This window comes from Lineus longissimus, chromosome 6, assembly GCF_910592395.1.
Source record: "Lineus longissimus chromosome 6, tnLinLong1.2, whole genome shotgun sequence".
In the NCBI taxonomy this organism is placed as follows: domain Eukaryota; kingdom Metazoa; phylum Nemertea; class Pilidiophora; order Heteronemertea; family Lineidae; genus Lineus; species Lineus longissimus.
In genome coordinates, this window is record NC_088313.1 from 7068399 (window position 1) to 7212577 (window position 144179).

At 45.2% G+C, this 144179-nt stretch overlaps 1 protein-coding gene across 1 annotated transcript; it reads left to right on the plus strand.

The window, feature by feature from the left end:
* The first annotated feature begins 11124 nt into the window (after nucleotides 1-11124).
* LOC135489535 (uncharacterized) lies at nucleotides 11125-102379 on the plus strand. The gene is made up of 34 exons (XM_064774928.1): nucleotides 11125-11460; nucleotides 47086-47209; nucleotides 58866-59031; nucleotides 61244-61445; nucleotides 65746-65803; nucleotides 66791-66961; nucleotides 68057-68098; nucleotides 71273-71389; nucleotides 71763-71852; nucleotides 72821-73078; nucleotides 73521-73631; nucleotides 74625-74882; nucleotides 75325-75435; nucleotides 76660-76875; nucleotides 77414-77617; nucleotides 78230-78445; nucleotides 79041-79244; nucleotides 82101-82304; nucleotides 82722-82925; nucleotides 85092-85250; nucleotides 85654-85911; nucleotides 89421-89531; nucleotides 89866-89958; nucleotides 90487-90554; nucleotides 91109-91190; nucleotides 91498-91568; nucleotides 92594-92755; nucleotides 93359-93410; nucleotides 93604-95778; nucleotides 95993-97316; nucleotides 97879-98050; nucleotides 99371-99463; nucleotides 99679-99874; nucleotides 100217-102379. The coding sequence occupies exons 2-34, from the start codon at nucleotides 47089-47091 to the stop codon at nucleotides 100852-100854; spliced, it is 8607 nt and encodes a 2868-aa protein (XP_064630998.1). The 5' UTR covers nucleotides 11125-11460; nucleotides 47086-47088; the 3' UTR covers nucleotides 100855-102379.
* The last annotated feature ends 41800 nt before the right edge of the window (nucleotides 102380-144179 follow it).

Here is a 144179-nt window from a genome sequence, read left to right on the forward strand (position 1 = left end):
ATTGTAGATAAAACTAGCAATTACATATAACCCTGATTTGCCCAAACGATTCCCATTCTGAGTACTAGGGCCTTGTATGTTATGATTGTATGTTATGTGTACGAGACATTCATCGTTCAAGCATACATTGTAGTTCACCAGTTCTTCAAGGATTAGCCTATGGATGATGGATGAAAGTAGAATATTCTGTCTCCCTATTTCCTGCTCAACCAATCGATCCTATCGTCTATGCATCTCAAGGACGGTCTGAATATTGAACCATCCATGGACAATCGGTTCTGGATCCTGACGACTTGCATCTCTAGTTCGCTGCAATTCTGACAGAAACCGTATCTAAAGTCCCATTGTAGTAATAAAAGTGTCCCCCCCCCCTGAAAAAAATTCTCCCCTTCTGTATTCGACGAATTACGGCTCTAAAGAAGCCGCTCGACCGTCAATAGCTCAGCGCCTGATTGTCCGGGTAACAAATGACTTTCCATCATGGGACATTTCAAACTAGAGCTTGAAATCTTGGAGCAAGTAGAACTCGTTTAAAGTGCTGTTAATACCAATTTCAAGGCTGGGATGCAGTTCCCTGGAAAACAACTGCATACCCCGTGCATACCATCCTTGAAATTTGAATTCATTTTGAAGAAGTTCTAATTACTCCGAGATTTCACATTCTAGCGAAAATGGACCGCTGTCGTATACAAGGACATCTTGCATGAAACCTTAGAGTAAGGGAGTATTAAAAGTACGCAGCCGACTTCAAACGTTCAATCGTACATCCCCCGCCACAGCGTGGCACAGACTCCCTGAGAGTTGCCGTTCGTGTCAACCTAAGTTGGTCTAACTTGTTACAAAACATGACCTGTAATCGCGTATAAAGTACTTGTAATTCCTAGTGGTCTGGGATCTCTTGGTACCACTCGGTAAGAAACCTGCTTCAGAAGACAAAATTCAGCGTACAGTTCGGGACATCAAGTGTGAAAGAGGTCTGGAAAAAATGTAGGCCCTAAATGTACTTGGTCTGCATAAAATAGTCGTATAAAAATCGATGAGTTTGAGATTCTATATTCCGTTAATTCTATCTATTGATATTTTCTTTGTATCTAGTTGGCTGTTTCAGTAGGCCTAGGCTATGGCATTTACCCGGCAGTTTATTTCTCAAGTCCACAAACTAAATGTATCAGTTTTATTGAACTCCTGAATTAATTCCATGTCGCTCCACTCATAAATATATTCTTCAACAACCATGAAACACAATTCGCCAAAGGCCCGAAGACCGAGCAGCAGCTCAGTTTAGCGTTCTCCATGTGCCAGTGCAGACGGAACATCTTCACTGATTGGCTGATGGCCGTCACCGCATATCAGAGCCTCGCCGCCGGGGCGTAGGCTCCCTGGGCAGCCGTCCGCGTCAACCAGTTCTGGTTATCCAAACGGCTGCCTTTTATCGCGGGTTTTTTGTCATATGATCAAAGGTTGCTGCCTCCTTCCTGATGTTCGGCGGGACGAGCTTGATACCTCATCGATTATTGCAGTGCAATATCGTTGTATGGTATTGATTCATGCGTGAATTCTGCGTTGTTTATACCATGCTCTCCATCGTGAATGTCGATCTTTCCTTGCTCACCATAGTGATATTGTTTAGCCTGCTCATGGTGAATACATGTATGTGCGTCCCGGGATTATTGTCAGTTTGCCATGCTGCCATTTGGTGGTGAGTTCCGCTAGGAAAGTGTGGATCAAACCCTGTATACCTAACAGTAATAAAGGTGACTTTGCTCATAAATGTGACTTTATGCATAATATCAAGATGTCAAAGAACAAAATACTGAATGAAGATAGATAAGCTACTCTCTGTGTACAGAAATCAAATAAATTTATTAATGCAATACATTGTAGTGTATACTTTTACATTCACGACACAATGAAAGGCCAAGTTGAACACTTTCTTTTACATTCAATACAACATTTCATGATGACAACCTCTCTGTCGCCATATGACCGCATAAATTCATGATTGGCCTCGAAAGGGTAAAATTCTGATGCATCTGAAAATATTTTTTGGCTCGATTCCATGAGAAAATAAAATTCAGATAATTAGTCGCTTGAGGGGACGCGCGTTGTCCATCTTGCCAGTAATAGCCTATGGGCTCCACCTGTTGAGTTGACTCCAATGTTTTTTATTACTCGTTTAAGTGGACATGGTCATGGTGAGCCTGAGAAGTGGCCGAAGCCTGGTATATTATACACGTGCCTTATACGGTCGAGTCATGATAGATATCCATTCGTTGTGAAAGTTTTACATCAAGCTTGGCATGAATTTACATCCAAACAATGGGGGAGGACCAAACCCGATTTACTCGTATGCTGGTCAAGTGTTCAAGTCGACGTTGCGACATACGCGAGTTAAAACTTATACCGGCGTACTAGGGAAGGGTTGGTTCAACTGGAATTGTTGTATATTATGGGTTAATCAATATTCATTTCAATTCAATTTAATTTATTTGACTGATATTTAGGCCACCAGCCCCTTTACAGTATAATAACAAGGAGAAGCTACTAGACTCTGAACCCAGTCTTTTCGGATTGCGGCGTCCGTCATCCTCATGCAAAGGGGCGGGATAACCACTGCGGGGGGGGGGGGTGTAGAAGCTACTGGCATGTTAATACAATTGTATACAATGACATTAAGAACTTGCGTTACACTCACATATCGTGTCTTTGCCTTTTTGCTTCTTGTAGAAACGATGATACACCACGTAATACATCATAATGTTTTGAAGACATAGTATTGATGAAGGATTGAATAGTTGGCAGTATAAACGGCAAAGATCAAACCCGTAAGTCATGTAAAAAACACAGATATTGAGGATATGAAATTCATCATCCACTTCTCTGTTACCACAGTAGCGGCAGAAGTCTAGTTCACGCTTGTCTCTGAAGAGGCCGCATCTAAAACTTGCAATATATACAATGTCGGAATGTTTTTTATGGAAGCACTAGAGGTATATAGCTCTGCCTCGAAATTGGTTTTAAAGAGTTTGTAGTATGATAAAGTTGTTGAATTCTTCAATCTGGCAAACCATTCTTGTTGATAATTGTCCTTTATTCTTTGTTTGAACTCGGAGATAAACTGTTCTTCTCCACGTTCTGACATGTCTTACGCAACATATCACGCATCACATTTGCAACCCAGTTTGGCCTTCCCCTTTCCAAATCTTTTAATTGGCACTCATATGCCATTGTTGCATATATTGTAGAAAGGCATGTGGGTCAATCGTAACCAATTTTTCATGACCTTGACTTTGGAATAATAAGAAACCAGTTTGAAACGGCCGCAATCTCCCAAAACGGCAGTATTGTTGGCTTTTAAAGAAACATCGCTTGCACGCTTAATAACAAAAGAACAAAGGACCATTTTCGAGAAATTTCTGGCAACGAAAGGGTTAACCTCATTATTCAAATCTAAGCATGCAAGTGTGGTGAAATCCCGAGAGGAAAAAATATTCTCTTGAAGCTGCACAAAGTTTTCGCATGCTTAATTGAAGGTTTTTTTTTCATCCTCGACAGAATATATCGATCAGGATTCAATAATGTTGATAACAGCTGGGGTGTGTTTCATGCGTCTGTGGACTGTGGCCCCTATTCACACTACTAGTAAATGACAAGTCAAATCAAACTGAGGTACAGCCATGATGTTAAAAAGAGGACAAACGTAAACAAGTGAATCTGACGCATGTTCAGTGAAACAATATCGAGATCCTATGTATAGATGTAATCACATCTATGATCAAGTCTGGGGTTCTGGACCCAAGACGCATCAAAAATGTCGTCATATGACCAAAGAATATCGATAATGCTATGCGTCCGCGAATATTTAAATCCATTTACATTTCCAAGACGTTCCCACTGTGAGTAAAAACAAATCAACTCGGCTCTATCTAGAGGAAATTCATATGCACTAGCACTCTGCGACTGTATTCACTGCAACAGGTGTAATGGTTTTGTGTGTTTCAAGTTTTGAGTGTTTTCCTCTCATTGTTTAATTTGGGAGCAGTCAGCAGTCAACGATAGATTGACGACTTTTTTTGTGTTTTCCCCTATATTGAAAAGTCGTGGTCTCTCCAGCTGTCTCTATGTTTGGAAACAATGACACATGCACTCTTAGAAATAAAGGTTTTTCAGCTCTTGAAAAACCTTTAATGGTTTTTCAGCCAACACAAATATGGACCCCGTAGAGGTTTTTTGGCGAAGTGAAAAACCCCAAGAGGTTTTTCACGATCTCAAATACCATTTGGGGTTTTTCATTTTACCAAAAAACCTCTACGGGGTCCATATTTGTGTTGGCCAAAAACCCTTAAATGGTTTTTCAGAAGCTCAAAAACCTTTATTTTTAAGAGTGTGGGGAACATTCCACAGATGTTACATCGGTCAAGATTCAAGGAGACTTGCATTAATTCTTTATTAAACCGTGGCGACATACTAGTATCCTGCTTGGGCAAAAGAGAAAAAAATGGTCTAGGGCTTTAAACGCATATTCTAGAATGGGCCAGCAAAAGGAACTGCAGCAAAAATCCACTAACGCTTCTTTATAACAATCTACTAGGCCCATTTTAAGTCGCTACTCTTTCTCTCCCCAGAAGATTTGAAAAAAAAAATTGGAACACCGGATACACGTTTTCCCGGCATTTCAGCACCAAATTGCATTAGAGATAGGAGACCTTTTGGATGTGTCGTCTCGCAATGCTTTCTGGCAAAAAAGGGGCATCTTCTGGCCAGATATTGGGGGGGGGGGGGGGCACCCCCCCTCCCTGCTCCGCCGACCCTAATTTGTTGATCGATGCAACGATGTATCCATGTTTCAGACGTATTCGACAGTAGTGTAATAAACGTCATACATATCAATGTATGCACGGCTAGGTAAGGAATTCGTCCCATGAGTTCACCAGTCAGAATAGAATTTGTTGGAGACCTTGAAGAACACATATTTCCTCGCATACGCTGTCCCTTAGAATAAATGGTAGTAAATTGGGTGGCCTGACCCACAAATTTGTTGAAATGAACTGACCAAGATATGACTACGTCATTCGAATTAAGCATCTAACATTCTAAAGATAAAACTACACGTTATAGTACTACTGCGTTGTGTGGCCAGAACCCGGGTTCGGGGCCACGCCTAAAACCGTCGAGGACCTACATTGTTTCCCTACTCTGGACCCTATTTTACACCACCGCCTATTTACAAAAATGAACGAGGCCTATGCGAGTTCTGGTAGGAAAAAGCATATCGGTTTGTATGGAAGTTGTGCATGAGTCATCACTGGGCTACTGACCTGATTTCGAGCTCAAGTTGGAATGAGGTCATTGCTCTCATGGACTGGCCCAGTTATATGACCGGGAATTTGAAGACAATTGGTAATCTGGGTCAGGGTAGTTGTGATGCTCTCTAGTGGTAAAAAAGGGCACCAAAAACTTCTTATAGGAGTGGGGACATTGGGACAAATTGTGGGGACATTCCGAATTTGCATGCATTGGACCTTAGGGAAGCGTTTTGGTGACAATGTTTTGTGGGGTCTTTCCTTTAGCCCCACAACCGGTGGGACGTCCCCATTATGAAGTGGAGAATCCAGCAATGTCTCCACGACTAGGTGCTTATGAATATAATAATAATCATAATTATCATCATCATCATCGTCATCGTCATCGTCATCATCATCGTCATCGTCATCGTTATCGTCATGATCATCGTCATCGTCATCGTCATCGTCATCGTTATCGTCATGATGATCATCATCATCGTCATGATCATCGTCATCATCATCATCATCGTCATCGTCAACGTTATCGTCATGATCATCATCATCGTCATAATCATCATCATCGTCATCGTCATCGTCATCGTCATCGTCATCGTTATCGTCATGATCATCGTCATCGTCATCGTCATCGTCATCGTTATCGTCATGATGATCATCATCATCGTCATGATCATCGTCATCGTCATCGTCATCGTCATCGTTATCGTCATCGCCATCGCCATCGCCATCGCCATCGTCAACGTCATCGTCATCGTCATCGTCATCGTTATCGTCATGATCATCATCATTGTCATGATCATCGTCATCGTCATCGTCATCGCCATCGTCATCGTCATCGTCATCGTCATTGTCATCGTCATGATCATGATCATCGACATCGTCATCGTCATCGTCATCGTCATCAACATCGCCATCGTCATCGTCATCGTCATCGTCATCGTCATCGTCATCGTCATCGTCAACGTTATCGTCATGATCATCATCATCGTCATAATCATCATCATCGTCATAATCATCATCATCGTCATCGTCATCGTCATCGTTATCGTCATGATCATCGTCATCGTCATCGTCATCGTCATCGTTATCGTCATGATGATCATCATCATCGTCATGATCATCGTCATCGTCATCGTCATCGTCATCGTCATCGCCATCGCCATCGCCATCGCCATCATCATCATCATCGTCATGATCATCATCATCGACATCGTCATCGTCATCGTCATCGTCATCGTCATCGTCATCGTCATCGTCATCGCCATCGCCATCGTCATCATCATCGTCATCGTTGTCGTCATCGTCATCGTCATCATCATCGTCATCGTCATCGTCAACGTTATCGTCATGATCATCATCATCGTCATAATCATCATCATCGTCATCATCATCGTCATCATCGTCATAATCATCATCATCGTAATCATAATCATAATAATAATAATAATAATAATAATACTTCAAACCAACAAAATTAAAGGAGAACAACTGGGGTTGACTACCCAGAAGTTCCAGACAAGATCAGGGAGTATTCTGTCCCCTGAGTTGTGCCCCATTATCGGTTTTCAGCGACTCTGGATATCCATAACGGGTGAATATCGGTTCCAAGCACTCGATCATTTTTGCTGAGGTTATTGTCTTTACAATGTCTATTTCAAAGAACCGGCTGTAGTAATCCACTATTGCCACAATGTACTCCCCATCAGGCATTGGACCTAGTAAGTCTAAGGCGGTATCTTGCCAAGCTGAACTTGGCAGATCAAAGCGCTTTAGAGGTTCTGGTTTTTCAGCTCGTCCGACTAGCTGACACCCATGACACGTGCGACATTTTCTATCTGCGTCACGATCAATGCCGGGGCACCATACTTTGGACCTGAGTCTCTCCTTAGTTTTCACAATACCCTGATGGCCTTCGTGTCCTAAATCTACAGTTTGTTTCCTCAATGATTCAGGGATAACAAGTCTCCAGCCACGCAGAACGAGCTTACCAACGACACACAGTTCATTCCTAACCGGTTTAAACTCAGCTGGACAATTCTCCCAGTGACCTGATTCAACACAATCACGGACAACTGAAAGTTTTTCATCAGCGGCGGATTCGCGCTCAATATCACGAATTTTTGAGGGCTATAGGAGTTAGCCTCCTGCGCAATGAAACGCACAAATTGTTCTGCTTCATCAGTCTGTTCAAGCTTAGACTCAGCAATGAGTCTGGACAGCGCATCAGCCACCATCTGTTTTCCAGGGATGTGCTTTATGGTGAAATCATAAGACTGGAGTCTCAGAACCCATCTTTCTACTCTAGCACAAGGTTTGGATTTTGGCGCATAAATGTACAGGAGCGGTTTGTGATCGGTGGCGATTTCAAAGTGTATACCATACACATAAGCATGAAATCTTTCGCATGACCACACAATCCCTAAAGCTTCCTTCTCCGTTTGTGAATATCGGCGCTCCACTTGAGATAGGCTTCGACTGGCATAACTGATGACCCTTTTCACACCGTTCTGTTTTTGGACTAGCATCGCGCCTAATCCAACAGGGCTAGCATCAACGATTATCTCAGTCTCTGCATCTTTTTGGAAGTAAGCCAAACAGTCCGTGTTGCTTAACGCTTCCTTTAGCTGTTTGATCGATTTCTCCTGTTTAGGACCCCACACAAACTTTTCGTCCTGTCTCGTTAAACACCGTAAGGGCTCTGCAATCGTTGCCAAGTTCTTTATGAACCTACCACTGAAGTTGACCATACCCATGAAGCTGCGAACTTCTGACGCGGTCTGCGGTCTGCGGGCTTCTACAACAGCCTTAACGCGTTCGGCGGTTGGCGCAATCCCATGTTCACTGAAAATGAGTCCCATGAACTCTAATTCAGCCATTTTGAGTTTAATTTTCTCCTCGTTAAGCGTTAAACCCTTTTCAGCCAGTTTCTTTAACACTTTAAAACAGTCTCCGATCGTGTTCTTCCGTATCGCGACCATGTACAACTAGGTCATCATGGATGTTTTCGCACCCCTCACATTCTGCTACAACTTGTTGAATGATGTGCTGGAATTTTTCAGGAGCCCAACTAATCCCAAACATCAAACGCTTATATCGAAATAAACCAACGTGTGTACAAAATGTTGTGATTTCACGCGACTTTTCATCTAGCTCAATTTGGTGAAAAGCGGATTTCAAGTCTAGTTTACTAAACACACGACTACCGTTCATCCTGTCTAAAATCTCGACAGTTGGAATTGGGTGACGCTCACGAATAATACTTTGTTCGCCTGCCTCATATCAACACATAACCTGATGTCATCACCTTTTTTTGGAATAATCACCACCGGACTAACCCAAGGAGTTGGACCCTCAACTGACTCGACTATATCATCTTTGGCAAGTGACTTTAATTTCTTTTCAAGCTTTCCACGCGTACTGAACGGAAATCTACGTGTTGACTGAGCAACTGGTTTTACATTTGGGTCAATGTGGATGGTTGCCTGGTAATCTTTCAGTTTACCGATTCCATTAAAACACTCTGGAAATGCCTTCTTGATTTCGGCAATCCCCATTGACGTTGAACTGTTAGTGTTACCCTGATTACATTGCTCAGTTTGAATCATGTTGACATTTGGACCAACTTTCAAAACATGTAACTTTTCAGCAGTATCTTTACCTAAAAGTGGTCGACCCGCGCAATCGATCACAGTAAAGTCAGCATTCACTTCATGATCTGCTATTTTCACATCTGCTGAGAAAGTCCCTAATGTTGACAATGGATCTTTTGTACCATACGGATACAATCTTTTACTCGACTTATCAGAAATACACGTAACCCTTTGCTTTTTCATGTATCTCCAAGTATCACGATCCACGATGTTAGCAGTTGATCCCGAATCGATCAGCATTCTAACGTTGACTCCACCGATGTCTGCATCGACCATACCACTATTCAGGCTGCAACCTTTCCTCCCTATCAAGAATGCGTACTCGTCATCTTCATTTGAAGCGTTGACCTGGTTAACTTTTCCTTGTTTCGAATCTCTGCCCTTCTTCGTCGGATTAGCTTTTCCCTGTTTCGGATCTCTGCCCTTCTTCATCCATCCTTGTTTCGTCTTACAAACGCTGGAAAAGTGTCCAACTAGATTGCACTTGTTGCACGTGGCGCTCTTTGCCGGACATGACGGGTCCTTACTGAGGTGTCCATCACGTCGTCCACAACGGTAACAAGCTAATGTCTTTTTCTCTTTTACGTCACAGGCATTTTTCACACAATTGACTTCACCGGACACCGACTTGGCTTCAATTTCCTTCATTTGCAAATCGACAGCTTCCATTGCTCTAGCTAATTCTAAAACTCTGTCTAGTGTCAGTTCAGTCCCTTTTTGTAAGAGTTTCCTACGTAGACCTGATGATTTACATGCGTCGACAACTTGATCTCGGATTTGTTCGTTTTTCGCCCCCTCATCCCCGAATTCGCAATTTAGGGCTTGCTTTTTCAGTCGTGAGACAAACTGGGCAACCGTTTCATCCTCCTGTTTTAACTGTCGAAACACATGTCTCTCGTAAGCTACATTCAACCTCGGCAAGAAATACCTATCCAGTTTTCGAATGGCAGCTTTGTACACGTCATCCTCTTCACCTTCAAACCCAGCGACAAATGGCACAGTTGGCACCGTCTCGTACAGATCTTGTACCTCCATACCAGCAGAGTGTAACAGAAGTGCCTTCTTCTGAGCAGCCAGGGTGACACCTTTTCCCACAGCATAGTACTCAAATGCTTTCTTCCAACGTTTCCACCGGGGCCCTACATTGGCCAATTCACCAGTGCAGTCCAATTTAGGAAGTGGGGCCACTTCTAACGCTACCGCCATTTTCTGCTTTTAGGCTTAGGTTTGCAAAAATTAACACATCTATGGGTTCACTAGATACTCGTCGCCATATTTGTACTGTATTAGCTACCGGTGACGTTAGGATTAACTTGATATTAACGGATTAAAACAGAATTGAATCCAACAATCTATCAGTCTTTATTTTCATGTTCCGCTAACTACACAAGTACCACGGGTCTCAATACACAGGGTGTTACACAAAACACTACAGGCGGGGCCATATTCTGATTCAAGAATCCATGTTCAACTTTGCACAAATTTTTCAAATTATTTATATCGAATCATTATTAGCCTCATCGGTCTAGTCATTCGGCGGACTTGGGCTGAAAAATTGCTTGGCATACCTACCGAGGGCCTCCGTACCCCCATCGAAGTGGGGCCATGCTCTAATTCATCTTTGCACAAATGTTTCTAAATTATTCATACTGAATAACTATTATGCATCAGTCTAGTCATTCGGTCGACTTGGGGTGTAAAATTGCTTGGCGTACCTATCGGAGGCCTCCGTAATCCCATGGATGCGGGGCCATGCTCCGATTCAACAATGCATGTTCTACTTTGCACAAATTTTTAAAATCATTCATTCCGAATCATTATTAGCCTCAGCAGCCTAGTCATTCGGTGGACTCGGGGTGAAAAACTGCTTGGCGTACCTATCGAGGGCCTCTGTACCCCCATGGACGCGGGGCCATGCTCCGATTCAACAATGCATGTTCAACTTTGCACAAACTTTTCAAATTATTCATTCTGAATCATTATTAGCCTAATCTGTTCTATTATCAGCTTCCTAGCTACATTGCACACTACTGCCATCTACCAACAAGCAGATGACTTATTGTCCTTAAGATAATGTCACCTCTGATCTAGTTGTTTACAAGACCATATAAGGAATAGGCCTATATCTGCATCTTCTTAACCTACTTAGGGTTGCTTCAATTCCACCAGAGCCAAGCAATGTTGTAGCCGTCTCATCTCTACATTAAAACCACCTGAACCAGAATACCTATCGATCTTATTCTTATTCCAATGGACCACACGGATAAAACATGGTGTCAGAGTACTTTTGGTGCTATTTAAAGTGACTTTCACATAAGGATGTATGAGGATTTATAAACTTTTGTCATCACCCTCTGGAAAAAGACTTGACTCTTGCTGAGAACAATAGATTCCAACATGGCTGCCATGAAAAGGGGTGGATCCTGGAAAAAAAGTTAATTTTAATCCGAATTCAGCAAATGGAATAGGAAAACGATAGTACGAACGGAAATAACTATAACATTCCGGTAAGATTACTAAGTTTTACTCCTGAACTCTGAACTGCAAAGTGGCAAAAGTTCCCTTGGACTAACCACGTACATATGCACATTGTGGATAGGCTGTATCCGTCATGACGACCACAGAGCCAACTCCGACAACCACTATAACAACGTACGTTGTAGCTGGGAGCGAGCTATCAGGGATTAAACCACCATCCCGATTCAAAGACTTTATTACGCATTAGTGACAAGGAATATAAGATCATAAATATGAACTGCTAATAACCGAGAGACAACGAAACTTAAAGTTTAAAAAATCACATGCTTCATTTTAGTATATTTCTTTTTAGTAAAGCTTAAAAATTGAACACTCGCCAAGATCAGGAAATTATCCTTGTAAATGTCACATGCAACTGCATCGAAATTGGACTATGCAATTATAATAGACATGCAATATATATGACATGATAGAGTTAGTGGAATAGTTTAGAGTGCAACTATATAACTGGTTCTTTGACTTCTGGACTGTCAAACCTCTTTTTTTTCTGATAAGGGGGATGTTCTATTATCAGCTTCCTAGCTACATTGCACACTACAGTACTGCCATCTACCAACAAGCAGATGACTTATTGTCCTTAAGATAATGTCACCTCTGATCTAGTTGTTTACAAGACCATATAAGGAATAGGCCTATATCTGCATCTTCTTAACATACTTAGGGTTGCTTCAATTCCACCAGAGCCAAGCAATGTTGTAGCCGTCTCATCTCTACATTAAAACCACCTGAACCAGAATACCTATCGATCGTATTCTTATTCCAATGGACCACACGGATAAAACATAATAGGCCTAGACATTCGGTGGAATTGGGGTGAAAAATTGCTTGGCGTACCTATCGAAGGCCTCTGTACCTCATGGATGTGGGGCCATGCTCCGATTCAACAATGCATGCATGATGTTCAACTTTGCAGAAATATTTCAAATTGCATGTATTTTGACCGAATCATTATAAGCCACATGGCGTAGTCATTTGGTGAAGTCGAGGCGAAAAATTGCTTGGTGTACCTATTGGTGTACCTAGTGGGGCCATGCTCTAATTCAACTTTGCACAAATGTTTCTAAATTATTCATACCGAATAACTATTAGCCTTCCATCAGTCTAGTGATTCGGTCGACTTGGGGTGTAAAATTGCTTGGCGTACCTATCAGAGGCCTCTGTAACCCCATGGAAGCGGGGCCATGCTCCGATTCAACAATGCATGTTCTACTTTGCACAGATTTTTAAAATTATTCATTCCGAATCAATATTAGCCTCCTCGGCCTAGTTATTCGTTGGAATTGGGGTGAAAAATTGCTTGGCGTACCTATCGAAGACCTCTGTACCTCTTGGACGTGGGGCCATGCTCCGATTCAACAATGCATGTTCAACTTTGCAGAAATATTTCAAATTGCATGTATCTAGACGGTAACCGGAAAAACGCCGACCGACCGACCGACCGACCGACCGACCGACCGACTGACCGACTGACCTGCGAACCTACCGTCATATGCAGTATCCCTTTCGCTTTCTATAGCACATGTATCTGTGTAGTGCCCAGCGCAATGGACGTGATGGAGTCCGACGTGTCTGACAGCAGCATCTCCAGTCAATTATACCGGGAAAACGAGCCCACGCGGTAAGGAACTGATAACGATACTCTGAAGATATGCTTTGTCTACATGGTCGGTGGATATAAAAACATGATTTGGGCCTAATCTATGCACTGTAGTTTTTCTACTCGAGTGTCTCGACCGATGCAATGCATGAACTGCAACGCGCAATATGCATTTGTTGTCATTTGAACAGCGCACGTGCGCTTGTTTACAATTTCATTTCACATGACCTGCTGCTGTCAGACATGTCGGACTCCATCACGTCCATTGCGATGGGCACTACACAGATACATGTGCTATAGAAAGCGAAAGGGATACTGCATATGACGGTAGGTTCGCTGGTCAGTCGGTCAATCGGTCGGTCGGTCGGTCGGTCGGTCGGCGTTTTTCCGGTTACCTATCTAGACCGAATCATTATAAGCCCCATGGCGTAGTCATTTGGTGAAGTCGAGGCGAAACATTGCTTGGTGTACCTATCAAAGGCCTCCGTACGCCATGGAGGCGGGGCCATATTCTGATTCAATAATCAATGTTCAACTTTGCACAAATTTTTCAAATTTATTTATTTATTTTTACCCCTTCGCAGTCCTGAGACTGGACCCTTTCGTCTGAAGCCCCCCCCCCCCCCGTCTGAGCAAAACTGTCAAGATTGGTATCAAAAGTCTTGGTACCGGTACCCTTTTGACCCGTAAACAGGGCTTCGAGATTGTGCTTTCTGGAATTTAAGCCTTTTCTATTCTATTCTACAGTGCGTACACTATGGGTCCCAAGAGGGTTAAATAAAAGAGCACAGTGTCACTAGGCCTACACCATCAGCCTACATCCCTGGAACAGAGTTCCCTCCATGTACACTGCCCATTGCTTTTGGCTGTGCACGGGCAACGCATAGATGCATGACAATGGTGTCAGTAACAAATATGTGGCAGTGATTTAATGGCTTGGTGACCTGACGGCACTTGAAGTTTATTCCACCCAGATGGCACAAATAATCATCATGTTTATATTTAACTCATTCAAAAAGAGACAACTCAGACCTTGAATGAATCCCATTCCTGGAGGTCCGGGCTAAACAAACTTCTCTGCCAATTTTTAGCTCAGCTGACAAAGTCAGAGCGTGTAGAATGACAGGTGTATGGGCGGTTATTACCGCAAATAAAGACAAACCAAAGCAAAGACACTTGTGTAGCATATCAAGGACACGTAGATTGATACTCCTATGAGTGCCACATCAAAGACATCTGGACCATACACCACATCAAAGATAACGATGCGAAGTCAACAGGCGGCGCCACCGTCTTGGGAAAAGTAAAAACGATTTCGACAACTATAGGTTTTTGTTGATATAAGCGACTATTTTTATTTTTATAATCATTTTTTTCTCGCAGTGAATTTTTTATTAATTGATTCAACTTCAATAAGTTAATGAGAAGAAAAATAAATATCTCGACTTGAAAAAAAAATTTAATTTCAAATTTTTTTCTTGACTTGAAAAAAAATATCTTGACCAGAAAAAAATCATTTCGACTAGAAAAAAAATCATTTCGACTTTTTGAAGCAAACGGCTTGCCATAGGAGAGAGGTGGCAAATAACAACAACGTCAACAGGCATACGGCCGCCAGCAATCTACAGTGGCGCCGCCTGTTGACTTCGCATCGTTATCTTTGATGTGGTGTATGGTCCAGATGTCTTTGATGTTGTACACACAGGAGTATCAATCTACGTGTCCTTGATATGCTACACAAGTGTCTTTGCTTTGGTTTGTCTTTATTTGCGGTAATAACCGCCCATACAAGTGGTTCAGAGTGGCGTCTGTTCGTGTGTCAACACCCCTGGGCAAAATGTAACCACAAACCCTAGCACATGACCAAAGTGCTAGACTTAGTGCCCCAAATTTTCTGAACCTGGGAAAGTTGAATTTTCCGCCATTTGACCTCCGAGAAATCAGTAGGGTTCCAAATTAATATGCAGTCCCCAGACCTCAAATGATTCCAAACTGCCACTCAAAGGAAATGATTGTATTATAAGATTATACAAAAAATACCACATGATGGAGCCAGCTGCTTGTAAAAATATAAGCCCATTTGAATTTACTGCCTCCATACCATCACTTCCTGTACTTTTCGTGCAGATTAGACAATCTTCAAAAGTGAGCATCAGATAGCTTTTTTCCCCTTTTTTTTCATATGGTCCTACTGCCATGCCAAGGCCTAGGGACAGAAGTCCCCTGGGGGGGGGGGGGCACTGCTGAGGCTTCACTCTATAGGCCTTTCTACCATCGGGTAACAACCATCACTGAGATTGATCTGCCCATTGGTTATAACTAAAGCTAAGAATTATGTACTGGAACCCTCCCCTGACTTCCCTTCCCATCCCTCACCATTTCTCTCAATCTTTCACTCTGTGCTCCACCTCCACCCCCTCCATCACTCCTCAGATCTTAGGACTGCACATTTCTCCTCTTTCCTCCTTACTGAGCATCCCCCCCTTCTCCTTCATTCCTGCCCTCTCACTTTATTGACTTCACCTTCCCCTTCTGCTCCCCTCCACATCACATGCACTCCTGCCTACACTTCGAGGCCCAAGCAATCCTCTCAGCCATCCTACCCCTGCTTCATGTCCCTCTTCATCAATCCACAGGTCTCAGTGCAACAAGCCCTAACTCCCCCTTCCCCTTCAGCATCCCAATTACTCCTGAGATCTCCATCCCCTCAACTCTTGCCTCGAATCACTCTTATCCTCTAAGTACCCCCCCCCCCCCCCCCCGTCCTCAGAAGTCGTGTACCGCACAATGAAGGAGTCATCTCAGAAGCATAGGCCCTACCAGTTAGCCTTTGATTGCTGAAGATGGAACTGAGGGTTTATCTCGGAAGTAGTCTAGAGAGACTAGAGAAATTGATGTGTTAGCTCCGCAGGGGAGGAAATGTAGGGGTCATGACATAAGTGCTCCTGATGGATCAAATTCTAAGCAGCAGAGTGTCAGCTGAGCGCCAGGCCCTTGGGCTTCTTGTTCTTTCGTAATCTCTATGAAAGCAGTGAAGCCAGTAATATTGTGTGTGTACATTATTAATTATGATTGATTGTATTTGTTTCATTAGCACCACCCATCTCTTTGCACGCTAGGGGCCCATGTACATTCCATTAGAAAGATCCTGGTTCCCCTGACTCTCATCTTTTCCTCTTCTGACTATATTTGCACCTGGTTTATTGTAATCACTCCCTAAAAAGTTTTGTACAACTTTATGGAACAATAAACTTTTTCTGAATCTGAATCTGAATCATTGAGTCATGTCAGTCACTCCGGCTGCTCCGGGGGGGGGGGGGGGGTCACTTCCTATAAGTTGTGTAGCACATCACCGTACCAAAAATCGCGGGTAAGCGGGGGGGGGCTGGGGGGTTCGAGCCGCATCAGCGGGACCCGCGCGGGTGCCAAGATAAGCCCTCTATTTCACACCAGACCCCGCAGAAAGCCCACGGGAATCCTTCCAAAAACCCTCACTAGCACTTTAGCCCTTTCTTTGCAACAGTTGTGGCCGAAATACCTTGCAAAAAGCACGAAGAAACGCCGTCTTTTGATGGTGCCCGACCTAGATTTCATCATGCACGGAGCATTTTCGCGCCACAGTTGGTCGGCATGCTGGCAATTTTGTCCTCCGTTCGGGAGGGGTGGGGATTTGCATTTTTATGAAAGTTGCACAGCTATAGGCCTACCCGAGAATTCCTCGGGAGAGTACCCATACGCATCCACTTGTCCATTTAAGAGAATGGCTACGACCAAATCAAAGCCACAGCTCTACCCGACCAATTATTTTAGCATCCTAAACAACCTGGGCACGTTATTGATCGACGAAGTGGACCCTCCAAGAATTTGCAGGTTCCCAGGATGGAGATGCAAACCTGAGAGCTATTCGCGTAGGCTACTCTCCTGCGGCATATTAGGGTAAGGGGTGGGGATTGAAAAGTAGCCTACCCCGCCAAAAGGGGTGGGGATCAAAAGTTGCTGTTACCCGCTGTAAGGGGCTTAATGATGTGGAGTACTGTCATGTGCTACACACCTTTCCGGGGGAGGGGGGGGGGGGGGGCGCTCATGTCTCAGATATGAGCTCGCTGGTTTGGGGCTCGACTGCATGTAGCATACATAGGCCTAGTCTACGTCGCATAGAGCAACATGTTTTTTTTTCTCTGTAAACAGATAAGGTGACTAGAAATTTCACAGCTCTTAAAGGAGCACTGTATTCGATGCAGAAAACTCTCAATTGATTATTAAAACCCTTACGTTCCCAACCGCGCTTTTTGGCGCGGTGACCCCCCCCCCCCCCCCCCCCCCGGAAAATGGTCCAAAAGGTCGAAATTTAGCATATAAATCGGTTTTTCGCGCCCAATTGTCTCTAAAAATCGCCGGCCGGCGATTTTTACCCACCCCTGCTTTTATTCTCACGGAAATGGGGCATTTTTTCGGGGCCTAAAAGCACTTCTTTTTTCATTGGCTCTCATTGACTTTTAGCCAAGAAAACACAGTTTCCAATGCTGTGTGATCACTGGATTTTATCTGGAATTTAGAATGCCTGCATTCCACTGCTAAACACCTAGGCCTAGACCTAATTTTGATATTTATCGCCCCAAATTTCATGAATAACCTTCAGGAATCTCGGTTGCTGTCATATCACCTTGACGGCAACCATTTGGACTACAACTGGACCAAACCTCACTCGATTTGATCGAAGCACGAATGAACGTGCCAAGGTTACGTCAACCTAGTATGATGCCCAACAAAAAGGAAGCAATGTCAGACCATTTTCAAAGTATTTTGGACCTTTAAGGACTGCCCTACCTTGGGCCCCCATTTATGCATTGAGACAGCGCTAGCTAAATATAGCACTGTTATGAACGCAGTGTATACATGCATCGATTGGGGTACTGTATGGGGCAGGCAGCGTGTGTGGAGAGCACATTAATATCGTAAAGGCCTACATTTCTCCTTTAATGACAGAGTGTGACCTAGGAGCGTTTTTGGCTCACCTGTGGTGAGCCTTTACCATGACGCAGTGTCCGTCGTCGTCCGTCGTCCGTCGTCCGTCGTCGTTAGACATGGGTGGCACGTTTTGTAACCGCTGAAGCTATTGAACTCAAACTTGGTACACAAGTACCCCTAGGTGACCGCTACTCAGAGACCAAATCCCTGCCTTATATGTTTCATGGTTTGGCCACCAGGGGGCCAAAGGTCAAAAATGAAAAAATGCGTTTTCTCCCTTATTACTGGTCCAAAAAATTTGAAAAAAATATGGTAGGTGCTTCTACTAATAGTACATCACATAGTCATCATCGTGACAGTCGGTTGTGACCCTGACCATTGATTGTGATTGTGACGAATCGTCTTCCTGATCAACGGTCATCATTGTGGACAGTCGGTTGTGACCCTGACAATTGATTGTGATCCGGGACCAATCGTCTTCCTGATCTGAATCTGCAGTAAAACCGAATAAAAGTGGTGTTTAGCGATGCTGATTATCGACCTGATCACCCTAATTATCGACCTGGGATGATCACTGTCAGTCGGGCCGTCATGTGTATTCGTCTGCTATAAATAGTTCTCATGTAATCAGACAAAATAAGGTACTTTAGGATTACTGTTTTTTGGGAGAAATCAGTTAGACTTGCTAAGATAGAAAAGTTGATTCAATACTGCACAGGGGCGTAGGAGCGAAGCCACGGGGGGGGGGGGGGGGCTGGGCTAGGCCCCTGTCCCAGCCTTCCCTCTCCCGGTGACTCAGGAACATTCCAGATACATGTACTGCCAACTGGGCACCTGTATGACCAAGATATCAAGTGCCGATCTTGGTACAACGACGTACTGCTGAGCGTGAATCTCCGTCCATAACTTACCAGCTTGGAATAAATATATATTTTTAGAGTGATAAATGTTACTGGCCTCATTATGACGGAGGGAGAGAAAAAAATAGAAAATACCAATTAAAGAGGTCTTCACCAAGGAGACAATAGCAAAGGAATAACGACTTTGGATCCTTACCAGTAGTGAAATATGTGTAAATCAAATCTTATGAATAGGCTTTTTTCATAACGTATTCTCCTCATTGTCCGCACAGCGTTTTTCTTTGTATTCGAGCGCACGGACAATAGCGAAGCACTCTCATGATAAAACCCTAATGAGTTAGTATGCCCACAGGAAAGGCCAGTGTAAGCGCATACAGTCTAGACCAATCAGAGTACTTGGTGAATTTATCTAGGAGGGCAGTTTTCTCTATCGCTCCAGTGGCCATGACCTGGACCCTTTTGACTTCCGGGTCGTCTGACGTGATGAGCAGTGGACTGGTACTTTCAGCAGGGATCTCTTCTTTCCACAGAAATGGTGGTCCTTGGAACCAATTGGAGGTCGTCAGCTCATTGGCTTTTAAGCCTCTGGAAGCAAAATCTGCCGGATTCTCGTTTGTCGACACATACCTCCATTGGTCTGGGCTGGATGATTCATGGATCCGCTGGATTCTATTTGCCACAAAGATGTGAAATCTACGGGCTTCATTTTTTATATATCCGAGGACAACCTTGGAGTCTGTCCAAAAAATGTTCTTCAGCCCAGAGTTGGCCAGTTCATGGTTCAGAAGATCACATATCTTCACTGACACCACTGCAGCCTGCAGCTCTAACCTAGGTATTGTAACCGGTTTTAGTGGGGCTACACGAGCTTTCGCCATCACCAAGGAGCAGTAAACCTGGCCCTGCATGTCTACTTGCCTCAAATATGAGCACTGTCCGTATCCTGTGAGGGATGCGTCTGAAAAGTGATGTAGCTCAGCAGATTTGACCGTACCAAATTCAGAGGGCTTGTAGCATCTTTGGATCTTGAGGTTGCTGAGGTTGTGAAGGTCCTGCCTCCAGTCCTCCCACCGTGGTCTTAATTCATCGGGAAGTGGCTGGTCCCAGTCGGTGTTGTTTCTACAAAGTTGCTGGAGGATCATTTTTCCTCGCAGAATGAGTGGCGCCAGAAATCCCAGGGGGTCGAATACAGATGAAACCATTGACAAGATCCCACGACGTATAAGGGGTTGATCTTGAATTGTGATTCTGAACTGGAAGGCATCGGATTCAGCACTCCACTGGATTCGTAGGGCTCGCTCAATGGGCAATGGATCTAATGTTAGGTCAAGATTCATCAGGTCTTTTGCTCGTTCCGAAACAGGGATGGAATCCAGCACTTCCCGGCTGTTAGACGTGAACTTGTGCAGCCTGAGCTTACCCTTGGCGCAGATCTCTCTTGCCTGATCAACTACTTTGATGGCAGCTGTTGTCTCTTCAAAGCTTGTCAGGCCATCGTCCATATAGAAATCTTGCGATATGAACTTTGAAGCCTCAAGTCCGATGTCTTGGTATATATTGGCGATGTACTTTAGGCCATATATGGCGCAGCCTGGTGATGATGCAGCACCAAATAGGTGTACATTCATCCTATACTCTGACGGTTCTGTGTTGAGGTTTCCTCCTTCCCACCATAAGAAATGGAGATAATTTCTATCCTCTTGGCGAACTCTGAAGGAATGAAACATCCGCTCAATATCGCACATGGCAGCGATGCGTCCTTTCCGGAAGCGGCACGAAACCCCAACGAGAGTGTTCATTTGGTCAGGGCCTTGGAGCAGATGATCGTTAAGACTCGTGCCACGGAATTTTGCTGCACAGTCAAAGACAACTCGTATCTTCTCTGGCTTCTTTGGGTGGTACACCCCATGGTGTGGGATATACCACTTAACGTCATTGTCTTGAATATTTGGAACTTTTTCGGCCTCCCCCTTCAAAATGATGTCTTCCATAAATGTTTGGTAATCCTTGAAATATTTGGAATCCTTCATAAACTTCCTGCGGAGGTGTTCAAGACGGATTTTTGCTACCGACTTGTTGTCAGGAAGATTTGGCTTGTCCTTCTTAAATGGCAGTGGCATCGTAACGTAACCATCCTCAGATTGGTGCGTCGTTGAGTTTAGGATGTCTAAGAATCGAATATCTTCTTGTGATACTTTCTTCCCATCATCCTTCTTCTCATGGAAGTCTGACTCCAAAATGTCTCTTATTTCTTGGGCCTTCAATTTTTCTTCTTTGACATTTGTCCTGAGAACAAAATGTGCTTCTGTGGGTAAGCCAATGGGTATTTGAAGGTTTGTTGGAACTTTTCTTGAAACAGTGAGGCAGGTCAGACCTATGGCATCTCCTGAATCCTCTCTCGGGGTGACACCACCCACAATGCTCCATCCCAAATCAGTCTGAATTGCGAAGGGTTCGGATCCCTTACCTGTGATGGCTCGTCTTGGTGCTAACGCCTGTGGGCAGTTGTAGCCGATCAATAGACCAACCTCGCAGTCGAACAGTGGCGGGATTCTGTCCAGAATCTCTCCCATGTGAGGCCACCGTCTGGCGGTTTCTCTGGTCGGAATGTGGGACCTTTCCATTGGGATGAAGTCCCGGGAATACGTAGGAGGTAGGTTTATCCTAATGCTGGATTCATATCCCCTTACAACAAGACCCCGAAACTTTCTGCAGGGAATTGTTTTGTCCTTTGACGTCATCGTGGTCAGCTTTAACTCCACTGGGGTAGAGTGTCGGCGAACCTCTTCTTGGCTTTTGTAAAGGGAGTCTGTTGTGTCACCAAGGACAAACGTCGTGTCAGATTGTGAATCCAAAAGAGCATAAACCAGATGCTCCTCATCTGGGGAAGACCGGTCGGCGATCCACACTGGCACTACCATGGATGACATGGAATCTATGTTGTTACTTGAAAGTCCACAAAAATTTCTTGCTGTCGCCTCAGTTGTAAATGGGTTAGGAGATTTCTTAGTTGTACCATCTTTGGTTGGAGTTGAACTCGGCCTTTTGAAGTTTCTTTCTTCATGGAGGCTGGTGGGGTGTTTGCCCTTGCATGATTTGCACACACTCCTCTGCTTGCAAAATTTTGCCTGGTGGCCGTGGCCTAGGCAACCAAAACAGAGTTCCTTGCTCTTGACAAATTCTTGCCTCTCCATGAGGGGTTTTCCTGCCAGTGTCTTGCATTCTTGAACCTGATGATTATCTCTTCTGCAAAAAGCACACTTTGCCTTACCAGTGCCTTCCTCTCGCCCACCCGTTGTGAAAGTTCTCGCCCCAGCGCTTCTGGTCGGCTTGTCTCGTTCTTTCTCGGAGTTGCCTCGTAGGGAAGTGAGGGAGGTGATAGGGTCACAAGCAATGGTTGCCTCATCCTTGACAAACTTCACAAATTCGCTAAAGCGTGGGAACGAGTCGGTCGGGCCCTTCAATCTTGCAACTACACGGCCCCATCTCCCAGCAAGCCAGTCGGGAAGTTTTTGCAGGAGTCTTCTGTTTTCTCGACAATCATTTAGAACCTCAAGTCCTCTTATGTCTGTCATAGCTGCTTGACATTGTTGAAGAAAATCAGCAAACTGTCTGAGACCTTTGCTGTCCTTAGGACCAATCTTTGGCCAGGCGTCTAATTTGTCTCGAAACGCTTCAGTGATCATAAACGGGTTGCCATATCGATCTTCAAGTGTCTCTTTGGCTTTCTCAAATGCATTTTCTGTATTTAGGAGAAAATACCCGTTTACAGCTTCCTTGGCAGGGCCGCCGACATACTTCTTCAAGTAATGTATTCTTTCCTGACCTGGAATACCTCTACTCTCTATCAAAGCTGAAAATGAAGCTCTCCAATCTGGGTATAATAAGGCATCCCCGTTGAAGACTGGTGGCTCTGGGACTGGTAAGCGACTTAACGTAACAGAGGCTGCAAGGGCTTCAGCAATCATCCTTATGTCATTCCCAGTTGCTGGCGGGTGCCATACAGGAGCGGTGGGGTTCATGGAAGGAGACGTCGTCAGCCTGTCGTCAACTCTTGGAATACTTTCTATCTTCATTTGTTGTGTTGGAATTTCGGGAACCTTTTGCTCCTGAAACTGAAATGCAGTCTCTATCTTGGACTGTGACACTGATGGTACGCCTACATACTTACCATTCTTCGACAAGCTTGTGTCTGCTCTTCTCTCACTCTGTTCTTTCCTAAAGTTGACTGTGTTATGTATCTTCAGACTCTGTCTGCTTCTGGCTTTACTCCCTCTACTTTCTCTCTCTTCCTCTTCAAAGACCCTAAGTTTGGCTTCTTCAATTCTTAGTTTCTTCGCTGTTTTCTGTTGCTCTATTTCACGACGTTTTCGTGCAATTTCAGCATCTATTTCCAGCCGCCTGGCCTTCTCAGCTGCTTCTCTTCGGGCAGTTTGGGCTGGTTGTTCAGCTTCTTCAAGGGCACGGCGCTTGGCTTCTTCGAGCTGGAGTTTGATTAGTTCATCTTCTTTCTCAGCTTCTTCTCGCTGTGCGTCTAATTCCGCTTGCAGGGCAGCTGCTTGTGCAGCAGATTCTCTTCGGAGTGAAGATTTGGTAGATGCGCGCGAGTGATGGCTAGAAAAGATTGACAACCCTGATTGGCTGATAGGCCTCTCTGGAATCTCACCCTTTACTGAGTCAATGGCACCAGCTGTCAATGCATTTAGAGCATCGACAGCTCTCCTGACTTCGGAGGGAGGGGAACCACTGCTCACTCTCCTAACCTTGTTATAGATTGTGTTGACCTCACTTATGCGCTCTTTTAGGTCCTCTTCTAACGACCGCTGGAAATCTGGTAACTTATGTAGGGCAGTTTTTGCTGCCAGGTCTTCAGCAGACCGTGAAGCCACCTTGCATTCCTTGGCCTTTTCCCAAAAATGATCAATGAGATCTTCTGTTTCCCTCTGCTTGGCCTTATCAGTCAGTCTCTCTGATCTCCTAGGCTGCTGCCTTGCTGTGTCCTCATTAACATCGACAGCTCTTTTTTCTTCCTCTTTCTCTTTCTTTTTCTCTTTCTCTGGGTTTTTCACTTCATTGCTTGCCCATTTTGGTTCGTCTTGGTCTGCTTCCTTGGCCTCATTCTCTTGCTCGGTCGGGACATTTTCACCAGTCTCACCAACAGGTGGAGTATGAACCTCTGCCTCGATTATGACCTCTGCTTGAGGAGGCTCTTCCTTCTCTGAACTCATGATTGTTTGCTTCGTCCGTCTGCAATTAGACTTAAGGGTAAAGAATTAGTGGCAAGTGATAAGACAATGAACCAATAGATACTCTAAACTCTAAATTCGCTAACGTTAAGGGAATTTCTCTGAACTCTTCTTTGGTCAAGTCAAATCAGCACACATGTACCACGATATTCAAAACCCCCCTCCAAAACAAAACATACGAAGTGCAGCAATCATTGGAGCTCAAAAATTGACTCTTTAAATGAGAGGATACTCCAATAATGAGAGGCTACCAAGTACCAAGAATGTAACCGTCTGGAATGCAAGGTTAAAACGACATAAGGATAGGCCTACTGTCACGACAAAGAAAACATGACCTGAAAACAAAGCATTTATGATACATGGGGCATATAAAGGTGAGTATGCTGTTCTGAATGTGCATACTGTAACCACGAAAGTTTATAATAAGTTCATAAAGTTCATTTCATTGAATAATGTCTCTCTGTATTAAAGTCAATTGGAATATTGCAGAATGTTCATTTGGCAGCCAGAGTTTTCAAACGGTCACAGTTGGTTTCAGTTAGTTGTTTCTTTACCAGTCTCTTGAATTAATCTATTGGCAATTCTCTCTCAGTTTCACAAAGTTTTCACTTAATGCGGTTCGTGATGAAGCACCTAGCTTCTTGGTTTCGTAAGAAATTCCGGCAAGCTGATAATCACTAATCGGACACACACAACATTTGGCGGATGTCGTTGATATCATGTATATCTCGCTGACTCTTGGGACTCTTTGAGGTACCGTATACTGCAAGCTCCTTGGCTTTGGTATCGTGGAGTCGTCTAGTAGGCTCCTTTACATCTGTGGGGAACCATCTGCTATACCAACAATGGACTATAGGGATGGCTTGTTCTCTTCATGCAGATGCCTTTTACTGTAAGCGCATCATGTAACTCGAGACGAAAATATTCTTTATGTGATAAACTGATGTTTATTAACACCGTAAAAGACTGAAAATATACAAGATGAAAGTATCCTCAGTACAATTACATATATGAACTATTGAAAACACAGTATTAGAAACATGATGACTCAGCCTGGTTGTGATTTTAGGAGTACCAAGCACACACATATAATGCATACATGAATGCATGCAACAGTAGCTACACAGGCATCACAAAGGCACAAATGTACCTCTAAATCCTCATCAAACATAAACATTGGAATACATACCATGCATGTATTATAACCTCACTAGTTGAGGAAACTGTTAATACAGAACAGCATATAGCTGCAGGAAATATATATGGATATGTATCTGTGTATCATATGATAAGTTCACAATCTAACAGAGACAAAGGAAACCCAGCATGGTTAAGAGAATTAGGAAAGGTGAGCTCTTTAAACCCTCAAAACTCTGATGTTAACCATCATCTATTGGAAATAAGATAATCTATAGAATCTATAAATATTGATAATTGTACATACCATGTTTTGCCTCTAGAATTTCACATGATGCCTTAGATTTTGAGAGATACAAATTGTAGGAAAATAGGTACAGTATTTCTCAGTGTGCTTGTCTCCAAGAAAAAGGCCTAGCTCTTGTTTACATTCTGTGGTACTTGAGGTCAGCTAGATAGCATGCACAAAAATGATGCCAGATATGCTCGAGCAGGGGTTGAGACTGTAGACAGGTTGTTGAGTCCAATGGTTGCTACAGCCAGCGTCTACTAATTGGCCAATTTACTTCTTTGTGTCCAAAATAGTTGGCTGAAGTGCTCGGATGAATGCATCTTAGTTGAGGTTTTATCAATGGATTTTTTCCCGCCTCTCCAGTATACAGGGACTGTTAAAATCTTCGAGAGGAACAACCTTTAACCAAACGTTACGGACGTAATCACACATAGATTTGTTACAGACGAATTTATTATTGACCTGGCTTCTCAGCTAGCTGTGTAATATGCTGGCAAAATATTTATGACAATAATTTTCACAATGTCTATAGGCCTACCCACTCTTGTCCTTGAACAAGAATGTGACCGCCTGCTACCGAGTAGTACAATTCAGTTGCTTATGAATTCCGTCCGTAACGATCTTTGACCCCCCTGCAGAAATTTGGAAAAAAACCTTTGCATGAAATTTAATGTTTAGCCAAAACTAAAATGACCTGCTGCAAACAAATCTTCTACTGCAGCAAATGGTTGCAGCGTTACGGACGGAATTGGCAGACAAAGGTTGACCCCTTTTTGATTTCACCCGGTTGAAGTCGTTCTCGTTCTCGGAATCATCTTAATCTCTTTATTGTTCGTGGGCAGCAACAAATGCGAATTTCGATACACGAAATCTCCTTTTGGTAACTGATTCATAAACTTCATTTAGCATAAGATGTAACAAGAGGCCCAAGGGCCTGGCGCTCAGCTGAGTTAATATCATTAATATCTTCCCGGTGTTTAGTTCATTATGCATGAAAATGGCATGCTCCATGGTATTTGATATCCTTTTGCGTTCACTACGGTACCAATGTTTTTGGTTGACATAATTATGCCACTGTTCATTCCTCAATCCTGACCATAATTCGGGTGAAATCATCGTATGACAATATTTACCGAAACATGAAGTTTATGCCATGAATGAGCATACTCATTGTCATAGCCTCGTTTACAAGTACAAAATATTTTCCCGCGAATATTCAAAACTGCTTGGCTCCTTGCCAGTTAAATAACGTGACTATACACAAAATAGAAAACTTTGATGGAAATTGTAAATCATTTTTTTATCTATCAGGGAAAAACAAGCTGATGATGATCAAGTAAATCATTCATGAGAAATCGTTTTGTTGCTGAAGCTAGCATGCTAAACCTTTTCTTGTGCTCTACTGCGCCACCGTAGTTTTCTATTTAGACCAGCGATGACGTCATTTCTGATGATTCCCTACGTTGTCCAATGAGCGCTTTTTATAAATGTGCCATTTGGTATTGTACAGTATGCAATGTATTTTTTCAGCGCTGTTAGTTGCGCTGAAAGGGTGGATGTCGTCCTGGGTGCCGACAAATGGTACCCAGGTTCGAGATCGACTGGACAATAAGCACCCTGGGTGCCTTTTCACTAGACAAACAGCACCCAGCTTCTTTTTGCCTGGCTTACGGATCTTAGGGACGAGGACGTTTCTTGCAATCTCGTTTTATCTCGCGCCGTGCTAATTGCGGCATTAGCAGTGCGCGAAATAAAAAGAACAGATAAACAGAAAAAAACGCGTTTAGGCCTATAGGTTCTTTATCTCTCTCCCCTTAGAGACGAATACCCCGTTTGAATAAGATGGAATTGATGAAAGAAAGGTTTTTAGAGCGCGGTATCGTGACACGTTACCTCCGTGAGCGTGGGGCCAACCTCGTTGTAGGTATAGAAAAGTGTAGAAGAAGAAGCTGGGTGCTGTTTGTCTAGTGTAATGGCACCCAGGGTGCTTATTGTCCAGTCGATCTCGAACCTGGGTACCATTTGTCGGCACCCAGGACGACATCCACCCTTTCAGCGTTAGTTGCCTAACATAATGCCGTAGCTCCCTCAATTTCCAATCAATTTTTATGGGAGTGACATTATTGTATTGCTTAGAATGTCTACTTTTTACTCATGAAAGAATCGTAGAAATAAAACTTAATAGGCGAACAGAATCATGCCGATTCACTGCACATACTCATGATACTGTGGGAATTCTCCACTTCAAAATACATCGGCGATGTCATCGCGAACAGAGCATACACTTCCGATATCGTTTTCACAGAAATATGGTAAAATTTTCAAGAACTAATTTCTGAGAGTAGTCCCTAAAGACCTAGTTATGACTACCACTGAAACGAATTAGTGATAGTAGTACTAGCCCGTAGCGGGCCATCGTCATCGAGCTGAGTGTCATTGAGCTCCAAGATTATTGCACATGGCGTAAACAACATGCCGCCATTTTGTCTCCGCTTCGGTATTTCGTAGGCCGCTCATAATGCACCTTCTCAATGAAAACCAACATAATAAGGCCTTACATCGTTGATTGGATAGGAACACCACACAAAACACAATAAAGTGGGGGTACAATCGATTACGAAGCTGACGTGAACAGTGATTTATTCCTGGAGCTACTGCTGCTTTGTTTTGTAGCTGCCATGTTTTGAGAACTGGCAAAGAGGAGACTTCATTGATGGCTGACGTCATCGGGCGGGAATTTGAATCGGCAGAAATAATTAAAAGGCAGGTAGCGCCCTCTCCTGTTAAAATTTTGAACGTTTTCTCAATAAAATATATTTTCAAGAATTTTATCTTAATATTAAAGCATATTTCGACTAATTCTGCTGCTCCTAGGCCGATATAGGCCAGTTTCCTTCATGCGCTCTCGCTCGCAGGAAGTAGGTCGAATGGCGACAAATTTTGTTTTGAAAGTAGAGTTTGACCAGAAGTATCCAGAAATGCAAAATTGAAGTCTCTAGGTCTTACGGTTACAAAATGTGCACCATGGGTTTAACGGACGGACGGACGGACGGACGGACGGACGGCCCGACGGACGCCACTGAGCAGCTTATTTGACAAGCTCAGCTGACTTTGTCAGCTGAGCTAAAAACGAATAAGTGAAATTATGTACATGTACATAGGTTATATGCCTACTATAGTTAATTATACAGTAATTTCTAAATTATTTTGTAATGAAAACGAAAGAGACAATGTGCAAAACAGCGTAGAGTTTGCGTCCTTGCATAACATGGCCTGGCCAAAGAAGCCAACGAAGGATCGATGTTAATCATCTCCTGAAATAAATTGCACCCAGGGTGTAAGAGCAAATTTCGTGTATCGTACTTTGCACTTCGTCAAGTTCGACAAAGCACGTAGCACATAGCCTACCCATTGCAACTAAATATGAGGAGATAACTTACATCACAAAGATCGCCTACTTTATGCGCTTCTTTGACCATCTAATGTAAACACATCATTGAAAGAAAAAAAACCCTCTCTCGTGTCAATTGTGTCGCTACGAAATGGAATTATATAACTCAAGGAACAGGAGAGCTTGCTGCTCAAGTCCATGTCAATATTTTAGGATAAATCTCAAAATTATAAATTATATTGACCACTTTCGAATTGTAACATTTTTATTGTGCCAGTCTGTAGTAAGATTCTCCATCTAATACTGGTGCCGGTGTAGAAGTTTAAAATGTCCTAGGATAGAATGCCCGGTAAACAAAGGATTCTATTATGCGCTTCAATCTCTGAGCTATTGACGGTCATGGTCTCTATAGAACCATATTGCAGAATACAATAGGCCCGGATAATTTTTCCAGGGGGCACTTGTTACTGTTACACCGGTGGTTTCGAGCACAGCTGATGCAGGAAATATGCGGTTGCGTTTTATGGGCCACCCTATGTAGGCAGGGTAAATAGTATAGGCCTAAGACGGGGTACACATTCTAGAGATTTATGTGAACGAAATATTGGGTGTTGCTGCTCTACTTTTTAAGAAATTTGGTATTTTTAGCTCAGCTGACAAAGTCAGCGGAGCTAGTCAAATAGCTATTCGATTGGTGTCCGTCCTTCCACCCATCCTGCCATCCTTCCATCCATCCAGCCATCTGTAGGCAAAGTTGGGCATTTTGTAATCATACAACCGAGGCACTTCGAATCTAGTCTTGCTTATAAACACCGCAGAAAATGTTGCTTTCGGAAAAAAATTTGGGCGATTCGACTCAAATTCAGCTCCCCAGGGGGCAAAATGCGTAAATGAAAAAACAATTTTTTGACGCTCTATTCCAGCAGATAAAAGCTCGAAATAAAGTTGAAAAGGTATTCATGATACAGAAGTTTTGATATAAAATAGATTAGTGTGGATTTATATCACCAGTTGGCGGTAGTAAGCAAAACTGTTGTTTGACCCCGGATGACCCCGCTTTAAATTTCCCGCCGTTTACCTGGAGTACTATCATCAAGAAAATGGCGGTGACCTTTTTATTTCTACCGGAGCGATGATTTTGTAAGTGACAAATTTTCTTTTTAAGCCTTTACGGAAACGTATTTTGGTATGAAACTTTACACGTTTATAGAAAAGATCAACGAGAATGTGTTCAAATGCCCTCACAACGATGAGTTCAACAGAATTTGGTCAAAACAACCTTCGAATGGAGTCAACTTTCTTTGCGAAATTGAAGCGACCACTTCATTATTTATCGTAATTTATGCAGATCTGAGTCCAGCTGATGGGCGATGTTTTGATTTGTGTTCAAACTATTGGAAACTTCGGAAATTAGTTCTATTAGTTCTACTATTCTGTAGGAGTATATTATAGCCATTGATGTTGACAGCTAAAAGTTTCTCGTCCAATCACGTGACCTCTCCAACACTCGATAATGCACTCTTTTCGTCCACGTTTTAGGCCAATCTTCGGCCTGAACCAAGGAGGATACCGCGGTGACGTCACATCACGTGATCCCGACCCATATTAGTGATCGCTATGGCCAATCAGATTCAGTCTACTGACATCGCCAGCACTGAACACATCTCCACATCTCACTGTCTGGTGCGCTCCTGTACACAAAAACACCAATAGACATGAAATATTGCAATACCTAGTATGGATTCTTCCTGTGTAGAATAAAATTTACAGAGCAGATTAACTTCCACGAATAAAAAAGACGTTTGGCGTGGCCAAAGTGCGGAAATAATGGGAAATAATGTCTCCGCTAAAATACACTACGAAATACACTAGGCAATGCACTACGCGATACACGGTAGAGATGCAGTTGAGTTTGTTATTGTTTTGACTTAGAAGCCCGCCCATATCATAATATATTCATGTATTCATGAAGTATGAACTCATTTCTGTCCCATACAACTCTAAGAACAGTCAATTTCTCCTTAAATCATCACCGAAACCGCGATATCCGCAGGAAGATTTCGTTCTAGTGTCCGAAAATGCATGATCTTACAGGGGCGCTAACTCGACAAATAGAGGGGATCTATGGGGATCTATGCGAGTTTTAGGTATTACAGGTCTCGAACTTGTAAAATCTGTAAACATGCCTCCAAATCCCATTATGATAATGAAGAGATTGCCCCATATCTGGGAGACTGTTTTGAAACCATCGCTAATTTTGGAAGATCGGTGCCGGCTATTTGGTTTAAAAAACCCTATTTTTCCCCATCAAAACAGCACTTTTCATTATTCAAATGATAGCTTATTGTCTGAAGACTTATTTCATAGCAGAAAAGTACTAATAACTCTGATTTGATGCGAAAAATCTAACTTTTTTGATGACTTGATTTTCCCTTGGCCGTGGATCGAGTTTGTTTACAATATGCAGCGCCATCTTGGAAAAGCCGTGACGTCACCGCGGTATCCTCCTTGGGCCTGAACATGAAATCTAATAAGCGCAGTACTTAAATCAGATGTTTCTCTCGCCTTGAAAACATTCCTGGGTAAAATCCATTGAGATTAGCCGAGTTAATCCACTTTTTCCGTGCCTAAAATCTCTGCCGCTGAATTCTATAAATAGAAACTATTAACATCGCGGCAGTGTGATTCCCATTGTGCGCCCTCCCACTTCACACCATGTCAGGAACTTTTACGGAGAGAGAGGGCGTGCGGTAAGAAGAATGGCCAAAATGACGTCACGTTTTCCTGGCAATGCCTCTTGCCAGACCAGTCAAGCATTGGGAAAGCATCTTTAATTCAGACAACGTTAGAACTAGAAAGACGAATATGTTAATTTGCAAAATTAAAAGCAGATTTCACCACTAACCAGCCAAATCGGAATACGACGGCGCAAAATGTTCTCGCTTTCCTCCTGCTAAAAAACCTTGTTCCCGCACTCCTATTTTAATTTATCCCAAGGAATATGATATGATCTGTTTTCACTTTTTGGCTCACCGTAGGGGAGTCTATGCAATACTGCAGTGTCCGTCGTCCGTCGTCGTCGTTGTCCGTCGTATCCTATCCTAGTTCAAAAACAGTGGCACGTTTTTTAACCGCTAGGCCTATGAACTTAAAACTTTGTACACATGACCCCCTAGGTCAGATGACCCGTGACACTAAATTTCTGTCCGATCTGATTCTCTACTTGGCCACCAGGGGGCCAAATGTGGATATCTAAAAAGTGTGATATCTCGCTTATTAGTGACTTGTTTTCGATAAAACTCTTGTGGTAGGTACTCATAGCAAGGATACATCATATATCTTACGGGTTTTTAATTTGATCTTCTTTTCAAGGTCGCAGAGGTCAAATGGCGTGAATTGGCCGTTTGAGTGTAACTATGGCACGTTTCTCAACCACCAAAGCTATGAGCTTGAAACTTGGTACATATAACTCCCTATATCAGATAACCTCTGGTGCTGAATTTCAGCCTGATCTGATTCTTGACTTTGCCACCAGGGGGCCAAAACAGAAAAAGTAAGAAGTGCAATAGCCTGCTTATTAGCAAATTGTTTTTGATGAAATTTTTATGGCAGGGACCCCTAGCAAGGTTACCTCAGATGTTGCACGGTTTTTTCGGATTTGACGTACTTTTTAAGGTCGCAGAGGTCAAATGGCGTAAATTTGCCGTTTGAGTGTAACTATGGCACGTTTCTCAACCGCAACAGTTATGAACTTGAAACTTTGAACAAATGACCCCCTAGGTCAGTTGACCTTTTACACTGAATTTTGGTTCGGTCTGATTATTGACTTGGTTACCAGGGGGCCCAAACTCAAAACTCAAAAAGTGTGATTTCTCGCTTATTACTGATTCGTTTTTGATAAAAGTTTCATGGTAGGTACTCCTAGCAAGGATACATCACATATCTTACGGGTTTTTGATTTGACCCACCGTTCAAGTTCACAGAGGTCAAAGTTGAAAACTTTACCGTTCTTGGTACGTTTTGTCGTTGTTCAATGTAAAGAGTTTTAATTTTGTGTAATGATGCATCTAAGAAGCCACTATTTGTATGCCAAGTTTCAGCCAGATCGGAATTCAAATATGGCCGAAATTGCATGTTTTGTGGGTTTTTCCTCGTATTGTGGCAATCCAAAGGTCGTCAGTTCAAACCCCGGTCAAGGACAGCCGAAAATATTTTTATTTTTCATCTTTTCCTTTTTTAGCTCAGCTGACAAAGTCAGCGGAGCTAGTCAAATAGCTATTCGATTGGTGTCCGTCCTTCCATCATGCCATCTGTAGACAAAGTTGGGCATTTTGTAATCATACAACCGAGGCACTTCAAATCTAGTCTTGCTTATAAACACCGCAGAAAATGTTGCTTACGGAAAAAAATTTGGGCGATTCGACTCAAATTCAGCTCCCTAGGGGGCAAAATGCGTAAATGAAAAAACAATTTTTTGACGCTCTATTCCAGCAGATAAAAGCTTGAAATAAAGTTGAAAAGGTCTTCATGATACAGAAGTTTTGATATAAAATAGATTAGTTTCGATTTATATCACCAGTTGGCGGTAGTGAGCAAAACTGTTGTTTGACCCCGGATGACCCCGCTTTAAATTTCCCGCCGAGGTTACCTGGAGAACTATCGTCAAGAAAATGGCGGTGACATTTTTATTTCTACCGGAGTGATGATTTTGTAAGTGACGAATTTTCTTTTTTAAGCCTTTACGGAAACGTATTTTGGTACGAAACTTCACACGTTTATAGAAAAGATCAACGAGAATGTGTTCAAATGCCCTCATAACGATGAGTTCAACAGAATTTGGTCAAAACAACCTTCGAATGGAGTCAACTTTCTTTGCGAAATTGAAGCGACGACCTCATTATTTATCGTAATTTATGCAGATCTGAGTCCAGCTGATGGGTGATGTTCTGATTTGTGTTCAAACTATTGGAAACTTCGGAAATTAGTTCTATTAGTTCTACTATTCTGCAGGAGTATATTATAGCCATTGATGTTGACAGCTAAAAGCACGAAAACTTTGTTCAGGTTTCTCGTCCAATCACGTGACCTCTCCAACACTCGATAATGCACTCTTTTCGTCCACGTTTTAGGCCAATCTTCGGCCTGAACATGAAATCTAATAAGCGCAGTACTTAAAGGCCGTGGTTTCCCTCGATGTTTCTCTCGCCTTGAAAACATTCCTGGGTAAAATCCATTGAGATTAGCCGAGTTAATCCACTTTTTCCGTGCCTAAATCTCTGCCGCTGAATTCTATAAATAGAAATTATTAACATCGCGGCAGTGTGGTTCCCATTGTGCGCCCTCCCACTTCACACCATGTCAGGAACTTTTACGGAGAGAGAGGGCGTGCGGTAAGAAGAATGGCCAAAATGACGTCACATTTTCCTGGCAATGTCTCTTGCCAGACCAGTGAAAGCATCTTTACAGACAACGTTAGAACTAGAAAACGAATATGTTAATTTGCAAAATTAAAAGCAGATTTCACCACTAACCAGCCAAATCGGAATACGACGGCGCAAAATGTTCTCGCTTTCCTCCTGCTAAAAAACCCTGTTCCCGCACTCCTATTTTAATTTATGCCAAGGAATATGATATGATCTGTTTTCACTTTTTTGTAATTAAATGGTATTCATATAATGAGATCAATAGTAGTGTCCATGTCAGATCCCATCATGGAGGTATAAATAATTATTTATACCTCCATGATCACATCGTTCAACTAGTCTTCTCTCCCCAGGTGCCTCACACGGACCTTCACGTCCCCATACTCAAGACCAACTCTTACAATATCGCCCTCAAAACAACCCTGGAGTCATGAATTCACAGGTGCTCCTGTGAAATCTCAGTTCTAGTTTATTTATCAAACTTTATCGAGGGTTATCGAATCGAATGGATGTGTCGATCGTCGGGGCGGATTGATATGTGGTTAGGTTGTGCGTCCAAGGCGATTAGGTCATTCAGTTAGTTTGAGAAAGATCATGATCATGAAGATGCGTGTTGTGTTATCATAACTGGAAAATAAGTTGAAGTTATTATTAGTAGTACTACGATTCTTACATGAGTAAAAAGTAGACGTTTTAAGCAACACAATAATGTTACTCCCATAAAAAAACTGTCAATTCTCCTTACCACTCACAGAAAGCAAGCCATTGCTGTTAAGTTATGCAGGGGCTTAATCAATTACTTGCACTCCATGTGGGGTGAATAACATTACCTTTGAACGGCTGGCTGTAGGAGGATGATTGGAACAGCCGGTATACCTGCTGACCTGCTGAACCGAGGTTAATGTTATTTTCAATCCACGATTGCAGGTCACCTGATTTTCGAGATTTCGCGGGAAATGAAATTGTAAAGAAACGCATGTGTGCAGTTCAAATGTAAACAAAAATGTATTTTTGGCACCTTCGGTTGCTGGACTTGGGTTTTCCCGCAGTTAGGAGCTGGATCAAATTGGTGGTCTATTGTGCTGTTTTAGTCAGAGGTAGCCCTTGATTATGAAGGGATTTTCAAATTAAGGTGACCATAGTCTTTTATATGCTCAGCTCACCACAGCTTTCAATACTTGATGTATCTGAAGAGGCGCGCGGAACCTGACATGGCCTTACCAAGGAGCTGCTAACTTTCCCTTTTTGGCTGAGACATTGCTTCATGTAGGACTAGGAGGAGCACGCATTTTAATTTGTCTCTTCGATATTGCTCCTTTATTGCATTAGATTTTCATCGCAATTCGATCTATTCAAGATATAGCCAATTTGAACCTGTCTGCGCCAAGGATAGATTGGTTCCAGATCGACTCACTATGACTAGGAATACGCAGTAGAGCGCAATGTCATGAAAAACGACCCTTTGTATTGTAAATTCCAATCACCTGCAGGACAGGTCAATTTCTCTCAATAAAATTAATTTTGTTGACTCCTGTAATCTCTACCTTATCAAAAAAAAAGAAAGTGGTGCTAGTCCCAAACTGGTAATTTCTATTTATTTTGACCTCTGTTAAATCATGATACTGTACCTCTCAATTACAGACAGCATTTTGTATCCTTGTGCTGTACAACCCAGCCTGGACATACCACAGTTGTCCATGGAGAAGTCTCATCCTCTCTGACACTTTTTTTCTGTAAAGCTACTGATACAACATGCTGAACTAGGGATATCTTCCGTTGCCTCCTGTAATATTTACATACCATGGCTGATTAGTTCAATCATTTTTCATCCACCTGGCAGCTCTGCATTGGAAATTTTAGTGGTATAACGTGTTCTCTTGACCTTCAAACAGTAGTATAAAGCCGATATTTACTGCTTTATACCCTCAGTCCTGTGTTATTAGGTCATCCAGCTGAGCGCCAGGCCCTTGGGCCTCTTGTTCTTTTCTGAGTTCTATCTTACATTTTCTTCATTTTTTGATTTATTTGGTGCCATAGATTTAATTAGGCGGCCATCTTGGAAATCGTTTTTTGCCGATTGCTGTAGTGTAACGAGTGATGGAATTGTTATGGTCGGGTGGTTGTGTCTACATCACATATCACCCTGGTTTGTTATTTGACCTACCTGTCAGGGTCACTGAGGTCAAAGTTAAAAATATATTCACCATTGTCATGGAGTGGCACATTTCTTCACTATCATTTTCACCTAGACTCTACAAGCTTGGAACCACAAGTCTCGGATTCACCACTTGGCCAGGGCCGGCTCTGAACTGGTCACAGATGCATGTATAAATTATGAGAGGCCTACATACTGTAGCACTTTCTGTAACTGTCTACTAAAAATACTTACGGTGAGCACAATGGCCCCTGGCCGTTTCATTTGTAATTAAATGGTATTCAGTCATATAATGAGATCAATAGTAGTGTCCGTGTCAGATCCCATCGTTCAACTAGTCTTCTCTCCCCAGGTACCTCACACGGACCTTCACGTCCCCATACTCAAGACCAACTCTTACAATATCGCCCTCAAAACAACCCTGGAGTCATGAATTCACAGGTGCTCCTGTGAAATCTCAGTTCCAGTTTATTTATCAAACTTTATCGAGGGTTACCCGGTTATCGAATCGAATGGATGTGTCGATCGTCGGGGCGGATTGATATGTGGTTAGGTTGTGCGTCCAAGGCGATTACTAATAGGTCATTCAGTTAGTTTGAGAAAGATCATGATCATGAAGATGCGTGTTGTGTTATCATAACTGGAAAATAAGTTGAAGTTATTATTAGTACTACGATTCTTACATGAGTAAAAAGTAGACGTTTTAAGCAACACAATAATGTTACTCCCATTTTTTTCTGTAAAGCTATACTGAACTAGGGATATCTTCCGTTGCCTCCTGTAATATTTACATACCATGGCTGATTAGTTCAATCATATTTCATCCAGCTGGCAGCTCTGCATTGGAAATTTTAGTGGTATAACGTGTTCTCTTGACCTTCAAACAGTAGTATAAAGCCGATATTTACAACTTTATACCCTCAGTCCTATGTTATTAGGTCATCCAGCTGAGCGCCAGGCCCTTGGGCCTCTTGTTATGCTTGAACGCACCTCATCAATGCTCCTTCTAAACAGGCCCTTTCGTTGTGGTGTGCTTAAATAAGAAATTTCCATAAATCTTCCCCTTTCGCGGACTGAGATTATAACTCGAGACCTCAGTGCTGACCGGATACCACTTCCTTTTCCCGTTTACTTCAAGTCTTGCTTCTCTACAGTAGGCCTTATTAATGAATGATCCTAACATTATAGGTGAGTGGCGCTGGTGACGGCTGGCCTTCTCCTGAGCTCCAGATAATCTTGGATTTTTTCAAGTTTTTTACTGCCTGTTTCTCTAAACGAAGGGACTATTCAGTTTATGAATGTGTCAGGATCGTGCAGAGACATTTCTTATGTGATTCATATCCGTGGTTTGGAAGTTACAGATGACCTTTTTGTTTCAACATTTCAAGGAGGTTCCCTTAGGGTTCCTGACTCTGTACATTGCACAGTGTTTGTACATGAATTCAGCCATGGAGAAAATCACATATATTATGCCAATCATGAGCTAATCTCTCTGAACAGGACTGACAAAACTCGAAATGTGACGTATCAGACTTTTGTCAAATCGCTTGATCATGGCATTAGTAGGATCATTTTTCCCCAATTTCATAAGCGTAGACCAAGAGGATGTAAGGCTGGTCGAAAAAGACGCATTCTGTCGGATCACCAACATGGTGGATTAACCCTGGGAGTTCTTAATGCTCAGTCAGTAAGAGAAAAAGGGGACATCATTAAACACAGGCCGGGGATTAACTTGAATAACCTTATTCAAGTACCTTTGCAAACATCCGTGTCTCAGGATTATCCTTCTCACTGCTTTAGATTTTCAACTGTAAACGCTCGTTCAACCAGGAATAAAGTTGCTGATATCATTGATCATGTGGTTAATGAGAGGATCGATATGTGTGCCATCACAGAGACCTGGCTTAAGAACAATGATTCAGTGACTGTCCGAGCCCTCTCTCCTGACGGGTACTGTTTCCTGAATGTGCCACGGCCCGGTGAACGCCAAGGGGGAGGAACTGGTCTAATGTTTCGCTCTTCTATAAACACCAAGCTCGTGGAAAGGGGCTCCAAGGACTCATTTGAATTTTCGGAATGGTCGATTGCGATGCCATCGACAACTCGAAAGATGATAAACATTGTTGTCTATCGCCCACCCTCATCCGTGCCCTCTAGTGTATTCTTCTGTGAGTTTGCTGAATATCTAGAAGCAATAGTGACATGCCCCGAGTGTTTGGTGATCTCTGATGACTTCAATATCCATGTCAATGATCCGCATGACAACGAGGCAAGACGCTTTCTTGAAGTGTTGGACACTTTTGGCCTTAAGCAGCATGTGTCAGGGCCGACGCACGTTTCCGGGAACACACTTGACTTGATTCTGACAAGGGAAAGTGATGATCTGGTTATCGGCGATGTTGCCCACTCACACTATCTCTCGGATCATATGTTTGTGGATTGTCATCTATCTCTTTCACGCCCTGAGGTGACCAAGAACACTGTATCCTTTCGTATGCTACGGCAAATTGACATCCAGTCATTTCAGAAGGACATTGACACTTCTGTGCTGTCTAACCCTACGTCTGCTGATATTGATGAGTTGGTCACTTGTTACAATGAAACACTCTCCAATCTTCTAGATAAACATGCACCTATTATCACCAAGGTGACCACAGTTAAGCCAGTGATCCCTTAGTATAATAACGAGTTAGAACTGAAGGCTAAGAGGAGAAAGCTGGAAAGAAACCGTCACTCACCTTCTGCGGCACAAGCTTACCGCAAAGTGCGTAATCTCTACTCCGTCCAACTGAATCTCCCCCGGCGTGCTTACTACTCAAATGAAATCGCACAGTGTCAAGGGGATTCGAGGAAGTTATTTCGGGTTGTTAACTCGTTATGTAGTGAAAAACAGCCGGTCACATTGCCGGATCATGCTGATCCTGCTGTACTCGCGAATGACTTCGGTGATTTTTTTTGGTCCGTAAAGTTGACATTATTAAAAGCAAAATCAGGGCAGTCACAGTTAACTGTCCCATTGTCTCTGCTTCTACAGCAGAGAAGTCAATTAATGCTTTTAGTACAGTGTCCGACGAGCTAATTCGAAAACTGACCATGAAGTCCTCAAGCGCGAGTTGTTCGCTCGATCCGATCCCAACCTGGATGCTAAAGCTATGTGTTGACTCTCTGTTACCAGTCATCGCTCGCATCGTGAATCTCTCGCTACAGGATGCTCGAGTTCCTACTGAATGGAAGTGTGCCCTGGTATCGCCTTTGTTAAAGAAAGCAGGACTTGATCGGACCTTTTCCAACTTTAGGCCGGTTAGCAACTTAGCATTTGTGTCTAAGCTTGTTGAGAGGGTAGTAGTTGACCAGCTAATGGTCCACAGTGATAATTCTGCCCCACTACCAGCAGTCCAGTCCGCATACCGCAAGAACCACTCGACAGAGACTGCTCTTCTGAAGGTTCAAAGTGACATTCTTATGAAAATGGACAATCAGGAAGTCTGCTTGCTAGTCTTGCTACGCGTTTGATACGGTTGATGTAGACATATAGCTTCAAACCATGGAGACAGATTTTGGCGTCACTGGCCTTTGCCTTCAGTGGCTGAAGTCTTATCTCTCTAATAGAGAGCAGTGTGTCGTCATCAATGGTAGCAAATCTAAGCATTTTTCACTCCATTGTGGTGTTCACAGGGCAGTTGCCTTGGACCCATCCTCTTTTTGTTCTATGTCAAGGCTTTATCACATCATTTCACGTCACTTGCCAGATGCACATGGCTATTCAGACGACAATCAGCTCTATATGTCTTTCTGTCCTTTGGCATCTACTAACCAGCAGAGAGCTGTGTGCGAAACGGAAGCATGTGTAGCTGATGTCCGTGCGTGGATGATCGAGAACGAGCTCCTCATCAATGATCTTAAGACAGAGTTCATTTTTATCGGTTCTAGACAAATGCTCCAGAAGGTAGATATGGGTTCAATCAGAGTGGGGGAGGCCTCAATTTCACCTGTCGAATCGGTACGAAACCTTGGTGTTTACTTTGACAAAAACATGTCTATGGAAACCCATGTTAGTAGGGTCTGCTCCAAGGCTTTCCTGGGTCTTTATAAGATCCGCCAAATTCGACGGTTCCTCAGTCCTGAGTCAACCACCACTCTTGTTCATGCCTTTGTCACTTCTCACATTGATTATTGTAATTCCCTTCTATATGGCATTTCTACACATCAACTCTCCAGACTGCAGCGTGCACTTAATGCTGCAGCTCGCGTTGTGTGTCTGGTGCCACGGTTTGATCGTATCACACCGGTTCTCATGCGACTCCATTGGCTTCCTGTTAAATACAGGATTGTTTTCAAAGTGCTTTTATTTACATATAAGGCAATACATGGAGTCGCACCTGTGTACCTGTGTGATATGGTCAGACTGAGGCACCATTCCACCTACCATCTCCGCTCTGTTATTGCTCCAACTTTGGTGGTCCCTCGCACTAAGTGCAAAACCTTTGGTGACCGTTCTTTTTACAAGTCATCACCGGTTCTATGGAACCAGCTACCTTCCAACATCAAGCTTGCTGGTTCCATAGACATTTTCAAAACTCTCCTGAAACAACACCTTTTCAGGGAGTGTTTTGCTTTGTAAAGCGCCTGAGAATTTAAGTTTTTCTTTTAATTCAGGCGCTATAGAAATTCTTATATTCATACTCCTACGAGGGAGGCTTGATAGTCCTTGGTCACACATAGGGCCCGCTACATAAAGAACCCCGTATTAAAATTAGATACCTAGGATACCCCCCCCCCCCCCCCCCGATAAAAGGCTTGCTCTGTGGCAATGTCATTGTCATGTTTGAAACACGCAGGTTGGTGATGGGTAACATTAATTCCACACTTGACCTTAATAAGTTTCATGTGCCTCGGCAACGTGAGACAAGTAGGCGGATATAAAGAAAGTCCCACATCCAAATTGCCATATCGTTCGAGATGAATCAAGAACCAAGAATCCTAGTCGCCAAGCTCAACGAGGCATGGAGAAAATTTCTCAAGGCGTATGACCAGATTACCCTTTTGAGAAGACACCTGCTCCACCTCCGCACCAAGTTAGCGCGTGTCAACGAAAGTGGTCGCAACCATAGCTTGAGATATGTAATCAAGCTGAGGTTAGTCACAGCGGAGGGAGTACATGCGATGTACGACCACTACGCCCATTTACGAGCCAGGGAGATAGAAACCATCCAAGAACAGATCAATGACCTTGAGTACTCATCGACCTCTTCAGACTCCTCCACTTCAGAATCGGAGTCGTCCACGCATTCAGAAACGGAACCATAAGATAATTAGCTGCTGACATCGAAAGGGCCCTTCTAAGGGCCACAAAATTTTCAAAAGAGACATATCGTTACCTACAATATAGCTTTACCCAAGCCTATACATGTAGGCCTACATGTAAGCCTAGAGCAATACCTTTAGTAGATAGGCCTAAGCCTTCTTTGTCCAGAGGATCGACGCTGATATACTGTAGGCCTATAGGCCCAAAAACTGGCAAATGTTTTGGCAAACCAGGTCCTTTATATCATTCATTCCCAACCTGCCGACTCCCGCGACATTCCTGAAACATGCCTTTTTTCAAATATCAGAACTTCGCTCAAGCCCCCCCCCCGAAAGGCCCATTCTTAAGGGTCAAAGTTGCTCATTCCCATTTTCGACCCCTTCTCAAGGGCCACAGGGGTTCGCCATGTAAGAGGGACACATATTTTCTAAAAGTACATTATTGGTTGATTTTTGACACAATATCGGTTAGAAAAAGTGTTTTACATTATGCGTTGACTTTTAGCATTATTGGTTGACTTTTACATTATGCGTCAATTTTTGTTACAATATCAGTTAAGACGTAATCTTTTTACATTAATCGCACTTTTTTACATTAATAGTTGTTACAAGTCACACGTCGGTGATGCCACGTGATTAGAAATAACATGTATATCGCCAGTACAGGAAGGTACAGCGTAAAGCGGGCCGCACACTTGTTTCAAGTTCGTGAAACGCCAAGAAACATTTGTTTCAACGTGAACAAGTGTGCGACACATCATTGCGTTTAGGAAACGCGATGAGACATTTGTTTCAACGCGTTTCAAGAGACCGCACACTTCAAATGTTTCATGTTGTTTCACGAAGTGTGCAACAAGGCCTGTTTCCACCTGGGCGGCAGCGGTAGCGTATCACGCGGTTCTCTTTGTTATTTCACGCGGCGTCGCATGCATGAATGCGAAGCTAATCATTTCACACGTCCTTGTGTGGCCGATATTTCCGGCCAGTGGCCTAATTATTTGGCATACAGGCACCTGCAAGCACATAGAATTAAGGAATAATGTTATACTTATAGTAGAGTGATAAACTCAAGGAATGGCACTGGGCCACACCAAACATTCACTTAAATAGGTATAAGTATATATTATGTAATGATTGAAGGTATTAAAGAGCATTAAAACTATTGTATTGAAAAAGGCAAGACCAGCTTGTGCTGCCATCTGGAATGGGCAGCACAACTATTAAATACATTAACCCATTCTCCCACACTTGGGGGCAGGCCTTTTTTAAACATATGATATTTTATTAATCTATACAGATTAAAGGGAGGCAAGAAAAAAGCAAAATGCTTAACACCCATGCCCCCCCCCCCCCTCCATACAATACAGACTACATAAATTGTATATAGAAAGAGAAAAAAGAAATGAAATGATAACCGAATAAGGATACGAATTAGGCTGCACAGAGACAATCAGCGAGTAAATCTTCGAGTTGATTTGATCTTGATGTAATTTTGAACAACAGTAAATATGGCTTTATTTTCTTCAAATGAGTAAATATCGCTCGGCAAGCCTTCAGAGACCAGGGCCACATTTGGTAAATCTCTTCGGTTAGCATAGCTTTATCATTCTCTTTCAGTTAAGCGGCCTTTCCTTCAGAGCTTGAGCGTATGCGTAGCGAGCGTTTCTCTTTTTTTATTTCTTACTTACTTTCCTTTAATGGAACTTTAGCCTTTCTAGGCTTTGCCATCCCGTTATAGTGCACTTGCGCAACATAAATGTTAAAGCATGTGGGTGGACGTAACTTCATACTACGTATTACAAGTTGTGAAAAGTCACTAAAATCGTTTAGTTGTCGTTATCGTTAACTCTTCCATGTCTGATGATGTCACATATCTAAACCATCTTATCGTTGTATGCCCATTGCTCTATACTTAGTTGCCCCTGTAGTTGTACAGGAGCTCGCGATTTTGCGATGATTTATCCAGGGGTGTCGTATTTTGTAGAGCAGCTACCTCACTGCGATACGGAAGGCAACGAGACTACCGACTCTACCGACTCTGGTAGTTTAACTACCAGAGTCGGTAGTCTCGTTGCCTTCCGTATACCGTATGCTCTGATGGCTGTATTGCATCGATTTTTAAAGGCTGCCAGTTGCGGACAATGAGTTGACACACCAAGGTGTATGCCATGCGTAAGGAAGGGAGGGGGGGGGGGGTCTAAAATTTTGTGTATACTTGAACGCTCCCCAAGGATAGCATAGCTTCAGTATCTCGGTATATAGCAAATGCATGCAGTGTTGACTTGAACGTTTCATCCCAAACACCTTATCCTTACTTCACTACAGACCAGTGTTTTTTTAAACCGAGCGTAGTACCATACTTGTAACGATCGCGAATACCCTCTCGGTGACCTCTACGCGCCTACTGCTACATGCGCTCGCTTATGGTAGGCATTGGACTGGACTCAAAAATACCTTGAAGCTTTTGTAGTGACTTTTTTTCACTATTGTCTTGACCCCCTCCCCCCTCCGTCAGAAGTGAAAAATCCGCATGTTTTGGCTTCACTCCTGGTTGGTGTCACACAAGCCCTTTTGAGAAGATGTGGGGAAAGGGACAAAATATATGATCATCTCATACTGAAGAGGATAGAGGTTTAAAGGCTCTTTTTACAGATGCCTGCTCAAATAGAAGGGTTTCTATGTTTTAGCCCTCGGAGAAGATAGGGACTAGAGGATCTTGGTGATTAAAACTGAATTTTATTAACTGAATTTAAAAAGAAATGTTACAACATGACAAGAGCTGTCTCGCGAGATTTCCATTATTCTAGTCTCTTTTCTAAGAGTCATGATTATATACTGTAGCGACTCGTCGGTTCATTATGTATTCCTTGGTCAGAGGGACAGCCCCTTTACCACGTGACTTTAGTAATCGTACTCACATGGCACTATAGAAGCCCTCCCAAAATGAATATTCATTCATTGATTCACGCTAACGCGGTATCGGTCTATTTCAGGCTTAGGCCTATGCTTTTCAAGGTGTCCCGAAATCAATGGGCCGCGAAGTTTATGGGCTTATAGCTCGACCTTTCGAAGTATACTACAGGTGGTACCGGGGGCGCTGGCAAAGCAAGGTTGGGTGTGCGCGTGGGTGAAGTAGGGGGGGGGGGGGGGGTCATGGTCCGGGGGTTGTGTGTGCGCGTGGATGAGGTGTGTGTGGGGGGGGGGGGCGATGGTCCTGGGGCAGGCAAAGCAACATAGGCCTACAGGGACACACTTAGCTAACATTGCGAAACGTTCAGAAAGGTATGGTCAAAGGGCCTAGTAAGGGACTCCGATTCCATTTCAATCACTGCAAACACGGAATCGTCGCGCAAAATGAATATTAATTTGTGGTTCGGCTTACTGCATCACGTGATTATGACTAATCGAATCGGGTGTTGAAAAGGCGGTCCCTCTGGCCTTTGAGTTTATAATAAACTGACGCTTTAACTGAGTCGCTACAGTATATTAGTCCAGTGAGGCCCACTGGGTAGGAAACTGAAACTGTGATGGTATACGCCTGAACAATCTGCGTATGTATGAGATTGACGTGCAGAAACCTTTTTCACGCACAGTGGGGAGGAAATGGGGAGGGACTATGAATATTGCCCAGTGACCGTTTCAGATGAGATGTGATAGATGTTGGTGGTTCTGTTCCAACCTGGAAGGAATAGTTCCACCAGACCCCCACAGCAAATTGCCCTGTGAGTTTTTTTGTCGTTATTTCCCTATTTTGAAGAAAGGTGTATTGTATCTTTTTAAAAATCCATGAAGCCAATTGTTTATAAAAAAAGTGAAAAGTCGACCCTGAAGTTGGCGAACCCCTTCCCCTTAGTGAAAAAATTTCACTACAAAAGCTTCAAAGTATTTTTGAGACGGTCCCTAATAATGTGTGAAAGAGGACATTTAAGGGAAGGGGTAGGACAGGATTGGGTAAATCCCCTCACCATTTATAGGACTCATAGCGGCGACTGGGACCACAGTAAAAATCGCCATTGGCCTATTGGGCCTACTGAAAGCATAAAGGTGTGTATACTCTTTTGTGTGGCCGGTCGCGTCGGGTGACGACATTTTTAAATATACTGACAGAAAAAAAGATCCTCCTGGACCAAAAGAAATATATCATCTGATCATCAACACGTCGACTCACTGCCTGGGAATAACCACGTTTCCCATTCTCAGCAGCTCAAAAAAATGTTAATGTGTTTTAAATTGTTTCAACCCGCACAATTTCTGCTCTTACAAGTCCACGGAGGGCGGGAAAATATTTCCCAACGTAAGATAAAGCTTCTTATGCAAATTTTTGGCGCTGTTTTTGTACAAGGCCATCATAAAAGAAGCCTTGCCGCCCGTCGGCAGCATAAGGATAGAAGTTGTCGAGCTTTTCACACCGTTGTATTTAATGCAATGTCCACACAACTTTGATTCATATCACGGGTAAGTTTCTACTTGTCTATTTTCATTTGGGTAGCCTACTTTACTGTCAAGTTAGGCCTACCCTAGTCAAGGACTATTAACAAAAGTTTTGTTTCCGACCCGTATGTACCAATTTGTGGATCAGCGCCCAGGCATATAATGGAATCGACTATTAGGATAATTTAAGGCCTTTTCCTGTCGCGGGTAAATTACGAATAATGCATTGGGAATTCATATATCTCGAAAACTACTTGGCCAATTTTATCCATGTAGATAAGGACTCATTCTGGAGAGATTTCATATGTAAAAAAAGGAATTATACTTATAATATACTTTTTCTGAGAAAATTTTATGCGTTTTATGCCTGGGCGCACAGCAACAATACCCATCCCAAGATTAGTAGTATGCCTTTTCGTTGTGGTGTGACAATGCACAAAATAGTACATTAATTTCGTAAAAACTCGATCTCAGTAACACCCGCCGATTTTTAACAAATACTCCAGAATCAATACACAATCTACGTTGATGAAAGGTTGGGTGAAAATTGGCTGAGTAGTTTTCGAGATAAGATCCATAATACAGGGCAAGCCTACAATATCCAAAATTGTTGAGGCCTATAAGCAGCCAAGCAGACAACAGGAACCCCCGTTCCTAAAAAATATCCGAAAAGAAAATCGAATCAACTCGTCTTTATTTCTTTGTAATGTAAAATGTGAACACTAATTGAGAGAGCCCTCCGACTCCGTTATCACTGAGAGTTCACCATATGTCTGTATCATCATTGCAGAAAATGAGGAGATCCAGCCGGAGGGCGCAAAGTTCATCTTTCGATGTTCCATCTTATCAAGATTTTTTGGAGAAAGGAACTGATTCAGCAGGATTCAAAAGGCGATATATTGGCGAGTATATCGGTAAGTCCCATTTTCTACTGTTTTTGTGTAACCTTCGCCCAATATAATGTAGCAATCGTCCAAAGCCTGGCTGCACTATCACTTTTTCGTAATTTTTGATCTGTTTGCACTGTTGACCAGCAGTCCTGCCTTCAAACAAACCTAGTTCTTCTACCCCGTTGTGCAATAAAGGCCCAAACCCACTGACGTGAATTACTGCGCAACAACGGCCCAATTCCACAGACCAATACGACGCTGTATGAATAACGAATAGTGCAGATCGCATTTGTCGAAGTGAAAATCCGTCAGTCTAAAGGCCTGTTTCCACAAGGGCGTTTTGACGCCGCGTTTTACGCCCAGCCTTTGTTATTTTATACGCCATTGCTTCCAGACAAAGGGCTGAGCGTACAACGCGGCGTAAAACGCTATAATGGAAACGCAGTTTTAAGTGGACTATCCTTCAGAGCTTGAGCGTGAGCCTAGCGCGCGTTTCTCTTTGAGTTGACGCGCCAAGCTAACAGTTCTCTGCTCTGATGGAAACAATCTAATAAGCTTCGTTTCCACTATGACGTTTTTACCCCGCGTTTTATGCCCAGCCTTTGTTATTTTACACACCATTGCTTCCAGACAAAGGGCTGAGCGTACAACGCTGCGTAAAATGCCTTAGTGGAATCAGGCTTTTCGGCAATGTGAACAACCAGAATAAAAAAATTCAAGTTTTTGTACGGCATTTCAACCATTTGACCATTCGACTTCTGCCCAAAAAAGACTATCACCTTTGCGGCGGTAGGCTCTCCTGTGAATGTAAACAGTCTGCCTTATGTTGCCGTGTAAGGCGGGTAACCAGGTTACTTTATATTTTAACGTCGGATCATTTCCTCCAAAATCATATTTTTTCGAGTGCGGTTCTCTCTGCAATGCCAGTGAACACTACAAACCGATCAAATAAGACTTAGTCGCTCCGACAGGCCGCTAGAAAAAAGGTTTTCAGTGCAGAAAACCGTGCTCCAAATTTTGTTGGAGGGAATGTCTCACGCGTCGAAATATTAGGTGTATTTACCAGTGACAAAAATGCTTTTACAGTATACTCCATGTAATGCACGCTGGGTGGACCAATGCATCTCTCTTTTTATATACATTGACAATTAATGAGAAAGAAGTCGCTCAAATGCAATGATGTTTAAAAGGTTTTAACGGCTTTGAATGTGCGTCATCTAGGGGTTTCAAATTGATAGCTGTTACAAACTCTTCAATATGAATTTCAACCCAAATTATTATGCCTACCGGTACCTGAAGAATTCTCAAAACAACTTTAATTTTCATGCAAGTTAGGTGGACAATTATGGCATTTTGGTAGTTATGCTTACAGCGATCGTTCAGTAACTTTTATAATGTTAGATGTGCCCATAAAATAGGTCTGAAAACACAGAAAGTAGTTTGCGGTTATCTTGGAAGACGGCGACAATAGCTTAATCCATTTCTCGACGGAAATCCACTTTTGCTCAATGGCCATTCTGATAAAGGGAATACAATTACCGCTCAGCGGATTTCCGCTAATCAAATACATGTGCGCTCTTAATGGTAGTCTACTTAAGGCATGTCTCTACCATATATGATATTTGTCATTTAAGGGTTTAGAATACTGACATGTATGGTGGTAAAACAATGGTCACATTTTGTGCACGCGTACTGAGTTTTGAAGAATTATTTGTCCAAAAATACCTCATGTAGGCCTAATGTTTAAAAGAATGCTTTAGCAACATCAAGCTGCCCTGATATTTAAGAGAATTGAAAGCAGAAATAGAAATATTCTAACTTTTTTTCAATGAGGCTTGGAGTCCTCAGACAATAAAATTAGGGACCGTGAACATTCTTTCATTTGAACAGGTCAGGTGAATATGAGTCACCAACTTGTTCGTGTTTCCGTTTACTGCAAGTGACTTTTCAACTCTGTATTATTTCTTATCGAACCTGTTGTCGCAACACACGCGACCCACATATTGCGCCAACATATCAATATCGTCAGTCATAATGGATCAATGTGCGCTCACTATTGCCCCTTCTAAAGATTGTTCCAGGTATTTTTGAACAGATAATCCTATGAAATTGAGTTTGCGTGCACAAAGATGGTCCTCTTCTTGAAGCTGAATATGCTCATTTCTGGGACTGAATACTACCTAGTCCTAAACCTTTAAGCACTCTTCTAAACAACAATGTAGGCCTATTATGTACTGTCAGATCTAAATCCACAAAATGTGAAGTTTTTATTGTACCTTTGCCGTTTTATATCAGGTCATTCCAGATGCATTGTACTCGGTATCCAAAACCCTCAATTGGTTCTTTTTTTGGAAAAAGTGTTGAAATTTGTGAGATCAAAGTAAAAAAATGTAAAGAGTGAATTTTTTTCACTCGTTGTTTGTTTCATTGCTCATTATGAATGTGTTTAGTGTAGGCCTACTTATAATTAGTTGCAGTTCCCTTTATTGTGTGTTAAAAACTTATGTAGAAAACTTTTTTCATCTTATCTTATCTCATCTACATTGTGGGCCAGAAAAAAACCTTCCTATACCCCTCCCCTGGAGACCGGACTGTCAAACAATTGATCAGAGGATTGATGTGATCATATTTGTATATTACATGTTGCTGTCAAGTGAGATGACGAGTTGTTACATCATTCAATACTGAATGACAAAATGATGGGCTCGCCCCGTGTAAATTTAGGTTCAAATCTCTATTCTATCATCCATTTGTTGGACAATATCTATCACAATAGGATGATTGAGTTGCCTTCTTATTCAGTAGCTGTTTGATCAAAAGATAGTTTTTTTTCTGGGTCACCCTGTAGAGCGTTTGTGCTCGGCGGACGCATTTAGTGTTCGACGGAAATCCACTGGATATCTTTAATTGTAAGGACTTGTTTCCAGTAGAGCGTATTCCGCAGGCGGATAAAAGTTGCGTTCTGCTCGACGGGTTCTGATAAAGGGATTGTCATTACCATTCTGCGGATTTACGCCGAGCAAAACGCGTTCGTCGAACTACGCTCTATTGGAAACAAGGCGTTAGTAATCCATTTTCAATTTTTTTTCTTTCAATGCAATCGGGTGATGTGATCGTTCATTACCGGCATAGGGTACTCCTGGGCGCTACGGCAGGTGAAGTTTAGAACGTTTTTCTTATAAACCTAATCTACAGTGTGTCCCAGAATTGATTAATACATCAAACAGTTTAATCTGGACCTTTTAAAGGGATGTGGGGATGACCTAAACTACTTGGCTTTTTTAGCATATCGACCTTTTCTCCTGATAGTCTATTTCTTTTTTAAATTTGCCATTTCGTAGATGCCGGTGTAACGTTTTTGAGTGTTTCCCCTCATTGTTTGGGAACGCTCAAAAATAGATTGACAAGTTTTTCTGTGTATCCCCCCTATTGAAAAGTCGTGGTCTCTCTAGCTGCCTATTGTTTGGAAACACTGACACATGGGGAACAACCACAGATGTTACACCGGTAGTAAAGCTAATGACATGGTCAGTGATAGGTCGATCGATTCACTCGGTCATGGCGGTCATTGCCTGTAGTGGTCATTTCCAAGACCTCTTTTTCGTGAAATTTTGAACAGAGTGTGGTACCCCTGACTGACATTTGTCACTTTACCGCACGCCACTAACGGGACTGTCTATTCTAGTTGAGCGTTTTTGCGCTCCTTGTGACTTTAGCCACCTTAAGATAATTGGTAATCCTCGGTAAAACCTGCTATGCATAATTAGCATACCCGTCCTGCGGATGTGTCAATGAGTAGGGCACATAAGGTGTGGGGCAAATTTTGGCAAGGAGAGCCAAGGAGATGGAGCAGGTGTCATATAGAATCCACTGGAGATTAAACAAAGTCAAATTCGTGAAAATAAGGACAATCCTGTTTCCCGAAATCCCGGTAGGCCAGAATACACGGATAGTGATTTTGGTGTTCCAGCTTTTCCAAAAAAAGCTGCGCTCATCCCGTTTTCCCGGACAGTTCTTTGCTTATCCCAGTAGGTCGACCCGGGCCCAGAAGTTATTCTTGGGCTATCCTGGCTATCCTGGTGTCCTAAGAACGATTTTTCTTTTGTACATGACGTCAGGCCTATTGTGTACTAAATGGATTTCATCTCTTGATAACCTTCTGGCTTCACCGTTCTCAAAGTTGAAGCCAGACATCTTAAATTTTTCATCTCTTGAGGAGAGGGACGGCTGGGGGGGGGGGGGGGGGGGGGGGGGGGTTACAGAGAGACGAAAAAATCATCTTTTTTGCTTCAAGCTTTATTATGAAAATGTTCCTTACCCGCTATGTAAATGAAGTAAGGGTCTATGATCAGAGAATGTTCAGCTCGGTCCAGGGTGTGAGCGAATATAAACAGGGCCCCTGGCACCCAACTTCCGGATTTACCTCTCTTATGCTCCAAATTCCTGATGGTCAATGTGAACATTACATTGGTATCAGCTTGGACATGTTGGAGGAATCCTCAAAGGTACATGTATCAGGAAGTCAGGAAGCCCATCACGCCACATCTATCTATATGCCTACACTATGAGCTACCGGATCGGACAGGGCACGGAGATGCACAGGCCAGAAGCGATCAATGAAAACTGGGACATTCACAGTTGATGCAGGATGGATTGTGTATAAGTGTAGGTCATGCCAGGTATGAGGCGCCATGTGGGAATTAAATTATTTGACGAAATTATTTGAAATAAGCAAATTATATCGAAATAAATGAGTGAACGAAGTCAAGATTATTTCCAAACCATAAATTTGCTTATTCAATTGTATTCAAACCATTTACTGTTCCTATCGATATTGTTTCAAACAATGAATTTGCTCTCTTTTGATTATATTCATCCAATAAAACAACGTAACTTTATTGTTTTCAAATAATACATTTTCTGAATATCCGTGGTTTCAAATAATCAAACTGTCTCGAAATGATGGTTTGTTAAATAATCAAAATTAAAAAAGTCATGGTTTCTCAAACCAGGAAATTGTCCATTGCATTGGATGATAAACAATCACGCACAAAATCATTATTTCCAAACCAGCACTTTAACAAACTGATCGTTTCAAATCATGAAAGTATGCACGAAATTATTTGTATACAATCTAATTGTACCCATCTAATGTTGATTATTTGCATCCCAGCAACGTTTTTTCAAACCATGAAAACGCGAACTCTGATTGTTTCCATCCAATCACTTTCAAAAGTCATTGTTTCCATCCAAGCAAAACTACGTTCATGGTATGCGCACATGGTTTGCGCAGTAGACGGGTTTTAGGTCTCGTTAGGGAGTTTTTCCCAAATGTACGCGATGATGACGTCGTACATTTGGGAGAGCAAATTCATTGTTTGAAACAATATCGATAGGAAGAGTAAATGGTTTGAATACAATTGAATAAGCAAATTTATAGTTTGGAAATAATCTTGACTTGGTTCACTCATTTATTTCGATATAATTTGCTTATTTCAAATAATTTCGTCAAATAATTTAATTCCCACATGGCGCCTCATAGCCAGGAGATGGGGATTCCCCATATAATTTAGATGCTGTAACACAGAGAAAGAAATGCATTCAAAAACAATATTCCCTCAACCCATTTTTTTGCTCTAACAACATGCACACATGGACGATTTTTGCATATAATACCAGCACTTCAGTGACGCACCTGGCCAATATCTAGACGGAGTGTCCCAAAGAAACGGCCTTCTCTCTTATAATAGAGACTTCTCTCTTAATAAATGTAATAATTAAAAATAAAAATTCGGATACATGCAGTACCCAATTATAAAAAGGGGTATACCGGTACCTAACCTAAATAAAACAAATATTGCACAATAAGAAACAAATTCACTTCCTGCTGCCATCACTTTTTGGTAAGTTATTTCATAAAAGTTTTGCTACTTTTTGGATTATGTCATTTTCGGCAATCATTAGAAAAATGAATAAATTTCTATTATCCAGTTCGTCGACATGTGGGTATTTTTGTTTAATTTCATTGAGTAAAATATTCCGTTGTGTCTCAGTGTTTGCACCATCCAGCAGGAAATGAATTTCATCACCGACTACCGACCCTTGGTTTGATTGACATTCTGGGCACATTCTTTCATTTCTTGATCTTTGGTTTACAATATCTGCCTTTCTCAATCGGTAGGTGGTGATTACTTAGTCTAAATTTTGACAAGCTTTAAAATCTTTGATAAGATTCTCAAAGTTAAAATCTGATTTAAAAAGCGAGTAGGCCTATGTCCCATATTTTCCGGAATCACTAAGACTATACTTCTTATAAAATACCTCTGTCCAAAATTTAGTATACCTATTCTGTAACTTCTGTCTAACTTCCTTAGATTCCTTACTGGGGTTTAACCCTGCCCTCTTACAAATTTGTTCAAAAATTTGGAACCATGAAAATTCACAATTTCCAGCTAAAACCCCGCCCCGGCCCCAGCAGAAATTTGCAAAAAGACGTGTCATAGTCCCAACATATTGTTCATAAGAATCAGAAGGAAATATACAGAAAGTATCATGCACATGTTGCGTGGGAGCTGCGCGAGGGAACCGGGCAATCGCAGTCTACATTAAGCGATGTATATTAATTGGGGAGACTAATGAAATCACTGGTCTGTCATTGTGGATTTGATGCACTAGCATCAGTATCACGTGCTTGCCGAAATCACCTAGTAGGTAGACGCCCAAGCGCGGCGCAAGAGACATGATCAAAAACATTCTTTAGAAAAACACGACCTTTCATTGTATTTGAATCAAGTCATAGGCTATATATATCGGGTAGGCCAAAAAACGTCTTCGTGTGGCAAAATAGGTCAAACGTGTACTACTCTCTGCGCTGCCAAAGGGTCAAGATAAATCATATGCAGCTATTATTTCTAATACTAGCTACTGACATGACATGCTAATGACACACTAATCGGCAACCCTTTTCACCGAGGGGTCAAGGAAATATGGCAGTCTGAAGTTCGGTGAATTCGATGGAGGTATTCAAACGAAAAACTCCCGGAATTGCATTTTTGGACCCATATCACTGTGTTTGCTGCCAAGGGGTCGATTTCTATGTTACAGAGCTAATTTTTGCACTGGAATCTGACAACATACGAATATTACGCACCAACATAAATTCAGATTTGTATGTGTACTGTAGTTGATACAAATTTCAGCCTTCCCTGTTGAGACATGTAATGTTCTCTGCACTACCCAGTGGTTGGTACAAATTATGTAGAGCTAATACAATACTGGTAGTTGACGACATTTAACACTACGCACCCTCAAAGGTTCAAATTCGTATGTTTATGGGTTATTGAATAATACGAGTGTGAAGTTCGGGACGTTTTTTTTACCCACCCGATATTTAGTTTTTATTCCGTAGACGCATGAAAAACCAAGCAAGCGCCGTGGCGCGAAACTGCGTAGCAGTACAAAGTATGAATTCGTTTCATCATCCGTTGATTCTGACCTTGTGGAATATGATCGATTTGCAACTTTGTCCACTTACTCAGATCTTACCAGCGCAGTTTGGCTTTTAAAAGTACCGTATAATCGCGCATTTAGGCGCATGTGCTTATAAACGGGGGTGCGCTTATATCCGTACATAAGCGCATGCGCCTATATGCGGTAAAAAATGTACATGCCGACGATGTCAAAAATGAACGATAGGGTAAACGTCTCCGTATGCGGCATGTAAATCCTTTGTCCCTCGAACCACAGTCTATTCTTCCTCCATGTTTGAACCATCTTACGGTGGATTCCATGTTGACGAGCAGCAGCCGAAACGTTCCCGCCATTGGTGACCAGCGTGGCCAATACCTCCTTCTTAAACGCGATACTGTAGGACTTTCGCTTAGCCTTATCCATCTTGTCCAGCTACTACAGAGCAAATGATAAATTGTACACTGATTCACCGATATACCCAGCCGAACTGCGTGTGTATTTTGGCCTAAAAACATGCCGTATTACATCAGGATACTAATACCAGATGCGGCCGCCGCTCTGTATCTCACCCTGCGTAAAGGCCGATACACACGCAGCAAACTTTTACAGGCGATCTCTAGCAACCTAGTTGAAAGACCCTGAATTTGATACTGGCAACCTGAGGTTGCTGCGTGTGAATAGGTCAAGCAAACTATAGCAACCTCCATCTGGCAACCTGTAGCAACCTGTAGCAAACAGCAATCTGGAACCGACGTGTTGGTTCTTGGCAACCAGGTCGAACAGAGTATCAGTTACATTTTTAGCATCTGACCAATCAGATGCCAGAATGCTTTGTATGCCATCACATGACTTGACTGTAAAAATGGCTGAAGGTGAAATAGCTTGAGAGGAAATGAACAAAGCAAAGGGCAAAGGGGTGGCATCTAGGACTACTGAATGTGAAGACATTTTAGTGGCAAATTTAGAAAATTATGCTTGTCTGTACAATGTCAAGGATTCTTCCTATAAAGATAGGAATAAACGATCAAAGGCCAGAAAGCGCAGAGTGACTGCCAGTCTTTCGCCAGCAGATATGGCATCCTGCATGATTGTGTCTTGCTTTGTGATGATCGGGGCTACCTTCTGCATCAGTTCTTCGAATGTGGTTGCATTCATACGTAAAAAGTTCTTGTACGCTGATATATCCTCCATTGCTAATTCTTTCAAGAAGGTATGGTATGCTCCAAGTTCATGCCTCCCAGTCCTTCCTCCACAACCTCTTCTTCTGTCTGGCCTGTCGTCGTCTTTTATTCACTAAAAAATAACTAGTGCTGCAGCAGCAGCACTCTCTGCTTCCATCTCCACCATTTTACTTAGCATTTCCCCCCAAAATTAGCTTTTCCCTCCAAAAATTATTGACAACCTTCTTCAACCTTTTACCTGAGAGGTTGCTGAAGTTTGCCACGTCTGAACGTCACAGGTAGGTTGCCACAGATTGCTGGTTGCTAGAGATCGCCTGTAAAAGTTTGCTGCGTGTGTATCGGCCTTAAGTGCGCTACTAACTGTGTCAAAACCAAATAGGAAAAAATATAGGCGCATGCGCTAAAAAACGGGAAAAAGGACAGGTAAGAAAGAGGCCAAAAACAAGCGATTTTCGTTTATAAGCACATGCGCCTAAATGCGCGATTATACGGTATATGGGAAAAATCGAGACCAGCCCCTAGATGAGAAATCGTATGCTATCCCCAATCAAAATGCTACCGATAGAGAGATTTTAGCCAAAAATGAAATTTAATTTATGAATGGTGACGTAATAAAATGTTCGCGTTATGTTTATACGCGAGGAAATTAATCTAGCTTCGTCCAGCAACCAAAACTAAACCAGGTCAGAGTGCTCAGACAAGGTCGTGGCATGTTCTTTTCTATATCAATAACCACAATGACATTAGTTGATGACTACAGCGTCAATTTTCTAAAAAAAATCTACATGCATCACATTTTATACCCTCCAGGGCCAATTATCTACTTTGGTAGTCCACATTGTGACTTATGACCAAGTATTGATTTTCGCCTTTCTCGGCACTCCATGAATAGACCCCTTTTTTAGTATGGAATTTCACCCGTCCTTTGTTGGAGTTCATACCCCTTTTGTCTGTTTTCTACGGACAAGGCCGTAGATGTGATGGCAAAAATTACCCTTTCCCGTAGGAAAGTGGAGCGCGGGTGTTAGCCCCCTCATGAATGGGAATTGGGGGGGGGGGGGGCGCTAAATAACAAATACCATATTTACTCCCCCGAGGCTTCAAGAGGGTCTCTTGAAGGCACGGGTCACGCCACCACCATTCCAGCCTATCAAGTACTGAATTCCCAAATTATCCTAGCTGCTTTTCTTCTGGATCCTGACCGTTCAATTGTGGATCTAATTGTTTCCTTGTTCTCAAAATAGCTTGCTGGAGAAAAAAAACTCGAACGAGCTGAGAGGGCAGCGTGCATAGAAATGGAGCCTGGGACCTTCATGCACTGTTTAGGGCCAGGGTGCGCATTTCTCACTCACAGGGTTTGACTATAATAAGTTTTAGGCCCATGATTTAGTTGTGTTGATCTGATTGCAGATTAAATTGCTTTCATGGATGCGCTGACCGATGGACGATTCCTTATAGTCCTGCCTACACCAGCCCTCGTTGATGCCGTAGGATATTGTACAGTATTAAACGTCGACGTTGAGTGCCTTGAAGTCTTTGGATTGGGTTTCTTGCTAGTTTGCAGAAATGCCCGCGAATTCCTAGGCCTTGTGGCTTACCTGGCAGTGCAAAATATCCCTTTCGCCACGTCTGTCAGTGCTTATTGAAAGGTAATTTCGAAGTTTTAGTTCATATTGTTTTCTATAGAGCTAAAAGGAGAAAACTGTTAAATAGGGGCCCCCTGATTAAGGTCTCGGGTAAGACTACGCGAGGCACCTTTCCTGTCATTCATTGAGACTCCCACTCACTGACGTAAACCTGTCTGCGCCAATTGAGTGTCCTTATTACATGAAGACCCTATACGTAAGCCTAGTACAGGCCTATGAAGTGTCCGCTTTTCTTCCGCCGATCAATACTCTCTGACTAACAAAAGGAATGCGCTCGAAGTCCCCAATTTGTTTTGAAAGTTTGCCTCCTTATTCCCCTTTTTTGGATCATTTTTTTAAGCCGATTGTTACATCTTATTCGGACACTTATGATATCGTAACAGAAGTTTTTTTCTTCAATCATTTGACGGGAACAACGAATAAATTCGAAATTTCTCAATATAGCCTAATTTGACCATTAATTGGCCATTCAAACGGTGGCGGTGGCAAAAATCTGACAGGTCGCTCCGTCACATTTTGCGCATTATATTTCTGCGTCAATAGGTGCTGACCGCATCGGAAATGGACATTCGAGGCCAACCTAATTAGTCGCTACATGCTGAAAAGAGGGGTCTTTTGTGTTGCCTAATTAGGCTGATTTGATTGCAGAAATGTCTCATTTTTTTATTCGCAAAAGTATGCAAAACCCCTCAAACTAAATATATTCCATATATTGTTTGGTACCAAAGGCCTTTTTTCCCCCAAATTTTCAGACATCCAAATTTCGACCCGTAAGAACATACTGGAAAATGATCTGATCAAACATCTTTATACCAAGCTTTGGGGTATATATTTCCCCAGAGCTTTTAGAGCTTTTCAATTTGAATAAAGCCTTTCTGGCCCTGTCAGCTATATCTTCCTTGGCATAGGTGAAAGTACCACTAGCTACAATCACTATACCAAGGTATTTATATTTTGAAACATTTTCAATTACATTTGCCTGCATTCTAAATATTTGTTTACACTTTCTCCCAGTTCTTGAAAATTTTGCTGTATGAACAGTTTCCCTGCAATATCTGTTCAAATAAAAGCTTCAGAGGAGAAATGATGAGGAGAAAGATAGAAATTGTTACAATTTCTATCTTTGTCTGTACCTCCAGACTAGACCTCCATATTAGTAGTTCTGCCTGTGCTATGACTGCAGTAAATCATATATTTCCTGGATGCAGATGGTCTAAGGTTTATCTTAGTAGCAATTTCGTGTCATCTTGATCAACCACTTGTGTTGAACCATGGCTGGAATTGGGAAAATGTACACAACAATGGTTTTTCTGCCCCATTGACCTCAAGGTGACCTAGATAAGAAGCATTTGTTTCAAAATCATACATTCTTCATTCTTCCAGGATGGGGTGTCTTCGCTACTAAGAAACATCTGAAAGGCTCATTCCTTCTCATGTACCATGGAGTTTTGATAAAAGAAGATGAAGCAAGGCGCAGAGAGAAAAGCTACGACAAAACCAAGAAAGGATCTTTCATGTTTTACTTCAAACATAACACGAGCACGTTATGGTAAGTTACATTTTTTTTCTACCTCACTTACTAGAAGGCTACGTTCTCGTTCTCGTTTTCGAAAACCATCCGAAACCCTCACAATGTGAAAATAAAATCGAACCCAAGAGGTGATTACGTCTTGAAAACTTAAATTGAAGTCATCCCTTTGACAGTACTTGTATCTGCTTTTCCTTCGTGGGGCATTCCCCTGGGATTTTATTTCGAGAGAAATATTGTGTGATCAAACATCTGTGCCAGTCGGTAGGCCTACTAATACAGTGTACAACTCGACATAGTAAGGCCTACTGTACAATCCACTCTGTCGCGACACTTCCTGACCTTGAACCTCGTTACTAAAAGGTTTAGCAGACCCCATTTATACATGTAGGAGGCTTCTAAAATTTATACTATGGAGTCCGAACGTTGTGAGCATAGGAAAGTATGTATACCCATCAAATAGTATCCACTAAGCTGCTCGAAACAGATGTCAATCACGCCTCAAGCAACAACCAAGTGTCGTGACCAAGTGTCAGTATTGGGATGAGCGGACCCAACATGGCGTCCTCATTGCTCGGTAAAAGAAAATGCACATGTATAAGTCTCGACAACGACAGAAAAGATTTATTCCCCTTGCTTATATAAGGGTAAGTGATAGGTAAAGACAGTGGTAAAACTAAAAATACAAATAGCGAAGTCTAAGTACCTGTAAAAATGTACATGGAATACACTACGATCAGATCTTGAATATCCCTCGGACCTTTTTTTGGGGAATAGAAAATATAGATGTCAGTGACAGTGCCGATGGTAAGATTTCACATTTCTCAGGCATTGTTGAAGCAAAAAGGCGTGGCCCCAACATGGCCACCACCAGGTCTGGGACCTGTTTCCGCCAGCAAGGAAGGGGTTAACGCAAACCTTTCCGATTGGTTATTTCTAAGGAACACCCGAAGTTTAAAAAGTGCCAACGTTTTATTGGGAAACCGTTTCTGCCCTGCTCAGGCTCTGTCAGTATGGTCTGCAATAGGCCTATTGATTTTTTTTCTTTTCTGCAAGAATCCTGTGGGAAAATGCTATCGTTCGACACTAACGGCGCCTATTTTGCCTTAGGGTACACGCTTTTGTGGGTACATTCCCCGGCACGAGCAGATAGAACATATGGGAAAATGTTGTATCCAAATAATCGCAGCCAAGCATCATAGCATATTTTAAATTTCTCGAAAAAAGTGGGCGGGGCATACTCGGACCAGGAAGGGTTAATCTGAACAATTGATGCTAATTTTTCTGTTCTACAAATAGGACCTTTAAATCCTGGATAGAATATGAATTACGGTAACCCCTTGGCTATAGCGTCATTGAGTACACTATGTATGAAGCCCGTCGGGCGTGAATGGGGTGGGCCTACTTTGCATACTTAATTTTTGTCGTTAAAGTAATCTTAACTTTAACGAATAAAAATAGGTATACTAAGTAGGCCCGCCCCGTTCACGCCCCACGGGCTTCATACATGGTGCACTCAATGACGCTATAGCCAAGGGATGACAGTATTTTATGCCGGATGAGTGAAACAGATTATTTTTTTAATTTATGACTGAATTTTGAAGAAAAAAAATCTGAACCCCTCATGAAACCATTCAACTATTATCCCATGCAGGATAGTCTCTCGATGTTGGATCAAGTTAGTTGCATCCAATTGCAGGAAATGGCAGCGCACCATAAAAACCCCAAATAAAACGTATGATACCTATACTGCACTACTGATAGGTATCATAATGTTAAGCTCTGTGGTGTCTATAGGGGGTCACTGGGGGAATTTATGAGGGGGGTCCCAAGGGGTGTCGCGGAGGGGTCGTCGCGGGGGTAAAAAAAGACCGATAGAATTTGTTTAGAGGAGTTCTTTTTTTCATCTACAATTTTACTACAATCCTTAATGTATTACATCTCTTAAACACTATGTTTTTAAATGAATTCTTTTAAAGATTTTTAAAGATTTTGCTGTGATTTTACCTATCGCATGTCGTTGTCGGGGCCTATAGGCCTTACAACAATTGTTATTGAGCGGGCCAAGCGGTCAATGTCATCTGGTGTTCACATGACAACGAGAGCAAATATTAATTTCCCTAGCTATGGCATTCCATATCTTTATGATGTATGACTCAACATGACATGGCGTCAAAATCATTCGAAACACTCCATTGCCCGCGCCACTCCTTAACAATAGCCATTCTTTTAGTGTGGATGCAACTAAAGACGACGGTACCTTAGGAAGGTTAGTTAATGATGCCTGGAGAGGAGCAGCCAACTGTTCAATGAAGAAGGTTTCAACAGAAAAAGGGAGTCCAGCTCTATGCCTATTCGCTAACCGCGATATAGAAATTGGCGAAGAGCTGCGATACGACTACGGGGTGGACGATCTGCCATGGAGACAACAAAAGGTAAGGATTCATAAAGATTGAGAAAAAACTCTGCTCTGAGTGATTTTTCCTGACCAGCGTCTCCACACATTGTCTGCATTACCTATACCAACTCCCCCGGACACCCCTGGTTGGAAAACAAACTGTAGTTTGCATCGGCTGGTTTGCACGAAACATTGTTCCTGCACTACGGGGGGGGGGGGGGGGGGGGCGAATCCGGGAGGTAAGGGGAGGGCTACATATGTACGTTTGGGACAAACCGATAGCATTGCCATATCAACATTCAAACTAAACAGCAATTCTGTAATCAAAAGATTTAACAAGAGGCCCAAGGGCCTGGCGCTCAGCTGGATGACCTAATAACATAGGACTGAGGGTGTAAAGTAGTAAATATCGGCTTTATACTACTGTTTGAAGGTCAAGAGAACACGTTATACCACTAAAATTTCCAATGCAGAGCTGCCAGCTGAAGGAAATATGACTGAACTAATCATCCATGGTACGTAAATATTACAGGAGGCAACGGAAGATATCCCTAGTTCAGTATGTTGTATCGGTAGCTTTACAGAAAAGAAGTGTCAGAGAGGATGAGACTTCTCCATGGCCAACTGTGGTATGTCCAGGCTGGGTTGTACAGCACAAGGATACAAAATGCTGTCTGTAATTGAGAGGTATCCTGATTTAACAGAGGTCAAAATAAATAGAAATGACCAGTTTGGGACTAACACCACTGTCTTTTTTTTTTAATAAGGTAGAGATTACAGGAGTCAACAAAATTAATTTTATTGAGAGAAATTGACCTGTCCTGCAGGTGATTGGAATTTACAATACAAAGGGTCGTTTTTCATGACATTGTGCTCTACTGCGTATCCCTAGTGAGTCGATCGGGAACCAATCTATCCTTGGCGCAGACAGGTTCAAATTGGCTATATCTTGAATAGATTGAATTGCGATGAAAATCTAATGCAATAAAGGAGTAATATCGAAGAGACAAATTAATCAAACCAATTGTCCACAAACTCGGACCCTGCAATGGCGTGATGTATGCGTGCATATAAAAGTATATCAATTGGTCCGATAGAGATGATGAGGCAATGTCAATATGCCTCGTTCCTTAGTCAGCAATATGCCCCTTTTTAAATTTTATACGGAGAAGAAGGAGAACCCAGATAGGCCTTCACATGTCGGCTTTCAAATTGCACGAACAAACTGTACTATCATCACTACTATAACTTTAAAATGCGTGCTCCTCCTACACGTAGCAATGTCTTGGCCAAAAAGGCACTTAGTCGACAGGCAAGCTAGAAGTTCAGCACCGTGAGCAGCTCCTTGGTAAGGCCATGTCAGGTTCTGCGCGCCTCTTAAGATACATCAAGTATTGAAAGCTGTGGTGAGCACATAAAAAGACCATGTTCACCTTGATTTGAAAATCCCTTCATAATCAAGGGCTACCTCTGACTAATTTATAAACCACCACCCATAAACAATAGACCACCAATTTGACCCCAGCTCCTAACTGCGGGAAAACCCAAGTCCAGCAACCAAAAGTACCAAAAATACATTTTTGTTTACATTTGAACTGCACACTATGCGTTTGTTTACAGTTTCATTTCCCGCAGGTCAGCAGGTATACCGGCTGATCCAATCATCCCCTTACAGCCAGCTGTTCAAAAGGTAACGTTATTCACCCCACAGGGAGTGCAGGTAATTGATTAAGCCCCTGCATAACTTAACAGCAATGGCTTGGCTTCTGTGAGTGGTAAGGAGAATTGACAGTGTCCGATTAAGAATCCCTCATTACTGCTCCGCTGAAGTAAATTTTTGAATAAAACCAAGACGTTGCATCAGGGTAAGGTGTCACCACCATTCATGCAAAATTTCAAGGCGATCCAAAGCCGCTAAGTGTGACTTTATTCGTCCCCCGGCCCTTCTAATATTATTATATAGAAGATGACGTCATTTCTGGTGATTCCCTACGTTGTCCAATGAGCGCTTTTTAAAGTGTGCCATTTGGCATGCATTGGCATGCAATGTATTTTATCAGCGCTGCCAATTGCCGAACAGAATGCTGTAGCTCCGTCAATTTTGAGTCAATTTTTATGGGAGTAACATTATTGTGTTGCTTAAAACGTCTACTTTTTACTCATGTAAGAATCGTAGTACTAAAAACTAATATGCAAACAGAATCATGCCGATTCACTGCACATACTGTGGGAATTCTCCACTTCAAAATACATCGCGAACAGAGCGTGCACTTCCGATATCATTTTCACAGAATTGTGGCCAAATTTTCAAGAACTAATTTCTGAAAGTATTCCTTTAAGACCTTATGACTACCCACTGAAAGGAACTAGTGATAATATCGCCTACTTGACTACTTTTTAGCAGAAAATTGGTTACTTGTTGCAAAATCAATCTTCCATCTTTTGACTGGTCCGGGCACAGTGGGTATGCTGAAATATGGCCTGGTTCCTTGGTCAATTCAATGCGCAGAATACAACTGCGCAACTATACGTCATAACCCGGGCTTTTAAATCGTCAAAAAATCTGTCAAATGTGCCTGTAGCGCCAACTGGCGGTGAAAACTAAACTAATTCCATTACAAGTCAAAACGAAAAATTATTAAAAAATATTCGGCCAGATTTGAAAACAATATTTCCTCTGTGGACCAAGGTATAAAGGAAAGAATTTTAAACTTCCCGATGACCTCATTCGCCGAATGTAGGTCTGATCGCGCTAATTTTTGGTTTCTGAGTTCCCCTTGGGCTATTCCTAATTTAGGCCGTCAAGAAAGTGCCTAGGTCTCACGGTTACAAAATGCCCAAAATTGACATGGAAGGATGGCAGGAAGGACGGACACCATTCCCTTAGTAATATGATCAGCTTCGCTGACTTTGTCAGCTGAGCTTAAAATTTGTCTGAAATTGGCGGTGCTCGCATCGAAGCTTGAAAGTTTCTGTGGAGGTCGGTTTACAGGTAAACAACAAGAAGGCTGATTTTTTGCTGAGTCATATTGCCGTGGTCACACTGGGGTTTTAACACGAATTGAATTCGAATTAAAACGTTGATACGTATTGGGGCGTCACACTCAATTCGGTTCATACCGATCTCAATCCGCTTCAACCAACACGGTTCTTAAACCGAATTGAATGCGAATCAGCTAATCCGAATCAACGAAACCGTATTGAGATTTCAAGTGTGACGCGCTTGATACGAATTAAGGTTTTCGATCGCACTGCGCATGCGCCCGGCGCATGGAAAGTGACCTTTGACCGCGGGAACTAGTGCTCCGAACTAGTTAACTGATGTATTTAAATGATGTCATTAACTCAAACTCCCCTGCACGTGACTTGCATTTCCATTTCCTGGCAAGGTATGTTGCCGCCGGTTCGTTGGTCAAAGGTACGCTGGTCAGCAACATCGTCACGGCGGGGTTTTCCCCGGTTTTGGCCTCGTTTTCAAGGGCGAGGCCGGGATTCTCCGCATTTAGCGACGGTGTTGTAGGCATGGCAGGGAGATGGAAATGGTCAAGCACCTTACGCGATTTTAATTTGTTAATAATGACTGTGTGATACTTTGATATTATATACTTATATGTTTTGTACTTGTAAATTTTATTCTCCCGTATGGGAGGTTAATAAATGATAATAATAATAATAGATGGCGCGTCGTTAGTACGCATTGAGTGTGGCGCGTTTTAAACCGATTTGAATGCGTATTCGGGCCAGTGTGACGCGACCGTTCTGAAACTGGATTAACCAATTCGTATTCCGGAGAGCGCTCTACGGAATTCGGTTTCAATTCGCATCAACACCCTAAACGTAGCGGTGGCCCTTGCTCTCCGTGTTCCAAATGTACTATAGCTCCTTCCAAACTAAGTGAATAAGCACAGGCTGGGTGTCAGTTGGTGGTTATCTAGAAATTCGTCAAACCATGTGCTCAAATCCTAAAGCAGTTAGAACATCCTCAAAACGAAGTGAATGGACACAGGCTGGGTATCAGTACATTTGGAACACAGATGGCAATGACCACCGCTCGGTTTCGATTGGATTTCACTTATTTTTTAGGGTGTTAGGGCCTAATCAAAGTCTATACCTCATCAAAAAATCAGCCTTCTTTTTGTTTACCTGCGGCTAACCCTTAAAGGCTATTCGAAGCGCACTTGGACAAGGTGCAGCCACTGTGATCATCCAGTGCAGGTGTAGCCATGTAAAGTGCGCTAAGGAGTCCAATTACATTTACATTTTCAATTACATAGAAATCATGGACTAAACCGGAATGCGATCTATGTGTGATACTGTTTGTTTTGCTGATATTTCAGAATGCTGCAACTCGTTCATTCCCTGAACTGGATGTGAAACAAATTGATAAATCAGACGGTAAGAAAATTATTTCCTTCCTAGGAATAAATAGAGATGAGAATGGCTAAGCACCCCCCCCCCCCCCCCAAGCATTAGGTGGGTGTACCTATGCTCTGGTATCCCCTTGATACGCCAGATTTGGCCCGTTCGGATCAATTTGTCTCATAATTTACCCTTAAATACGGGGCATGGTGCTGTTAGCAGAAGCTCATTCTCATAGAATACCTTTGATTGCCAAAAGTACCCCCTTTTTCACGATTTGTGCGGAAAAGTCTTCGTAATTGAGGTAGGAAAAAGGACCAATTTTTCGTACTTTTTACATACGCGCATGCGGTCACCCAAGGTATACGAGTGTGTGTTTTGGGGGGGGGCGCATCCGGCGCACGCCACCTCTATTTTGACAATTCTTTTATTTTGACCATGTACAGAGCGCAAAAAAACATAGTTTTAATGAACAACCTCATCCATAGGATAATCCGAGGGCCTTTGACATGGGGGGTGGGGGGGGCGGTCGGTATTACCCTAGCGTCAATGATGTTTGGGAAGAATTTGATCTGGGTACTTCTACGGTACTGCCACTAGCGGACACGGGGTATATCGTAAAGGCTTATGCCATTTATCGATATTTTCAAAAGCTCCTTTTTTTGTAATTTATAATCTTTTTTCTATTAGACAGTTACATGTATATATCATTAATAAGAGTCACCTTACATGGATGATGATTCATGATTCATGATTAGGCGGTGTAAACGTTAGAGGCATGTCTTAGTTAATTAATTGTATTTGCATACGATCAATTATGGGCCTCGAATGCCATAGATCCAGGGTGTTGTGATTACCCACAGGTTGGATTTGGATAATGGGTGGGATTGCCTCACTAAAATTGGCAGCTCAGTCAGCCAGTTCAGCAAGATTGAGTGGCGGGTGTTTTATCATCTGCTGTTGGTATGTGTATTGGGCGCATTGGTGTCTGAACTTGAATTTAATTTCTTTCTATGGGTATAGCAGTTCAAAGGCCTGTTGGTGAAATAAGGACAACACCACCTGATGAGATGGATAATGAAATTAACCCTGGCACATCTGTTGCAATCACAACCTCGGAAGTTTTACACCTTGAAAAACATGAACATGGAACCAAGGAGTCAGATGAAGGTGAAACCAAGGAGTCCAGGAAAAGTGAGTAGGGTAATCATAGTCTATAATTGATCATTGATAGCTGATGATGAGATATTAAGCGGACTTGAACTCGTCCTGTAGGTGGGTAGCATTGCTTGATCGATTGAGCCATTCCAAAAAAGGAAGTGCCGTGTTGATCACTGTATGAATATACTCTCCATTCGTATTTCTACTTCTTGGGGCCGATGACCAGGTTTAGGCCCAGCCCCTAATACAAAGGATTCATCAATTGCATTCACCCTGTATTACAGCCCTTCTCACCAACAAAAATAGGCCTGGGTAATCTCTTTTAAAGGGACCCTAACATGCATATTCAATGAGGTAGGCGTTCTCTAGAAGGGACCATAGAAAGAAGAATCGAGAGTATTACAATTATTGTTGTACACCGTTTTTTTTGCTGGCCACGTGACCAAGTTTAACGCAGCAGACCAGAGATTACAATACTATATTCCTTTGATCAGTTATTTGTTTGACAATCGCTTTTCTAGGCAACCTTGTATTAGTGATAACCGTCAGAACAGGCTGAGAAGCATTGGTAGGCGTCCCGGGGTAGGCGTACGCCATCAGGGATTCGAAATCTCGGTAGCGAGCGACTTTTGTGGACACTCGTACACCGTAGCGTTCATCGGGTCCTGTATTTCATTCCACCGGCTGGTACTATTCGTTTTGTTCACGGGCGTATGAAAGGCGAACGCCTATGCTGACCAACCATTTATTGCCCTGCGAACAAAAGATTAGATGAAATTGTACAAGCTGGACAGAATGCACTCGTGGTAAAAGCAGCCCATTTACGGTGTACGAGCGTCCAGTGTATTCGATTTGCAGGCCCACTGCATGATCAGATTAATCTCTACCTGGATGAAATAGAAAGAAACGGAGAGTTGGGCACCTTCATTAGTGATGCGAAGCAGTCTTCGAAGGATGGTCATAAACTGTTAATCTATTGGGATGAGGAAATGCAGCAGAGGTCGAAGAACCACATGACCTACGCTGATTTGTACTATGGGGATTATTTCACTGACCAACTGCTTCACAAGGCTAGGAATGATCTCAGAGGAATCGACGAAAGTGGTCATGTTCTTATTGTACTTGCAGACCTTGTTATGGACGATTTCCACCACCAGATGTGTGCAGAGAGTAAGTATAAACATTGCCAATAAATGAACAAAGTTGTAAAAATCCTGAATATACATGTACTAGGAAAATCAAGGAAGAGAATTTGATGTTTTTAGCTCACCTCTTAGCAGAGGTGAGCTTATCCCATACCGTGGCGTCCGTCGTCCGTCGTCGTCGTCGTCGTCGTCCGTCGTCCGTTAGCAGGGCACGTTTCGTAACTGTTAGAGCTATTGAGTTGAAACTTGGTACACATGTACCCTTATGTAATGACACCTTGGAGACCAAGTTTCGGTCCGATTCGTTTCATGGTTTGGCCACCAGGGGGCCAAACGTTAAAAGTGAAAATATGCAATATCTCCCTTAATAGTAGTCGGGAAATTTTGAAAAAAATATGGTAGGTACTTCTAGCAAAGGTGCATCATATATCCTCCGGGTTTTTGATTTGACCTCCTTTTCAAGGTCACAGAGGTCAAATGGTGTAAATTGGCCGTTAGGATGTAACGATGGCACGTTTCTAAACTGCAATGACTATTGATACCAAATTTGGTACACATTTACCCCTTAGTCAGGTGATCTCAGGGACCAAAGTTTGGTCCAATATGATTCACCACTTGACCACCAGGGGGCAAAATCTAAAAACCTTAAAAATGTGATTATTCCTTAACTTCTTGCCCGATTGCCACCAATTTGATATCATGGGTACATCTAACCACCATACAGTATATGTCACACAGGTTTTTAATTTGACCTTCTTGTCAAGGTCACAGAGGTCAAATGGCATAAATTCGCCGTCAGGCCGTAACTATGGCACGTTTCTTAACTGCAATGACTATTGATCACAAATTAAGTACACATGTACCCCTTAGTCAGGTGATCTCAGGTACCGAAGTTTGGTGCGATCTGATTTGCCGTTTGGCCTCCAGGGAGGGGGCCAAATCCTAAATTCTTCAAAATGCCATTATTCCTAGTAATGACTTGCCCGATTGGCACCAATTTTATATCATAGGTACATCTAATTCTAACAACCATTCAATGTGTCACCCGGGTCTTCTTTGATTTGACCTACTTTTCAAGGTCACAGAGGTCGAATGTACTGTAAATTGGCCATTTTGGGGAAATTGTAATTGCTTGGACCTACATCAAACCTAACACTACATGACACAATACCATGCTCTTTATCCATCTTTCCTCCACATGAGGTGAGCACAATGGCCCTGGCCATTTCATTAAATGGATTGAGAGGCGGTGCGTTAGGCCTGTCATTCGCATAACTATGAAATAATTGCGTAGATATCCCTGGACCTATTTGCTATCGAAAAAGATTTTTCCTACAGTTGCTGATTTTGCTGACAATTCTAATTAGGGATATCACCGAAATATTTAGTAGGTGAATACGTATGTGCAGTAATGACACTTTCCCGGTGTAGTATGCGAGTGTTTCGGTGTGACAGTTTTGCCCTACAACAGCATCAGAACAAGACTGGTTGGGTCTCTCTAGCCATGGCATTGTTCGTGGGAAACACTGACACATGGAGCTTACTGAAAAATATTAGGCTTTTTTCACAACTATACTGTGCTTGTGCTTATGCCCGCTAAGCCCGCCTCTCTTCGAGTGAGGCTTGGGATTGGCTGGTCAGGGGTCTTGGGGTGTTGACACATCAAAATAGCTAACCGGCTGACAAACCGACACGCAAAACTATTGAGCTACGGTCGGTATAGCCGTTCAAAGGGGATTTCATAACTCCAAAGTAAAGTCTTGGGCCACCGCTAGTGGTGTCTTTTATCAATCATTCCTCATTCAGATGATCCACCAATAAGCCTTTTAGCACAGCGCTATCCTGTTCTTTAGATGACGACATCCTTACTATTTATGCGTTTATACAATAGAGCCGAGCGTCAAGGAAGAATGCCTGAGGTAGGCTATTTGCCGCGCGATGTTGTCACCTTTTATGAGATGTCAGCATTTACAAACACCCAAAGGTCCCATGAGAAAGGGATTGACGACATACCTTCGTAGAACTGCATTGTCTTTCGCTATGTCCTGTGGAAGGGGGAGTCATAGTGATGTACCCGCTTATCGGTGGTATATGATATGATATTTATTTGTGGGGGGGGGAGAGGTAAGCGCTAAAGGTGCTATTCCATGATGATACAGATTTTTTCAGAGGTTGTTCTTACATGACCTGAAGGATCACTCCAATGATGGACAGCTTAACGAGATCTTTCAATTCAATTGATGATTAGGAGGGCCCCTCCGAGAAGTACAACGGCATGCCGATTTCCTATCCAAAGAAGTAGAAATCCTAGAAACATGGTATCAATGCTCTATAGCCTTGTCCCTCGTGGGATTTTAGGGTAATACGTAGCGTTATTCAAAAAGGGTCTACGCCAATTAACAGCATAAGATTAGCACTTGGTGTGCGCTTTAACCCAGAAAGCGCATAAGATTTGAAAAGGACAAGTGCGGACCGGCAGAGGGCTGTATTGTGATGTTAGTGCGCCATTGGCAAAGAAATGCTCTTTTACGACAAATCAGCATAACCTTTGTGTGGAGGGATTCAAAGAAATGCTCTTTTACGATGGGTCAGCATAGCATGATAGCATGTTTTTGATAGGCTTTTTTCATAACGCATTCCCCTCATTGTCCGCACAGCGCTGTTCTTTGTATTCGAGCGCTTGGACAATAGCGAAGCATTCTTATGAAAAAAAAATTAAAATCAAATTAAAAGAGATTAAAATTTACGGACGAACATTTTATACACCAGCTGGGGAGAACCCCCCCCCCCCCCCCGGCCTCCCTCCCTGTGACCCTGTCCCGCACGCGCGTGCCCAAGGTGGCTCGGTGTGTGGATTCGATCGTCTGTAACTGCACATTGGTTACACTTGTAATACTATGTAATACTGTCCGGCCATCAAAAGGATTGGGGCCAATGAGATGAATAAAATCCCTGAACGTGACTGTGTGCCAACGCATGTAGGCCTGTTACAAATCATGCCGTCGGTCAATGATTTTGGTGGACACATCCACCTGTCTTTAACAGAATCTTATTATTGTATGAATAGAAAGAGGAGGGCTTTCTGGCGCATAAGCACAGGCACAGCATAGTCATGAAAAAAGCCTATTACACCGACGTATATGCCTACCTACGATTAAAGGCACTTGTGATTAATCTATACTACCTGTATCAATTTCAGATGCTAAAGTGAGGAATACAAGCTTATGCATGAAGAAATGTGCCAAGGAGAGCAGTGCGGACATGTCAGGACCCTCTGAATCGAGCAATTGCAAGCATATGAAAAGGAAGGGAAAATGTGAGTACCAATGGCCTGACATGACATATAATGTCAGTTGCCACAATGAACTGGGTTCCGCCGAGGAGAGGGTACAGTGTCTCAACGCGCGTGCGATATAGGCAACTATCAATGCCGACGATCTTGTTGAACTATGCGTTCACAGAGCAAGGAAAAGTACTGAATGTCTTTATTTGCTGTGTTGCCCCGCTAACTGATGCTGCACTAGAGTTTATGGACCGCCAATGACTGTAATTCAGGATATAGCCCAATCTCTGGTGCATTTATCTTGAGGAAGGAATCACTGACAAAAAAACAAACCCTAGGGAAAAAGGTTGCAATCTAGGTTGAATCGGAGATCCATTAACTTTAAAACAACTTTCTAATTATGCAGACGCCGGAGAGGACGTTGCAAACAAAAAGAAAAGAGGTACCAATGCTGACATTAGACATGCTAATGGAACAAAAACGATGGAAAAACAATGTGAGTTTTCGGAGAACAGTTTGAAAAGCATCTTTACCTTTAAGGGCCCGACACATGACAAGTCCTCACGACTGTGATATATCATTCATTATCGGACTCTCCTTGTCAATGACAGAGACTAGCGTGGGAGTCATCAGGGCCCCCGCACTTACGTACAGGGTGTTAAAAAAAGTCCGCAAACTTTAATCTCTTATAAAATTTGATACAGGTATCACTTGAAAATGACACTGGTACCAATGAAAACTAGGAGCTCAAGCATTTTAGCTGGTGAAAGTCACACATCTCTAGCATCAATGGTTATTGCGTAACAGGCGCTCAGAAAAAGGGAGCGTTTGTCGGACCGTGTAATTACTGGCCAATTTTAGCACCTCAGATGAAGCAATTACCCACTAAACGGTCATCGTTCTTTTAAAGCTTAGAAAAGCATCGAAAAAGTCTTGTGTTACAGCGAAGACCTTATTCGGATGTAAGGAACAACTTTCCTGCCTGGAATGAGATGCTGCATAGCGATCGGACTCAGCCAAGTGGAGCCATCTCGCTCCTCAATTGATGATTACTGACGCGGTCATAAAAACGCATTCCTTTTTTGAGCGCCTGTTACGCAATAACCGTTGATGCTAGAGAGGTGGGACTTTCACCAACAAAAATGCTTGAGCTTCTAGTTTATATTAGTACCAGTTGCTTCCTTTTATGCTGCCTGTTGCGAATTCTATAAGAGATAAAGGTTTGTGGACTTTTTTTAACACCCTGTATCACCGGCCCACTTATTACCCTGCTTGCATTTCCAAAGTCATCTGGCTTCATACGTCTCGTGTCTACATAAGCAATGGCGGCTTGGGCAAGAAATAATGTAATCTTCACGTTTCAACAGGGCTAGGGATTATGACAAGGTAATCGAAATGTGCGCAGAATCATCCGTTCCCATCTTTTAATCAACATCTGGTGCTCATGGATACATTTTCCTTTAGGTAAGAAAGTGAAGCCGCCACCATCCCAGATAACCTCCACGAAGCACGAGGGATCCTATTCAGTCATCAAGAATTTGAACAGAGACCATGCAGCAACTCTAGAGAAGCAAGAAATTCATTCACCCAGGACCCCCGATTTATCTGTCCAGCCACAGAAAAACATTTGCCCATTCATCGAGAAAAAGGAACATTATTCAGGAACTACGGCAGCTACGGTCCATATCATATCAGGGAGCAGAGAACTTCTACCAATAAAAGGTAAAGAGGCATTTCGTTCTGATCATTTGTCCTATCTGACCTTCATACCATGACCCCCTCCCCAAGGAAAAAAAGAACAAAATTATCTGTCACGTCGTACATTATGATATATTTGACCTGTAAAGCGTGCGATTCATTAGTGGCTTTCAATGGGTACTGCAATTGGACTACAATCTTGCACCGCACGTTCCGGCCAGACAGGTTTTTTATACTGTACCGACTTATGTGGCGTATAATAGAAGGGCACAACCAGTCCCTAATCCCAGTCAAAAGAACGAATCAGGCCATGGCAAGGGGTTCTGGGGCGGTAACTAATACTTTATGAGGTGACGCTTTAACTAAGTTTTTACAGTATATTGGCAGCAACAAGAATACCTCATCAACATTCTCAGATAATATGATAATAGTATCGTCAAACTAAAATGGTGTTTACCTCCTTTAGATGCTGGAGAGCAAGTTGCAAGCAAGGGGCAATACTCCAAAAGGATCTGTTTAGACTCCTCAAAACTGGCTGAAGCAGGGAATTGCAAGCTGACTAAAAGGACGGGGAAACGTGAGTAGCCCTACATGGGTGACTTTTCATGGCTTGATCAAGTTGAACAGGAAACTGTTCCTCTCGGGCTCGTATCACTGAAGAATAAGAGTTAATCATGTGGACGCAAGATTACATTGACGGCTGAGTGCGCTCAATAACCATGTCAAGTTGTATTAATCCCAACTACGACAGAAAGGATTTAAGGTATTTGTAAAATGACACATGATTGAAATTCAGCAAAACCAAGAATGCCCCTAAACATCCCAAATATATCGAGTAATCATTCATGCCCTATACCACCTTGTTCAGCAATACACATAGACCCCCAAATGATTCACAAAGATGACCTGTCTTGCAGCATTATGTAACAATCTACTTCAAACAAAAGGATTCTTGCTGCAAATGCCCAGGGTTTAGACGGGACCGAAATGAAATTTGAACATAATTGACCTAAGGATCCCCTTCAGATGCAGCTAGCAATTAGATTAGGAGAAATTCATTCTCAACGCTGCAAACGGCAACACTATCACCCTCATGAGATGCTGCATAGCGATCGGACTCAGCCAAGTGGAGCCATCTCGCTCCTCAATTGATGATTACTGACGCGGTCATAAAAACGCATTCCTTTTTTGAGCGCCTGTTACGCAATAACCGTTGATGCTAGAGAGGTGGGACTTTCACCAACAAAAATGCTTGAGCTTCTAGTTTATATTAGTACCAGTTGCTTCCTTTTATGCTGCCTGTTGCGAATTCTATAAGAGATAAAAGTTTGTGGACTTTTTTTAACACCCTGTATCACCGGCCCACTTATTACCCTGCTTGCATTTCCAAAGTCATCTGGCTTCATACGTCTCGTGTCTACATAAGCAATGGCGGCTTGGGCAAGAAATAATGTAATCTTCACGTTTCAACAGGGCTAGGGATTATGACAAGGTAATCGAAATGTGCGCAGAATCATCCGTTCCCATCTTTTAATCAACATCTGGTGCTCATGGATACATTTTCCTTTAGGTAAGAAAGTGAAGCCGCCACCATCCCAGATAACCTCCACGAAGCACGAGGGATCCTATTCAGTCATCAAGAATTTGAACAGAGACCATGCAGCAACTCTAGAGAAGCAAGAAATTCATTCACCCAGGACCCCCGATTTATCTGTCCAGCCACAGAAAAACATTTGCCCATTCATCGAGAAAAAGGAACATTATTCAGGAACTACGGCAGCTACGGTCCATATCATATCAGGGAGCAGAGAACTTCTACCAATAAAAGGTAAAGAGGCATTTCGTTCTGATCATTTGTCCTATCTGACCTTCATACCATGACCCCCTCCCCAAGGAAAAAAAGAACAAAATTATCTGTCACGTCGTACATTATGATATATTTGACCTGTAAAGCGTGCGATTCATTAGTGGCTTTCAATGGGTACTGCAATTGGACTACAATCTTGCACCGCACGTTCCGGCCAGACAGGTTTTTTATACTGTACCGACTTATGTGGCGTATAATAGAAGGGCACAACCAGTCCCTAATCCCAGTCAAAAGAACGAATCAGGCCATGGCAAGGGGTTCTGGGGCGGTAACTAATACTTTAGGAGGTGACGCTTTAACTAAGTTTTTACAGTATATTGGCAGCAACAAGAATACCTCATCAACATTCTCAGATAATATGATAATAGTATCGTCAAACTAAAATGGTGTTTACCTCCTTTAGATGCTGGAGAGCAAGTTGCAAGCAAGGGGCAATACTCCAAAAGGATCTGTTTAGACTCCTCAAAACTGGCTGAAGCAGGGAATTGCAAGCTGACTAAAAGGACGGGGAAACGTGAGTAGCCCTACATGGGTGACTTTTCATGGCTTGATCAAGTTGAACAGGAAACTGTTCCTCTCGGGCTCGTATCACTGAAGAATAAGAGTTAATCATGTGGACGCAAGATTACATTGACGGCTGAGTGCGCTCAATAACCATGTCAAGTTGTATTAATCCCAACTACGACAGAAAGGATTTAAGGTATTTGTAAAATGACACATGATTGAAATTCAGCAAAACCAAGAATGCCCCTAAACATCCCAAATATATCGAGTAATCATTCATGCCCTATACCACCTTGTTCAGCAATACACATAGACCCCCAAATGATTCACAAAGATGACCTGTCTTGCAGCATTATGTAACAATCTACTTCAAACAAAAGGATTCTTGCTGCAAATGCCCAGGGTTTAGACGGGACCGAAATGAAATTTGAACATAATTGACCTAAGGATCCCCTTCAGATGCAGCTAGCAATTAGATTAGGAGAAATTCATTCTCAACGCTGCAAACGGCAACACTATCACCCTCATGCAAGTCCTCAATTAGATGCCTCTCTTAGAAAGGTCCACAAAAATATATCCAAGGCCTACATGTACGTGTTTTGCATTGGCCTGTGTATGTGCATACCCAAAACATGCAGCAGACTTGAATGGTTTGCAGGACGCGTTGCATTACTAGGCCCCTTTAAATTCCGTGGCATTGGACTCCAAGCATGTACATAGGCCCTATACGGCCTGTAATGTACATAGAAAGATCCACGCCTATGGATATGTAAGAACCCTTCCATGAGAGACATCTAATTGAGGACTTGCATGAGGGTGATAGTGTTGCCGTTTGCAGCATTGAGGATGAATTTCTCCAAATCTAATTGCTAGCTGCATCTGAAGGGGATCCTTAGGTCAATTATAGACACGTTCAAATTTCATTTCGGTCCCGTCTAAACCCTGGGCATTTGCAGCAAGAATCCTTTTGTTTGAAGTAGATTGTTACATAATGCTGCAAGACAGGTCATCTTTGTGAATCATTTGGGGGTCTATGTGTATTGCTGAACAAGGTGGTATAGGGCATGAATGATTACTCGATATATTTGGGATGTTTAGTGCATTCTAGGTTTTGCTGAATTTCAATCATGTGTCATTTTACAAATACCTTAATGAACCATCAGGTGGTACGCTCTGATTGAAATGGTCTTGGGGTGAAAAGTCATACCTAATGTATTTGCGCATTTCATTTTAGGTAGTAAATTGGAGCAGAATACTGCTGTCGGACCAAGCTCAGTCCATGAAAGGGCTCTATTGCCGAAGCACTCCAGTCGCCCTGATCAGGCGCAGATACCCCTTACCCCAGTCCTGAAGAAAAAGGAGGATGCATCTGGAACTACGAAGGCTTATGTTAGAACTACAGAGGTCTCCATCGCGTCTGAAAGAACGATAGTCGTGCAGCCAAAAAAATGTAAGTAGCAGTGGTCCATTCATACTGGTACCCATCTGACTCTCTTGGGAAGAAACTTAAGTGGTCTAAGAAATGTCTCAATTAGATAGATAATAGAGTGGTCTAAAAAGGCTCAATTATGTAGATTTACCATTTTCACCTCACCTCTATTTGATCATTTTGTTTCGTCATCAGTTGCATTTGATCAATCTCGTTCCTTCGAGTTGCGTTCACCAATCAACTTAAAGCTGAGATCACAGCAAGATGTATTCCTCAGCAATTGACCATAGGAAGGAGACAAAACATTCATATTTCCCCAGTCTTTAATAAGGCAGGTAATTTATAACACCACTCATTATCAGACCTCGAGCTACCACTTCATGTCGTCATCATTATCTCACCAACAGGGCAATCTCTTTGATCTATAGGCCTAGATATCACAGCATGGGAGTCAGAATTTGAGCGGTGTAGAAATATCGGTTCGATTCATTTTGAATGCTATACGGACAACACTCCTTGGCATTTGTCTGTTGGTACAGGATGATCCATTTATATTTAGGTAAGAAAGTAAAGCCGCCACCATTCCAGACGACGTCCACAAAGGAGGATGGATCGTGTTCCGCCCTGATAAAAACAAAAAGGAAGGATGGAGCACGGCTAGAGAAGGAGGAAATCATTCAATCACCGAGGACCCCTGAAAAAAGGAAACTTATGACTACGGGAGCTCGGATGATATCAGCGACAAGCGATTCCCCTAAGAAAAGTAAGAAACCTTTTGCTGCGATATTTGTCCTATCTGACCTCGCCCCATGTTCATGTAAAAAATGCGCTGTCAAGCCAGTGGGTCATTGGGAGCTGTTCATGCTATTTCCCGATTGCTGAGGGCGCATCACATCAGCTTGCTTTCAATGACAAATGAGGCATAGGCGAATGTCAGGCAGCCTGTATAGGTTCCGGTAGAGAAATTTCGGCGGACTTTGAGTTGACTCTTAAACATTTTGCTTTACCGAGCAATGTGGATGCTGTCAGCATGGCATCCTGGAAACATCTACGCCTGTCACCGCTGAGCTCCGGGTGCGATCCCTTGTCGTTCCCGGTTCTTTCATGTGATAGAGTGGGCGAGCCTCTCTGGCAGCGCAGGTCTCCTCCGGGGGCTCTGGTTTCCTCCTGCATCTCCCTATATTACCTGTTAAACTATTATAATCATGTGGACGCAAGATGACATTGACGGCTAGGTCCGCTCAATAACCATGTCAAGTTGTATACATCCCAAATACGACAGAAAGGATTTAATGGACCATCAGGTGGTACGCTCTGATTGAAATGGTCTTGGGGTGAAAAGTCATACCTAATGTATTTGCGCATTTCATTTTAGGTAGTAAATTGGAGCAGAATACTGCTGTCGGACCAAGCTCAGTCCATGAAAGGGCTCTATTGCCGAAGCACCCCAGTCGCCCTGATCAGGCGCAGATGCCCCTTACCCCAGTCCTGAAGAAAAAGGAGGATGCATCTGGAACTACGAAGGCTCATGTTAGAACTACAGAGGTCTCCATCGCGTCTGAGAGAACGATAGTCGTGCAGCCAAAGAAATGTAAGTAGCAGTGGTCCATTCATACCGGTAACCCATCTGACTCTAAGAAACTTAAGTGGTCTAAGAAAAATGGCTCAATTATGTAGATAATAGATTTGTCTAAAAAGGCTCAATTAGGTAGGTTTACCATTTTCACCTCATACTAGCGTCATCTTTCTTTGAATATTTTGTTTCGTCATCAGTTGCATTTGATCGATCTCGTTCCTTCGAGTTGCGTTCACCAATCAACTTAAAGCTGAGATCACAGCAAGATGTATTCCTCAGCAATTGACCATACGAAGAAGTCAAAACATTCATATTTTCCCAGTCTTTCATCAGGCAGGTCATTTATTACAACACTCATTATCATACTCTCTATTTTAAAGATCTCGAGCTCAACCACTCCATGTCGTCATCATTTTATCTCGCCAACAGGGCAATCTCTCTGTTCTAATGTATAGGCCTAGATATCACAGCAGGGGAGTCTACTGTATAGGCCTAGATATCACAGCCCTAGATATCAGAGTGCAGAAATATTGGTTAGATTTCTAAATTCTATACGGACAACACTCCCTGGCATTTGTCGGTTGGTACAGGATGATCCATTTACATTTAGGTAAGAAAGTGAAGCCGCTAGCATTTCAGAAAACGTCCACAAAAGAGGATGGACCCCGTTCCACCGTGATAAAAACGAAAATAAAGGATAATGTACGGCTAGAGAAGGAAGAAATCATTCAATCACCGAGGACCCCTGAAAAAAGGAAACTTATGACTACGGGAGCTCGGGTGATATCCGTGACAAGCGATTTCCCTAAGAAGAGTAAGAAACCTTTTGCTCCGATATTTGTCCTATCTGACCTCACCCCGCTAATACAATATACTAGCAATAACCCGTGCTACGCACGGAATTGAGATTGGAATGGTATGTTGCAGTGGGTGAATTTCGGGGGGGGGGGGTTCTAAGACCTCTGAAGATGTTCGAGGTCTGAATAATTTGGACACATGTAGGTATGTGTCTCTGAATGATAGAGCCCTGGAGAAAGCAATATGCAGCTGGCCACCGAGAAAACACTGGTTGCTGGAGGTAGATCTCTTGAATCATTGAGTAGTTTTGCTTTCTGTGTGGTGCCTTCGGGGTATCACATTACGACGTTTTCGCCGCAATTAGCCTACCCGTGCTGGGATGTGCAGCAAATTCACACGGCAGCTGATTCAGGCCTAGAATGCTTACAGAGGGGCTTTAATCAGATTAGACACAGCAAAACCCGTTCAAACGGGTCATCCACTACGTCAAAAGCAAGAATGACGTCAGATATACGGAATTGAGGTTCCAGTGTCATCGGGAAGGTACATGTATGTTGCAGTGGGTGAATTCTGGCGGGTTGGCGCTAAGATCTCCCCCTAAAGATGTTTGAGTTGGAACAATTTGGACATGTGTCTATGTGTTTACTAAGAATGATCACGCCCCTGGAGAAGGCAATTCATGCAACTGGCCACTGAATAACACCGGTTACTGGAGGTAGATTCTAATGAATCATTGAGTAGTTTTGCCTTCTGAAACCGCTATTACCCGTGCTGCGCTGCGAATTCACACGGCATACGCGGCCGCAGCCGCAGCTTATTCAGACCTAGAATGCATACATGGGGGCTTTAATCAGAGTAGACACAGCCAAACCCGTTCAGACGGGCGGCCCACTACGTCATAGGCAAGAATGACGTCATATATACGTGTCGTCATGTGCGGCGCTATGGCGATGACGTATTTAAACGGTGGAGACGTCAATTGTTGACATCATTATTTACCGCGGTCCTGTTTTCACCAGTTACGTCATGGCCTAGCGACGCGCGTCGTTAGCAACAAATTTGCGAGAATTGGGGCTGGATCTGCTTCAATAAACGCGATTTGTGTGTCTAATATGACCACTAAGGCATTCAGACCGTCCTCGAACACATCTTGGAGGTAGACTGCTGTATGCTGCGAAATATGTAACGAATCTGTTCGGCGGTTTGGGAGGAGTATTTGCGCGTTACAGAATTGGGCTTAGAGTAAGATAATATAGATGAATATGAAAAATGCGCTGGCAGGTTTCGGTAGAGAAATTTCGGCGGCCTTTGAGTGGATGCTGTCAGCATGGCATCCTGGAAACATCTATGCCTGTCACCGCTGAGCTCCGGGTGCGATCCCTTGTCGTTCCTGGTTCTTTCATGTGATAGAGTGGGCGGGCCTCTCTGACAGCGCAGGTCTCCTCTGGGGGCTTTGGTTTTTCCTCTGCATCTCCCTATATTGTCTGTGAGAGCTACTATAGGCATGTGGACGCAAGATGACATTGATGGCTGGGTCCGCTCAATAACCATGTCAAGTTGTATAAATCCCAACTACGACAGAAAGGATTTTAATGGACTAGGTGGTACGCACTAATTGAAAGGGTCATGGGGTCAAAAATTGGAGCAGAATACTGCTGTCGGACCAAGCTCAGTCCATGAAAGGGCTCTATTGCCGAAGCACCCCAGTCGCCCTGCTCAGGCACAGATACCCCTTACCCCAGTCCTAAAGAAAAAAGAGGATGCATCTGGAACTACGAAGGCTCATGTTAGAACTACAGACGCCTCCATCGCGTCTGAGAGGCCGATAGTCGTGCAGCCAAAGAAATGTAAGTAGCAGTGGTCCATTCATACCGGTAACCCATCTGACTCTAAGAATTGTTTCGTCATCAGTTGCATTTGATCGATATCGTTCCTTCGAGTTGCGCTCACCAATCAACTTAAAGCTGAGATCACAGCAAGATGTATTCCTCAGCAATTGACCATACGAAGAAGTCAAAACATTCATATTTTCCCAGTCTTTCATCAGGCAGGTCATTTAATACACCACTCAGTATCAGACTCTCTATTTTATGTCGTCATTACTTTATCCCAGTCCCAGGAACAGTGACTAGACCAAGAGAGCAATCTCTCTGTCCTACAGTGTGTATCAAAAAAGTATACCCAACTTTAGCCCCTATTTTCCCCGAAACTATATTTCCTCGAAACTATAAAACAATCAGAAAATAAAGTATATATCCTGCATGTGAACGCCAAGGCCGATGTCCTCTTTCCAATGTGACCTTGGTGAATGAGTTGCTGCCACGCGTGACTGAGTAACAAAGCCAGGTTTTGAGTGGTACTAAGTTTTGAACCGTGCCAAATTTACCCATGGGTAAGAAACCACCACCAAATGCAGTTGTTATTCAATTGTCTTCAATTATGGAGAGACATGATAGGTTACGTAACTTTGGAAACACAACCCAAGAGCATTTGAAGTCACTGTGCCACATGACACAGGTCAGAATGGTCCAGCTGTGACACTTTTATTCCCTCCAAAATGACTTGGCATGGCACTGATTTAGACGACGTTCAAATACAACATTGTTGCTCAGTAATGCGTGATGATAAATCAAAGTGTCATTGCCAAGCGGACATCATAGGCTTCCTTAGACATCAACAAGTTGTTTCTGATTATTCTTATTTTTTTGGGGGATTTTAATTTGGGTATACTTTATTTTGATACACACTGTATAGGCCAAGATAAGACGGCAGGGGAGTGAGAATATGAGACGGTTCGATTCATTTCAAATGCTGTACGGACAACACTCCCTGGCATTTATCGGTTGGTACAGGATGATCCATTTATATTTAGGTAAGAAAGTAAAGCCGCCACCATTCCAGACGACGTCCACAAAGGAGGATGGACCCCGTTCCACTGTGATTAAAATGAAACTGAAGGATGGAGCACGGCCAGAGAAGGAAGATATCTTTCAATCATCAAGGACCCCTGAAAAAAGGAACCCAATGACTACGGGAGCTCGGGTGATATCAGCGACAAGCGATTCCCCTAAGAAAAGTAAGAAACCTTTTGCTCCGATATTTGTCCTGTGTGACCTCACCGCGTTCATATGAAAAATGCGCTGTCAAGGCAGTGGGTCATTGGGAGTCGTTCATGTTATTTCCCGATTGCTGAGAGCGCATCAGCCTGCTTTCAATGCAAAATGAGACATAGGCGTAGTTAGGTGCACTTGATTATGTCCCCGCACTAGGTGCCTTTTGCGCTTATGTGAGCAATGTCAGACGGCCCGTATAGGTCCCGATCGGTTGAGAAATTTCGGCCGCCTTTGAGTGGACTCGTTTTTTTACCAAGCAATGTGGATGCTGTCAGAGTGGCATCGGTCCGATTTATTTCAAATGCTATACGGACTACACTCCCCCTGCATTGGACGGTTGGTACAGAGTGTCTTGTGCTAATGGATCCATTTATATTTAGGTAAGAAAGTAAAGCCGCCACCATTCCAGACGACGTCCACAAAGGAGGATGGATCGTGTTCCGCCCTGATAAAAACGAAAAGGAAGGGTGGAGCACGGCTAGAGAAGGAGGAAATCATTCAATCACCAAGGACCCCTGAAAAAAGGAAACTTATGACAACGGGAGCTCGGATGATATCAGCGACCGGCGATTCCCCTACGAAAAGTAAGAACCTTTTTGCTCCGATATTTGTTCTATCTAGTCTCACCGCGTTGATATGAAGCTGAGAGCACAGCTAGGTGTACCTCCAGCAGTAAAGCAGAAATATCAACCTGTGGTAGCCAAAATGCACTTCGGTACGCGGCACCCTAAATAAATAAATGAATAAATAAAGCAGAAGTAGTACACACCATTACTATGCGAGTCTTTCATCAGACGGGAGGCATATCAGTTTCCATCGTTGCACCTGTCTTATTTGTAAACACTTTGTTACGGCAAAAAGAACATTACCATTGCATTTTAGGTATGTTTCTTTATCAAATAGGCGCCGCACACCGCCATCACAAATGTTGTAGTTGTGCAACTCTTTTGCGTTATAATGAGCTCTATTATTTTGCCTATACCACCTTTTATTGTGGGGCCGTAACATATTCTGGGATCGTTCAGGTGATTTCCCCTGATCATTAGGATTGACAAGCGCTAACACACTGTCACTGATATCCCGGGGGCGGGGGGCGGGGGGGGGGGGGGGGTCACAGGATACACACCCCCGGGTCGTAACTTCAAAATGGTTCAGATCCCATCCCAAACCACTACGTTTTCCCACTCGACCTTGGTTGACAATTGCTACACCACTGCTACTGATTTCCCATGGGCCATCGGGGGGGGGGGGGGGGGGGGGGTTGCTGCTGGGATCCCATTCATTTTATTACGACTCTCGTGCTATCTCACTGGCATCATGTGTCATGCCTGCAAGGAAGTGAAGCTAGCACATCACTAGACAAGCATTTCATATTTGCATATGACCGTCCCCATAACAATAAACCAAACAAATGGCTATGCGATAGCACAAAGTGTCATGTAATGAAGTATGAGAAAGTGTATGACAGCGTGGACATCCCTGTTTCACCTCGAACAATACGACTTAAGCCAAAATAATGGTGAAGCGACAACACGAATGACTCAGCTGTCCACCTAACTTGTGAACCTGTGTGAACAATTGTAACACTTGTTCGATGAACAAAATTGGCAAAACCTATCCAGATAAGGGGATAAATGCCTTATCAATGATCAGCACTGGCAGTCTGACGTGTTGGCTGGAGATGAGGACCGATTATTGTTGGAGGCATTCCGAATAAGTGAACCAAGTCCAATCATTAAATAGACGTGTAATGCTTAATCAGTTTCAGGGACTAAAGGAATTCAGTTCTAGCCCTAAAACATACAACTCCTAATCACCCTTTGTCATGGAGAGAGATGTCCAACTAACTCGCAACAATAAGAGAATGTCTACCTAATAACTCATGAACCTGTGAACAATGATAACCCTCGTTCAAATCAACACTCGTTCTGTGAACATGATGGTATTTACAATGTAATGACAACAAATCACATGATTGACGGATTTCCACCACAACAGTATGAATTTCTTTGGCAAAATCAACCCATGCTTGACCCCCTTGTCTCCATGACTGAGATGTCCACCGAAATCGCAACAATGGTAACCCTCGTTCAATGAACAAGATATCAAAAGTGCATGTCGGACGGATTATTTCCTTCCACCTCACCGTTACGACTTTCTTTTGCGAAATCAATCCAGATAAGGATCTAAATGCCCCCCCCCCTCGTATCTCCATCTCCATGACAAAGATGTCCACCTCGCAACAGTTGGATTTCCAACTCAACCGTACGACTTTCTTTGACAAGATCAACCCACTACATTTTTAGCTATAACCATTCATGAATTGAAAGCAAAAAAGCACATACCGGTGTGACAGCGGATATAGTCCCCCTGGAGTCATAGTCCGGTAGCATTGTATTTGATCAATTAAGCAGCATGATCTATTGTACCGCTAACCCTAACCAAAACATTTAGCAATGCGGGCTATTGTTACACGTACTATCAGCCCTAGGACTACTATCCCTTGCACACCGGTATCAAAGCCAAAATAATGGTAATACGACGACACAAGGTACATGTTTATATCCTATCAATTACTCATTCGATGAAAATATTGGTCAAAATCAACCAAGATATCAATGCAAAAATCAACCAAGAAATAAATGCAAAAAGGTAACCAAGCCGCATCATTAAAATATAAAGTCTCCATGACAGAGAGTGTTACCGACTTTCTTTGGCGAAGTTCATGGACACATGCCATTGCATTTCAGGTATGAATGCCAAACTACCAAAACGCCTGGACGGAGCTACCAAGGGCAATGCTTCAGGAATGAGGAATGCTACCACCGTCCACATGACTAAGGTCCACACTTCTCACTATTACATGGCGCCGGAGATATCAGCAGTTGTGCAACCAACGCTTATGAAATGTAAGTGGCATTGTTATAGTTAAAGTTACAGTTTTCGGGTATAGTCAGATATTAACTGCAGCAGAGGTTGTTATCATTAACCCCGGTCTATTCCTGAAACCTTTCACAGCAATTCCCAGACCAGCAGCTCATGGTGCCTGCTGTTCCTGACCAGCCCAACATTAATTTGTGTTTCAATGACACCTTTGGATTGGAAGACGCATTGGTAACCTTCGTGTTTTACCGATAGCAAAACTACTGTCCTATCAAAAACCCAAAGGGAAAATTAAACCCAAAGGGAAAATTAATGACCACCTGCTTGTTAAGACGAGTATTCAATTACATAGTCTTTTCGTCAAAATGTAATTTCGAGATGTGGAATTTGATTGTCTGTTTTTCAAATATGCTTGCCGTTTAATTCCAGGTACAGATATCAAACCATCACTTACCACACAGGGTAATACCGATTTCAAAAATCAAAACAACAATGTCAAATCCTGTTCAGCACAGGACATTGCTCTGTTACAAAAGAAAAGAAAAGCATCTGCCCAAGCACAGAGACCCAATGCCCCAAAGAAAAGGAAAGAGGTACCGGAATCAACAGAGAATTCGGCTAATATCCGCACTCATCAAGTCCCCATTGCACCCGAAATGTCAGCTGATGTGCAACATAAAAAGAAATGTAAGGGCAACTTTTGTTCACCATTCCTCATCATATTCACGTTGTTTCGATGCTAGTTTCCATTTCATAGTGACAGGTATCGGATCAGGATAGAAGGGAGATCTTTCCAGCATTATAGAAATTAACCCCATCCAAACCAACACCATCTTTTGAGGAACCCCCCCGAATGAAAATTTGAGTTTATAGCGTTTTCAGGACTCACCTCACATTTCTGTATAACTAGTAGTGGTGCCAGGGCCCCAAGTTGAGAAAAAGTGGGTCACGTCATGACGTACTTTTGCATTTGAGCTTATAGCGTTTTCAGGACTCACCTCACATTTCTGTAAACCCAAACCATTGAATTAATCGCATAACAATCAATGCAAACAGTTGGCTACTTTGGACCAAGATTATCGATACATGTTAAGACGATTGCTCCAAACGAACGGCAAAGAACGCTAACGACGTAGATCATAATATATCTATAATCTCTCAAATGGATAACATCTTTACGTTTCGGTGACAATGCGAATACTCACTAAAATCATGAGAAAGAGTCCAAGCATCCCTTAACCTGATACTATGAGATAACAATAGCAGAATACGATTGACGTCGATTTCGTGGAAGCGTGATACCATTTCGGATGATAGTGACTCATCAGGCCTATGAGCAACAGTCAGCTGATAGTGATGACACGAATCTGCATCCGTGTCGGGTGGTACAAAGATGCTGGGCTAATTAGAGTAAATGAAACTGTAAACCCATTAAACTATCTATAACATTTAAAACCCTTCTGAACATTCTCCCCCTCCTGATATGACAATATCAGCATGATGAATGATAGAAACAATGCCAGTCCAAAAGCAAATTTTGACTCTCCATAAGACGTTCATGCTGGCAATTGGTAACGAAGAGTTCACGATTTCTTCATTTATAATGATAGTTGAAATGTTCGATAATCCAAACAGTCGGCATTCATAGAAAGGAAAGTCTCTCAGATAACCTAAGCGTGGCTTGACATCTTTCTCGGTCGACAGGCGTCGTAACCCCGACGAAGGGAGGCGAAACGGGTGCTACACTGTGCCCAACAGTGCCCCGTAGGCTGACTAGGGGAAGGAGAAGCCTTAATTTCATCCTTAAAAGACGGGTCATAGACCAAGTCTACCTGTTACCCCATAAGTTCATGACGAAGTTTACGTATCCTCGAAGTGATCTTATACACGGCGAACGGGTATATCCAGTTTCCAAAACAAAGTTAATGGTGAAAGGCACGATATCCATATCCTCGGAGTAGGCCACACTAATTTTAGCAGTCGATGGTGGTTGGATTTGCATTCTCCTATTCCACACGGTCTACTTCTTTTACAGTCGGCTCCTCTGTGGTTTCCAAGGCACCTAAAGCAAAGATTTAGCCCTTTGGCTTTATCCCATCGTAGGTTAACATCCATGGCTTTGAACGTGTCACATACCCATACCCCGTGCTGACCGCTACAAACCTTGCACTGTTTCTCGTTTATCTGGGTCGTGGTAACGAACGTTTTTGACGACGCAGCTTTATCTGTTCGGGGATGACTTTCCTTGATTCCCTGGATGGTCTCAGCGGCAGTGGTTAGGAATTCGGACTCATCATTGATGAACTTTCTCAATGTTTCTACTTTCTGTTCTAATCTGTACTCCGAAATCCACCGGTGATACTTAGCCAGTAAGCCTTCACTCAGCTTGCGTTGTAGTGATATGTAGAGGGACCCACTACCTAATTCTGCTGCTTGTCCTCCATCGATTAGATTTACTACCAGAACATCTAGCAATTCTGAAAATCGCTCTAGGTCCTGGCAATTACCGTCTCGGATCTGCCGAAATCTCTCTAACTGTTCAAGTCTTAAAGTGATTTGTCGTCTCTTACCGCCATATTTCCTTTCGAGCCTGTCCTTGGCCACGTCGTAGGCAGCAGCCGAATGTCCCAAGCCTTCAATTACTTTAAGAGCTTCCCCTTGCAAGCTGTCCCTTAATCGAAGCAGCTTGTATTCTTTTGTAGTTACTGCATTGTCGACACAGGCCTTGAAGGCTGCGTTCCAGCTTTCACTCCTCTTGTTACCGGCAAACTTTGGGACTGGGACTCTCGTTAATAGTCTAGATGGATCAAATCTGACCGGTGGTTCAGTCGCTGCATCTGGGGGCGTTCCTTCTAGCAGATTGTACAAAGATGCTCCTGGGTGCGGAGTAGGAGTCGAATAGTAATGAAGCGGAAACCTCTGCTGCTGTGTTGGCAGTCCAACTGGCGAAAGAAAAGGCTGCTTTGATGCCAATACGGGCGGCTGTGGCATCATAGCGGGCGACTGTATCGTCAAGTGTCAGGACTGGCGGCTGTGGCGACATAACGGGCGGATGCGGCGTCAGGATTGGCGGCTGTGACGATTCGAACACTCGAGCTTCTACATTATCGTGATGTGGTGGATTTTCCTGACGTGGCGTCGGCTTTTTGTCCGCTTCTTCCTTGAGAGACATTCCAGGGGCCCCAGTAGCTTCATCACCCTTAGCTTCGTCACTCGTGGCCTTTTCTACCTTGGCTTCGTCACCTGTACTATCGTTATATTCCGAAGGTTCCGCAAAGCTGACATTTCGTCTGGCATGCCGGGGTGGAGGCAATGTGGTGAGGCTGGCCTCCATCCTCCTAATTTCTTCTCGCGTCTTCTCAAGTTCATCCTCCAATGACTTATAATTGAAGTGACGATCAGTTTCTAGGCCTACACTTTCAAACTGAGGGCTATGCATATGTGACGAGAGTTGGGACTTACTTAATTCACGCCGCTGTTTCATGTAGTCGTGTGCTACTTGTTCGGCTAAGTCATATTTGTTGGCGATCTCGTCCATCTCGTCATCAAAAACGGCTGCCTTTTTCTCCAGGCTGGATCCGGAGCCTCGGCAACGGTCGGTATATTCCGAATATGTCATGTACACATCTTGGTATATTCCGTATAAAGTATCCAATCGTAATCGAATATCCGCATTTGTACGTTTATGTCGAATTCCGAAAACAAACGATCCATGCCTTTCTCAAAGGCTTTTCGAATACGGGAACGCTCACTGACAAAATCCATCTGTACAACTGCGCTCTGCTACCAAATGTTAAGACGATTGCTCCAAACAAACGGCAAAGAACGATAACGACGTAGATCATAATATATCTATAATCTCTCAAATGGATAACATCTTTACGTTTCGGTGACAATACGAATACTCACTAAAATCATGAGAAAGAGTCCAAGCATCCCTTAACCTGATACTATGAGATAACAATAGCAGAATACGATTGACGTCAATTTCGTGGAAGCGTGATACCATTTCGGATGATAGTGACTCATCAGGCCTATGAGCAACAGTCAGCTGATAGTGATGACACGAATCTGCATCCGTGTCGGGTGGTACAAAGATGCTGGGCTAATTAGAGTAAATGAAACTGTAAATCCATTAAACTATCTATAACATTTAAAACCCTTCTGAACAATACATGCTCCTAATTCGTTTTCAGATGCTAAAGTGAAGGTTGCGAGCAAAGGACAATGTTCCAAAGGGATCAGTGCAGACGCTTCAAGGCCCGCTGAAACGGGAAAGTCCATGCGCACCAAAAGGTCGAAGAAATGTGAGTACCGGAGTGACATGACCTGTTAATAATAAGTATTTCTTCAATGCTGAATGGCGAGGTTACATCTCGTAGCACAGCCCAATATTCAATTAATTACTGAAGACTGCAATGAAACGATCTTACGCCTGCAGCAAAGCAACAATCAAGGCTTCCATCCGTCAGTGGATGGGACAAGCCTTAAAGGAGCATTGTATTCGATGCAGAAAACTGTCAAATAGGGGCCCCGTACCCCTACCCCCACTCATGCATTGAGACATGGTTTGGTAACATGGTTTGCTTTTGTGCATTTTGCATTTGTTTTTATAAAACACACTTTCTCACTATATTGCAGATGCCGAACAGGATGTTGAAAGCAAAAAGGGGAGAATCAACGAGTCTCGTAATACCCATCAGTCTAAACGAACTGATAAGACAGAAAAACAATGTGGGTATTAAATTTGTCTGTGGTGATTCCACCTATCCCGAAATGGTGGGTTTGTGAGAGTCGTGTCCGACCCCGGTCTTTCCCGGGCTTGAGAAAACCTGCTCGCGTTCACACGTTGGGATTTTCAGTACATGTTCCTTTCACATCAATCAATGATCGAGGGCTCTGATGGATACAGTAAGCCACAACTTGAGAAGCAACACACTATTTAATCAACCAGAACCACAGTATCTTACCAGCCACAGAATAAACACCTGCCTTGTTTCGAGCCGTCTGGATGCATGGGCCTCCTTCATGTTGATTGACCGGGTCTCCTGTTCATTGACGTAAGGTGATAAGACACCTGATTCATCAGCCAGCAATCGACTCCGATTATGATGTTGTTTTTTTCAGTTCTTTGCGTGCTTGTCCCCTTCACCAAGAAAATCCAGCTGCGTTACACAGAATATGATTACTACATGTATAGTCTGTTTTTTTTTACTTTCTCGAGTCTGACCGAGTCCTAACACTTCATTTTGATCGTTGCAGTTGATGCTCTTATGCAGCCAAGGGTTGTGAATCTACTAGGAAGCGTCACTGATGGTTCTACTATTGATGTAAGTTGACAAGGAAAGTTCACCAACTGATCGGGAGATGTCATGGTTGTTCCATTCAAACTCTTTACCAGAAAAAAGCCCTCTCCCCTTTCCTCATATTCTATCTCCTCCTCTTCCTATCCTCCCCTACCACTCCAACCTCTCCGGGCCAATTCCCATGCCTCATATTTTTTCCCCTTTCCCGACATTGTCTCTCGCTCTCCAACGGCCCCAGGCGAATTAAACCTTCCCAGCCTTCTCGATGTGGGCGGAGGGGGGGGGATAAATGACCCTTATGACAAGCAGCTCCTCATGGTAATCGTTTAGTGCAACCCCCGAGGTGCAACCGTAAAAAAGCAAGACGCGCCTAAATATTCGGAAAGGGAAAGACAAGGCGAGAGAATTGAGAGGGTGGAGGGCCTGGGTGGGGGAGGGAGAGTTGGCACTAGAGACATCTCGTCATAGTGCCAAAGTCTCGTAATGAAAGTATTTCTTGAGAATCATCTTATCATGCTTATTGCTCTGATGGTTCAAACATGAAAGACATTACAGAATCAGCGATTCACTTTTTTTAGGATGTGGGCAGCCAGCAACAAATGAAGGAGATGGACAGCAGGCAACAAATGACTTATCATTTCGAAGAAACTGCCGAGAAAGGTGAGGTCACTTCTACCTAATTCACAAAAAAACGCCAGCAGGAGGGGGGGGCAGGGAGCAAATCATATGTCGACCCAAACAGGTCCAGGATCTTTCGATGATAATGCCTTTGATGAGAAACGCACGGGGAGAAAGACAGGCTACTGCATGGTGACATGCAAGATATTCTTTCCTGTAGCTAATTTAGCTCTCGATAAGTTGTTTCTGATATCCGCTAGTCAAAGATAGATAAAAACGAGAGGGCGAACAAAATTACTGATTGCGGGAAATTTCATGTCTCTCAAAATTGTGGTGTGTTTTTTTTCAGTTTATGCTGTAATGCAGCCAGTTGTTGTGGATTTGTGTAGGAGCTCTGACGGTTCTTCTTTAGAGACTGATGTAAGTATGTTACTTTGCTCTGCCCCACCGCAATTCTACAAATTGAGGGGTCAAAAGAGCATGCGTTCCCCTTTGAATCATAAAGTGCCCAAAAAAGTATTTTGCATTTACTAGGTCGTAGTAGGTAACAAAGTAATCTTCACTTCTACTCTGCTGAACACATCAACGCTATTTAGAATCCACAAACCTTAACCCTTTCTCGAAATATGTATCAATAATGTGACAAATGTTACAATCGGATGACATTAAAACTACTAACTGGCTCCACTATTTTAGACATACATAGCACTCTTCCTTAATATATTGACTTCAGGAGCATTCCATTTTATAAACATGTGGTAGGCCTATTCATCTCCAATCTCTCCTGAATTACAATGGGCACAAAATCGTGCAGTTCGATCTCTCTTTCTCAATATCAAAACAAAACGCGTGTAATAGCCATACAATATCATCCCTTATTTTGGTGACCAGATGGAATTAGAGAGGTTGATCTGAGAACGAAAACGAATTCAGCTACGAGCACCAAAATCAAAATGGCTCATAACCAAATTATGAAGTCGCATTCCACATTAATATAAGTACCGGTACACCTACAGCGCGAGGGCTTATCAATATGGTGAAACGTCAAATCGCTTCCTTCCTAGATTGTCTGGAACCGGTGCTAATCGACCTCGTACTGTAAAATCCACTTTGTCTCGCACTTCCAAATCCTCACCCTGGGTTACTGAGTACTCAAAGGCCTAGCAGACCCCTATTATAAGATCTGGGTAGATTTTATTTTGCAGAATACAAACCTTGTGAATACAAGAAGGTATACCCATCAAATAACATCCACCCAGTTGCTCGAAACTGATGCCAATCACACCTCAAGCAACCAGGTTCAAAACTTGGAAGTGTCGAGACAGAGTGATTTCTACAGTACGTCGTTCTCGTTCTCGGAAAACATCTTAATGCCTCCATTTCTGGATATTCTTGCATGAATGAACCTTGATTGTGTAAAACCGAAACCTTGTTCACTTCTTCAGGTTATATATCCAATTGTCACCTCTACCCATGCCAAAAGACAATGCGGAAGTGAAGACTGTACCATCGATTGTCCGATCATCACCTCTACCCCTGCCAAAGGACAATGCGGAAGTAATGAATTTACCATCGATACAACAGCTAACAAGGCCTTTTGCAATCAGGTAACTGTTTAGATTACAAGCAACGAGCTGTGCGAGATAGAGACCTTCGCGCACAAACGGAATAGGTTATTTGTGACAAATAATCCCTTGGCCAGATCCACACTCTATTCCCTTTACAAGAATGCTCTTTATAGGATTTAACCGTTTAGGCCATAGGACGAATCTGAAAAAGCTGCTAGAAATTGTTTAGGCCAACACACTCAGGGACCACCTGAAAATTGGTGTGTAGGATAATTGAGGGGTGCCCTTTCTGAATATAAGTTTTTCTAGTTCGTAAATGTTCACATTTACGGTAAATTAACCCCTTTCTTGACGGGGCGCTCAAAAACCGATACTAAGTTCTTTAGACTATTCCTTAGCCCTTTTCTGCACCAAAACACAATACATGATGGTCAGTAAGTTGTACAGCTAATTGCAGATGAACATTTATGTTATTTTAGACTAGTTGCTTAGTGTGCATTCTTGTAAAGGGAATGATGTTTCTTTTTACACGGAGTACGCAGGCGGGACTGAAATGTGTAAAACTCAAATCCATCTCCTGCATGTCTACTTTCCACGGGTTCACCTTAACCTTTCCCAATTAAGTATGTTAATTTATTTCAGGACGAGAGTAGCCGACTGATGGCATGTATCTTGGAGGAAACCACGGAGAAAGGTATGTTTTCAGTTGTTACCAGCTAGATATATTTTATGTTCACGGGGTAACATATTGTATCCCCAGGTCTCAAGCAACACTAGCCTACATCTGAAATAGGGACTACACTACGATTGGTCCATGGAAAAGACAAGCATCTTTCCACACGTCACTTAGTCAGCATGATCCTAACATAAAAACATTACCATTTCAGATACTTACACGTGCGGGGGATGCAAGAGAACCTTTAACGACTTAGATAGATTCATAGCACACAAGCATACGCTGTGTAGGGGTGATAGCAAAAACGTTCCAAGTATTGTCTTGAAAGAAGAGAAGAGCGCTGACGAGGGTACAAGGCAACCAACTCAAGAAAACACGCATCTGCTGTCATGGGTGGAGAGGAGTCAGCCTGATGGTCAGGAAGGAATGACAAATCTGCAATTATTTGTGGGAAGAGGCCAGCCAGATGGCCAGGAACGAACTGAGAAAAAAGGTCACACCACTGCAAGTGGGGGAGATTGTCATGACGACGGAGATTTTGTTTGCATGCGATCCTTCCAGTTGCAAGTGTCATTTGAAGATGAAGATGATTCAATTATTGGGCAAACCGAGCACGAATCTAATGAGGGGCGTATATTGCAGGAATTAACAGATGAAAATGCAGATCGACACTCAACAAAGGGGGCTGGGGGTCTAGTGCAGGAGCCAACAGAGGAAGATGCTGATAAAAAATCAACTGTGGGGAGTCTAGTACAGGAGCCAACAAAGGAAGATTCTGATCGACAATCAATTGAGGCGAGTCTAGTGCACGAGTCAACAGACGGAGATGCCGAACAACAATCAACAGATGGGTCAAAAGATGGGAGTCTAGTGCAGGAGTCAACAGACGGAGATGACGATCGACAATCAACAGAGGGGTCAAAAGATGGGAGTCTAGTGCAGGAGTCAACAGACGGAGATGACGATCAACAATCAACAGATGGGTCAAAAGATGGGAGTCTAGTGCAGGAGTCAACAGACGGAGATGCCGAACAACAATCAACAGAGGGGTCAACAGATGGGAGTCTAGTGCAGGAGTCAACAGACGGAGATGACGATCAACAATCAACAGATGGGTCAAAAGATGGGAGTCTAGTGCAGGAGTCAACAGACGGAGATGCCGAACAACAATCAACAGAGGGGTCAACAGATGGGAGTCTAGTGCAGGAGTCAACAGACGGAGATGACGATCAACAATCAACAGAGGGGTCAACAGATGGGAGTCTAGTGCAGGAGTCAACAGACGGAGATGACGATCAACAATCAACAGAGGGGTCAAAAGATGGGAGTCTAGTGCAGGAGTCAACAGACGGAGATGACGATCGACAATCAACAGAGGGGTCAAAAGATGGGATTCTGATGCAGGAGTCAACAGACGGAGATGACGAAGATGCTGATCAACAATCAACAGAGGGCTCAAAAGATGGGAGTCACGTGCAGGAATCAACAAACGGAGATGACGATCGACAATCAACAGATGGGAGTCTAGTGCAGGAGCCAACAGAGGAAGATGCTGATCAACAATCAACAGATGGGAGTCTAGTGGAGGAGCCAACGGAGGAAGATGACGATCAACAGTCAACAGATGGGAGTCTAGTGGAGGAGCTAACGGAGGAAGATGACGATCAACAATCAACAGATGGGAGTCTAGTGCAGGAGCCAACAGAGGAAGATGCTGATCAACAATCAACAGATGGGAGTCTAGTGGAGGAGCCAACAGAGGAAGATGCTGATCAACAATCAACAGATGGGAGTCTAGTGGAGGAGCTAACGGAGGAAGATGACGATCAACAATCAACAGATGGGAGTCTAGTGGAGGAGCTAACGGAGGAAGATGACGATCATCAATCAACAGATGGGAGTCTAGTGCAGGAGCCAACAGAGGAAGATGCTGATCAACAATCAACAGATGGGAGTCTAGTGGAGGAGCTAACGGAGGAAGATGACGATCAACAATCAACAGATGGGAGTCTAGTAGAGGAGCAAACGGAGGAAGATGACGATCAACAATCAACAGATGGGAGTCTAGTGCAAGAGTCGATAGATGGAGATGACGATACTCAGGAATCAACAAATGGAGATGCTGATCGACAATCAACAGAAGGAAGTCTAGTGCAGGTGTCGATTGATGAGGAATCAACAGAGGGAAGCCTATGGCAGGAGCCAGATGATGGGGAACCTGACCGCCAATCGACAGATGGGAGCGAACTGCAGGAATCAAATTCTGTTGAAGCAGATCATCAATCAACAGAAGGGAGTGATTCAGAAAATTTAATTGACGAGGATGCCGAGAAGAAAAAAGAGTGTGTATCAGGACCAGGCGATGTAAAATCCAAGTATCCATCAGGTTCGTATTAATGTCCACTTACAGAAATTGAACTTTACGCTCTTGGAAGTTTTTGGAACTATCTGATCTTCCTTTACCAGAATCTCAGCAACTGATTTTAAAGATGCAGGAAGACATAGGGAATGGTGTTTGGAAATATCGAAACCACGATAAATTAGAATGACTGCTGCATACTACCTCTCAAAATCTCGAAAGTGAATAATTCTCTTTGCAGTGACGGTTCCTGGGTTTCGTAGAAAAGAAGATGGTTCCAGAAACTACGATAGACGTCATGCATGTTATTACTGTGGACGGTTGGTGGCAAAGATACGAAGGCATTTAGAACAGTGTCATGGAGATGAGGTGGAGGTTATTCGCATCCTTGCATTAAATGACAAGCAAAGAGCGTCTAAAGAGATTGAAAGGATTCGTTTGAAAGGAAATTTTAATCATAATATCAATGTGCTGCACTTAGGGGAAGGTGAACTCATAGTCTCGAGGCGTCCAAGTGGTAGGCGCAATGCTGATGAATATCTGCCATGTGTCCACTGCTTGGTATTCCTCCATCAGGATGAAGTGTGCAGGCATGCAAAGATATGCCAGTTCAATCCGGGCTCAGCTGCCGCGGCTGCCGATGATGACATAGATGATGACGATGCCAATGACAACGACACTCACCAAGACCGTGTGCAGTCATCAAAGGTGCAAAGTCGTATTTTCCTGGATGCTGCAACAATTGGAAATGACGGTAGTGCGGCTGAATGGTGTCAGCTTAAGGAAGCGGTTATCTATCAGATGCGACATGACACTGTGGTATCGATAATTGAAAAAGATTCCCTCATAATGAAGTTTGGGGTGATCTTGCTGAACAAACTTGGTCACAAAAAGCGAAACATCATATCTCAGCGTCTGCGTCAGCTAGGGAGATTCCTTATTGCCTTCCGTACATTACACAATGACAACTTCATCTCCCTATCTGAAATATTATGTGGGAAACATTTTGATGTCGCAGTGAAAGCAACTAGGGAGCTTTGTTGCGTGAGTAAGGAGACAACAATGACTGGTGTAAATCTATTGGACAGTCCGAGCATTGGTCTCCACATCGGACATACGCTGAGGAAGTGTGCGCTGGTGAAACACGGTATTGGGTTAAGGAGAATGGACAATGCCATGGTTGACGAAGCTCAAGTATTCCTCCAGTTGTTTAATGCCGAGTGGACTGAATTAGTATCATCTCATGCACTACAGAGTCTCAAGGAACGTAAATACAACAGCGTTGAACTGATTCCTATTACTGCCGATTTAATTAAGCTGCGTGGGCATCTTCAAAAGATTTTGCCTGAACTTGAGACAGATCTCCAGCAGAACACATCACCAGCTTCATGGCGAAAACTCGCGGAGGTCGTATTTTCAATCGTGACATTGTTTAACAAGCGGAGAGGCGGTGAGGTCGCAAGGATGCACCTATCATGCTTTGTTGAGAGGCCAAAGTGGAAGGAACATCGAAACGAAGACATCCTATTATCACTCTCTGCACTTGAACTGAGGCTGATGGACAGGTAAGCGTTTTTCGTCACAAGCACATAGACCCTCTAAAAGAATAGACATGCAACTAGGCTGTATCGGCCACGTGACCAACCCAAGCACACTTGCTGATGTTTCCGAGGGGTGTTTTGCACCGTGAGTTTCCACGCATGATGTTTGTGTTTTTTTAACAATGTTTGTCTCGCTCGCTAGTATTCGTCTGATCATTTTCTTTTGCAAGTTCATTATGACTTTGCTCAATTTTTCGCGGTTTTGACAAAAATGATACCTTTTTTGTTCCCTAAAGAGAACGCAGAAAAACATCAAATCGTCCTGGAAAAGTCCCAAACGCTGTCACCAAATTTCACCTACAAAATCTCTTATTTTTCTGCACAAATGATTAGCATAACCAATCACAGTCTAATTTATTTACCCTACAACTGGGTCATTATCGAATTACTATGGCAATTTTAAATAACACAATCGCAAAAATTATCTACCCTACTATTGGTAGAGCGATTATCGAATTGCGATGGCAACATTATTCCTCCGATACCGTAGATAATATGTAATTCATGTTGTACTCTTTTCTTACAGCTTAGACATGGTCCAATTACCCGGAAAGCGTAACAGAAAAGTGCCGTTACTCCTCAAGCCGGACTGGATAAGAGCGATGCAGCTTCTTGTTGAAAAGCGAACCGAATGCGGTGTTGACAGTGAATATTTCTTTGCGATTCCTGGAGCAAAGTCGTATCTATCACCTTGGAAGGTAAGAAGCAGTTTTCATTATATTCAAAACCAACAAATGGTTTTCGAATCAATAGAGGGTCCACCTAATGCTTGGTCTTGTGGATCCCCCTTGTATGAGGCGCCATGTGGGAATTAAATTATTTGACGTAATTATTTGAAATAAGCAAATTATATCGAAATAAATGAGTGAACCAAGTCAAGATTATTTCCAAACCATAAATTTGCTTATTCAATTGTATTCAAACCATTTACTGTTCCTATCGATATTGTTTCAAACAATGAATTTGCTCTCTTTTGATTATATTCATCCAATAAAACAACGTAACTTTATTGTTTTCAAATAATACATTTTCTGAATATCCGTGGTTTCAAATAATCAAACTGTCTCGAAATGATGGTTTGTTAAATAATCAAAATTAAAAAAGTCATGGTTTCTCAAACCAGGAAATTGTCCATTGCATTGGATGATAAACAATCACGCACAAAATCATTATTTCCAAACCATCACTTTAACAAACTGATCGTTTCAAATCATGAAAGTATGCACGAAATTATTTGTATACAATCTAATTGTACTCATCTAATGTTGATTATTTGCATCCCAGCAACGTTTTTTCAAACCATGAAAACGCGAACTCTGATTGTTTCCATCCAATCACTTTCAAAAGTCATTGTTTCCATCCAAGCAAAACTACGTTCATGGTATGCGCACATGGTTTGCGCAGTAGACGGGTTTTAGGTCTCGTTAGGGAGTTTTTCCCAAATGTACGCGATGATGACGTCGTACATTTGGGAAAAACTCCTGTTTGTCACCAGTGGTGATGGTGATATCGCCCCATGATACGAGTGACGTGATTGGTCCCTCGAGTCGGGATAAGTTGTGTTTGTCACGTCATCTTACATCATGTTATGTGTCCATCAACGTCACCCTCCCTCAGTAGAAAGGACTGACCTGGAAAACCTCAGGTACCACAAACATTTGCCATATGAAAAGTACACACTTTGTTTAGTTTGTCCCTTTTAAAGTACACTTTGACTTCGGTCGTCATAACATAACCATAACAACTGAAAACGATTTCGCAACAACGTTTGGTCACCAACACCTACTCATTATTCTTACAGGGTTGCATTACATAGCACCTAACTAAAGAGCCCTGTAGATACACGTGACAAGGGTGTCATTTGAATATTCTAGGATCCTAGGTAACTCCTTAATCTAGGCCTACCTACACATAATTTTCCCTCCATCAACTCTAGATTTAGTAAGTACTAGTATGTTTGCGCGGACTAGTGATTGTTTATGGATTAAGAAGACAAACCTTATCATTGTCTCTTGCAGGTACTGAATAATCATGCGAAATTGGCAGAATGCTCAAGACCTGATCTCATATCAACAACGAAGCTGAGAAAATACACCGCAACTGTCACGCAGGTAAGCAAAAAGAAACGATTTCTAAAGAACATGGGGATATGAATTATGATTAAGTCATGTTCCCCGTTTCATTACGTTATGACGACTTTACCGTTATTATAGTTTGCCAATGATACAGTCAATTGTCTACTGGGTGAAATTGACCGTTGTAGATGATCCAGTAAATTTTCTACTCGTATACTCGGTGAAATTGACAATTGGATATCTTCTTACAGATACTAGGATTACAACCTGGAGAGTTGGAGTGGCTGGGAAACCATCTAGGCCATACCGTGGAGGTTCACAAGGATTCGTATCGCTTGCACGAATCGACGATTGAAATGGCGAAGGTATCCAAGGTTCTTTTGGCCATTGAAAACGGTACAGCGGGAAATTTCCAGGGAAAATCATTGAATGAGATTCAGCTAGACGGTACGTTTATACAAGATAATTCAGCCATTTCGTTCGAATGGGAAGAATATCCTATAGGGCACTGCGTTTTTAACCCATTAATAATGCATGACACCCTTAGATATGGTCATATCAAAGTCACAGCTCTACCTGGCCCATGTTTTATGCTAAAGACACTTTGTAGGATATTACAGATGTAATCCCTCAGAGCATCCGCTGCAACCAACAAACAATGATGATCGTCATTTACTGAATTAACTGTAATGTTTTTGGATGCTCAGCAAGAAGCTGTAAATAATGTGTCATGTGCCTGCATGCATTGAATAGTGTGTTGTTCGCTTTAAATTTGACAATTCCTTGCAGATGTTGTGTTGCCTGATGGCAGTTTAGACGATGGAAGCATCAACGAAGATCCATCCATGACAGAAGGTCTCAATGATTCAAAGGGCAATGGAAAGGTTTCGAAGTGTAGCCGTGCGACTGTGCCAAATGGAAGAAAGACATTAAAGGGGTGCGAAAAGAACAAGTTGGTGGAAAAGAATAAGAAAGGTCAGCAAAGTTCCGAACACTCTCGTCGTCCAAAACGGAGTACAAAAGAAGTCAAATACGATGTAGGTGAAACTGAAGTTTTAGATGATTCCTTCATCGATGCTGATTACAGAGAGGAATCCACCAGTGACTCCAGCAGTGATTCCGGAAATGACAGCTTACAATCGGAAAATATGCCACCTAAGGTAACCAAAGCTAAAGATTCAAAGTCTGGTAAGAAAACATGGGTTAAATGGTCAAACGGAGAAATTGCTATTCTCCAGACTCATTTTCAATGTAATATTAGAAATGACAGAGTTCCCAGAAAGGCTGACGTTGATAAGGTTATGAATAAGTTCCCGGTCTTACAAACACGGAATTGGGTGCAAATCAAGAGTAAAGTTCAAAATCTGATTAAACGTAAATCAAGTCTTCGTAGTGATATACTGAAAAAGGGATCAGAGAGGCTGTGATAGGCCTACTGGGGCACAACTGAAAATTCAAAGGTGACGCCGTAGCATGCCTGCATTATTTGATTACAGTGAAACCTGTCTAATGGAAACAGTCACGGTGCCCGAAAAAAAGTTGACATTAGACGGGTGTTTCCATTATGCAGGTTGAAAAGATTGACACAAGTCACGTGTGTTCATCAATGACAATGACATTGTTAAACAGTAATTAAGAACTGATTGCCACAAGCATGCTTTACAAAGGGTCTCAATGACAATGATTGCATCAAATTAGTTGTTTCGAACATCATCAATGGATGCTAATCACAGTGCTTTTCACTAATTACTTCACCTAGCAAACAATTATGGTGTGAAGGTACTGCATATGGCCAGATGAAGCATGTAATTAAGCAGGATATTGGTGAGAGTTTCCATTATAATACAGGTCAAAATGGCCTGCGGGATAGGATTTTTGGTTGAAAGTGTCCAATAGAGAGGTGTTTCCATTAGCTAATGGAATTGCTATTAAGAAATGCCGGGACCAAGAAAATAGTTGAAATTAGAGAGGTGTTTCCTTTTTACAGGGTGAAACTAGACAGGTTTCACTGTACTAAATCAATACCAGCATGTTGATTTTGCCAAAAGGAGCCGCACTGTTGAGATGGAAATCCGTCCAACATATGTTTTTGATGGCACTACTTCATATAACAAGGCCATCTAGCCACACGTCTTTCAACCTCCTGCTTCTTCTGGCGTCTTGCCCATTTGTCATAGGTGGACCTATTAAAGGGCTTGTAACCCGACTTCAACCCCGATTTCAACAAGAATGCGCGCCCCTCGTGATTACTCATTCAATCATAGAACGCTCCACGCATACAATGCACATAGGACTGGCTTTATACAAGGTAGCCTGCCAACGCATGGACTGTGAGTGCGACAGGTTTTAACTCAGTGATTCGACGTTCGTGTTACCTTCATGTTACCATTGCTGCGAGTTAGGTTGACAGTACCGGCACCAACAAGGGCTTTTCCAGCTGTTCCTTGAAGTAATCCTTCAATGGGGTAGTTGTAAAACAAGAAACACAGAAACGAAACAGAAACACAGAAACACAGAAACGAAACGCAGAAACCAGTCTTGTGGCGAATTCTGGTCTGCAGACTCCATCTTGTTGCCATGGTTGTGGCCGCGAACGCGGGTGTAACTAAAACTGGTATTCAGTCGGAATGGAAGGAGGAATGCTCATTTCCCAATACCCCTTTTAGCCTCATCAACGTGTGCGCAGATTGGCAGCATCCGGCCTTGATCGTGCCCCTGACCAAAAACGGCCCCAAGTCGAAACGGCCCCACTTTATTTATTATGTACAATAGAACATGACTCTCTATTCGAACTCGCTATTCTTTTGTACATTCCATGGCCTGTGCACGACACTAGGCTGAACTTCCCTACTGCAACCTCATTAACATAAACAGATATTTAAAGGGACTATTTAAAGGCAGCAGCTGGGCAGGCAAGATTGAGTTACTCCAAGTCCAAGTCTAGTGCCCGCCCGCCCCCCCCCCCCCACACTTTACTCTATTCTAGTCGCCAAAATTGGTCTCTCACGTCTCACATAACGTCGAAATGATTCACACATGTACTGGAACCGTACCTTGCATTTAGTGCTGCATCAGACGGGATTTGTAGGATGATCCTGGTACTTCATGTAAATTGAACACTACAAGGCAAGATGTTGCACTGCACCTTCATTTAAAATAACATGCTGTAGGAATCGAATCGAACCTACCAAAGTACTACACCACCACCTCAAAAGACTTCACCCATATCGTGCCGCCCCCCCCCCCCCCCCCCCCCAAGTTGCTCCATGTATCCCCTCAACAACTCTATTGCATTCTGGCTGGCCGCAACCCACCAACCTCAGATTTTACTTTTAAACGACAATAACAACGGATTGGGCAAGGAAAGTATCGGCGTGCCGCTTGATTCCAACTTTTATGAAAACCCGTTTGATTTTCGTTTCTGCATTTCGTTTCTGCGTTTCTGTGTTTCTGTTTCGTTTCTGTGTTTCTTGTTTTACAACTACCCCCTTCAATGACGATGCTGTAAAGTTAAGTGCAACACATAACTAATGCTGTTGGACGGCCGGATTGCCATCTCTAGAGTAGGACTTTCTTTGGCAAAACCAACCCCTAGGTGCAGATTACTAGATGAATATTGATCTAATGTACACACCACCTTTGAGACGGCAATCCGTCCAAGGTGCAAATCACTTAGATGAATATTGATTTTGTGGTTTCTCTTATGTCGACTGGTTTCTCTTATGTCAATCCGTCCGAGGTGTACATCACTTAGTTAGATATGGTGTCAACTGTGCGAGGTGCAGATCATTAGATGAATGTTGATTTGTACATACCGTCTGTTTATGCCCACTCCCAGGCCCTTAGTCATGGGGATGTATCAGACTTGAGAGCGACTTCTTCGTCCACTATTTCACAGACGCCATGAAGATGTATCAGCACCCCCGTTCGGCACATGTCCTGGATCACACCCCCCTTGCGAAAATTCCTGGCAGAAAACCTGACAATTGGGCAGTAACTGCAAGTTTTACAGTATGGTGTCATTTGCACAGGCCTACACATCTGCAAGTGTCATTTGAAGATGAAGATAATTCAATTATTGGGCAAGCCGAGCACGAATTTAATGAGGGGCGTATATTGCAGGAATTAACAGATGAAGTTGCAGATCGACACTCAGCAAAGGGGGTTGGGGATCTTGTGCAGGAGCCAACAGAGGAAGATGCTGATAAAAAATCAACTGAGGGAATTCTAATACAGGAGTCAACAAAGGAAGATTTTGATCGACAATCAATTGAGGAGCTGGCTTTACATCTGGGGGTACCTTCTTTTTACGTGGACCTCTCGGAGCACCCCTCCAGGAGTCAACAGACGGGAAAGATGGGAGTCTAGTGCAGGAGTCAACAGACGGAAATGACGATCAACCATCAACAGAGGGGTCAAAAGATGGGAGTCTAGTGCAGGAGTCAACAGACGGAGATGACGATCGACAATCAACAGATGGGTCAAAAGATGGTGACGATCTACAATCAACAGAGGGGTCAACAGATGGGAGTCTAGTGCAGGAGCAGGAGTCAACATACGGAGATGACGATCTACAATCAACAGATGGGTCAACAGATGGGAGTCTAGTGCAGGAGCAGGAGTCAACATACGGAGATGACGATCTACAATCAACAGAGGGGTCAACAGATGGGAGTCTAGTGCAGGAGTTAACAGACGGGGATGACGATCGACAATGAACAGAGGGGTCAATAGGTGGGAGTCTAGTGCAGGAGTCAACAGACGGAGATGACAATCGCCAATCAACAGATGGGTGTCTAGTGCAGGAGCCAACAGACGGAGATGACGATCGACAATCAACAGATGGGTGTCTAGTGCAGGAGCCAACAAACGGAGATGACGATCGACAATCAACAGAGGGGTCAACAGATGGCAGTCTAGTGCAGGATTCAACATACGAAGATGACGATCGACAATCAACAGAGGTGTCAATAGATGGGAGTCTAGTGCAGGAGTCGCCATATTTCCCCGGCTAGTAGATGAGCGGTGTGATCGTGCATAGCCCTGCTCACCTTCGCCCCCTACTGGCAAGAGCCCTCTGTATAACACTCTCCATACATTTATCTTTGAATGAACATGGTGTGCTCGATGGGTATCTGCCCATTCCGCCTTAACCTTATTCGCCTTATCCAATTTTGCCTTCTCCCATTTAGCCTTGTCCTAACTTGCCTTTTCTCAATTCGGCCTTCTTCCTAACTCGCCTTCCTCTCATCTTGCCTCATCCTAGTTTGCCTTTTTTTATTTCGCCTTTGTCCTATTCTGCCTTGGTTCCATCCTGCCTTATCTCATCTTGCCTTTTCTTGATTCAAGACCTTTATGTCAATTCGCCTTCTTCCCATTTTGCCTTCTCCCGTTTCGCCATATCTCACCTCGCCTTTTATCAATCCAAAAGTTGGTTTTGGAGATACATGTAAGCTTACATGTAGATGGTTCAGAAGTTATGAAGATTTGAAAATATTGGTAATTAAGCAACAGCCTCGGGTAGGGTGCCAAAACATAATTCGTGGAAACACTCTTATATGAAAGATTGGCCCCACAAACATGGGTAAAACATGGGTAAAAGAGACAAAAGTCTTTTGTAATATGGTATGTAATGTAATATGACTATAATGGCTGAGAAGTTATCTACACTTGTAATTTTGGCAATTTCCACCGGGTTTTGATTGCGGGTACCCCCGAATGGACCCTAGAAGCCCTTCAACACTGTTGAAGACACTTTCATATGAAATATTGACTCAACAAACATGGGTAAAGACACCAAGTTTGTTGCAAAGTAGGAAGAAGGCGAAATGGGAAGAAGGCGAAACAATACAAAGGCGGGGCGGGTAAAGGCGAGATAGGATGAAGGCGAATTAGGACAAAGGTAAATTAGGACAAGGTGAAATAGGAGAAGGCAGATTAAGACAATGGCAAACTGAGACGAAGGCAAGAATGGATAAGGCAACTTGTGATAAGGCAAGATAAAACAGAGGCAAAATAGCATAAGGCGAAAAATGAAAAGGCGAAAAAAGACAAAGGCGAGATAGAATAAGGCGGATTGGGAAGAGGCAAAATTGGAAAAGGCGAAATAGGAGAAGGCGAAATGTATATTTTTTAAAGGCAAAATGGGAAAAGGCGAAAAAAGACAAGGCGAAATGGGCATGAACCGCTCGATGAGCTGTGGATGAATTCCCCTCGGATTTACTCCCATTCGTCACTTCCTGCATCTGTCGCTGCCCATTAATCCAAGTGAAAAGGCCCCTTTCGTTGTATCCTAGCAGCTATGCATTTCCTCTGCCGTGGCTAACCTCGGCTTGGTTATAGCGCACGTCAATGCAAGCGGTCACAACCATAGCTTGAGATGCAAGCGGTCACAACCATTGCTTGAGATATGGTGCAGAGGTTGAGCGGGTGCCTTTTAAAAATGATAACCTGGTCATGGGCCTACTGGAACTTTCTCCATGCCTGGTTGAGCTTGGCGACTCTACCGATAGGTTCTTTATTCATCTCGATCGAGATGGCAATTTGGATGTGCGGCAAGACAAGATTGGCTTCCAATAAAGTATGTCCACCCAGCTCTTGAAAACTAGTTTATATAGATTAGCTTCCAATGCGGCTCGAATTATGGTAATTGGGTGTACGTCAGTTGGGCAGTATAACTGCAAGTTTTACAGTATGGTGTCATTTGCACAGGCCTACACATCTTTCTCCCTGGCTCCTGCACACATCTTTCTCACTGGCTCGTGCATACACTCCCTATGCCGTGCCGCACACTTCTCGTGACAAGGATATATCAAATTAGGTGACGTGGCAGAATATTGTGCAGGGTAATGATGACCAAGCTTCTGAAACTTGTCCCCAAGGCGTCTTTGGCCCAACAAGAGACGTTGCTCATTGATTGTTAGGTTATTCAGTGAAACGTTAACTCCACCATTGGCATGCTGGGAGAACCACCCTTCACGTGGACTGACCTGGATACTGTCATCATTTCCCTCTACCATATCTTCGAATGACCCCCACTTGATTCGACATCTTGCGACATGGCTCGGCTCATTTGGTCATTGATGGAACCAGAACTCTCGGTTAGTGATGCATCCAATCGTATTCTACGACGCTATTAGTTCGCACAATGACTCCACTGGAGAGTTAGAACTGTTTGCTTCCTGATGATTGCCATGATCAACTCCAGTCATTTTGACTCATTTGCTGAAGACAAATCAAATAATCTATCTGGGCTTAGAGGAAGAATCAGACCGTCTGGAGTGAAGGGAAGCAAAAAAATGTCGCAAAGGCATATTCAGTGGAGTTCCCCATGACATTCACAATGGATTTTTTTAGATCTGTGACTCCTTTTTTCTGCGTACTATCATGTAGTCATCATGCATTAGAATGTTCTTTTGGGGTACCAATCGAATCTGAAAATAATGTCAATGTTTCATGTAACCTATTTCGAGTGTAGGCCTATCATGTATAACAGCTATTAATGAATGGTGCCATGTTGTTCTTGGTGTTCTTTTTCGATTTAGAAATTATAAGTTGTTTCTGATCAAAGTTTGATGTTTATTGATGAAGAGTCTGGGCGTTATGCTCAGGAATACGTTTGCTTTCTGATGACGTGACACCTATGATGTTTCAACAGGAAAACCTTTGTTTGAGGGTTAATCATCGTCATCACGACTATCATCCTTGTCACCACTTGATTTAATGTCTTTGAACTGGAACACCCGTGCATGTCTCCATGCTTCGTCTTCAAACGTCGTATCATTAATGGAATCTCGAGAGCTTTCTTCTTGGGAGTATGGCTCACTGTCTACCACTTCCAGAAGGGCTGTACTGCTACCATCATGTACCGGGGATTCCATTATTTTGTCATTGCCTTGTTATGTTTTATGACAGTTGGCATGACGTGACACTCATCCTGTAGAACGTAAAAATTAACTAGATTGAGTGTTGATTTGATACCAAATGGCCGCTTATCTATCAGTTAACATAATAATGACTTCAACCAAACTTACATGTATAGTGTTATGTTCTCCCTCTGCCAGGAATGAGTTGATGTATCTTCAATCATCCCCTCACTCGATTCGAAATCTTGCGATGTGGATTGGCTCATCATCTCGTCACTGGTTAACATTATCGCCGACGGCTGGACCGGTACCATTTTCTCTCGACTCATAATTATAGCCGCCTCCATTTAGTGGTTGGTACAATGACTCCTCTGAAGAGTTAGACCCCATCAACTCATCCGGGCAATCAGCAGGAACTGGACTGTTCTGAGTTGATGGGGTGGACTTGACTAATGGCATGATTTGATGTTCATCCTTTAGACGTCATGATCAAGATTTAAGGAGCCACCTTACTGGGCAATAACACCGTGCATTAAGTCACATACAACAATTCTCAAAATATTGAAAAAAAATAATCGCTAGTTAGCATGTTACGATACCGGTAAGCATAGACACGTGGTGATTTGCTTGATCAAATGGTCACATCTCTGTTTTGTTAAACATTACACTGATAGAATTAATACTTACATGTACTTCAAAATCAAATAATCTGTCTGGGCTAAGAGGAACTGGGCTAAGAGGAACAACCAGACCGTCGGTGAAGGGTAGCAGTAATTCAGTGGTACATTACACAATAACCCTACCTTTGATATCTTTTCCTTCGCTGTCCACGTCTCCACTGTCCATTTCATTGATACATGTACCTTCCTCAGACGTGTTTCCTGGTAGTCCCAATTAATATTGTTGATCAGCGTTAGCTACTGTGTCCTGTATCTTTTGTTTTTGATTCGGTCTTAGTTTTTATTTCACAACATCCTATAAGTCCAGAGCTGGTTTTGGCTTGAAGCTTGGGAATCGTATGCCGACCTGTTGTACTTATTAGCTAGTAACCAGGGGATGCGGCATCGGAAAATGATTTGGTGGCATCCAGAAAAAAAGGATTCCACTTGCGGCATCCAGGCTCATATTGAAAATCATAGTGCAATAGCCACATTTTGCGGCACCAGGAATATCGGCACTCGATGATTAAGTTATTCAGTTCAATCCTAAGCACACGAGGATCTTATCAAAACCAGACCATACAGTCCTTGTCAATTACATCTGTACCCGTGAAGCCCCTTTTCTAGCAAATGCTTTGTATTTCATGCGGTAGAAATCGTGGGATATGCAAGTCGTCAGATGCCAGGAAAACACATTTAGGGGGGGGGGTCTACATTTCAAATTGTTTAGGACCCCGTGAAAGTCAACCAGGAGGCACCCATAATTTATCTTAGTAAAAATGCGGCAACGGACACATTTCATTCGAAATCACTGATGTTGTGGTTTCTCTTACCAGTACTTTAATGTCAACTTTACAAGGTGCAAATCACTTGATGAATATTGATATAATGTACACACCACCTTTGAGACGGCAATCCGTCCAAGGTGCAGATATAGATGAATATTGATTTTGTGGTTTCTCTTAACGTGCAGGTTACTAGTTGAATATAAAATATAGCAATTCGTCCAAGGTGAATGTAAAGTTAGTGGATCGCACATCGACCGGTGATCGAAAACAACATTACTCAGAATTTCTGAACCGAAAAAAGTAGCATCTATTGGATAACACCCCCAAAATGACGTTTCATAACAATCTACTGCCGGAGCTTATGATACTTCTAGCTGAAATTTGGACACTGTGGTTGACAGTGATTGACATTGCAACCACTTCTAGTCTCCAAAGTAAAACATAACCTACAATGTATAAACACCAATTTGCTTTCCTAGCTCTTGGGGCGGGAAAGAGGGTCTATTTAGAAAAATCGATTATTCTAAATACATTTAATTGAGAAGAGGATCAAGACGATGGAATTTAAAGTGAAATGGTATTCACATTTGGTGACAGTGGCATCGCCACTGTAATGCCCCACACCAAAGTCTATAAGATGTTTACCGAGAAGTCAAAAGTGGTAGCGATGTTTATCACGAGAGATTGTAGAAAATTTAATTTTTGTCAATTTGATATATGTAATTTTGATATAATTGTAAGATGCATGGACGCGGGGTTAGCCATACCCTTAGAGCAATTGTATAAATGTGTCGAAATTATTTGTTATAGGATATTTGACAATAGCCTGGTTAAACAATTATTACCAGCTATTCCAATAGGTGGAATGAAGGGTTATCTAAAACCAATGCACACTCTGTTGATAAATGATTACGTAGATTTAGTGAAAGATATATTTGTAGCAAGTAGACTTCCAACGTTCCTCTGCGATAATGTTAGCACATACTATCGAACATTTAAACAGCAGTACCGAAACGCAGAGCGATTGAATCAATGGTTTGTCACTAAGTGCCAGGTTAGCTGCACATGTCAACGATGTTCAGAATATCAGTCACTAAGAATGAGGCAATGAAGAAGGTCCTGGAAGCTATGCTAATCCACATTTTGGATTATTCAGGAATACGTTTGCTTTCTGGTGGCTGATATTACGAATAACGATGACAGATGCAGCTAACCTGTGTGGCGATTTATCTGACATGTTCGAAATTTGTTGTTTCTCAACTAAAGACCTCATCAAACCTACTGTAGCTATTAAAATACCACTTTGAGGAAATCATGCCCATGGTGTTTGGAGTGTCTGCTCCAAATTGCAGAGTCGTGTGACCATACACGCATGAGCAATTACAAAAAGATTGCAAAAAAACACTGTTTTCAAAATTCACAAAATAACCTCTTTGAATGTTGCTCCATTCTGGGCGCTATCCCTCCCGTACAGTGCAGATCACCATAAAACTCCACTCACTTACTGGCCATTCACCACTCAGTGCTGCCATCTTTACCCACATATGTTATATATCAGAATTCTTGTTTTTGAATTCCAAACAAATCATCACATTGCAGCTTACAAAAGCATCATGGCCACCATTGAAGGAAATGATTGCTGAGTATAGTTCAAAGGCTTGGAGGTTCTATTTCATCCAAAATATGGGTGAACAGAATTCAAAAACTGAATATCTATGTAGGTGAATGAATTCAGGTGTAGTTTGGAGACTTTTAACCCTGAAATAAGTCTAGAAAATGACTCAGTTGATCAGGGTCGTAGGTTGTGTTTTGATTACAGAACATTGTTGATAAATTGGGCATGAACAATGGTTCAGGGAGTTTAAATCATGCAGAAAGGTCCTAGATAACATATTAATTTGTTTTAGCATGTTATTTGACAGTAAGTAATTCTTGGAATAGGACCTACATGGACTAGAATGGTGAAAAGTTGGGGCTTGGCATTTTAGCGAAAGTCTCACTACTTCTAATGCCAATAAAAACTGTTTGGGACACTTTATCAAAAATCCGTCTTACAAAAAGTTGCATTTGAAGGCATTCTTTCAGGGTAAAAAATCGGCATTCCCAAAATTCCAAAATTGTTGAAGCAAATTTGAAAAGAACATTGGATTGAATTTGGGCCATCAATACCGGATTTTGTCTATAAAATACATTCTATCAAAAATAACAAAAATTCCTCTCACAAAAAGTTGGAGACTATTGTCATGAATAATCCCTGAAAAAATTATGTGAATGCGTAATGCTGTTTTTGAGAAAATTTGAAAACACTGAAATTGTCTTATTTGGAATCATCGGATGCTAATTAGCATAAATTATGCAAATTTTCCATAACGATGTATTTTTTCAGAAAGTATTGACTGTGGTGATCAAGGTGATACCTAGTTTTGTCTTCTCTGAACTGCTTTTTGGGGTGAATTTCGACTTTCAAAAAACAGGCAAAAATGGGCCGTTATGGTGATCTGCACTGTAGGCAGCTGCAAATAGGTGGACCGCATCAACAAATCCACGAGCTTCTGGCACTTGGTGACAAACCATTGAGTGCGATAGTTTTGGTCTACATTATCACAGAGGAATGTTAGAAATCTACATGCAATGGATTTGCTTTTCATCACATTTTGTGTAACCATTTATCAAAAGCGTGTGTTTGGAAATCTACATGCAATTGAATTTAATTTCCATCCGATTTCAGAGAGGTTATATTCACTTGAAACCTCTTACATGTACAAAGAGAGTGCTCTCTCTATCACATGAAAGACAGAGTAGGCTTCCCGGGAGCCAAGTTGTAGTTGGTAAAAAAAGTTAATCTGGTCACACGCCTTATTTCAGGGTCTTGGCCCCCCCCGACTATTGAGGAATTTTCTCCATGCCTGGTTGAGCTTGGCGACTAGGATTCCAGGTTCTTCTTGATGTCGTTTATGCATTCTAACTTGGTGCGCAGTGTAGCAGGTGTCAAAGCTCAGCAGACAAAGTCAGGTGTCAAAGCTCAGCTGACAAAGTCAGCTGAGCTTGTCAAATAAGCTGCTCAGTGGCGTCCGTCTGTCAGTCCGGACGGCCCGCCGTCCGTCCGTCCGTTAAACCCATGGTGCACATTTTGTAACCGTAAGACCTGGAGACTTCAATTTTGCATTTCTGGATACTTCTGGTCAAACTCTACTTTCAAAACAAAATTTGTCGCCATTCGACCTACCTCCTGCGAGCGAGAGTGCTTGAAGGAAACTGGCCTATTTCGGCCTAGGAGCAGCAGAATTAGTCGAAATATGCTCTAGTATTAAGATAAAATTCTTGAAAATCTATTTTATTGAGAAAAAGTTCAAAATTTTAACAGGAGAGGGCGCTACCTGCCTTTTAATTATTTCTGCCGATTCAAATTCCCGCCCGATGACGTCAGCCATCAATGAAGTCACCTATTTGCCAGTTCTCAAAACATGGCAGCTACACAACAAAAGCAGTAGCTCCAGGAATAAATCACTGTTCACTTCAGCTTCGTAATCGATTGTACCCCCACTTTATTGTGGTTTGTGTGGTGTTCCTATTTAATCAACGATGTAAGGCCTTATTATGTTGGTTTTAATTGAGAAGGTGCATTATAAGCGGCGTACGAAATACCGAAGCGGATACAAAATGGCGGCATGTTGTTTACGCCATGTGCAATAATCTTGGAGCTCAATGACACTCAAGTACCCAATTTTCTGCTTAAAAAGTAGTCTGGTAGGCGATATTATCACTAGTTCGTTTCAGTGGTAGTCATAAGGTCTTTAGGGACTACTTTCAGAAATTAGTTCTTGAAAATTTGGCCACATTTCTGTGAAAACGATATCGGAAGTGCATGCTCTGTTCGCGATGACATCGCCGATGTATTTTGAAGTGGAGAATTCCCACAGTATGTGCAGTGAATCGGCATGATTCTGTTCACCTATTAAGTTTTAGTTCTACGATTCTTTCATGAGTAAAAAGTAGACATTCTAAGCAATACAATAATACATAAAAATTGATTGGAAATTGAGGGAGCTACGGCATTCTGTTCGGCAACTGGCAGCGCTGAAAAAATACATTGCATACTGTACAATACCAAATGGCACATTTTAAAAAGCGCTCATTGGACAACGTAGGGAATCACCAGAAATGACGTCATCGCTGGTCTAAATAGAAAACTACGGTGGCGCAGTAGAGCACAAGAAAAGGTTTAGCATTAACTTCGTCATGCAAGCTTCAGCAACAAAACGATTTCTCATGAATGATTTATTTGATCATCATCAGCTTGTTTTCCCCTGATAGATAAAACAAGAGGCCCAAGGGCCTGGCGCTCAGCTGAGTTAATATCATTAATATCTTCCCGGTGTTTAGTTCATTATGCATGAAAATGGCATGCTCCATGGTATTTGATATCCTTTTGCGTTCACTACGGTACCAATGTTTTTGGTTGACATAATTATGCCACTGTTCATTCCTCAATCCTGACCATAATTCGGGTGAAATCATCGTATGAAAATATTTACCGAAACATGAAGTTTATGCCATGAATGAGGATACTCTTTGTCATAGCCTCGTTTACAAGTACGAAGTATTTTCCCGCGAATATTCAAAACTGCTTGGCTCCTTGCCAGTTAAATAACATGTGACTATACACAAAATAGAAAACTTTGATGGAAATTGTAAATCATTTTTTTATCTATCGGGGGAAACAAGCTGATGATGATCAAATAAATCATTCATGAGAAATCGTTTTGTTGCTGAAGCCTGCATGACGAAGTTAATGCTAAACCTTTTCTTGTGCTCTACTGCGCCACCGTAGTTTTCTATTTAGACCAGCGATGACGTCATTTCTGGTGATTCCCTACGTTGTCCAATGAGCGCTTTTTAAAATGTGCCATTTGGTATTGTACAGTATGCAATGTATTTTTTCAGCGCTGCCAGTTGCCGAAGAGAATGCCGTAGCTCCCTCAATTTCCAATAAGTTTTTATGGGAGTGACATTATTGTATTGCTTAGAATGTCTACTTTTTACTCATGAAAGAATCGTAGAACTAAAACATAATAGGCGAACAGAATCATGCCGATTCACTGCACATACTGTGGGAATTCTCCACTTCAAAATACATCGGCGATGTCATCGCGAACAGAGCATGCACTTCCGGTATCGTTTTCACAGAAATGTGGCCAAATATTCAAGAACTAATTTCTGAATTTAGTCCCTAAAGACCTTATGACTACCACTGAAACGAACTAGAGATAATATCGCCTACCAGACTACTTTTTAAGCAGAAAATTGGGTACTTGATTTTCATTGAGCTCCAAGATTATTGCACATGGCGTAAACAACATGCCACCATTTTGTCTCCGCTTCGGTATTTCGTACGCCGCTTATAATGCACCTACTCAATTAAAACCAACATAATAAAATAGATTTTCAAGAATTTTATCTTAATATTAGAGCATATTTCGACTAATTCTGCTGCTCCTAGGCCGATATAGGCCAGTTTCCTTCATGCACTCTCGCTCGCAGGAAGTAGGTCGAATGGCGACAAATTTTGTTTTGAAAGTAGAGTTTGACCAGAAGTATCCAGAAATGCAAAGTTGAAGTCTCTAGGTCTTACGGTTACAAAATGTGCACCATGGGTTTAACGGACGGATGGATGGATGGATGGATGGACAGACGGACGCCACTGAACAACTTATTTGACAAGCTCGGCTGACTGAGCTAAAAATGATTTACAATTTCCATCAAAGTTTTCTATTTTGTGTATAGTCACATGTTATTTAACTGTAGTGAACGCAAAAGGATATCTAATACCATTTAGCATGCCATTTTCATGCATAATGAACTAAACACCGGGAAGATATTAATGATATTAACTCAGCTGAGCGCCAGGCCCTTGGGCCTCTTGTTAAAAGGGTAATCTGGTGATTGTTGGCCTAAGAAAGACCCTTTCGATGTATCCCTGAAGTGGAAGATTCTGAAGAGGTGGACTGGCTCATAAATGGAAAGTGTTTGAGCTAAAAATGTCTGCGTAATGTTGTGTCTTCATCATGTGGACAGTCGAGTCTGGTGAACTTTTAAATGATTCGGCGCACTGCATGCAGCGCAGAATCTGTTTGGTTTGTTCAGAACCACTGTTCAGCCACATGTCCTGACCTCGCATCAACTTTGGGTAACCTTGTCTATCTTCGTGAGCAGGTAACCTGGTGAGGAGATAGAGCAGGTGTCTTCTCAAAAGGGTCATCTCACTGTGGCCACTCGTACACCGACAAGACTGCGTTCACCGTGTGTATATCTAATCCGGTTTGTTCAATTCTTTTGTCCACGAGCATAAAAGTGGGTGAAGGCCTATCCCTATAATCCCTTCAATGGCGATCGAACAAAGAAATTGTCATAATGGTACACGCCGGAACTAATATACACGCGGTGAACGCAGCCTTGTAGGTGTACGAGTGACCACAGTGAATCTGGTCGTGACCCAGAATAGGGCTGGCTCTTAAATGGGCGTTTGATCATACATCACATACACTCGTTCCGTTTCTGAATGCGTGGATGAAGAGATCGATGAGTAGGCCTACTCAAGGTCATTGATCTGTTCTTGGAGGGTCTCTATCTCCCTGGCTCGTAAATGGGCGTAGTGGTCGTACATTGCATGCACTCTCGGTTGGAGATGCAAACCTGTGAGCCATTCGCGTACTCTCCCGCGGGATATTAGGGCATCTGGAAATTGCATGACTCCGAGAGTCCAACTCGGGATTCGTCTGCACATCGCACCTTTTACATATTATGTATATTCAGGGGAACTGGTTCTACCGAGCTTTTTAGAAGCCTCTCCGAGAAATAGTCTGGTGGAGGCGTACAGATATTTCGCAATTCAGTGCGCTGTCATTGATCATGATTGGTAAAGTTGTATACAGGTCTCGAAAAGCTGATAGTACTGAATTTCAGCAAGGCTACATTATTTACCATCGCTAGCCTTGTGGACAGTCCACTTAACTTTCTAACAATCTGACACTATGCCACATGATGAATGTAAGTAATTGTTAATTTGTCAACTATAATCAATGAAATGAATGTAACAGGGATTCGTAGATTAATAAATGCGAATGGTTATAAAAAAAAGTATCGCGCCATTATTTCATTTCTAGTTGTATACCATGTATACTGGGGTACCGGTATCGGGTTGGAGCCGCTCATAAAGAATCAAGTATTTTTGGTGCTACTGTTAGCCCAACTCCCTTATCGGAGGTGGGTCTAGCCTGTGACGGACACAACTGCTGGATGTAAGGCCGAAATCTGTCTGCGCAAGAATGAGCGATTCCTGGCCGATTTTCAAGTATGTACAGTTCCGGTGACAGCTGTTCACCTATCCAGCATTATGCTATGGTGCGAGAGCTTCTTCGACAAGGACGTAATTTTCTATGAGGACACATGGACTTGGCACGTAGATAGATACCCAACAGAGTACATCAAAATCGGAATCAAGACCCCCGACAGCCCCCCCCCCCCCCCGCATAGGCTGAATATCACTGGCTCATCACAAATACGTCCAACGGAATAGAGACTGGCAAAGACTTTACTATGTGCATGGGGAATCTCCCCTACTACGTGCATCGGGAATAATGATGCACTATCCATGCCCCCCCCCCCAGAGTAACTGAGGACCCCCTCCTTGATCATCAATGTCCCCCCAGATTAACTGCTAGCTGGACTCCTCTTTGATCATCCATGCCCCCTCCCCAGAGTAACTGCTAGGTGGACCCCTCTTTGATCACCCATACCCCCCCGCAGGAGTAACTGCTAGCTGGACCCCTCTTTGATCATCAATGCCCCCCCCCCCCCGAGAGTAACTGCTAGGTGGACCCCTCTTTGCTCATCCATATCCCCCGCCAGAGTAACTGCTAGGTGGAATCCTATTTGATCACCCATGTCCCCCCCAGAGTAGCTGCTAGCTGGACCCCTCTTTGATCATCCATGTCCCCCGCCAGAGTAACTGCTAGCTGGACCCCTCCTTGATCATCCATGTCCCCCCAGAGTAACTGCTAGCTGGACCCCTCTTTGATCATCCATTCCCCCCCCTCCGAGTAACTGTGCTAGCTGGACCCCTCTTTGATCATCCATGTCCCCCGCCAGAGTAACTGCTAGCTGGACCCCCCTTGATCATCCATGTCCCCCCAGAGTAACTGCTAGCTGGACCCCTCCTTGATCATCCATGTCCCCCCCAGAGTAACTGCTAGCTGGACCCCTCTTTGATCATCCATGTCCCCCGCCAGAGTGACCCCTCCTTGATCATCCATGTCCCCCCCCAGAGTAACTGCTAGCTGGACCACTCTTTGATCAGCCATGTCCCCCGCCAGAGTAACTGCTAGGTGGACCCCTCTTTGATCATCCATGTCCCCCGCAAGAGTAACTGCTAGCTGGAACCCTCTTTGATCATCCATGTCCCCCCAGAGTAACTGCTAGCTGGACCCCTCTTTGATCATTCATGTCCCCTGCCAGAGTAACTGCTAGCTGAACCCCTCCCTGATCATCCATGTCCCCCCCCCAGAGTATCTGCTAGCTGGACCCCTCCTTGATCATCCATGTCCCCCCCAGAGAAACTGCTAGCTGGACCACTCTTTGATCATCCATGTCCCCCGCCAGAGTAACTGCTAAGTGGACCCCTCTTTGATCATCCATATCCCCCGCCAGAGTAACTGCTAGGTGGAATCCTATTTGATCACCCATGTCCCCCGCAGAGAAACTGCTAGCTGGACCCCTCCTTGATCATCCATGTCCCCCAGAGTAACTGCTAGCTAGCTGGACCCCTCTTTGAGCATCCATGTCCCCCAGAGTAACTGCTAGCTGGACCCCTCCTTGATCATCCATGTCCCCCCCAGAGTAACTGCTAGCTGGACCCCTCTTTGATCATCCATGTCCCCCGCCAGAGTAACTGCTAGCAGGACCCCTCCGTGATCATCCATGTTCCCCCCGAAGAGTAACTGCTAGCTGGACCCCTCTTTGATCATCCATATCCCCCGCCAGAGTAACTTCTAGGTGGGCCCCTCCTAAATCATCCATGTCCCCGCCAGAGTAACTGCTAGCTGGACCCCTCTTTGATCATCCATGCCCCCTCCCCAGAGTAACTGCTAGGTGGACCCCTCCTTGATCATCCATGTCCCCCGCCAGAGTAACTGTTAGGTGGACCCCTCTTTGATCATCCATGCCCCCCCCCCGAGTAACTGCTAGGTGGACCCCTCTTTGATCATCCATGCCCCCTCCCCAGAGTAACTGCTAGCTGGACCCCTCTTTGATCATCCATGCCCCCTCCCCAGAGTAACTGCTAGCTGGACCCCTCCTTGATCATCCATGTCCCCCGCCAGAGTAACTGCTAGCTGGAACCCTCTTTGATCATCCATGTCCCCCCAGAGTAACTGCTAGCTGGACCCCTCTTTGATCATCCATGTCCCCCGCAAGAGTAACTGCTAGCTGGACCCCTCCTTGATCATCCATGTCCCCCCCAGAGTAACTGCTAGCTGGACCCTTCCTTGATCATCCATGTCCCCCCCCAGAGTAACTGCTAGCTGGACCACTCTTTGATCATCCATGTCCCCCGCCAGAATAACTGCTAGGTGGACCCCTCTTTGATCATCCATGTCCCCCCCCCGCCAGAGTAACTGCTAGCTGGACCCCTCTTTGATCATCCATGCCCCATCCCCAGAGTAACTGCTAGGTGGACCCCTCCTTGATCATCCATGTTCCCCGCCAGAGTAACTGCTAGGTGGACCCCTCTTTGATCATCAATGGCCCCTCTCCAGAGTAACTGCTAGGTGGACCCCTCTTTGATCATCCATGCCCCCTCCGAGAGTAACTGCCAGGTGGACCCCTCTGTGATCATCCATGCCCCCTCCCCAGAGTAACTGCTAGGTGGACCCCTCTTTGATCATCCATGCCCCCTCCGCAGAGTAACTGCCAGGTGGACCCCTCTGTGATCATCCATGCCCCCCTCCCCAGAGTAACTGCTAGGTGGACCCCTCCTTGATCATCCATGTCCCCCGCCAGAGTAACTGCTCGGTGGACCCCTCTTTGATCATCCATGCCCCCTCCCCAGAGTAACTGCTAGGTGGACCCCTCTTTGATCATCCATGCCCCCTCCCCAGAGTAACTGCTAGCTGGCCCCCTCTTTGATCATCGATGTCGCCCGCCAGAGTACCTGCTAGGTTGACCCCTCCTTGATCATCCATGTCCCCCGCCAGAGTAACTGCTAGCTGAAACCCTCTTTGATCATCCATGTCCCCCCAAAGTAACTGCTAGCTGGACCCCTCTTTGATCATCCATGTCCCCCGCCAGAGTAACTGCTAGCTGGACCCCTCCTTGATAATCCATGTCCCCCCCAGAGTAACTGCTAGCTGGACCCTTCCTTGATCATCCATGTCCCCCCCCCCCCCAGAGTAACTGCTAGCTGGACCACTCTTTGATCATCCATGCCCCCTCCCCAGAGTAACTGCTAGGTGGACCCCTCCTTGATCATCCATGTCCCCCGCCAGAGTAACTGTTAGGTGGACCCCTCTTTGATCATCCATGCCCCCCCCCCCCGAGTAACTGCTAGGTGGACCCCTCTTTGATCATCCATGCCCCCTCCCCAGAGTAACTGCTAGCTGGACCCCTCTTTGATCATCCATGCCCCCTCCCCAGAGTAACTGCTAGCTGGCCCCCTCTTTGATCATCCATGTCCCCCTCCAGAGTACCTGCTAGGTTGACCCCTCTTTGATCATCCATGTCCCCCGCCAGAGTAACTGCTAGCTGGAACCCTCTTTGATCATCCATGTCCCCCCAGAGTAACTGCTAGCTGGACCCCTCTTTGATCATCCATGTCCCCCGCCAGAGTAACTGCTAGCTGGACCCCTCCTCGATCATCCATGTCCCCCCCAGAGTAACTGCTAGCTGGACCCTTCCTTGATCATCCATGTCCCCCCCCCCAGAGTAACTGCTAGCTGGACCACTCTTTGATCATCCATGTCCCCCGCCAGAATAACTGCTAGGTGGACCCCTCTTTGATCATCCATGTCCCCCCCCCCCCGCCAGAGTAACTGCTAGCTGGACCCCTCTTTGATCATCCATGCCCCATCCCCAGAGTAACTGCTAGGTGGACCCCTCCTTGATCATCCATGTTCCCCGCCAGAGTAACTGCTAGGTGGACCCCTCTTTGATCATCAATGCCCCCTCCCCAGAGTAACTGCTAGGTGGACCCCTCTTTGATCATCCATGCCCCCTCCGAGAGTAACTGCCAGGTGGACCCCTCTGTGATCATCCATGCCCCCTCCCCAGAGTAACTGCTAGGTGGACCCCTCTTTGATCATCCATGCCCCCTCCGCAGAGTAACTGCCAGGTGGACCCCTCTGTGATCATCCATGCCCCCCTCCCCAGAGTAACTGCTAGGTGGACCCCTCCTTGATCATCCATGTCCCCCGCCAGAGTAACTGCTCGGTGGACCCCTCTTTGATCATCCATGCCCCCTCCCCAGAGTAACTGCTAGGTGGACCCCTCTTTGATCATCCATGCCCCCTCCCCAGAGTAACTGCTAGCTGGCCCCCTCTTTGATCATCGATGTCGCCCGCCAGAGTACCTGCTAGGTTGACCCCTCCTTGATCATCCATGTCCCCCGCCAGAGTAACTGCTAGCTGAAACCCTCTTTGATCATCCATGTCCCCCCAAAGTAACTGCTAGCTGGACCCCTCTTTGATCATCCATGTCCCCCGCCAGAGTAACTGCTAGCTGGACCCCTCCTTGATAATCCATGTCCCCCCAGAGTAACTGCTAGCTGGACCCCTCCTTGATCATCCATGTCCCCCCCCCCCACCAGAGTAACTGCTAGCAGGACCACTCCTTGATCATCCATGTCCCCCGCCAGAATAACTGCTAGGTGGACCCCTCTTTGATCATCCATGTCCCCCGCCAGAGTAACTGCTAGCTGGAACCCTCTTTGATCATCCATGCCCCCTCCGCAGAGTAACTGCTAGGTGGACCCCTCTTTGATCATCCATGTCCCCCCTAGAGTAACTGCTAGCTGGACCCCTCCTTGATCATCCATGTCCCCCCCCCACCAGAGTAACTGCTAGCTGGACCACTCCTTGATCATCCATGTCCCCCCCCCGCCAGAGTAACTGCTAGCTGGACCCCTCTTTGATCATCCATGCCCCATCCCCAGAGTAACTGCTAGGTGGACCCCTCCTTGATCATCCATGTTCCCCGCCAGAGTAACTGCTAGGTGGACCCCTCTTTGATCATCAATGGCCCCTCTCCAGAGTAACTGCTAGGTGGACCCCTCTTTGATCATCCATGCCCCCTCCGAGAGTAACTGCCAGGTGGACCCCTCTGTGATCATCCATGCCCCCTCCCCAGAGTAACTGCTAGGTGGACCCCTCTTTGATCATCCATGCCCCCTCCGCAGAGTAACTGCCAGGTGGACCCCTCTGTGATCATCCATGCCCCCCTCCCCAGAGTAACTGCTAGGTGGACCCCTCCTTGATCATCCATGTCCCCCGCCAGAGTAACTGCTCGGTGGACCCCTCTTTGATCATCCATGCCCCCTCCCCAGAGTAACTGCTAGTTGGACCCCTCTTTGATCATCCATGTCCCCGCCCCAGAGTAACTCCTAGCTGGACCACTCTTTGATCATCCATGTCCCCCGCCAGAGTAACTGCTAGGTGGACCCCTCCTTCAATCATCCATGTCCCAGAGTAACTGCTAGCTGGAACCCTCTTTGATCATCCATGTCCTCCCAGAGTAACTGCTAGCTGGACCCCTCTTTGATCATCCATGTCCCCCGCCAGAGTAACTGCTAGCTGGAACCCTCTTTGATCATCCATGTCCCCCGCCAGAGTAACTGCTAGCTGAACCCCTCCCTGATCATCCATGTCCCCCCCCCCCCCCAGAGTAACTGCTAGCTGGACCCTTTCTTGATCATCCATGTCCCCCCCCAGAGTAACTGCTAGCTGGACCCCTCCTTGATCATCCATGTCCCCCGCCAGAGTAACTGTTAGGTGGACCCCTCTTTGATCATCCATGCCCCCCCCCCCGAGTAACTGCTAGGTGGACCCCTCTTTGATCATCCATGCCCCCTCACCAGAGTAACTGCTAGGTGGACCCCTCCTTGATCATCCATGTCCCCCGCCAGAGTAACTGCTAGTTGGACCCCTCTTTGATCATCAATGCCCCCTCCCCAGAGTAACTGCTAGGTGTACCCCTCCTTGAACATCGATGCCCCATCCGCAGAGTACCTGCTAGGTTGACCCTTCTTAGATCATCCATGTCCCCCGCCAGAGTAACTGCTAGCTGGAACCCTCTTTGATCATCCATGTCCCCCCCCCCCAGAGTAACTGCTAGCTGGACCCCTCTTTGATCATCCATGTCCCCCGCCAGAGTAACAGCTAGCTGGACCCCTCCTTGATCATCCATGTCCCCCCAGAGTAACTGCTAGCTGGACCCTTCCTTGATCATCCATGTCCCCCCCCCCCCCCAGAGTAACTGCTAGCTGGACCACTCTTTGATCATCCATGTCCCCCGCCAGAATAACTGCTAGGTGGACCCCTCTTTGATCATCCATGTCCCCCCCCGCCAGAGTAACTGCTAGGTGGAACCCTCTTTGATCATCCATGTCCCCTCCGCAGAGTAACTGCTAGGTGGACCCCTCCTTGATCATCCATGTCCCCCGCCAGAGTAACTGCTAGGTGGACCCCTCTTTGATCATCAATGCCCCCTCCCCAGAGTAACTGCTAGCTGGACCCCTCTTTGATCATCCATTCCCCCCTCCGAGTAACTGTGCTAGCTGGACCCCTCTTTGATCATCCATGTCCCCCCCAGAGTAACTGCTAGCTGGACCCCTCTTTGATCATCCATGTCCCCCGCCAGAATAACTGCTAGCTGGACCCCTCCTTGATCATCATCCCCCCAGAGTAACTGCTAGCTGGACCACTCTTTGATCATCCATGTCCCCCGCCAGAGTTACTTCTAGCTGAACCCCTCCCTGATCGTCCATGTCCCCCCCAGAGTAACTACTAGCTGGACCCTTCCTTGATCATCCATGTCCCCCCCCCCCAGAGTAACTGCTAGCTGGACCCCTCCTTGATCATCCATGCCCCCTCCGCAGAGTAACTGCTAGCTGGACCCCTCTTTGATCATCCATGTCCCCCGCCAGAGTAACTGCTAGCTGAACCCCTCCCTGATCATCCATGTCCCCCCCCCCCGAGTAACTGCTAGCTGGACCCTTCCTTGATCATCCATGTCCCCCCCCCCCCAGAGTAACTTCTAGCTGGACCCCTCCTTGATCATCCATGTCCCCCGCCAGAGTAACTGTTAGGTGGACCCCTCTTTGATCATCCATGCCCACCCCGAGTAACTGCTAGGTGGACCCCTCTTTGATCATCCATGCCCCCTCCCCAGATTAACTGCTAGCTGGCATCCATATCCCCCGCCAGAGTACCTGCTAGGTTGACCCCTCTTTGATCATCCATGTCCCCCGCCAGAGTAACTGCTAGCTGGAACCCTCTTTGATCATCCATGTCCCCCCCCAGAGTAACTGCTAGCTGGACCCCTCTTTGATCATCCATGTCCCCCCCAGAGTAACTGCTAGCTGGACCCTTCCTTGATCATCCATGCCCCCCCCCAGAGTAACTGCTAGCTGGACCCTTCCTTGATCATCCATGTCCCCCCCCCCAGAGTAACTGCTAGCTGAACCCCTCCCTGATCATCCATGTCCCCCCCCCCCAGAGTAACTGCTAGCTGGACCCTTCCTTGATCATCCATGTCCCCCCCAGAGTAACTGCTAGCTGGACCCCTCCTTGATCATCCATGTCCCCCGCCAGAGTAACTGTTAGGTGGACCCCTCTTTGATCATCCATGCCCCCCCCCCCCGAGTAACTGCTAGGTGGACCCCTCTTTGATCATCCATGCTCCCTCACCAGAGTAACTGCTAGGTGGACTCCTCCTTGATCATCCATGTCCCCCGCCAGAGTAACTGCTAGTTGGACCCCTCTTTGATCATCAATGCCCCCTCCCCAGAGTAACCGCTAGGTGTACCCCTCCTTGAACATCGATGCCCCCTCCGCAGAGTACCTGCTAGGTTGACCCTTCTTAGATCATCCATGTCCCCCGCCAGAGTAACTGCTAGCTGGAACCCTCTTTGATCATCCATGTCCCCCCCCCAGAGTAACTGCTAGCTGGACCCCTCTTTGATCATCCATGTCCCCCGCCAGAGTAACAGCTAGCTGGACCCCTCCTTGATCATCCATGTCCCCCCAGAGTAACTGCTAGCTGGACCCTTCCTTGATCATCCATGCCCCCCCCCAGAGTAACTGCTAGTTGGACCACTCTTTGATCATCCATGTCCCCCGCCAGAATAACTGCTAGGTGGACCCCTCTTTGATCATCCATGTCCCCCCCCGCCAGAGTAACTGCTAGGTGGAACCCTCTTTGATCATCCATGTCCCCTCCGCAGAGTAACTGCTAGGTGGACCCCTCCTTGATCATCCATGTCCCCCGCCAGAGTAACTGCTAGGTGGACCCCTCTTTGATCATCAATGCCCCCTCCCCAGAGTAACTGCTAGCTGGACCCCTCTTTGATCATCCATTCCCCCCTCCGAGTAACTGTGCTAGCTGGACCCCTCTTTGATCATCCATGTCCCCCCCAGAGTAACTGCTAGCTGGACCCCTCTTTGATCATCCATGTCCCCCGCCAGAATAACTGCTAGCTGGACCCCTCCTTGATCATCATCCCCCCAGAGTAACTGCTAGCTGGACCACTCTTTGATCATCCATGTCCCCCGCCAGAGTTACTGCTAGCTGAACCCCTCCCTGATCGTCCATGTCCCCCCCAGAGTAACTACTAGCTGGACCCTTCCTGCTAGCTGGACCCCTCCTTGATCATCCATGCCCCCTCCGCAGAGTAACTGCTAGCTGGACCCCTCTTTGATCATCCATGTCCCCCGCCAGAGTAACTGCTAGCTGAACCCCTCCCTGATCATCCATGTCCCCCCCCCCCAGAGTAACTGCTAGCTGGACCCTTCCTTGATCATCCATGTCCCCCCCCAGAGTAACTTCTAGCTGGACCCCTCCTTGATCATCCATGTCCCCCGCCAGAGTAACTGTTAGGTGGACCCCTCTTTGATCATCCATGCCCACCCCGAGTAACTGCTAGGTGGACCCCTCTTTGATCATCCATGCCCCCTCCCCAGATTAACTGCTAGCTGGCATCCATATCCCCCGCCAGAGTACCTGCTAGGTTGACCCCTCTTTGATCATCCATGTCCCCCGCCAGAGTAACTGCTAGCTGGAACCCTCTTTGATCATCCATGTCCCCCCCCCAGAGTAACTGCTAGCTGGACCCCTCTTTGATCATCCATGTCCCCCCCAGAGTAACTGCTAGCTGGACCCTTCCTTGATCATCCATGCCCCCCCCCCCCAGAGTAACTGCTAGCTGGACCACTCTTTGATCATCCATGTCCCCCGCCAGAATAACTGCTAGGTGGACCCCTCTATGATCATCCATGTCCCCCCCCCCGCCAGAGTAACTGCTAGCTGGAACCCTCTTTGATCATCCATGTCCCCTCTGCAGAGTAACTGCTAGGTGGACCCCTCCTTGATCATCCATGTCCCCCGCCAAAATAACTGCTAGCTGGACCCCTCTTTGATCATCCATGCCCCCTCCCCAGAGTAACTGCTAGGTGGATCCCTCCTTGATCATCCATGTCCCCCGCCAGAGTAACTGCTAGGTGGACCCCTCTTTGATCATCAATGCCCCCTCCCCAGAGTAACTGCTAGCTGGACCCCTCTTTGAGCATCCATGTCCCCCAGAGTAACTGCTAGCTGGACCCCTCCTTGATCATCATCCCGCCAGAGTAACTGCCAGCTGGACCCCCCCTTGTTCATCCATTTCCCCCCCCAGAGTAGCTGCTAGCTGGACCCCTCTTTGATCATCCATGTCCCCTGCTAGAGTAACTGCTAGCTGGACCCCTCCTTGATCATCCATGTCCCCCAAGAGTAACTGCTAGCTGGACCCCTCTTTGATCATCAATCCCCCCACCCTCCGAGTAACTGTGTTAGCTGGACCCCTCTTTACTCATCCATGTCCCCCGCCAGAGTAACTGCTAACTGGACCCCCTTGATCATCCATGTCCCCCTAGAGTAACTGCTAGCTGGACCCCTCCTTGATCATCCATGTCCCCCCCAGAGTAACTGCTAGCTGGACCCCTCTTTGATCATCCATGTCCCCTGCCAGAGTGACCCCTCCTTGATCATCCATGTCCCGCCTCCCCAGAGTAACTGCTAGCTGGACCACTCTTTGATCAGCCATGTCCCCCGCCAGAGTAACTGCTAGGTGGACCCCTCTTTGATCATCCATGTCCCCCGCCAGAGTAACTGCTAGCTGGAACCCTCTTTGATCATCCATTTCCCCCCAGAGTAACTGCTAGCTGGACCCCTCTTTGATCATTCATGTCCCCTGCCAGAGTAACTGCTAGCTGAACTCCTCCCTGATCATCCATGTCCCCCCCAGAGTAACTGCTAGCTTGACCCCTCCTTGATCATCCATGTCCCCTCCCCCCAGAGTAACTGCTAGCTGGACCACTCTTTGATCATCCATATCCCCCGCTAGAGTAACTGCTAGGTGGACCCCTCCTTGATCATCCATGTCCCCCGCCAAAATAACTGCTAGCTGGACCCCTCTTTGATCATCCATGCCCCCTCCCCAGAGTAACTGCTAGGTGGATCCCTCCTTGATCATCCATGTCCCCCGCCAGAGTAACTGCTAGGTGGACCCCTCTTTGATCATCCATGCCCCCCCCCCCGAGTTACTGCTAGCTGGACCCCTCTTTGAGCATCCATGTCCCCCAGAGTAACTGCTAGCTGGACCCCTCCTTGATCATCCATGTCCCCCCCAGAGTACCTGCTAGCTGGACCCCCCTTGTTCATCCATGTCCCCCCCAGAGTAGCTGCTAGCTGGACCCCTCTTTGATCATCCATGTCTCCCGCCAGAGTAACTGCAAGCTGGACCCCTCCTTGATCATCCATGTCCCCCGCCAGAGTAACAGCTAGCTGGACCCCTCCTTGATCATCCATGTCCCCCTCCCCAGAGTAACTGCTACCTGGACCACTCTTTGATCATCCATGTCCCCCGCCAGAGTAACTGCTAGGTGGACCCCTCTTTGATCATCCATATCCCCCGCCAGAGAAACTGCTAGCTGGACCCATCCTTGTTCATCCATGTCCCCTAGAGAAACTGCTAGCTAGCTGGACCCCTCTTTGAGCATCCATGTCCCCCAGAGTAACTGCTAGCTGGACCCCTCCTTGATCATCCATGTCCCCCCCAGAGTAACTGCTAGCTGGACCCCTCTTTGATCATCCATGTCCCCCGCCAGAGTAACTGCTAGCAGGACCCCTCCGTCATCATCCAGGTTCCCCCCCCCCCCCAAGAGTAACTGCTAGCTGGACCCCTCTTTGATCATCCATGTCTCCCGCCAGAGTAACTGCAAGCTGGACCCCTCCTTGATCATCCATGTCCCCCGCCAGAGTAACAGCTAGCTGGACCCCTCCTTGATCATCCATGTCTCCCGCCAGAGTAACTGCAAGCTGGACCCCTCCTTGATCATCCATGTCCCCCGCCAGAGTAACAGCTAGCTGGACCCCTCCTTGATCATCCATGTCCCCCTCCCCAGAGTAACTGCTACCTGGACCACTCTTTGATCATCCATGTCCCCCGCCAGAGTAACTGCTAGGTGGACCCCTCTTTGATCATCCATATCCCCCGCCAGAGAAACTGTTAGCTGGACCCATCCTTGTTCATCCATGTCCCCCAGAGTAACTGCTAGCTAGCTGGACCCCTCTTTGAGCATCCATGTCCCCCAGAGTAACTGCTAGCTGGACCCCTCCTTGATCATCCATGTCCCCCCCAGAGTAACTGCTAGCTGGACCCCCTTGATCATCCATGTCCCCCGCCAGAGTAACTGCTAGCTGAACCCCTCCCTGATCATCCATGTCCCCCCCAGAGTAACTGCTAGCTGGACCCTTCCTTGATCATCCATGTCCCCCCCAGAGTAACTGCTAGCTGGACCCCTCCTTGATCATCCATGTCCCCCGCCAGAGTAACTGTTAGGTGGACCCCTCTTTGATCATCCATGCCCCCCCCGAGTAACTGCTAGGTGGACGACTCTTTGATCATCCATGCCCCCTCCCCAGAGTAACTGCTAGCTGGCATCCATATCCCCCGCCAGAGTACCTGCTACGTTGACCCCTCTTTGATCATCCATGTCCCCCGCCAGAGTAACTGCTAGCTGGAAACCTCTTTGATCATCCATGTCCCCCCCAGAGTAACTGCTAGCTGGACCCCTCTTTGATCATCCATGTCCCCCGCCAGAGTAACTGCTAGCTGGACACCTCCTTGATCATCCATGTCCCCCCCCCAGAGTAACTGCTAGCTGGACCCTTCCTTGATCATCCATGTCCCCCCCCCCAGAGTAACTGCTAGCTGGACCACCGTTTGATCATCCATGTCCCCTGCCAGAATAACTGCTAGTTGGACCCCTCTTTGATCATCCATGTCCCCCCCGCCAGAGTAACTGCTAGCTTGACCCCTCTTTGATCATCCATGTCCCCTCCGCAGAGTAACTGCTAGGTGGACCCCTCCTTGATCATCCATGTCCCCCGCCAGAGTAACTGCTAGGTGGATCCCTCCATGATCATCCATGTCCCCCGCCAGAGTAACTGCTAGGTGGACCCCTCTTTGATCATCAATGCCCCCTCCCCAGAGTAACTGCTAGCTGGACCCCTCTTTGATCATCCATGTCCCCCGCCCGAGTACCTGCTAGGTGGACCCCTCTTTGATCATCCATGTCCCCCGCCAGAGTAACTGCTAGTTGGACCCCTCTTTGATCATCCATGTCCCCCGCCAGAGTAACTGCTAGCTGGACCCCTCTTTGATCATCCATGTCCCCCGCCAGAGTACCTGCTAGTTGGACCCCTCTTCGATCATCCATGCCCCCTCCCAAGAGAAACTGCTAGGTGGACCCCTCCTTAATCATCCATGTCCCCCCAGAGTAACTGCTAGCTGGACCCCTCTTTGATCATCCATATCCCCCGCCAGAGTAACTGCTAGGTGGAATCCAATTTGATCACCCATGTCCCCCGCCAGAGTAACTGCTAGCTGGACCCCTCTTTGATCATCCATGTCCCCGCCAGAGTAACTGCTAGCTGGACCCCTCCTTGATCATCCATGTCCCCCCAGAGTAACTGCTAGCCGGACCCCTCCTTGATCATCCATGTCCCTGCCCCAGAGTAACTGCTAGCTGGACCCCCCTTGTTCATCCATGTCCCCCCCAGATTAACTGCTAGCTGGACCCCTCTTTGATCATCCATGTCCCCCGCCAGAGTAACTGCTAGCTGGACCCCTCCTTGATCATCCATGTCCCCCAGAGTAACTGCTAGTTGGACCCCTCCTTGATCATCCATGTCCCCGCCCCAGAGTAACTGCTAGCTGGACCACTCTTTGATCATCCATGTCCCCCGCCAGAGTATTGCTAGGTGGACCCCTCCTTCAATCATCCATGTCCCAGAGTAACTGCTAGCTGGAACCCTCTTTGATCATCCATGTCCTCCCAGAGTAACTGCTAGCTGGACCCCTCTTTGATCATCCATGTCCCCTGCCAGAGTAACTGCTAGCTGGACCCCTCCTTGATCATCCATGTCCCCCCAGAGTAACTGCTAGCTGGACCCCTCCTTGATCATCCATGTCCCCCTCCCCAGAGTAACTGCTAGCTGGACCACTCTTTGATCATCCATGTCCCCCGCCACAGTAACTGCTAGGTGGACCCCTCTTTGATCATCCATGTCCCCCGCCAGAGTAACTGCTAGCAACTGCTAGGTGGACCCCTCTTTGATCATCCATGCCCCCTCCCCAGAGTAACTGCTAGGTGGACCCCTCCTTGATCATCCATGTCCCCCGCCAGAGTAACTGCTAGGTGGACCCCTCTTTGATCATCCATGCCCCCTCCCCGGAGTAACTGCTAGGTGGACCCCTCTCTGATCATCCATGCCCCCTCACCAGAGTAACTGCTAACTGGACCCCTCTTTGATCATCCATATCTCACGCCAGAGTACTTGCTAAGTGGACCCCTCTTTGATCATCCATGTCCCCCGCCAGAGTAACTGCTAGTTGGACCCCTCTTTGATCATCCATGCCCCCTCCCCGTAGTAACTGCTAGGTGGACCCCTCTTTGATCATCCATGCCCCCTCCCCAGAGTAACTGCTAGCTGGACCCCTCTTTGATCATCCATGTCCCCCGCCAGAGTAACTGTTAGGTGGACCCCTCTTTGATCATCCATGCCCCCCCCCCCGAGTAACTGCTAGGTGGACCCCTCTTTGATCATCCATGCCCCCTCCCGAGAGTAACTGCTAGTTGGACCCCTCTTTGATCATCCATGCCCCCTCCCTAGAGTAACTGCTAGCATGCCCCCTCTTTGATCATCCATGTCCCCCGTCATAGTACCTGCTAGGTTGACCCCTCTTTGATCATCCATGTCCCCCGCCAAAGTAACTGCTAGCTGGAACCCTCTTTGATCATCCATGTCCCCCCTAGAGTAACTGCTAGCTGGACCCCTCTTTGATCATCCATATCCCCCGCCAGAGAAACTGTTAGCTGGACCCATCCTTGTTCATCCATGTCCCCCAGAGTAACTGCTAGCTAGCTGGACCCCTCTTTGAGCATCCATGTCCCCCAGAGTAACTGCTAGCTGGACCCCTCCTTGATCATCCATGTCCCCCCCAGAGTAACTGCTAGCTGGACCCCCTTGATCATCCATGTCCCCCGCCAGAGTAACTGCTAGCTGAACCCCTCCCTGATCATCCATGTCCCCCCCAGAGTAACTGCTAGCTGGACCCTTCCTTGATCATCCATGTCCCCCCCAGAGTAACTGCTAGCTGGACCCCTCCTTGATCATCCATGTCCCCCGCCAGAGTAACTGTTAGGTGGACCCCTCTTTGATCATCCATGCCCCCCCCCGAGTAACTGCTAGGTGGACGACTCTTTGATCATCCATGCCCCCTCCCCAGAGTAACTGCTAGCTGGCATCCATATCCCCCGCCAGAGTACCTGCTACGTTGACCCCTCTTTGATCATCCATGTCCCCCGCCAGAGTAACTGCTAGCTGGAAACCTCTTTGATCATCCATGTCCCCCCCAGAGTAACTGCTAGCTGGACCCCTCTTTGATCATCCATGTCCCCCGCCAGAGTAACTGCTAGCTGGACACCTCCTTGATCATCCATGTCCCCCCCCCCAGAGTAACTGCTAGCTGGACCCTTCCTTGATCATCCATGTCCCCCCCCCCAGAGTAACTGCTAGCTGGACCACCGTTTGATCATCCATGTCCCCTGCCAGAATAACTGCTAGTTGGACCCCTCTTTGATCATCCATGTCCCCCCCGCCAGAGTAACTGCTAGCTTGACCCCTCTTTGATCATCCATGTCCCCTCCGCAGAGTAACTGCTAGGTGGACCCCTCCTTGATCATCCATGTCCCCCGCCAGAGTAACTGCTAGGTGGATCCCTCCATGATCATCCATGTCCCCCGCCAGAGTAACTGCTAGGTGGACCCCTCTTTGATCATCAATGCCCCCTCCCCAGAGTAACTGCTAGCTGGACCCCTCTTTGATCATCCATGTCCCCCGCCCGAGTACCTGCTAGGTGGACCCCTCTTTGATCATCCATGTCCCCCGCCAGAGTAACTGCTAGTTGGACCCCTCTTTGATCATCCATGTCCCCCGCCAGAGTAACTGCTAGCTGGACCCCTCTTTGATCATCCATGTCCCCCGCCAGAGTACCTGCTAGTTGGACCCCTCTTCGATCATCCATGCCCCCTCCCAAGAGAAACTGCTAGGTGGACCCCTCCTTAATCATCCATGTCCCCCCAGAGTAACTGCTAGCTGGACCCCTCTTTGATCATCCATATCCCCCGCCAGAGTAACTGCTAGGTGGAATCCAATTTGATCACCCATGTCCCCCGCCAGAGTAACTGCTAGCTGGACCCCTCTTTGATCATCCATGTCCCCGCCAGAGTAACTGCTAGCTGGACCCCTCCTTGATCATCCATGTCCCCCCAGAGTAACTGCTAGCCGGACCCCTCCTTGATCATCCATGTCCCTGCCCCAGAGTAACTGCTAGCTGGACCCCCCTTGTTCATCCATGTCCCCCCCAGATTAACTGCTAGCTGGACCCCTCTTTGATCATCCATGTCCCCCGCCAGAGTAACTGCTAGCTGGACCCCTCCTTGATCATCCATGTCCCCCAGAGTAACTGCTAGTTGGACCCCTCCTTGATCATCCATGTCCCCGCCCCAGAGTAACTGCTAGCTGGACCACTCTTTGATCATCCATGTCCCCCGCCAGAGTATTGCTAGGTGGACCCCTCCTTCAATCATCCATGTCCCAGAGTAACTGCTAGCTGGAACCCTCTTTGATCATCCATGTCCTCCCAGAGTAACTGCTAGCTGGACCCCTCTTTGATCATCCATGTCCCCTGCCAGAGTAACTGCTAGCTGGACCCCTCCTTGATCATCCATGTCCCCCCAGAGTAACTGCTAGCTGGACCCCTCCTTGATCATCCATGTCCCCCTCCCCAGAGTAACTTCTAGCTGGACCACTCTTTGATCATCCATGTCCCCCGCCACAGTAACTGCTAGGTGGACCCCTCTTTGATCATCCATGTCCCCCGCCAGAGTAACTGCTAGCAACTGCTAGGTGGACCCCTCTTTGATCATCCATGCCCCCTCCCCAGAGTAACTGCTAGGTGGACCCCTCCTTGATCATCCATGTCCCCCGCCAGAGTAACTGCTAGGTGGACCCCTCTTTGATCATCCATGCCCCCTCCCCGGAGTAACTGCTAGGTGGACCCCTCTCTGATCATCCATGCCCCCTCACCAGAGTAACTGCTAACTGGACCCCTCTTTGATCATCCATATCTCACGCCAGAGTACTTGCTAAGTGGACCCCTCTTTGATCATCCATGTCCCCCGCCAGAGTAACTGCTAGTTGGACCCCTCTTTGATACTCCATGCCCCCTCCCCGTAGTAACTGCTAGGTGGACCCCTCTTTGATCATCCATGCCCCCTCCCCAGAGTAACTGCTAGCTGGACCCCTCTTTGATCATCCATGTCCCCCGCCAGAGTAACTGTTAGGTGGACCCCTCTTTGATCATCCATGCCCCCCCCCCCCCCCGAGTAACTGCTAGGTGGACCCCTCTTTGATCATCCATGCCCCCTCCCGAGAGTAACTGCTAGTTGGACCCCTCTTTGATCATCCATGCCCCCTCCCTAGAGTAACTGCTAGCATGCCCCCTCTTTGATCATCCATGTCCCCCGTCATAGTACCTGCTAGGTTGACCCCTCTTTGATCATCCATGTCCCCCGCCAAAGTAACTGCTAGCTGGAACCCTCTTTGATCATCCATGTCCCCCCTAGAGTAACTGCTAGCTGGACCCCTCTTTGATCATCCATGGCCCCCGCCAGAGTAACTGCTAGCTGGACCCCTCCTTGATCATCCATGTCACACCCAGAGTAACTGCTAGCTGGACCCCTCCTTGATCATCCATGTCCCCCCCCCAAGACTAACTGCTAGCTGGACCACTCTTTGATCATCCATGTCCCCCGCCAGAATAACTGCTAGGTGGACACCTCTTTGATCATCCATGTCTCCCGCCAGAGTAACTGCTAGCTGGAACCCTCTTTGATCATCCATGTCCCCCGCCAAAGTAACTGCTAGGTGGACCCCTCTTTGATCATCCATGCCCCCTCCCCAGAGTAACTGTTAGGTGGACCCCTCTTTGATCATCCATGCCCCTCCCCACAGTAACTGCAAGGTGGACCCCTCTTTGATCATCCATTTCCCCTCCCCAGAGTAACTTCTAGGTGGACTCCTCTTTGATCATCTATGCCCCCTCCCCAGATCAGAGTAACTGCTAGGTGGACCCCTCTTTGATCATCAATGCCCCCTCCCCAGAGTAACTGCTAGGTGGACCGCTCTTTGATCATCCATGCCCCCTCCCCAGAGTAACTGCTAGGTGGACCCCTCCTTGATCATCCATGTCCCCCGCCAGAGTAACAGCTAGCTGGACCCCTCCTTGATCATCCATGTCCCCCTCCCCAGAGTAACTGCTACCTGGACCACTCTTTGATCATCCATGTCCCCCGCCAGAGTAACTGCTAGGTGGACCCCTCTTTGATCATCCATATCCCCCGCCAGAGAAACTGTTAGCTGGACCCATCCTTGTTCATCCATGTCCCCCAGAGTAACTGCTAGCTAGCTGGACCCCTCTTTGAGCATCCATGTCCCCCAGAGTAACTGCTAGCTGGACCCCTCCTTGATCATCCATGTCCCCCCCAGAGTAACTGCTAGCTGGACCCCCTTGATCATCCATGTCCCCCGCCAGAGTAACTGCTAGCTGAACCCCTCCCTGATCATCCATGTCCCCCCCAGAGTAACTGCTAGCTGGACCCTTCCTTGATCATCCATGTCCCCCCCAGAGTAACTGCTAGCTGGACCCCTCCTTGATCATCCATGTCCCCCGCCAGAGTAACTGTTAGGTGGACCCCTCTTTGATCATCCATGCCCCCCCCGAGTAACTGCTAGGTGGACGACTCTTTGATCATCCATGCCCCCTCCCCAGAGTAACTGCTAGCTGGCATCCATATCCCCCGCCAGAGTACCTGCTACGTTGACCCCTCTTTGATCATCCATGTCCCCCGCCAGAGTAACTGCTAGCTGGAAACCTCTTTGATCATCCATGTCCCCCCCAGAGTAACTGCTAGCTGGACCCCTCTTTGATCATCCATGTCCCCCGCCAGAGTAACTGCTAGCTGGACACCTCCTTGATCATCCATGTCCCCCCCCAGAGTAACTGCTAGCTGGACCCTTCCTTGATCATCCATGTCCCCCCCCCCAGAGTAACTGCTAGCTGGACCACCGTTTGATCATCCATGTCCCCTGCCAGAATAACTGCTAGGTGGACCCCTCTTTGATCATCCATGTCCCCCCCGCCAGAGTAACTGCTAGCTTGACCCCTCTTTGATCATCCATGTCCCCTCCGCAGAGTAACTGCTAGGTGGACCCCTCCTTGATCATCCATGTCCCCCGCCAGAGTAACTGCTAGGTGGATCCCTCCATGATCATCCATGTCCCCCGCCAGAGTAACTGCTAGGTGGACCCCTCTTTGATCATCAATGCCCCCTCCCCAGAGTAACTGCTAGCTGGACCCCTCTTTGATCATCCATGTCCCCCGCCCGAGTACCTGCTAGGTGGACCCCTCTTTGATCATCCATGTCCCCCGCCAGAGTAACTGCTAGTTGGACCCCTCTTTGATCATCCATGTCCCCCGCCAGAGTAACTGCTAGCTGGACCCCTCTTTGATCATCCATGTCCCCCGCCAGAGTACCTGCTAGTTGGACCCCTCTTCGATCATCCATGCCCCCTCCCAAGAGAAACTGCTAGGTGGACCCCTCCTTAATCATCCATGTCCCCCCAGAGTAACTGCTAGCTGGACCCCTCTTTGATCATCCATATCCCCCGCCAGAGTAACTGCTAGGTGGAATCCAATTTGATCACCCATGTCCCCCGCCAGAGTAACTGCTAGCTGGACCCCTCTTTGATCATCCATGTCCCCCGCCAGAGTAACTGCTAGCTGGACCCCTCCTTGATCATCCATGTCCCCCCAGAGTAACTGCTAGCCGGACCCCTCCTTGATCATCCATGTCCCTGCCCCAGAGTAACTGCTAGCTGGACCCCCCTTGTTCATCCATGTCCCCCCCAGATTAACTGCTAGCTGGACCCCTCTTTGATCATCCATGTCCCCCGCCAGAGTAACTGCTAGCTGGACCCCTCCTTGATCATCCATGTCCGCCAGAGTAACTGCTAGTTGGACCCCTCCTTGATCATCCATGTCCCCGCCCCAGAGTAACTGCTAGCTGGACCACTCTTTGATCATCCATGTCCCCCGCCAGAGTATTGCTAGGTGGACCCCTCCTTCAATCATCCATGTCCCAGAGTAACTGCTAGCTGGAACCCTCTTTGATCATCCATGTCCTCCCAGAGTAACTGCTAGCTGGACCCCTCTTTGATCATCCATGTCCCCTGCCAGAGTAACTGCTAGCTGGACCCCTCCTTGATCATCCATGTCCCCCCAGAGTAACTGCTAGCTGGACCCCTCCTTGATCATCCATGTCCCCCTCCCCAGAGTAACTGCTAGCTGGACCACTCTTTGATCATCCATGTCCCCCGCCACAGTAACTGCTAGGTGGACCCCTCTTTGATCATCCATGTCCCCCGCCAGAGTAACTGCTAGCAACTGCTAGGTGGACCCCTCTTTGATCATCCATGCCCCCTCCCCAGAGTAACTGCTAGGTGGACCCCTCCTTGATCATCCATGTCCCCCGCCAGAGTAACTGCTAGGTGGACCCCTCTTTGATCATCCATGCCCCCTCCCCGGAGTAACTGCTAGGTGGACCCCTCTCTGATCATCCATGCCCCCTCACCAGAGTAACTGCTAACTGGACCCCTCTTTGATCATCCATATCTCACGCCAGAGTACTTGCTAAGTGGACCCCTCTTTGATCATCCATGTCCCCCGCCAGAGTAACTGCTAGTTGGACCCCTCTTTGATCATCCATGCCCCCTCCCCGTAGTAACTGCTAGGTGGACCCCTCTTTGATCATCCATGCCCCCTCCCCAGAGTAACTGCTAGCTGGACCCCTCTTTGATCATCCATGTCCCCCGCCAGAGTAACTGTTAGGTGGACCCCTCTTTGATCATCCATGCCCCCCCCCCAGAGTAACTGCTAGGTGGACCCCTCTTTGATCATCCATGCCCCCTCCCGAGAGTAACTGCTAGTTGGACCCCTCTTTGATCATCCATGCCCCCTCCCTAGAGTAACTGCTAGCATGCCCCCTCTTTGATCATCCATGTCCCCCGTCATAGTACCTGCTAGGTTGACCCCTCTTTGATCATCCATGTCCCCCGCCAAAGTAACTGCTAGCTGGAACCCTCTTTGATCATCCATGTCCCCCCTAGAGTAACTGCTAGCTGGACCCCTCTTTGATCATCCATGGCCCCCGCCAGAGTAACTGCTAGCTGGACCCCTCCTTGATCATCCATGTCACACCCAGAGTAACTGCTAGCTGGACCCCTCCTTGATCATCCATGTCCCCCCCCCCCAAGACTAACTGCTAGCTGGACCACTCTTTGATCATCCATGTCCCCCGCCAGAATAACTGCTAGGTGGACACCTCTTTGATCATCCATGTCTCCCGCCAGAGTAACTGCTAGCTGGAACCCTCTTTGATCATCCATGTCCCCCGCCAAAGTAACTGCTAGGTGGACCCCTCTTTGATCATCCATGCCCCCTCCCCAAAGTAACTGTTAGGTGGACCCCTCTTTGATCATCCATGCCCCTCCCCACAGTAACTGCAAGGTGGACCCCTCTTTGATCATCCATTTCCCCTCCCCAGAGTAACTTCTAGGTGGACTCCTCTTTGATCATCTATGCCCCCTCCCCAGATCAGAGTAACTGCTAGGTGGACCCCTCTTTGATCATCAATGCCCCCTCCCCAGAGTAACTGCTAGGTGGACCGCTCTTTGATCATCCATGCCCCCTCCCCAGAGTAACTGCTAGGTGGACCCCTCCTTGATCATCCATGTCCCCCGCCAGAGTAACTGCTAGGTGGACCCCTCTTTGATCATCCATGCCCCCTCCCCAGAGTAACTGCTAGGTGGACCCCTCTTTGATCATCCATGCCCCCTCCCCAGAGTAACTGCTAGCTGGACCCCTCTTTGATCATTCATGTCCCCCGCCAGAGTACCTGCTAGGTGGACCCCTCTTTGATCATCCATGTCCCCCGCCAGAGTAACTGCTAGTTGGACCCCTCTTTGATCATCCATATCCCCCGCCAGAGTAACTGCTAGGTGGAATCCAATTTGATCACCCATGTCCCCCGCCAGAGTAACTGCTAGCTGGACCCCTCCTTGATCATCCATGTCCCCCCAGAGTAACTGCTAGCCGGACCCCTCCTTGATCATCCATGTCCCTGCCCCAGAGTAACTGCTAGCTGGACCCCCTTGTTCATCCATGTCCCCCCCAGATTAACTGCTAGCTGGACCCCTCTTTGATCATCCATGTCCCCCGCCAGAGTAACTGCTAGCTGGACCCCTCCTTGATCATCCATGTCCCCCCAGAGTAACTGCTAATTGGACCCCTCCTTGATCATCCATGTCCCCGCCCCAGAGTAACTGCTAGCTGGACCACTCTTTGATCATCCATGTCCCCCGCCAGAGTAACTGCTAGGTGGACCCCTCCTTGATCATCCATGTCCCAGAGTAACTGCTAGCTGGAACCCTCTTTGATCATCCATGTCCTCCCAGAGTAACTGCTAGCTGGACCCCTCTTTGATCATCCATGTCCCCTGCCAGAGTAACTGCTAGCTAGACCCCTCCTTGATCATCCATGTCCCCCCCAGAGTAACTGCTAGCTGGACCCCTCCTTGATCATCCATGTCCCCCTCCCCAGAGTAACTGCTAGCTGGACCACTCTTTGATCATCCATGTCCCCCGCCACAGTAACTGCTAGGTGGACCCCTCTTTGATCATCCATGTCCCCCGCCAGAGTAACTGCTAGCAACTGCTAGGTGGACCCCTCTTTGATCATCCATGCCCCCTCCCCAGAGTAACTGCTAGGTGGACCCCTCCTTGATCATCCATGTCCCCCGCCAGAGTAACTGCTAGGTGGACCCCTCTTTGATCATCCATGCCCCCTCCCCGGAGTAACTGCTAGGTGGACCCCTCTTTGATCATCCATGCCCCCTCCCCAGAGTAACTGCTAACTGGACCCCTCTTTGATCATCCATATCCCACGCCAGAGTACCTGCTAGGTGGACCCCTCTTTGATCATCCATGTCCCCCGCCAGAGTAACTGCTAGTTGGACCCCTCTTTGATCATCCATGCCCCCTCCCCGGAGTAACTGCTAGGTGGACCCCTCTTTGATCATCCATGCCCCCTCCCCAGAGTAACTGCTAGCTGGACCCCTCTTTGATCATCCATGTCCCCCGCCAGAGTAACTGTTAGGTGGACCCCTCTTTGATCATCCATGCCCCCCCCCCGAGTTACTGCTAGGTGGACCCCTCTTTGATCATCCATGCCCCCTCCCGAGAGTAACTGCTAGCTGGACCCCTCTTTGATCATCCATGCCCCCTCCCTAGAGTAACTGCTAGCATGCCCCCTCTTTGATCATCCATGTCCCCCGTCATAGTACCTGCTAAGTTGACCCCTCTTTGATCATCCATGTCCCCCGCCAAAGTAACTGCTAGCTGGAACCCTCTTTGATCATCCATGTCCCCCCTAGAGTAACTGCTAGCTGGACCCCTCTTTGATCATCCATGGCCCCCGCCAGAGTAACTGCTAGCTGGACCCCTCCTTGATCATCCATGGCCCCCGCCAGAGTAACTGCTAGCTGGACCCCTCCTTGATCATCAATGTCACACCCAGACTAACTGCTAGCTGGACCACTCTTTGATCATCCATGTCGCCCGCCAGAATAACTGCTAGGTGGACACCTCTTTGATCATCCATGTCCCCCGCTAGAGCAACTGCTAGCTGGAACCCTCTTTGATCATCCATGTCCCCCGCCAGAGTAACTGCTAGGTGGACCCCTCTTTGATCATCCATGCCCCCTCCCCAGAGTAACTGCTAGGTGGACCCCTCTTTGATCATCCATGCCCCTCCCCAGAGTAACTGCAAGGTGGACCCCTCTTTGATCATCTATTTCCCCTCCCCAGAGTAACTTCTAGGTGGACTCCTCTTTGATCATCCATGCCCCCTCCCCAGATCAGAGTAACTGCTAGGTGGACCCCTCTTTGATCATCAATGCCCCCTCCCCAGAGTAACTGCTAGGTGGACCGCTCTTTGATCATCCATGCCCCCTCCCCAGAGTAACTGCTAGGTGGACCCCTCCTTGATCATCCATGTCCCCCGCCAGAGTAACTGCTAGGTGGACCCCTCTTTGATCATCCATGCCCCCTCCCCAGAGTAACTGCAGGTGGACCCCTCTTTGATCATCCATGCCCCCTCCCCAGAGTAACTGCTAGCTGGACCCCTCTTTGATCATTCATGTCCCCCGCCAGAGTACCTGCTAGGTGGACCCCTCTTTGATCATCCATGTCCCCCGCCAGAGTAACTGCTAGTTGGACCCCTCTTTGATCATCCATGCCCCCCCGCCAGAGTAACTGCTAGCATGCCCCCTCTTTGATCATCCATGTCCCCCGCCAGAGTACCTGCTAGGTCGACCCCTCTTTGATCATCCATGTCCCCCGCCAGAGTAACTGCTAGCTGGACCCCTCTTTGATCATCCATGTCCCCCCCAGAGTAACTGCTAGCTGGACCCCTCTTTGATCATCCATGTCCCCCGCCAGAGTAACTGCAAGCTGGACCCCTTCTTGATCATCCATGTCCCCCCAGAGTAAATGCTAGCTGGACCCCTCCTTGATCATCCATGACCCCCCCCCCCCCAGAGTAAATGCTAGCTGGAACCCTCTTTAATCATCCATGTCCCCCCTAGAGTAACTGCTACCTGGACCCCTCTTTGATCATCCATTGCCCCCGCCAGAGTAACTGCTAGCTGGACCCCTCCTTGATCATCCATGTCACACCCAGAGTAACTGCTAGCTGGACCCCTCCTTGATCATCCATGTCCCCCCCCAGACTAACTGCTATCTGGACCACTCTTTGATCATCCATGTCCCCCGCCAGAATAGCTGCTAGGTGGACACCTCTTTGATCATCCATGTCCCCCGCCAGAGTAACTGCTAGCTGGAACCCTCTTTGATCATCCATGTCCCCCGCCAGAGTAACTGCTAGGTGGACCCCTCTTTGATCATCCATGCCCCCTCCCCAGAGTAACTGCTAGGTGGACCCCTCTTTGATCATCCATGCCCCTCCCCAGAGTAACTGCAAGGTGGACCCCTCTTTGATCATCCATTTCCCCTCCCCAGAGTAACTTCTAGGTGGACTCCTCTTTGATCATCCATGCCCCCTCCCCAGATCAGAGTAACTGCTAGGTGGACCCCTCTTTGATCATCAATGCCCCCTCCCCAGAGTAACTGCTAGGTGGACCGCTCTTTGATCATCCATGCCCCCTCCCCAGAGTAACTGCTAGGTGGACCCCTCCTTGATCATCCATGTCCCCCGCCAGAGTAACTGCTAGGTGGACCCCTCTTTGATCATCCATGCCCCCTCCCCAGAGTAACTGCTAGGTGGACCCCTCTTTGATCATCCATGCCCCCTCCCCAGAGTAACTGCTAGCTGGACCCCTCTTTGATCATTCATGTCCCCCGCCAGAGTACCTGCTAGGTGGACCCCTCTTTGATCATCCATGTCCCCCGCCAGAGTAACTGCTAGTTGGACCCCTCTTTGATCATCCATGCCCCCCCGCCAGAGTAACTGCTATCATGCCCCCTCTTTGATCATCCATGTCCCCCGCCAGAGTACCTGCTAGGTTGACCCCTCTTTGATCATCCATGTCCCCCGCCAGAATAACTGCTAGCTGGAACCCTCTTTGATCATTCATGTCCCCCCCAGAGTAACTGCTAGCTGGACCCCTCTTTAAATCATCCATGTCCCCCGCCAGAGTAACTGCAAGCTGGACCCCTCCTTGATCATCCATGTCCCCCCAGAGTAACTGCTAGCTGGACCCCTCCTTGATCATCCATGACCCCCCCCCCCCCCCAGAGTAAATGCTAGCTGGACCACTCTTTGATCATCCATGTCCCCCGTCAGAATAACTGCTACGTGGACCCCTCTTTGATCATCCATGTCCCCCTCCAGAGTAGCTGCTAGCTGGAACCCTCATTGATCATCCATGTCCCCCGCCAGAGTAACTGCTAGGTGGACCCCTCTTTGATCATCCATGCCCCCTCCCTAGAGTAACTGCTAGGTGGACCCCTCTTTGATCATCCATGCCCCCTCCCCAGAGTAACTGCTAGCTGGACCCCTCTTTGATCATCCATGTCCCCCGCCCGAGTACTTGCTTGGTGGACCCCTCCTTGATCATCCATGTCCCCCGCCAGAGTAACTGCTAGTTGGACCCCTCTTTGATCATCCATGTCCCCCGCCAGAGTAACTGCTAGGTGGACCCCTCTTTTTGATCATCCATGCCCCCACCCCAGAGTAACTGCTAGCTTGACACTTCTTTGAGCATCCATGCCCCCTCACAAGAGTAACTGCCAGGTGGACCCCTCTTTGATCATCCATGCCCCCTCACCAGAGTAACTGCTAGCTGGACCCCTCCTTGATCATCCATGTCCCCGCCCCAGAGTAACTGCTAGCTGGACCACTCTTTGATCATCCATGTCCCCCGCCAGAGTAACTGCTAGGTGGACCCCTCCTTGATCATCCATGTCCCAGAGTAACTGCTAGCTGGAACCCTCTTTGATCATCCATGTCCCCCCAGAGTAACTGCTAGCTGGACCCCTCTTTGATCATCCATGTCCCCCCCCCAGACTAACTGCTATCTGGACCACTCTTTGATCATCCATGTCCCCCGCCAGAATAGCTGCTAGGTGGACACCTCTTTGATCATCCATGTCCCCCGCCAGAGTAACTGCTAGCTGGAACCCTCTTTGATCATCCATGTCCCCCGCCAGAGTAACTGCTAGGTGGACCCCTCTTTGATCATCCATGCCCCCTCCCCAGAGTAACTGCTAGGTGGACCCCTCTTTGATCATCCGTGCCCCTCCCCAGAGTAACTGCAAGGTGGACCCCTCTTTGATCATCCATTTCCCCTCCCCAGAGTAACTTCTAGGTGGACTCCTCTTTGATCATCCATGCCCCCTCCCCAGATCAGAGTAACTGCTAGGTGGACCCCTCTTTGATCATCAATGCCCCCTCCCCAGAGTAACTGCTAGGTGGACCGCTCTTTGATCATCCATGCCCCCTCCCCAGAGTAACTGCTAGGTGGACCCCTCCTTGATCATCCATGTCCCCCGCCAGAGTAACTGCTAGGTGGACCCCTCTTTGATCATCCATGCCCCCTCCCCAGAGTAACTGCTAGCTGGACCCCTCTTTGATCATCCATGCCCCCTCCCCAGAGTAACTGCTAGCTGGACCCCTCTTTGATCATTCATGTCCCCCGCCAGAGTACCTGCTAGGTGGACCCCTCTTTGATCATCCATGTCCCCCGCCAGAGTAACTGCTAGTTGGACCCCTCTTTGATCATCCATGCCCCCCCGCCAGAGTAACTGCTAGCATGCCCCCTCTTTGATCATCCATGTCCCCCGCCAGAGTACCTGCTAGGTTGACCCCTCTTTGATCATCCATGTCCCCCGCCAGAGTAACTGCTAGCTGGAACCCTCTTTGATCATTCATGTCCCCCCCAGAGTAACTGCTAGCTGGACCCCTCTTTAAATCATCCATGTCCCCCGCCAGAGTAACTGCAAGCTGGACCCCTCCTTGATCATCCATGTCCCCCCAGAGTAACTGCTAGCTGGACCCCTCCTTGATCATCCATGACCCCCCCCCCCCCAGAGTAAATGCTAGCTGGACCACTCTTTGATCATCCATGTCCCCCGTCAGAATAACTGCTACGTGGACCCCTCTTTGATCATCCATGTCCCCCTCCAGAGTAGCTGCTAGCTGGAACCCTCATTGATCATCCATGTCCCCCGCCAGAGTAACTGCTAGGTGGACCCCTCTTTGATCATCCATGCCCCCTCCCTAGAGTAACTGCTAGGTGGACCCCTCTTTGATCATCCATGCCCCCTCCCCAGAGTAACTGCTAGCTGGACCCCTCTTTGATCATCCATGTCCCCCGCCCGAGTACCTGCTTGGTGGACCCCTCCTTGATCATCCATGTCCCCCGCCAGAGTAACTGCTAGTTGGACCCCTCTTTGATCATCCATGTCCCCCGCCAGAGTAACTGCTAGGTGGACCCCTCTTTGATCATCCATGCCCCCACCCCAGAGTAACTGCTAGCTTGACACTTCTTTGAGCATCCATGCCCCCTCACAAGAGTAACTGCCAGGTGGACCCCTCTTTGATCATCCATGCCCCCTCACCAGAGTAACTGCTAGCTGGACCCCTCCTTGATCATCCATGTCCCCGCCCCAGAGTAACTGCTAGCTGGACCACTCTTTGATCATCCATGTCCCCCGCCAGAGTAACTGCTAGGTGGACCCCTCCTTGATCATCCATGTCCCAGAGTAACTGCTAGCTGGAACCCTCTTTGATCATCCATGTCCCCCCAGAGTAACTGCTAGCTGGACCCCTCTTTGATCATCCATGTCCTCTGCCAGAGTAACTGCTAGCTGGACCCCTCCTTGATCATCCATGTCCCCCCCCCAGAGTAACTGCTAGCTGGACCCCTCCTTGATC

Coding starts and splice junctions, on each gene's coding strand:
- LOC135489535 (XM_064774928.1), top strand. CDS start 47,089: ATGAGGAGATCCAGCCGGAGGGCGCAAAGTTCATCTTTCGATGTTCCA. Junction 65,804..66,790: donor ACAAATTGATAAATCAGACG/GTAAGAAAATTA, acceptor CTATGGGTATAG/CAGTTCAAAGGCCTGTTGGT. Junction 93,411..93,603: donor GGAGGAAACCACGGAGAAAG/GTATGTTTTCAG, acceptor TTACCATTTCAG/ATACTTACACGTGCGGGGGA.